At 35.7% G+C, this 144,179-nt stretch overlaps 5 protein-coding genes across 9 annotated transcripts; 4 read left to right on the top strand and 1 right to left on the bottom strand.

Annotated features, from left to right (window-relative positions):
* Positions 1-41,788: 41,788 nt before the first annotated feature.
* Positions 41,789-62,319, bottom strand: gtf2e2 (general transcription factor IIE, polypeptide 2, beta). The gene is given in 8 exon segments (NM_212731.1): positions 41,789-42,177; positions 42,304-42,419; positions 42,533-42,626; positions 44,374-44,556; positions 49,200-49,307; positions 49,988-50,079; positions 57,899-58,062; positions 62,179-62,319. Coding segments are annotated over 7 exon segments (876 nt in total). The 5' UTR covers position 58,062; positions 62,179-62,319; the 3' UTR covers positions 41,789-42,057.
* On the top strand, positions 52,717-56,316 carry smim18 (small integral membrane protein 18). Its single transcript, NM_001303054.1, has 2 exons — positions 52,717-52,815; positions 55,494-56,316. The coding sequence occupies exon 2, from the start codon at positions 55,495-55,497 to the stop codon at positions 55,705-55,707; it is 213 nt and encodes a 70-aa protein (NP_001289983.1). The 5' UTR covers positions 52,717-52,815; position 55,494; the 3' UTR covers positions 55,708-56,316.
* A 291-nt stretch (positions 62,320-62,610) lies between the features above and the next one.
* qdprb.1 (quinoid dihydropteridine reductase b, tandem duplicate 1) lies at positions 62,611-68,912 on the top strand. Of its 2 annotated transcripts, NM_001020698.1 has the most exon segments (7): positions 62,611-62,736; positions 62,956-63,048; positions 64,233-64,329; positions 64,531-64,671; positions 68,199-68,307; positions 68,389-68,472; positions 68,559-68,825. In NM_001020698.1, coding segments are annotated over 7 exon segments (720 nt in total). In that variant the 5' UTR covers positions 62,611-62,643; the 3' UTR covers positions 68,662-68,825.
* A 10,385-nt stretch (positions 68,913-79,297) lies between these two features.
* ldb2b (LIM domain binding 2b) lies at positions 79,298-109,041 on the top strand. 3 transcript variants are annotated; one of them, XM_009307714.5, is made up of 10 exons: positions 79,298-79,568; positions 83,280-83,382; positions 84,679-84,851; positions 90,780-90,902; positions 93,570-93,653; positions 93,757-93,880; positions 96,325-96,378; positions 99,158-99,282; positions 102,148-102,203; positions 105,200-109,041. In XM_009307714.5, exons 1-10 carry the CDS (start codon positions 79,437-79,439, stop codon positions 105,204-105,206), a joined length of 981 nt encoding a protein of 326 aa, XP_009305989.1. In that variant the 5' UTR covers positions 79,298-79,436; the 3' UTR covers positions 105,207-109,041. The 3 variants fall into 3 exon arrangements, with proteins under 3 accessions (XP_009305989.1, XP_009305991.1, NP_571390.1); XM_009307716.5 differs by having other exon boundaries at positions 102,148-102,207; NM_131315.3 differs by lacking the exon at positions 102,148-102,203 and having other exon boundaries at positions 105,200-108,723.
* Positions 109,042-110,973: 1,932 nt separating this feature from the next.
* Positions 110,974-143,869, top strand: tapt1b (transmembrane anterior posterior transformation 1b). Of its 2 annotated transcripts, NM_001123250.1 has the most exons (14): positions 110,974-111,193; positions 118,766-118,896; positions 122,459-122,577; positions 127,378-127,540; positions 127,646-127,781; positions 129,129-129,226; positions 129,600-129,669; positions 129,759-129,839; positions 129,941-130,050; positions 136,236-136,295; positions 136,746-136,814; positions 136,918-136,994; positions 138,437-138,603; positions 141,344-143,869. In NM_001123250.1, the coding sequence occupies exons 1-14, from the start codon at positions 111,004-111,006 to the stop codon at positions 141,574-141,576; spliced, it is 1,704 nt and encodes a 567-aa protein (NP_001116722.1). In that variant the 5' UTR covers positions 110,974-111,003; the 3' UTR covers positions 141,577-143,869. The 2 variants fall into 2 exon arrangements, with proteins under 2 accessions (NP_001116722.1, XP_073802062.1); XM_073945961.1 differs by lacking the exons at positions 110,974-111,193; positions 118,766-118,896; positions 122,459-122,577 and adding an exon at positions 122,867-125,286.
* Positions 143,870-144,179: the final 310 nt, after the last annotated feature.

Genomic DNA, 144,179 nt, shown 5'->3' with positions numbered 1-144,179 from the left:
CTATAAAACCTGCTTTTAACCTTGAAGCTCGCTGATGCCATTGTTGTTAAAATGAGCAGCCAAAATACATAAAAAGATTTCAGTATTAAGTTGAAGACTGTGTAGTGTAATTATATGGTAAGATTACACGTTTTGTTCAAGATAACCTTTAAATGTAAACACAACATTTTGAAACCTTAATACCACAGGGAGAAATACAACACTAAAGTTAAGTTTTAAACAAACTGCACCACGGCTTCACGACTTGAGCGTCACCCACACTAAGCTTTCGACAACTCTTTCAATCCTTATTTATCACACTCTGGTTCTCAAAGTGTGGGGGCGCAGAAGATCAGCAGAAAAAGAAATAATAAAACAATAAACAGCCATAGCAACGGCACTCGAGTGCGTGAATGGCGGATGGCTCTATACCTTGTATGAAGTGCCACTGAATGCCAGTTCCTCTAAAACTTTCTTCTTCAGACCATTGATCTCGCACTGTCTGAAAAGCCAGACATAGAAGACTCTTGCTACTTCTTCGCCACTTCTTTTTCGGAGGATGACATCACAAGCTGTTACTGTGATCTGGCTTCTCTGCTGCTGTATTTCTGTGAGTGAAGGTACAACAAGCTGAGTTCGTGAGGCGTATGTCAAAATAGCTCACTGCAGCCACTCATTATATATTGCTCCAAAAGCAGCATCGCTGACATATTTAAACAAATACCTTTTTAAAAAATTTTACTGTTTATTTGAAATAATAATAATTGTCTATTCTCTCAAATTGTTATACGTTTTAATGTTTCATCAGCAGCACAAAAGGAAACAATTGCAGTTGTTGATTATTGCAGGTTTTCTTCTTTTTTTTTCTAAAAAGGGATTCTTTTAAAAGTTTAAACAGAGAACGTTCGAGGTTACTAATGTAACCATTCGTACCCCGAGGAGGGGAACGGAAGCACTATAAGTGGATTTGATTGTTAAAATCCACGTATGGGAGGTTCGGTTCAGAAGCTACTCGTCTGAAAGAGTATTGAACGGGCCAGTTAAGAATGAATTGGCAGCGCAAGCCTGCGCAGGTGTGCGACATATGCAATCAACTGAGTATATAAGCACGCCTGGCGCCAGCAGACGCTATCCTTTTTAAGCTGAAGAGACTTTTAACAGCTAAGGGACAGTCATTATGGCGACGGAGTATAGTGCTTCCGTTCCCCTCCTCGGGGAACGAAGGGTTACTTTAGTAACCTCGAACGTTCCCCTTCGGGGGGAACTCCAGCACTATAAGTGGATTTGATTGTTAAAATCCACGTATGGGAGCCCATTGAAAGCGCCATAATGACTGCACCTTACCAACACCCACCATGAGAGAGCGGTCAGGCAAGCGTGACGCACCCAGATCACGAGAGGCGTGGTCCTCCAACGTGCCCTTGGCCCTAACTTATCCCACTTCAAAAGAAGCTTTACGGAATAGGTATCTTTTTTGGGAGTCGCTAGCGTCTAGATAATTCTAGGAATATACGACAGTACGTTGGGAAGCGTGCCATCCCAGTAGGGAGGACGTTGCGGAGACCATCCGCACCCAATAGGGGGAAACAAATGGAATTACAAATGGACTAACCCTGAAAAGGGGGAGTGCGCATAAAAGGTGGTTAGCAGATAGGGAAAGCACGGGTCCGCCCAGGGGGGGAACTTAACCGTGGCGGAAAAGCATATGGGGATCACCAGCGGGGATCGGCCATAGCAGGCACCTATACCCAAAACGCGGGCTGACCAGCGGGCAGACCTACTACGTAATGGGCCAGCAAGTGACTCCTCCGCTGAATCAGTGCTGGGGGCCTCGGAGGAATCTGCAGGGCTCACCGAATGGGGAACTTTACTGACAGACAGGAGGGTGCACATCTCTCCGTGCTAGGGAAAAAAGGCACCGCAAGCGTGTACAACACCTACCGAGTTGTTTCCTCAATCACCAAAGGTACCTAACACCCTTGAGGAAACCGGCTCCACTCGCAGATTCTAAAATCTTGCAAATGTGTTGGGTGTCGCCCAGCCCGCAGCTCCACAAATGTCTGTTAAAGAAGCGCCACGCGCACACGCCCAAGAGGATGCAACGCTCCGAGTGGAGTGCGCATGCACTCCTGGGGGGCGCGGCTGGCCTCTGCTCAAATAAGCACATGAAATGGCCTCCACAATCCAGTGGGATAAACGTTGTTTAGACACGGCACTTCCCTGCTGCCATCCGCCATAACAGACAAAGAGCTGCTCAGAAGATCTAAAGTTCTGATTACGGTCCACATAAATGCGCAGGGCGCGAACTGGACAAAGTAAGGACAGGGCTGGGTCTGCCTCCTCCGGGGGCAGCGCTTGCAGGGTTACTACCTGATCTCTAAAAGGAGTGGTAGGAACTTTGGGCACATAACCCAGGCGGAGTCTCAGAACAACGTGAGAAAATCCCGGCCCGAATTCCAGGCACGAGTCACTGACCGAAAATGCCTCCAGGTCCCCGACCCTCTTAATGGAGGCCAACGCGACCAGCAGAGCTGTCTTCAGGGACAGAAATCTTAAAGATACTGTATCAAGTGGCTCGAAGGGATCAAATCGCAGGCTCGTGAGAACGAGGGCGAGATCCCAAGAGGGCGTGAGAGGGGGGCGAGTTGGATTAATTCGCCTAGCTCCTCTGAGGAACCAGATGATGAGGTTATGCTTTCCCACGGAGCAGAGATGGCAGCAACGTAAACCTTGAGAGTGGAGGGCGACAGCCTGCTGTCCAGCTTCTCTTGAAGGAAAGAGAGCACAACACTGATCTGGCAAGATCGAGGGTCTTTTCTGCGAGAGACACACCACTCAGTGATTAGACTCCATTTCAGGGCGTAGGCGCGCCTCGTGGAGGGGGCTCTAGCCTGAGTGATGGTATCTACCACCGCGGGCGGCAGGTTACCTAAATCTTCCTCGCGTCTATGGACCACACGTGGAGGTTCCAGAGATCGGGACGAGGGTGCCAGACGGTGCCTTGTCCCTGAGAAAGTAGGTCCTCTCTCAAAGGGATTTGCCAAGGGAGGGCCATCGCGAGGAGGGAGAGCTCTGATATCCAGGTTCGGTTGGGCCAGAGGGGCGCAACTAACAAAACCTGCTCCTCGTCCTCCCTGACCTTGCACATTAACTGCACGATCAGGCTCACTGGGGGAAACGCATACTTGCGTACGCCCCGAGGCCAGCTGTGGGCCAGTGCATCCGTGCCGAGAGAGCCCTCGGTCAGGGAATAAAACAACTGGCAATGAGCATTCTCGGGGGAAGCAAACAGATCGATCTGGGCCTCCCCGAATCGCGCCCATATCAGCTGGACAGACTCGGGGTGGAGTCTCCATTCTCCAGAGTGAATCTGCTGCCGTGAGAGCACATCGGCTGCACTGTTGAGCATACCTGGGATGTGAATGGCGCGCAGCGACTTCAGCCGCGGGTGACTCCAGAGGAGCAGACGGCGGGCGAGCTGAGACATGCGGCGAGAGCGCATACCCCCCATGCGGTTGATATACGCCGCCGCCGCCGTACTGTCCGTCCTGACCGGCACGTGTTGCTGCCCCAGCGCCGGAGAAAAACGGCGGAGAGCAAGGAACACTGCCAACAGCTCTAGGCGATTGATGTGCCAATGCAGCTGGGCACCTACCCACAGGGCCGTAGCTGCATGCCCGCGACACACGGCTCCCCAGCCTGTGCTGGAAGCATCTGTCGAAACATCAACATGACTGGACGCCTGTCCCAGAGGCACACCAGCCTGCAGGAACGAGGGGTCGTTCCAGGGGCTGAGGGTGCGGCGACACAGCGCAGTAACAGAGACTCGGTGTGTGCCCGCGTGCCATGAGCGTCTCGGAACTCGATCTTGAAGCCAGTGCTGAAGTGGTCTCATATGGAGCAATCCGAGCGGCGTGACAGCCGCAGCGGAAGCCATATGCCCCAGGAGCCTCTCAAAATATTTCAGTGGGACCACTAACTTGCTGTCGAGCTCCCTCAGACAGTTCAGCAGCAGGCGAGCGCGCTCTCCGGAGAGGCGCGCTACCATGGTGACCGAGTCCAGCTCCATCCCGAGAAAAGAGATCCTCTGCACCGGGGCGAGTTTGCTCTTTTCCCAGTTGACCTGCAACCCCAATAGGCGGAGATGCCGAAGCACCTCGTCTCTGTGTGCAGTCAATTGCTCCCGAGAGTGGGCTAAAATCAGCCAGTCGTCGAGATAATTGAGTACTCGGATGCCCGCAAGCCGCAGAGGCGCTAGGGCACCCTCCGCGAGTTTGGTGAAGACCCGCGGAGACAGAGAGAGCCCGAAGGGGAGGACCTTGTACTGCCATGCTCGACCTTCGAACCAAACCGCAGAAACTGACGGTGGCGTAGAAGAATGGAGACATGAAAATACGCGTCCTTCAGGTCTATGGCTGCAAACCAATCCTGAGGACGAACGCATCGGAGGATGCGCCTCTGCGTAAGCATTCTGAACGACAGCTTGTGAAGGCAGCGATTCAAAACGCGCAGATCTAGGATTGGCCGTGACCCACCGCTCTTTTTGGGTACGATGAAGTACGGGCTGTAAAACCCGCTCTCCATCTCGGCTGGAGGTACCGGCTCGATTGCACCCTTCGCCAGGAGGGCAGCAATCTCCTCTCGCAAGACAGGGGCGGACAGGGGATTGACCCTGGTGAAATACAGCCCGTAAACCTGGGAGGCCGTTTGGAGAACTGTAGTTCGTAGCCGAGTCTGATCGTGCGTATGAGCCACCGCGAGGGGCTGGCCCGCGCTAACCAGGCAGGCAGAGCCCTCGCTAATGACGTCATCGCAGCAATCGTTGACGTACCCGCGGAGGGGCAGCGAGGAGCGGGTGTGCTGATCCGGGGAGCGCGAGGGTCCCACAGAAGAGCTGGAGGAGAGCGTTTCGCTCTGGCTCCGCACCCTGACTCCTGAGAGGGGGCTTGGGGGCTGGGAGAAGGGAGACCGTCCCCCCAGCGCCCGAGAGCCGCTGGCGGAGCATGCAAGCCCTGCGAGCTGAGAGGCAGCGCGTCCCAGACTGGCGGGGCTTGAGCTGTCACATCCGGGGAAGGGAGAAAATGCTCTTTGATCAAAACTTTGGTGGCACTGAAAGTACCGTTGGATTTTGGGCCCCGCCCTCCAGCGGGGAAAGAGCAAGTCTCCTCTTCTCCGGATGGCCTGTCTCAGGGACGCTTCGCGGTCCTTTTACCGGACTTAGCGGCGCACTGGGCAGGAGGAGCTACCAGCTTTCGGCGTGCTCGACGCGCCCCGCTTTGCCAGAGGCGGAGGCGGGGGTGGGGCATCGGCCGTTGGCGGGCGCCTTCGGCGAGGAGCAGCGGAGGTGGATGGCTCGGCAGGGGATGGAGCGGGCTTACGGCCCCGCCGATAGATGACATTGCCCATCGCATCCGACTGCTCCGTCACCGCCTTGAACTCCTGGGTGAATTCACCGACGGTGTCGGCGAACAGGCCAGCCTGGGATATGGGCGCGTCAAGAAAGAGAACTTTGTCGACATCGCGCATATCTGCCAGGTTTAGCCAGAGGTGGCGTTCCTGAACCACAAGTGTGGACATCGTCCTCCCCAGTGCGCAGGCGGCGGACTTAGTGGTCCGGAGAGCATAGTCGGTCGCCGTACGCAGCTCGTGTAACAAGCCTGGGTTAGACCCACCCTCGTGCAGCTCGGCCAGTGCCTGCGCTTGGTAGCGCTGGTAGGTGGCCATCGCATGCAAGGCGGAAGCTGCCTGGCCCGCAGCCTTGTAAGCTCTAGCTCCGAGGGAGGCAGAAAACTTACAGGCTTTGGACGGGAGACGGGGCGGACCACGCAAAGCGGGGGCGCCACGCGGACAAAGATTGACCGCAATGGCGCGCTCCACCTGCAGGATCGCCTCATACCCCCTGGCAGCTCCACCATCCAGGGTGGTGAGGGCGGAGGCGGACGCAGCGCGGGCAGAGAAAGGTGCCCTCCAGGACTGCGTGAGCCTACTGTGCACTTCCGGGAAGAAGGGGACGAGAGGCTTCGAAGGCTTCGCCTTCTGATCCTCTACGTAACACCCATCTAGTCGGTCCGGCCGCGGGGCTGGGGGATAAACCATCTCCAACCCGACGGCCGAAGCAGTCCGAGAAAGCACGGCCAACATGTCCGCTTCAGGATCCGTTTTGACGGCGCTCGCTTGCCCAGAGGGGGCGAGCGGGTCCGGATCATCGTCGGACAATGAAAGCCCACCCTCCGATGCCGCGGAGGACATCTGATCTCCGGTGTTAGCGAGCGTGAGAGCTACCATCTGATTAGACGGATCACTCCCAGTACCCGAAGCTTGGATGGAGCGCTTGGAGGAGCGAGAGGTCCTCGAGCCCGTGGGTGGCGGATTGTCTCTCGCTGAAGCCCTCAGATCTGCCCGAGCACCCGCTGCAGAGCGGGAGGCAACTGGGGTGGCTCGCTCTCTTACGAAAGCTAACCGCGATCTCAACTGCGCAACGGTCATGGCATCGCAGTGACGACATGAACCGCCCCCGAGCACCACATTAACATGCTGGACCCCCAAACATGTAATGCAGTGATCGTGTCCATCATCCGGAGCCAAGAAACCCCCGCAACCAGAAACGCACAGTTGGAGCGCCATCCTGAAAAGGACGTGCTGCACGACTGTGTTGCTCTTTTAGGATTTGCAACAATACGCACCGCTCTTGGAACACCGGACCCAAAGGGACGCCAGGCAAGGGAGATACCCAGCTCGACCGTCTGCCGCTGCGTGGACTCGCTCTGGACCGGGATGCAATCGTTCTCTTGAAATGGCTGTAGATCAGCAGGAGAAACCCTCATAAGCTCGATCAGAAAAGGCTCTGAAGCGAAAAGGATAGCGTCTGCTGGCGCCAGGCGTGCTTATATACTCAGTTGATTGCATATGCCGCACACCTGCGCAGGCTTGCGCTGCCAATTCATTCTTAATTGGCCCCTTCAATACTCTTTCAGACGAGTAGCTTCTGAACCGAACCTGTCTGTCTGCCTGGCTGTCGTGTCTTCAGATAATCAGTTTTGGCCAATGCCAGTGATAATTTTTCATGAGTCCAACATCCAACTGTGCAAAAAAACATACAATCTGACATAAGTGGTCATCTTTCGCTACTGTATTTTTTTATATAGAGAAAACATTTTACAGGTAACTTTTATTATAAATCTTGGACCTTATTCTTGAAAGAAAAAATGACCAAAAGCTGCTCATAATATAATCAATTTGAATACTGTTTTGGCTATTGGTGTTATTCATGAATTTTCAAATGTACTTTTTTTTTTTTACAAGAGAGGCTGGAAAATTTGTGAAGTTTTAAATTCTTCTTATTATTATGTTTTTTTTATTATTTAAATAACAAAATTCTTACAATAGGCATAATTTTTTTATTTGAAACTTTTTTCAGCTTGACGGCATCCCTTACTTCCGGTTGCCACAAGTAAGTGACTGTAGGAGTTGATAGGATGCTACACTCAATACAGGGAATTACACTCCTCAGTCTCCAGGGGAAAGTCTATGACAGGGTATCGGAGAGGAGGATCCGGCTGATGGTTGAACCTAGGATCCAGGAGGAATGCGAATTGAACATGGACCTTCAGCATGCACTGGGGCAGTTTGCTCCTGAGTGTGACACAGCTGGGAAAAGAATTACCACCTCCAAGTCCGAGGCCATGGTGCTCCACCAGAAAAAGGTGGTTTGTCATCTCTAGGTTGGAAGAAAGTCCATACCCCAGGTGAAGGAGTTCAAGTATCTTGTGAGTGAGGGCAGGATGAGATGTAAAATTGACAGGCGGATTAGTGCAGTGGCAGCAATAATGCGGTCTATGTACCAGTCCTTTGTGGTAAAGAAGGAGCTGAGCTAAAAGACAAAGCTTTTGATTTTCTACTCACCTATGGTCAAGAGCTTTGGGCCATGACCGAAAGGACAAGATCTCGGATAAAAGCGGCCGAAATGTGTTTTCTTCACAACGTGGCAGAGCGCACCCCTATGGAGAGGGTGGGGAGTTCTGTCACCCCGGAGGAGGCAGAGAGAAGGCAGCTGAGGTGGCTCGGACATCTGTTTCCAGGCATGTCCCACTGGTAGGAGACCTTGGAGAAGACCCAGGACATGCTCGGGGACTATGTCTCTCGGCTGGCCTAGGAATGCCTCGGGATCCCGCCAGAGGAGCTGGAGGAAGTATCTGGGGAGAGGAAAGTCTGGGGTTCTCTCCTAAGACTGCTGCCCCGCGACCCGGCCCTGGAAAAGGGGTAGAAAATAAATTATTTTTGATGTAATGTGTATATTAAAAACAAATCTTTTTTCATATTTCTTTACTCCAAATATTTAGGAAATGTTTTGGTATATTAAAAAGTGTTATGGTGGCCATCTGATAAGCAAATTCAGCTAAAATTAGTGCTTAAAATGTGTATAAATCTCATAATTAATAAGAAAAAGAGGCGTATAACTAATAAAAAGGTCCACTTTTAAAAAAAAAAAAAACTTTTTTACCAGGCTGGCTACGGGCCTGCTACAACTTTTAGATTTTAGTCACAATGGTTTCCACTTGCATTGTTCACGGGTGCTAATTTTTTTCACTTAAGTACGGTGAGTTTTTATAGACAATGCCAAAAAATGCTAATCTGGGATAAACAAAACAGAACTGAATATGTAAAACTGAGTAGGTGAAATATGTACAATATGCTATTTATGTGAAACAAAGGTGATAATCTAGTCAATTCATCAAATTTGCTGTTACTTTGGATAATTTAAAAAGCGAGGAAAAAAAATTCTTCTGCCAACCCCTGCAAGGTTTTACAGAATTATGAAGGCTTGTTGTATATTACCTCAACTTGAACACACACTAGCACAATTCTGTTTACAATTATATCAGAAATAGTAGTACAGTGCTATGCAAATAGAGTTGCACACTGTATGCTATGCAAGTGTGCAATTACTATAAAAATTAAATTGCAAACGTTTTCAAGCAAAAACTGTTAATGTCATGTGTACATTTTATCAGAGAAGCATGGCTTTGTAGTAAATCTTTTTCTTGTGGTAACCTTAAATACACATGAAAAAAAGCCAAGGCAATGCCCAAAGCATTACCCAAGCATCATTTTTAATTTTTATTATTTTTTTAAAGATGTCTAATAGACAGTCGTCTTGGCTAAAGCAAGGCTAAATTTGGCCTGTCAGTGAAAATCTAATAGACAAAGAATAGGCCAAAATTAGACTATTCATCAAATAAACAGAAATGAACGAGTCTATTTTTTTCTTTTCTTAGATTTCTATTAGATTTTCAGAAAGCCCAAATTTAGCTTTGTTTTAGCTAATCTGTCTACGTTTAGATGTCTAATAGACATGTATTAAACACAAAATTGTTTGAGGGTACTAAATAAATTCAAGGTTTAACCAAACATTCACTGATTCAACGTGACTACGGAATCACCTCAGACACTTGACTAAAGTTATTAAGGGAGTTTTAAGTAAAAACATCAGTTGCATTTTCACATTGAGATTTAGCTGCATTTTCCTACACAAAGCTGTAGTTCAGTGTTTCTCAATCTTGCCCCCTAAACAAACATATACGGGTTATTTTGCATGACCCTTTTGTAATAGACCTGATTTAAGCAGCATCTTAGAAAAGAGCTACAAAAATCATCCATGTTTAGATCAACATGTTCCCTAATCTCTACATAGTGTTTACCGCTCTTTGCCCCCTGCTCATGGAAAGATTTGTCTGAACTTGGATTTACTTAAAATTTTTTTAAAAATGAAGATACGTGCAAGACCACAGTTTGCAGTAATTTAAATTATTATAAAAATGTGAAGGGCCATTTAACCATAATCATGTGATTAGCATAGAAGTCAAGTTTTCCACATTGCAGGCTACTATTGAAAACCACTGCCATAGTTCACCGAGCAGCTACACAAAGAGCTGTCATTAATGCACAATGATTACTCAATTTCAGTATCATCCAATTACATTGATTTCAATTTTGGACTCAATCTTATTGATTTTATCCATGTGTTACTAGAACTGGCTTTACTGACAAAATGCACATGAAACTTACCTTTGAATGGTCACCCAGCCCTGAGTGAGTATTGCAGAATTCAGTCTCATTTGTCATTTTAGCTTTATGAAAGCTGCTCACAGGTGGCCCCTTTGCAGCTACCATGTGTACCATGTATACTTCTGCTGAACCTGAACTGAGGTGAGATCTACGGCAGACTTCTAACTAAAACTTGGTAGAGGGCCAAAGAGGGGGTAGAGTCATACTAAAGCTGCTTCAGGTGTGTTTAATTAGGACTGGATCTAAACTCTGTTGGACAACTCTACAGGAGGAGGAATGGACAGCCATAGCTTATGCTGTTTTTAGTGGTATTCATTATCATTCGTTAATATATTTTAAAGTATTTCATATTAGATTCACAAGTTTACACTTACAGATATTTGCTGAATAGGATATTCATATTTTGCATGTTGTCCAGCGAGAGAGCCCTGAGCACAGAAAGACATGCTTATTCAAAAAAGACACCCTAATTCTTGTCAGAAGAGAAAGATGCCCTCTAGCCCGACATCAGAATGCTGCTCCTGCTCTGATTTTAAGCAGAAATCAGTTTTACAGGAGTGGCAAAGTGGTAGTAGTAGTAGTAAACTTTATTGCTTTCCATGAAAATGAACAATAAAAACAATACAAAATACAATAGTTATAATTATAATCCTAATTAAGATAAACCCACTGAAACAAGTGAAAAAGATTTCTAATATCGGTTTAACCTACACTTTGGAACTCTATATCTCCTACCAGAGGGAAGCAGTCCATAATGTAGAAAGAAAAAAAATGAGTTGGATAATCCAGAAGGCTTTTCACTTACAACTAGAAGCACACTATATGTGTGCATTTACTATGAAATGAAATTGTGTAACGGAGACCTGCCAGCAGGTGCTGTGCAGGTAAACCTCACTGCTCTGACCTCTAAAGGTGCTCTAGCGACAGACGCTAGAAGTCATGGTCTTTAGACTCCTTGGTAGAGCAACCGACTCCCATGCAAAAGGTCGCCGGTTTGATATCAGCTTGGAGCGGGTTGGGTGGCGTAGGACTGACGGGGTTACAATTGCAAATGTTTTAAAGCGAAAGCTGTGATTGTCATGTGCACACCTTATCAGAGAAGCACGTCTTTGCTCTGTATTAAATCTGCTTGTGGTAACTTCAAATACCCATGAAGAAAAAGTCCAGGCAATCCCCAAAGCATTACTCCAGCAAGCATTTTTTTTTTTTTAAAGATGTCTAATATATATGTCACCTAGACGTCTAAACATGGTCATCTTGGCTAAAACATGGCTAAATCTGGGCTGTCAGTGAAAATCTAATAGACGTCTATAAGTAGGTCAAAAGTAGACCAGTCGTCAAATATAAAGAAATCAATGACTAGATATAAAGTATGTCTAATCTGTCTGTTTGTTGACTAGTCTAATTTTGAGTTATTCTGTCTATTAGATTTTCACTGACAGTCCAAGTTTAGCCTTGTTTTAGCCAAGTGGTCTACGTTTAGATATCTAATAGACTTCTATTAAACACAAAATAAATAAACTCAAGATTTAACCTAACATTCATTGATTCAATGTGACTACGGGATCATCTCAGACAAGGATACATTTCAAACACTTGACTAAAGTTATGAAACGGGTACAAAGGATTTCTAATATCGGTTCAACCTACAGGTCCAGGGAAGCAGTCCATAATGTGGAAACAAAAAATGAGAATCCTTTCCAATTGATTAAGGACACAATTCTCATATAAAACTTGAGCATTATTATTTTTTAAAGGGGCTTGGTTTTGATCAGGGGTGCTTAACCATGTTCCTGGAGATCCACCTTCCTACAGAGATTAGTTACAACCCTCATTAAACACACCTGAACAATTAATTAGTATCTGAACAGCACTTGATGATCACAGGCAGGTGTATATGATATGGGTTGCAACTGAAATCTGCAGAAAGGTTGATGTCCAGGAACAGGGTTGAGTACCTCTGGTCTTGGTTGATTTATTGATTGGTTGCTTGCTTGATTGGTCTTGGCTGATCTGATAATAATATAATTGTCTATAATAAATTAGCCTCGTCAAAATATCTGAATATCTGAGAACGCTCTTCCTGAAATGTATTTATAAAACCTAAAACTGAGCTTCAAAATTAAACTTTTAAAAAAATAAAGGTGGCAAAAACAATGGGACACAATGAGAAAAGTATCTATTGGTTTTACATTATTCAAAAGAAAGTACTGTGGGATAAATGAGAAGTGTGGGGGGAAAAAAGGAGAGAGGAGATGAAAATAATAGCCTATTTAGGGTGAGATTGAAGATAAAAGGAGGACTCTGTTAGAATTTAGAAGAGTTAAAAGTTTAATTTAAATTACAGTCTATAAAATAACTCTGGGAAATAAATGTTATATCTTTTTATTGCAGTATCTTAAAAATACTCATTTGTGGGAGAAGATGTAATAAAAGGAAGGAGTAGGTGATGGTGGGAAGGGGGTTAAGTCATAATGATCCACACTCCATACCAATAGGTGGTGGAAATACAGCATTCTGTTGTTTGTCAACCACCAATAAATTGAAGAAGAAGAAGAAACATTTTTGTTAGCCTTCAGTTAAGCCACAAAAAAAGACAGTCAAGCTTAGTGCAAACTTAAGCGTCTGTCTACACAGACAGCGTTTTTCCATTCACTGCACTGCTTTCCATAGTTTTTCTATGCAAACATTCACCAGACAGATGTGTTTGATTGCTGTGCTCATGTCTAAAACACAGCATTCTGAAAACTCAGTTAAAGGGGCTATATGTATGGAGTTTAATGTTTTTATCACTTTAAAAAAGAACTGATATCTGATTTTCTATATGTTGTAAAAGCCTATAAAATCCAGATTTTTTCTCAAAGGATATTTCGGCAGGATCAATTATTTATGCTCACTTCCAATAGACTGTCTTTCTTTCTATGACATATGAAATGCAAACATGCAATGTTCAATGTTCAATACTGAATGATGACATAAATAGCCAAGAGAGTATGTGATTTCACACAGCTCTTCTGTTTTTCCTTCAAAGCGAAAGCGTGTTCTGTGTGAATGGCCCCTAATTACAAAAAACTGAATAAAAGTTCTTTTGATTTACTGGAATAAGATATCATAATAATACTCTGTGTTGTTAGTATTAAATATGGGGTATAAGAGCTTGAACTATAGATTAGATTGCCAACTGTGACTGAAAATAATTGATGTTCTGTTGCTTTGTTGCTGCAAATCACTGTCATTGTGAACAGCCTTTAAAGTCTCAAAACAGAAACTTTAATTGCCTTTCATTCTCTATTGTTATGTACAGTGGAGGTCAAAATTAGAGAACAACCTCCAATTTTCTAAATTTCGAGGTTACTTTTTTGTTCTTTTTGAAGTTAACCTAACAGGAGTAAAAGAGCCATTTTCAAGCATATTTCATGAGTTATATATTCTGAAGCATGTGGCATGATGGCTCAGTGGTTAACACTGTCACCTCTCAGTAAGAAGGTCGCTGGTTTGAGTCCCGGCTGGGTAAGTTGCCATTCCTGTGTGGAGTTTACATGTTTTCTTCATGTTCGTGTAAGTTTCTTCCGGGAGCTCCGGTTTCCTCCACAGTCCAAAGACATGCGGGACAGATGAATTGAATAAACTAAATTGGCCATAGTGCGTGTGTAAATGAGTGTGTATGGGTGTTTTCCAATACTGGGTTGCAGCTGGCAGCTGCACTGTGCAAAACATATGCTGGATAAGTTGGCAGTTCATTCCGCTGTGGTGACCCCTGATGAATAAGGGGAGTAAGTTAAAAGGAAAATGAATGAATAAATATATTCTGAAGCGTGTTGCATGATGGCTCAGTTGTTAGTACTTTCATCTCACAGTAAGAAGATCACTGGTTTGAGTCCTGGCTGAAGCTGAAAGTCTTTCTGTGTGGAGTTTGCATGTTCTCTTTATGTTTGCATGGTTTCCTCCATTTGCTTTGGTTTCCCCCACAGTCCAAAAGACATGCAGAATAAGTGCATTGGATAAACTAAATTTGGCTGCAGTGTATGTGTGTTAAATCAGGGATGAAGCCAAGGGAAAGTACAGGTATAGTGCAATATATTGTGAAGCACAGCACTAAAAACTTAAATGAGACATTTGAAAATGAACACTGATCAACTTTTCAACATTTTTGTAAAACTTTCTGATACTTCCAGTTATTGCTGTTAATGTGACATCTGCTGATAATTTCAGAAATGATCTAACAATCCCTATTTAACTAGTAACCTAACTTTTTAGATTTTACTACATTTCCTTCCACCTACTTTTAGGCACATTTAGGCAAGTAGGATAAACGTTTTATTAGATAAAAGAAAAAACTGCACATAAACTATGATAGAAACACATTCTAAAATTCTGAGGTTCAAGTCATTTAAAAATAAGACCTAAAACTGATCAAATCTTTGCTGCCAGCCTATCAGTAAGTGATGATTATTGTCCTTTTTGACTCTCTAGATGGAATTGGTCGTTTCAAGAGTTCACAAGATAATGCTTGACGATGTTAGCATGTTTTGGCATGCTGTCCTGGGAGAGAACCCTGAGCTCGGAGATAGATGAGCCCAAAGCTCCCGCCTGGTCAATGAAAATTAAAAGGAATACAAGATCAGGAAGTTTTAGAGAGCTCCCCCCGATTCGTTTGCGCTATTACTTGATTAATTAAGATAACTCTATAGGAATGGACTCCCAACTACGCCAGTGCATACACACTAAGTAATTGTGACTGTTTTTATTTAATTCACTTGTGTCACATGTTTTTATACTGTGGGACAAAAATGCAAGAACCCAGGAAAACCCACATGAACATTGGCAGAACATGTAAACTGCACAGAAAATGGCGACTGGCTCAGTTAGGACTTAAACCAGGCACATCCTGATTTTGCCAAGTGCCAGTTGCCCTGAGACCAACATTTTTTATGATGACCCAGGGACAACTCCATCAGCCAATCAAACATCATGACGTCATTATTATGTGCTGCCTGCAAAACTCGCAAAAATTCATCAAAAAAAAAAGAAAAACACACCTGTATTTTACCAGTGAAGAAAACAAGTGAAAAGGTAAGATCACAAGTTTTTTTCCTTTCAATTTACAGAATGATATACACTTGGCAAAATCAGGACGTGCTTGAACCAGTGATCTCTGCAGCAGTGCTAGCCACTGAGCCGCCGTGTTGCACGATCATAGAATTGAGGAGGAGGGAGAGGGAATGGATGGATGAATGGATGGATGGATAAATGGAGGAGGGGGTCTTCCTAAACATTGAACATTTATCTTAAATTTGAAATAATCCAATTAGCTAGATAATGATTAGTGATAGGGGCCATCTGCAGTGAATCATATCATGTGCTACTTTCAAATTTAGTTTAAACTTTACTTATTTGCTATTGATTTATGCAATATTCCAGGTTAATTTTCATAACTACTAACTTTGAAAGTTTTGGTGAGCCGTTGTAAAGTGACTGCAATTCTTTGACAGCAGGTTGTCCAGCTGAAGGCCAAAATAATTAATCTCGTCACCATAGCAAAAGCAGTTGGGCATTAAAAATCTGTGATTTCTCTAGAATTTTGCATCTTTACATTATCATTATCTTACTGATGTCCTCCAAAAAGGCTGAGTTCCCACAAAAGACAAATATAGAGGACAATGCAGAAAATCTCATTGAACAATCAGGGGTGCATTTACATAACCTCATGAACTACCATAGTGTGATGCATCATTTGGAGAATAACAATGGAAAGGAAATTTGGAGAGTCAGAATTTGGCTCCACATCAGATCAGTATATGCCCACCTTAGACTTTGGACTTAGACTAAAACCCTGCAGTGACCAAACATTCAATCAAAATGCTGGGCTTACCTTTGCTGAGAAGCATGTTGTGTGGACCAAGAACTGGCCCAACATTCAATTTAGTTACTGTATGAATGCAAGCTTAATTTATTTAGCTCCAATAAAAAAATAATATGTTCTTCATAAAGCTGGACTGGACTATAAAGTGAGTAAAGAAGTCAGTGAAAGGTGGGGAAGTTTTGATGTTTTCTGCCGCAGGAGTTTGGCCTCTTGCAGTATTCACACAGGGTGACTGTGTTGATGCTTCTCTTTTACTTTGAATCGGTGAAGTCACACAGATGTGATGAAGTCAACTCAAGGTCATTTCCTAATATTTAACTGCAATAACCTTCAGAACCCCTACTACACTCCTCTTTTAGGATAACTTCAAATGTGACCCTGAAATTTAAAAAATGTAGGATGTGACTGTTTTTTCGAATGGACATTGACCAGATTGGTATTGTTTGCTGATTGCTGTGATTTGATGTTAGTAACAGGTTGCTGGAGGAATGATTAGCCCTCGCACTGGCGCACGTCATCAGAGAAGATGTTGAAACAGGGAGGAGGGGTGTTAATGTTGTTGATCAAAGACTGTGAAAGCATATAAATAATAAAAAAAAGATGTGCACAGATAAATCTTTTATAATAAACACTGCAGAATGAAAATAAAAACTGTAGATTTTGAGTTTATGTCTTTGAATTAAGAACAGGAACCATGTATTAAGAACGTAAACGGGGTCAATTGATTTCATGCCAAAAGTACAAGGCATCATACCATGTTGGTAACCATACAAAGTAAGGGCTATTTATAAAACCTTACCCAAACCTTCACAAGCATCTGTTTCCTGGTTTCCACTGAAAATAGCCTGAGTGGGTATTACATCTGCAAAGCAGTGCTTGTGCGTCCTGCCGTCAGGTCAAGTGTATTGAGTTTGTCACCAACACAATAGTTCCTAATCAGAGCATTGAGAGGTTCAGAATGACAGAAAATGCTATATAAAATTGTGTCTGGTAAGGAAAACATTAAGCAACATCTGCAGGTGTGTGTGTGTGTGAGTGTTTTAGGACCCTCTAGCATTCCCACGGCATATGTTCTGCTGCAGTTTGACAGTGAAACACTGAGACTGAGAACAGGCATTTTCTGAATATATGTAAAGACGCTGCTCGTCTATTCAAACTCTCTCCCATGTGCATCTAAAAGCGTATGTTATGAAATGGAAGAGGCATAGATAAACACAGCGGGGCAGCCGTGGGTCAGAGTATTTGCCTCTCATGGCATCTTTTTCAGAAAGGTCACATGTGTCCGGGTGGACTTCCTGCTGCTAAGAGATCTTCATAATGAATCTGGATTAGACAGGGTCTGGGGATCTCAAAACACTTGGGATGCCACGGTTCTTATTTTTAAAGAACTTCAAATTGTTTGCTTCTCAGCGGATTTTTTTTAAAACAACTATTTAGAGAAGAAAGCACAAACATATCACATTTATGAAACTCTTTCACTAGCATGATGAAACCAAGGTTTATCAGAAACGGAATATTTATGTGTTTTATATTAATATTTATACATTTTCCATGCTTGTCAGTACAGTCAATTGAACATCAAACACTGGTTTTGGTTTCATTTTTTTTTTTTTTTTTATATTTCTTTATTTCTTTACACTACTAGTCAAAAATGTTGGTAAATACTTGAATATTTTTGTGGAGGAAAAAACACATAGCTTTTCTAAGTATTGCACACAGAGATGCCCTGAATCTGATAAGCAAAGTAGCACAGAAACCAGTTCAATAATCATTTGACTCCAGCAAGCTAATCCCGTTTTGATGAGTTTACTATTGACTGTTAGTATTTTCACGCATTTGTAGCAAACGCATACATCAACGCTGCCACCAAGTGGACGCAAAATTCAGTGCAGCTGCAGGCAAACTTCAACCCATTTAAACATTAGGCATTTATGTGGAGGAATCGACTCTTTTGTATTACATTCCTTTAGTTCTTAATCAGTTTTATATTGTTAAAGGTCTGTTTAACCCTTGCACTGTATTGGTGGTAAAGCAAAGCATCCGGACGTAATCACTCACCAAACATTTCCACTGCTTCCTGTAATGAGATGAATTATTAGTCCATTATGGCTAACAACCTATTCTTAAGCAGGAAGGAACATACACACATGTGAAGCTTATCAGCAGAGAGAATAGAGCTACCTCTGTGTTTTGAAAAGGTCAAGTTGTGTGTGTTAAATGTTGAGGAAACACCGGGTGTCAAAATGAAGCCAGTTTACTCTTTTGTTAAGACAAAGGCAAATGCTCTGAATAAATATGTTGCGCAATCCCACATTCTGTATGACTTATATTCAGATTTTTCTTAACGTTAAAGATATGTTATCTAAAATCAAGCTGTTTTGAATTGTTTTAAAAGTTTGCATACAAATAACAATGTTGTCATGATCCATTTTACACATATCTGAAAAATATATATATATATTTAAAAAAAAATTATGAAAAAACACTGCATTATGGATGCCAGGTCAGTAGTTGCAGATTGAGTTGTCAAGTAGGCCTAATTATGCATCAATTCAATTCATCTTTATTTCTATAGGGCTTTTACAATGTAGATTGTGTCAAGCAGCTTACTCATAGTAAATTGACACAGTGTCAGTCCAGTTTTCAGAGTTGAAGTTCAGTTTAGTTCAGTTCAGTTTAGGGTGGTTTAATTTTCACTGCTAAAAGTCCAAGCACTGAAGAGCAAATCCATTGATGCGCAGCTCCACAAGTCCCGAACCATGCAAGCCAGTAGCAACAGCGGCAAGGAAAAAACAATTGGTGAAAGTGAAGAATAAAAAAACTTGAGAGAAACCAGACTGAGTTGGGCACCACCATTTCTTCTCTGGCCAAACTTTTTGTGCAGAGCTGCAGTCTAACAGTCTTCTTGTGCAGAGCTGCAGTCTAACATAAACACATAAAATGCATGTGAAGACAACAATTCACCACATCATGTATAGAGGCCAACTGAAAAGTTGACTTCAATACCATTTTCAAAGTACACACACACACACACACACACATATATATATATATATATATATATATATATATATATATATATATATATATATATATATATATATATATATATATATATATATATATATACAATAAGTACTAACAGCAATCATAGCTGTTTCAAAGGGAATTTTTATACCATTTTTAGCACTACTATTAGCATTATGCTATGTTTACTAAGAGCAAATAGCGATATATTCTCTAAAGTTCATCCAAAAATGAACGTCCTGTCATCATTTACTCATCTTTCATATGATATTCAAAACCTATTTCAGTTTCCTTCTAAGTTGATGGATCCCAGCAACCAGCATTCTATAAAACATCTTCTTTTGTGTTCAACAGAAGATAGAACCTCAAAGGCCAGCAAAATCTGACCTGCAAAATCGCATCACTTTACTGCGTGACACCAATCAAAGATCAAAACATGACCTCTCTGGAAAGAAATTTAAAACATGGACCAATCGCTTGCTTTTTTTCTATGTCTAATCATCTTGTTTAATCCCGCCCCTTTTCACAGTGATGTATAACAGAATTTTGCACGCACCAGATGTAGTGTAACAGCAGCATAAATAAAATTTGAAGGAGCACTTGGTAATTAAAGATGTTTGTTTGATCAAGGTTGCAGCTGAACTCTGCAGGAAGGTTCATATCCAGGAAGATGATTGGACAACCCTGCTCTAGAGTAAAGCCAGTAGACAAAGTAGCCAAAGCACACATAGTCTAGTACACTAGTATTACGCTTTTCAGCAAGGTAGCCAAGGAACACATAGATCCTGTTATAAAACAGGGGGTCCCATGCAAAAAATAAAGAAAAACGAATATATAAACAATCAAGATTTCATTGATTTGTTTTGCATTAATATTCTTCTGTTATATTCTCTGACAGCAAGTTTTAGAATATACGGGCAGTAGTAAGTGTTTATGCTTAGATTGTAACACACCTACAATTTTCTTTGTAATAGATATCTGCACCCAATCGTCTGCACCCAAACATTAGCCTATTTTATTTCTTTGTTTTAAGCATGGTTTTAAATCATTCAAATGCAGTGTTATTAGAGATAATGTGCATATCATAAATGTTATATAAAATGTTTATATTCCAAAATTTGTAGCTTTGCCAAGATTAGCATATATATATTTTTTTAAATATCCTCCTTTTAAAATAATACTTACTTTAACAGAATAATTGCTGTTGCCATAAATGCAACACAAACTATTAGGCTGTTTTCGATTAGAACGCAAAGAATGGAGTTGCTTTCTCATGGAGAAGAGTCTTGTCCAGTTACATTGGAAGAGCAAAATCTGAAGAATGCAGGAACACATAACCATATATATCCTTGTAAGAATAGAGATGCTTGCCACATCCTCTTTAAGAAGAACCCCAACATATTTATCAACAGTCGTTAAGCACCCTAATTAAATATACACAGTTGAAGTCAGAACTATTAGCCCGCCTTTGAATTTTTTTTTTCTTTTTTTAAATATTCCCAAACAATGTTTAACAGGGCAAGGAAACTATGACAGTTTGTCTAATAATATTTTTTTCTTCTGGAGAAAGTCTTATTTGTTTTATTTTGGCTAGAATAAAAGCTCTTTTAGATTTTTAAAACACCATTTTAAGGACAAAATAAGCCCCTTTAAGATCATTATACAATAACTTGCCTAATTACCCTAACCAAGTTAACCTAATTAACCTAGTTAAGCCTTTTAAGGTCACTTTAAGCTGTATAGAAGGTTCTTGAAAAATATCTAGTCAAATATTGTTTACTGTCATCATGGCAAAGATAAAATAAATTAGTTATTAGAAATGAGTTATTAAAACTATTATGTTTAGAGATGTGTTGAAAAAAAATCTTTTCTTCGTTAAACAAAAATTGGGGAAAAATTATACAGGGGGTCTAATAATTAAGGGGGGCTATTAATTCTGACTTCAACTAAATACATATATATTTGTGCTTGTCTGTCAGATGAAAAATTTTAAAAAATTGATCCTTTTCACCCACTGCCCACCCGCAATTAAAAAGAATGTACTTTTTGATTGCCTGACCTTTCGGGCCTGTGAATTAGGTGCAACCCCTGCAAATACAATCGAGATCTGGTCATCACTTATACCTACACGCATCTCATACCAACAACCCCTGCATTTTCCAATACATTTGTTGCACATAATAATACACATAAATATTATACATTTAAATGCCAGGTATTAGACCTCGATAGTACGTTAGTGTGGTGAAGGGCTTCTTGTGCTGACAATACAGCATCAGTTTGCCTTGGGAAGTCCTGCACATTGGCCAGAGGGATTTTGAGCCATTCTTCTTGCAGAATAGTGGGCAGGTCATATAGTGAATAGTGCTCCAAAACACCCCAAACTGGCAAGGTGCAATTAATGAAGATTGGCCACCAGGCTGGTCAAATGTAGCCATGAAACCTCCTACAGTAAAGCTGCGGTCACATTAGAGTTTGAGCATGCAATATTCTGTCGTGCGGCGCTGCGAAAAGGGGCAGGATTAAACAAGCAAATTAGACATTTTTAAATGGGAGCGATTGCTCCATGTTTTAAATTTCTGTCCAGAGATGTCATGTTTTGATCTTCGATTGTTTTCACACAGTCAAGTAATGTCGCAGGTCAGAGTTCACCAAGCTTTAACTTTGCACCGCAACAACCTGGGAAACTTGACCCATGACCTCACGTTTTTCGGTCTGACGCATACGTGTGCCTATGAATCGAAGTCTATGGGGAGAAAAGTCCAGTGTGACCACAGCTTAAATTGGCCATTCTTTCAGTTTTATTGTCCAACCCCTGTATACAGGTGCTGGTCAAATAGCTATAGAATATCTTCAAAAAAATTGAAGTATACATTCATTCCTCTCAAACTGATATATTTCAAGTCTTTATTCCTTTTAATTTTGATGATTTTGATGACTTTTGATAAAAAGACGACCACTGACACCTTAAACCAGAAGAGCAAGACACAAAAGGTAATTGCAAAAGAGGTTAGCTGTTTTTAGAGCTCTGTGTCCAAGGACATCAATAGAGAGGCGAAGGGAAGGAAAAGATGTGGTAAAAAACAATGTACAAGCGATAAGGATGACCACACACTGGAGAAAATTGTGAAACAAAACCCATTCAAAAATGTGGGAGAGTGGACTGCAGCTGGAGTGAGTGCTTTAAGAACCACTATGTACAGATGTATGCAAGACAGTTTCAGCTGTCGCATTGTAGCTGCTGAGTGCTTTAAACTTATGATCTCTGATTAAATTGTGCATTTCCGTTGGAAATCAGGGTCGCAGAGTCTGGAGGAAGTAAGGCGATGAACACAATCCATGTTGTTTGGGGTCCAGTGTAAAGTTTTCACAGTTAGTGAAGGTTTGGAGTGCCATGTCATATGCTGGTTTCGCTCCACTGGGTTTTCTAAGGTCCAAGGTGAATGCAGCTCTGTACCAGGATAGTTTAGAGCACTTCATGTTTCCTGCTGCTGACCAATGAAAATGCTAATTTCTCTATTGGTCTTATATTCTAATTTCCTGAGATCCTGAATTTTGGGTTTTTATTAGTTGTCATCAAAATTAAAAGAAAAACACTTAAAATATATCAGTCTGCGACGCGTGGAATGAATGTATACAATATACACGTTTCACCTCTTGAATAGAATTTGTTAAATAAATCAACCTTTTTGAAGACATTCTAAATATACATGTATACATGTTTGCATTGATCCGTTTTGCATCATCAGATAACAGTCCTAGGGCTGCTATAAAAGAGCAGTGAGAGCTCTCTTTGGTGTGGGTAGTAGTGAAAAGTAGTTAGTGAATGGAGAAGTGAAGTTGATTAGTGAGCTGTGAATATTGGTGTGTGATTGGCATTTCATTATGTTCAGAAAAAATTAACAAAAGCTCTGTATATATAATATTGTCTTTGTTTATTACTTTATTTGCCTTATTTTTTTTGGCTACACTTTGCTTTCACCATTGGGACTCTGTCACTCTGCACTGCAAATAAAACACCTCGCACCAAAGTGCCATTTCGGCTGAGCGTCTTTTTTTTTTGGTACATTTTTGTATTGTGTTAACTCAACATCCAATATCACCATAACAAATGCGTCACAGGCGGGATCCAGTCGAAAAAATAGTGCTTCCTCGAAAACACCAAGAGAGGTCTGAGATCCCAGAAAATATCAGCACTGGAAGATGTGGCATGGGACTCATGGGAGTTCATAATAAAGTAACGTTTAGTTTACATATTAGTACACAATTATTTGTGTTCTGTTATAGTAAAGTGTTACCCATTTTGTATATATAAAACAAACATGTTAGTTGATAGTATTTGCCATCTTCTCTTGAACATGTGAGGTGATGGTATTTTGCCATCTTTTCTTGAACATGTTAGTTGATGGTTATTTTGCCATGTTCCATTCGGAAGGGTTTATCCCTTTTAAGGGTTTACCCTCCAGTGTGACAGCTTCAAAGAGATAAGGCATTAGGGCATAGGGATTAGCCCTTCCAAATGAAATGTTCTGTTAGACACTAAACAACTCCCCTAAACAAAGGATGATTGGGGCCCAAAGTGTCCATCAATTGTACCCATCACATGCTTCATTTAAAAGAGCCCTTCAAAGAGGCTTGACACTTCAATATGGCGACCACAATTGTTATCACTCTGAAGAGCACCATGGAGGGCATTACTGTATATCCTGTTTGGAATGCATGAGATATGTTGCTTTTATATTCTTTTTGTTTCTTTTCTGATTATGAAACAAATGTGGACAAACTGCACTGTGTTTAGAGTATGTTGATACAATCATGGTAAAATTGGCATCACAAGTTTCTGCAGACCTACACATTCAGTTGAAGATTTATTAGTCCCCCGTAATTATTAGCCCTCCTGTTTATTTTTTCCCCCAATTTATGTTTAACAGAAAGAAGATTTCTTCAAAACATTTCTAAACATAATAGTTTTAATAACTCATTTCTGATAACTGATTTATTTTACATTTGCCATGATGACAGTAAATAATATTGACTAGATATTTTTCAAGACACTTCTAAACAGCTTAAAGTGACATTTAAAGGCTTAACTAGGTTAATTAGGTTAACTAGGCAGGTTAGGGCGATTAGGCAAGTTATTGTACAAGGAGGGTTTGCTCTGTAGATTATCGAAAACAAATAAAGGGGCTAATAATTTTGACCTTTTTAAAAATTAAATCTGCTTTTATTTTAGCCAAAATAAAACAAATAAAACTTTCCCCTAAAGAAAAAAATATTATAAGACATACTGTGAAAATGTCCTTGCTCTGTTAAACATCATTTGGGAAATATTTTTAAAAAGAAAAGAACTCAAAGGGGGGCGAATAATTCTGACTTCAATTGTAGATGTAAAAAAGTAAAATTTAACTTTATACTAAATTATGTTATGTTACTCAGACAAAAATTTTACTGGCAGTTTTTATTGAAAAAATACAGTGATCTGGAAATGATCTACACTCACAATAGTTTTTGCTGCTTGTTCAAACCACTTACTGTATTTAAAAAGAATTGAAACAACACAATTCTTCATTTTTTTTGGGAGGACAACTTAATTGTTTTATGCTTGATCCACATCAATTTGTATAAATGAATAAGTTAACTAAGTTAATCGATTTGTGTTGGGACAACATGAAGTAATTGTGTGGAAACCAGCTTTTTTTTTACAATGTAGACTAAAAAATCTGGCAAACAGTGTCAAGGTTTCCCACTGAATTTGCCGAACAAGCTGATTAAATGTAACTAAACATGGCAATCTACTAAAATGCAATCATTTATATCCATTAATCAAACTGTCACAGTTGCTATCTAAAATTATGTGTATGTGTGATCCAGCATATTATAAGAAAAACACCCACCATAAATTATTCATCAGTTTAAATGAATAGATTGTTGTCATTAATGAGAGTCTCTTTAAGATCAGTTCACACCTAGGCTTCTGGCTCAAGTTTTGAATGTGTGTGTGTGTGTGTGTGTGTCTGCATTTTTATGCTGGTAATGTTGCTGTGGTGATTACTGCTGCTTTGTGCCCCAGCATTTTGGGTTAATCAGCTGTGGGATAGTTGGCATGGTGACTAATGAGGATGAAACTCAGCACTGACAATATTTTTTATTTTCTCAGTACTGAAGGACTTATATGTATTTCAGCAATGATTATTCTGATCTAGAAAGTGTTAGAATGCATTCAAAAACCATGACAACAAGAAATCCATGTGCACAAGAATCCAGTATGAATGTATGCAAAATATGTCATTTCGTATTTATAATTGTTCTCAATTTTCTTTTGAGCCTCAAAAGCTGTTGAAACATACAACAAAGACTGTTGCATACAACTGATGGTTGTATGCGTAATGGAAAGGCAAATGCAATAGAAAGTGACCTCTTTGAAATGATAGACCACCGACAACAAAAAGGAAGTCAGGCTTCCATTCCACACAATGATCTCAGTATCAGAAAAAAGCATCTGAGAGTGAAATAGATGTCAAAATACGAGTCTTGTGGTTTCAAGTGAGACACATAAATGATAGTGGATTCAAAAACCTTGATTATAAAAGTGCAATTTTCTCAAAGGTAAAAGGTATATACCAAAGGCAAACTGAGGATGAAGTTTTTGCTGTAATGATTGTATAAGCAAAGAAAAAAGTAGAAAGTGAATGTTTTTCTTCTGATTTAAGTGTGATTGTACTATGTGCAACAGTGTGGTCTCTGTTGACTTTCATCGTTTGCATGTTTCGCAACCCTAACACGTTCAAAATCAGCATATTTGTGTCGTTCAAGCGTACATTTTTACAGAGCCTCAGAACACAGCTTTAGGCAGTTGTATATAATAAAAACAGTGCTATTTGTACAGTAAGCCATACCATTAGCCTTTAACACTCCTTTTTGTAATTAATCTAAAAGAGGAAAAACTGGATACTTTTAATGAGTGCTTTGGAAAAGGAGTTATGAAGCTATTACCCTTTTTAGAAAGAAAAAAAAAACTTTCTGGTCATTACATTAATGAGGATTGACTCTGGGGAGCAAAGACTTTCTTTTAAAAGCAAATGGAAAAAAGAACAATTCACACAAGTTAGAAAAGTTCAGCAAGGAAAGTGGTTGTAAAATAGTATGAATAAACGAAAACATAGCCATAAGCTCTGTGTGCAATAGAATGTTTCTGAATTATTAAACGGTATTCATGTGTTCAATCGTACAGGAAAAGAATAAGCAATCATAAACAATTAAGCATGAATATTGCAATGCGATGGCACAGTAGGTAGTGCTGTCGCCTCATTGCAAGAAGGTTGCTTGTTCGAGCCTCCGTTGGGTCAGTTGGCACTGGTGTAAAACATATGCTGGATAAGTTGGCTGTTCATTCCGCTGTGGCGATCCCAGATTAATTAAGGGACTAAGCTGAAAAGAAAATTACTGAAAGAATAAACTTTAATAGTTTTTAACACTTACATCTTTCAGATAAGGCATTAAACCAACTTCCTGACTCTCTGCGGTCATTAAAAATCCCATGGCACTTCTTGAAAAGAGTAGGGGTGTAACCACAGTGTCCTGGCCAAATTCCCTTCATCGACCCTTATCCATCATGCCCTCCCAATCATCCCCATTCACCAAATTAGCTCTATCACTGTCTCTCCGCTCCACCTATAGCTGGTGTGTGTTGAGCATACTGACGTCGATGTCTTGTGGCAGCTGTAACATCATCCATGTGGATGCTGTACACTAGTGGTGGTGTGAAGAGTGCACGACTACCACTGGCCATCTCTCAGTGATAGTAATCTTTGCATTATGATCAATCCAATGGACCCTCGCAGGCATGTTCATGTTTCACTGGATCTGGCAGTTCATGTTTGGCGATGTCCCGTATCGACGTTGATGTGTTCAGGCAAAAGATCCAAACAAAGGACGAATCATACGTCTGACTCCGAGTCGACTCAAAAGAATCAATAGTGCACTTTCAGAATAAACCTCAGCTAGATGTTTTCATTCACTTAGAGCTGTGTTACACACTGGGGTGCGTTTCCCAAACAACAACGTAACTCGCAGCTGAGCTATTATAGTACGATGCATCATTTGGGAAAAGAATAATGTAGTGACGAGTGTTTCCCAAAACCCGTAGTTTCTATGTCGCAGATCCATCGTTTGAACCATGTTAGTTATAACGTAAAACGCCCATAATGATGCTCTAAACGGGGTGGAAACAACTTCTTTAGAGTAGAACCCCATCATTTCTTTGTGCAAATTATATAGTTTTATCCGCACACGCATTTAAAAAATTAAAATTAAAAATTAATTTTGGTCTTGTTTTCCATATTAATTGAAACATAGGTAGGGAAATATACAGTAGGGTCTATGTTTCCTTTACACATAATTGAGAACATTATATTCTATTCTGAGACATAAAATCACCTACAAAAGCTAACACTTATTCTAATCTTATATTTAAACCATATATATAAATAAATTATGATTCGATTTATCAAGAACTTACATTTCATATTTATTATTTATTAGAAAATGAAAAAACCTACTTTAATAATAATATTAATAATAATAATGATGATGATCATGATGATGATGATAATGATTATTATTATTATTAATAATAATAATAAGTAGGATATTGTTTATTTATTTTTTATTTTTTGAAAAGTCTACTTTTACAATTTGACACATGCAAACCACAGCAGAAATGTTCTAACCAGCAGGCCGATGTCATATACCGTACAGATACTTAATAAATAACCTACTAAATATTAAAAGCATTAAAGTATGCTGAGGGCTAGGCAGTGGCGCAGTAGGTAGTGGTGTCGCCTCACCCAGCAAGAAGGTCGCTGGGTCGTTGGTTCGAACCTCGGCTGAGTTGGCGTTCCTGTGTGGAGTTTGCATGTTCTCCCTGCCTTCGCCTGAGATTCCTCCGGGTGCTCCGGTTTCCCCCACAGTCCAAAGACATGCGGTACAGGTGAATTGGGGAGGCTAAATTGTCCGTAGTGTATGAGTGTGTGTGTGGATGTTTCCCAGAGATGGGTTGCGGCTGGAAGGGCATCTGCTGCGTAAAAAACTTGCTGGATAAGTTGGCGGTTCATTCCGCTGTGGCGACCCCGGATTAATAAAGGGACTAAGGCGACAAGAAAATGAATGAATTAATAATAGGTCACCCACAGCTTTCGTCATGAGACACGGGTGTGTTCAAAATGACATCAATGTTTTCAAAGTGCACAGTGAAGGGAGCGCAATTGTAAAGATGAAGATCACTAAAACTGAAGTGTAAAAAAAGCTTTGAAAGCAAATTACACCTAAGAGTGATGACCTTAATGCTTTTTTTTTAATCATTCCAAGTTTAAATGTTAGACTGTTCTAAATGAATAGGGCATAGGGCGGATACCTGGGAATAGAACACAGCCATGGAACTGTGTTTCTAATTACAGCTCCAAAGGTGTAGCTGCAATCATACAAGTTTGCGACACAGTTTGCTAATGTTTGTTGAAACGTTAAATTTGGGAAACACCAAATCAATGAAATATATTTGTAACGAGGGAACTTAGTTAGCTAATGATGGTTTTCTGAAAAGCATACCTACATGGATGGTAATTTCCAAAAACCCATAATAGGGACTCTTGAAACTATATAATACTTTTTTTTACTTTTACACTGCATCGAGAAAAACATTACTTGTTTTTACAGTTTTTAGAAAATATGAACATGCACACATTGTAAGATTATAAAAATGACAAAAAAAAAATCCTCCTCAATGTCATAAATAGAACTAAATCCTTAGGTACAGCTGCAGATCTGAGAAGGCCTTTAGCCTGATACAGAGAAATGTAACTCTGACTGATTCATAAACAAAGCTCTGAAATCCACCGAGGATCAGCAAGAACTAAGGCACATTATTTACAATTATTTTAACATTCCCCTTTGGTTGTAAGTGTATCATTGAATATTGCATTTTTATTCACTAAATTTGAAATCAGATTAATGAACTGCAAATTAATATCAACATTTCTAAAGAGGTAATGCACAGAGTGCTATATTGCTGCAAGCATTGTCATTTGACTAGAACATGCTAAATGAGCACACAGTGGCAGCCATTTAAAGCTGAATTATCTTGAAAAGCATTTATTTTCTTCCAGGCTAATTTTCTAGTGCAAAACATTCTAAATACAACAACAGGCTGCAGAGCAATTATGCTTCATTTTGCATTGAGCCTGGGCCTTGAAAATGAAGACCGCATGAAACCTTTCAGCCTACGAGCAAATGATCAATTTGACATGAAGCACAAGCTTTGCAGAGCAGCCACGTGCCATCAAAACCAGCATTAAGAAGTTTCTGATGAACACAAGAGCCATAGAGCGCAACATTCACGTCTGTACTTGAGGTGCCTATAGCAACAAGAGGTGTTCTCATCAAGTGCATGTATTCAATTCAAAACACTCTTTTTCTCTCTCGCTCTGAAGCACTAGACCTGTTTTGTCCAAGCTTATTTGTTTTTTATAGCCAAAGGTTCTTTGAATAAACCAGAAGTAGAGGTGCAACGGTAGACAAATATGAGGGTTTGGTACACAGGCTGTCACTAGGGTGGTGCCTTAAGAGGTCCTATTAGTACTTCAAAGGCACATAATATTAGCATATAGTTTTATGCAAAAGTTTGGCCATCCCTCATAATTTTCATAATTGCAAGTCATATACTGCTGGCCTTTCAAATCAGCAATTTTATTGCAATATATTTTATAAACCATGGAAAAAGCAACATTTAATCACAGAGGCAAATCAATTTAAGTCAACAAAAAAAATGACCGGTGCAGAATTTTGGGCACCCCATATAATGACATCAATCATTTGTACAGCCATATTTTGCTGAAATAACAGCTTATAGACACTTCTTAGCCAAGGATAACTACCTGAATTCTTGCTGAAGGCATTTTGGACCATTCCTTCATGTTCTCCAGTTCAGTCATGTTTGATGTGTGCAGAGCATGAACAGCCGTTTTTAATTCAATCCATAGATTTTCAATGTTCAAGTCTGGAGACTGGAATGGCCATTCTAGAAAATTGTATCATGTCTAAGCATGAAATCCTTGGTACATCTGGAACTGTGCTTTGGGTCACTGTCCTGCTGAAACATCCAACTCTGGCTAAACAGCCTCCTGACTAAATCCTGAACATTGTTCTTAAGAATCTGCTGATACTGACGGGAATCCATTAGACTGAGCTTGCCACACATCCCCACAGCATGATGGACCAGGGTCGGAGTGGGACTCTTTTTCAGCCCTGGAGTTTCAAGCCTCAGACCGGCCCACTTCAGTTCACCACTGACTATATTAAAATAAGGTTATTTCCAGTTCAGTTTCTAATTACACTATCACGTCTTTTTTTGAGAAAACAGCTCTTTTAGAACTTCAAATGTTCAACAACCCCATTCACTATTATGTCTTAACAATAAAAATGAAAAAAAAAAAAAAATTGTTATTCAGACAAGGACCGAACCCAGGTTGGCCGCGTCATAATCTAACGTACAAACCACTGTACCACAACAGCTGCACGTTTGATGGTGACTTATCTAGTTATATCATCATTAACCTGCATCCTGCTCACGAGGCTACGAGAAAATAGATAAAAAGAGCAGAGCTGCGGTAAAATAATGAATAAGAAGGCTGTGGTCAAGTAAATAAATAAATTATTTTTATAAAGTGTGACTGCTGAGAGCAACCGATTCTGGAACTAGGGACACCAGCCCTCGCGGCCAAAAAACGGACCGGCCCACCGGGAATTCTCCCGGTCCTCCCGATTAGCCAATCCGGGCCTGTGATGGACTCTCCACTATATTTTACAGTAGGGTGCATGTTCCTCTCCTGGAATGAGAAGATCTCTCTTACTCTTAGTTGCTGATCTCGGTATTAGTTTTACTCGATCTCAGTGCCACATTTGACACCATCAACCACAATATCCTCATAAATCGCTTAAATTCTACAGGTGTCCAGGAACAGGACTCTACAATGGGTTAAGTCATACTTGGCTGACCATTACCAGTTTGTGAATATTAATGGACAGCTTTCACAAGTCAGGCCAGTAAAATATGGGGTGCCTCAAGGGTCAGTTTAAGGCCCTATGCTGTTTACAATATACACGCTACCCCTGGGAGACATTATCAGAAGACATGGGATCAGCTTTCACTGCTACGCAGATGATACTCAATTATATATTTCAACTAAACCTGATGAGACGTCTGAGCTGTCTAAGCTAACTGAGTGTATTAAAGATGTCAAAGACTGGATGACCAACAATTTTCTTCTTTTAATTTCAGACAAAACTAAATTATTGCGCATAAATCCTGTACACAGCAGATCTCACAACTCAACTTGCAATTAGAGGGACACAGAGTTAGCGTTAGCTCTACGATAAAAGATCTGGGCGTCATATTAGACAGCAATTTAACTTTTGAAAATCATATATTCCATGTCACAAAAACTGCCTTCTTTTATCTGAGAAATATTGCTAAGTTCCGAATTATGCTATCCATCTCAGATGCTGAAAAGCTAGTCCATGCTTTTATGACTTCTAGGCTGGATTACTGTAATGCTCAGTTTGCTGGCTGTCCAGCATCCTCTATTAATAAACTTCAGCTAGTACAAAATGCAGCTGCCTGAGTTCTTAACAGGTCTAGAAAATATGATCATATCACCCCAATTTTATCCTCCTTACACTGGCTGCCTGTTAAGTTTCGTATTGATTTTAAAATATTGCTTCTTAACAATAAAGCTTTAAATAATCTAGCTCCTGTTTATCTAACCAACCTTCTGTCTTGCTACAATCCATCCTGCTCATTAAGATCTCAAAACTCAGGGCTTCAGGTAGTACCTAGAATAGTAAAGTCGAGTAAAGGGGGTCGAGCCTTCTCATTTACGGCTCCAAGACTCTGGAATAGCCTTCCTGATAATGTTCGAGGCTTAGACACACTCTCGCAGTTCAAAACTAGATTAAAGACCTATCTTTTTAGCAAATCATACACTCAGTGCATCACTTAGCGGTATGATATATGAATGTGCCCCATGCAGGTTTTTGCATATCGTTTATATACACTATGAACAGCGACATTTTTTTTCCTATTTCAACCTCTCAGACTATAGTGGCACTGATACGATCCAAGACCAGCGATGAGATGGTGCTAAGGTTTTCATAATCCTGGACCAGGCCATATCCTGAGCAGCTGCTGTGGTGGTCATGGAGGAGTGGAGAGCATGAGACTGAGTCCTGTGACGCTCCGTGGACAGATGAGTTTCATTGACGTCCAGCTTTTCCAGCACCTAGACTGCAGCTCTGCATAAGACGTTTGGCCATAGAAGAAATGGCCGTGCCCAACTTAATCTTTTTTCTCTCAAGGTTTTTTAATTCTTCACTTTCCCCAATCAGTGAAGTTTTTTGCTCGTCGCTGTCGCCACTGGCTTGCACAGTTGGGGATCTGTAGAGCTGCGCATTGATGGATTTGCTCTTCAGTGTTTGGACTCTCAGTAGTGATTATTAAACCACACTGAACTGAGCTAAACTAAACTGAATTTAAACACTAAAAACTAAACTGACACTATTTCAATTTACATTAGTCTTCTATGTAAAGCTGCTTTGGCACAATCTACATTGTAAAAGCGCTATACAAATAAAGGTGAATTGAATTGAATGTTTTTCCACCTGTTATTGTGACCAAATAACTCGATCTTAGGTTCATCTGTTCACATTATATTTTTCCAAAATTCATTCAGGCTTGTCCAGATGAGCCTTTGCATACCTCAAACGACTCTTCTTAAAGGCAGAATGCAGAAAAGGCTTCTTCTGCATCACCTTCCATTGAGCTGTTTTTGTGAAGAGTGTGCTGGACTGTGGCATGTTCTACAATGACATTACCAGCAGCAAGGTGTTCCTGAAGCTCTTTGGAGGTGGTCTGTGGTTCTGTGGTCTTTGATTTTGAAACGTTTTTCTTGGTCTGGCCTAGTAAAAAAGTCTTGATCAAACTAATTGAGTCATTTAAGCTTGTTTGAAACCTACAGGTAAGTGAGTTGAAGCAGGATTGGAACAAAACTGCGCAGAGCTGTGGCCCTCCAGAAACTGAGATTGACACCCCTGGTCCAGAGGAAGATTTTTACATTCGTCTATCCTATCTATTATTCTGTCCCATGTGGCTAATGAAATTTGTGTCAACTGTATGACCACGACCAACCTGCCCATAGTATATGGACTGATCATATTTCATTAAGTGTTTGTATTTCTTTTTTTAGCTGATGCTGTCTGTGCTTCATAACTTCAGGACTGAAGGTTCTTACATGCACCAATCTGTAGGATCAGAAAAGACTGGGAGCAGCCTGATGGAGCTGTCAGTCATAAAAGAAAGATGGTTGTCTGGTGCATTTATTAACGTGACATGCTTTTGTTATCTGTGTGTACAGTGTTCTGCAAGGCCGAACAATGCTTGAGAAATAGGAGATGTGCATCAAAATCACAGTGCACAAGCTGGACAACCTCAAATATCTACTTTCAATTGTGTTATTTTATGCATCTATCAGCAACACAGCAATGAGTTTATACTTGTGTTTAAGTTTCAAATGATATAATCTGTGTGTGTGTGTGTGTGCGTGTGTGCATGCATGCGTGCATGTGATGTTTTTTAATTAATCAGAATGCTTTTTAATGGGTAATAAATAATTATTTTGGTTTGGTTTGTTTGCGAGACTTAGAAACATTTGTGTTTAAGCAGGGAGAGAACTTTACTTCTGTGTCCAGTGGGTGACTTAGAGTGACCAGGTAGGTACAGATGATCAACACACACAGCAGATGCTGATCAGATCAAAACCCCCAAAAATGTATGATTATATTAATTGATAAATTGCGGAGTGTTAATCATCTATGTTAATGCTTGTGACGTGTCTTTATTTTGTAGATCAAAAACAGCAAAAGTTGGATGATGAAGATTGACATGTTCTTGGAGAACATTGGGCTCATGCACTGGCAGGTACATAGTGCAGTGTTTATAAAATATTTTAATGTCTGCTAGTGGAAAAAAGTAAAAGACTGCGTTGTTGTTGAACGTTTAGACCTTTTAAGTCTTGAATGTACTTTGTAAACAATGAGGGTTGGTGAGGGTGACCAGAAAACCCAGAAGGTTGGTGAAGGACTCTAGAAGCCAATGAGGGTTTATAAGGGTCACCAGAAGACACAGAGATTTGGTAAGAGTCACCAGAAGACAAAAATGGTTTGTGAGGGTCACCAGAAGACACACAGGTGACCAGAATACACAGTGGCAAGAGAAAATAATGAGAGTTGGTAACGGTCACCAGTAGGCACAGACGTTTGGTGAAAGTCACCAGAAGACAAAGAGGGTTAGTGAGGGTCACCAGATGACACAGAGGTGACCAGAATACACAGTGCTTTCTGTCTTCTTGGTGAGAGTGACCACAAGACACTGAGGGTTGGTGAGGGGCAAGACAAGATAATGAGGGTTGGCGAGGGTCACAAGAAGACAGAGGGCTGGTTAGCGTCACCAAGAGGGCACAGTATTAATGAGATCTTTGAAAATGAAAAGTGATCAATATTAGACAACAGGTTCTAGATTAGCACCAATAACTGGGATATTACAATCCAAGTTATTGATGAAAATTTAGAACCTGGTGACTGGTTTTCTAAATTATCAGACAAACCTCATAACCAGGCTAAGCCTTTCAGTTTTTACAGACTGTTATATGGTGAGCCGTTAATAAAGTGACTGAAACCCTCCAACAGCCAGTTGTGCAGATGAAAACCATGGCAAAATTTGGTAATTCCAAATCTGTGATTTCTAGAATGGTGTGCCTTGTCTTTAACTCATTCAAGACTCTTAGAAAGGAGATCATGCACAAAAAGGCAGAATAAAGCAGAGAAATGAATGTTCATCACTGCAGATTCTTGAAGCTGAATACATTGAGAGTGAAAGTCTAAGCAACAGTTTTGAACTAAACCTAATTATGAAGACAAAAAAAAGACAGTTTCTGTTGAGGTGTGTGTGTGTGTGTGTTACACGCTATTTGCAAGATAACACAAGATGGAATTATTGAAAATAAGTCAATATAATGAATCATGATTGTAATCCTCTTTTCAAAACAGTTCTAGCTTGTGTAAGCTTGATCAGTTCAAAATAATTCAGCTCTGCTGTTAAAGAGAACAATACTTGCCTGTATGTCCTTGTAAATTTCCTGCTGTAAACTTCAAACGTGTATTCGTTTTATTAGTCTTTTTTTTGTGTGTAAAATAGTAAAGTTGAGCCAAACATCTAGTTCCACAAACATCTACAACATGGTATAATCACAACTACTTAGAAATTTGAAAAAAGAAGGCACCGATACCAATCGTAATGATGACAGCTAATCAAAGCCATAGCTTTGCAACATTTAGTGCTCTTAAGGGTGAAGTTCAGCTGTGTGTTCAAAAAGCTCATTTGAGTATTTTACATTATCTGTAAGGGAAAGTCTCAATGTGCAGTGCAACCCAAAGAGGCTGTACAGAAACTTTCAGATGCAGAAATGCGGAACGACACTGTGTAAATTTGAGATCAAATAATGCCATTAGACTTATCCAAAACACATATATCATGTTTACCACTAATGAAACATATACCAACATGTCTGTGGTAGGACTGGTCTTGGTGGGTGAGTGATGAAAAACTACTGGCTTGCTGGAACTCAAATCGCCAAATTCAGTGAAACATATTTTCAAAAAAGCTCTTTCCGTATAATTAATCCACATATTTAAAATCTAAAATCCTTTCTTGACTTAAAATGTATAGAAATACATTGTGACAAGAATAAGAGTATTTTTCACAGTAAGTTTAATCCAGCATGAAAGTCACACTGAGAGCTTGTGTAGTATAAAGTATTAGCAGCTGGAGGAGTGTGGTTATCACTAGAATATCACACAGCTAGAAAAAGCCTTTCAGTCAATCAACTAAATATCCTTCAAACCATTGGTTGCAATCACAGTTCTATAGGGCATAACAGTGGGATACATTCCTTTCTTTCTCCTTGCCTTATAATATAGCCTTATAAAATAAAAGCTGTCACGACATGACACCAATGCTGTACTTGGTTATAAATACCTTGTTACACACCATCACTTTCTTCAAGGTCTTCTAATTGTCTCAAGGCAGTTATACATAACCAACATTATTTATTCTTGGCTACAAATCACAAGAGGAGGATAACGGAGAGGAAAATGAATATGAAATTTCATATCTCCTAACATTACCAAAAAGAGACATTGACACTGTACAGAAATTAAGATTCTATACTAGATTTCCATTAGTGTAAGTAATTTGGATGTAGACCCTTTTTATATTTCCAGGTTTCTCAGCAGCAGAATTGACCCTTCGCTAAGCCCAGCCCTCCTTAATTTACTGTTGTTATGCCTGGGACGTCTATTACAATATGTATGCACACATGTCAGACATTGCCAGGGATACAATTAGTCATTTTTGGCGAACAGGTGAGATATCCGAGAAAGAATTGTAGTATGCATTACAGGGGTCTATTCACAACATAATACACAACCAATTCGAAAATAATTTAATCAAAATTAAAGCTAGGTTAGCCTAGCCGCCTCATACGCTGCCCATTCAACAGCTTTGTTCATGCACAGCAAGAGAGGTGAAATTTAAAAATAATCTAAAAATAACGAATTAAACCATGATTTTTCTTTGCTTAGCCAAAAACCCTGATAGATTAATTGTTGTGCAAAAATATATAGCTTTACTAACCAACAAGGAAACACAAATGGACAGTGCTTCCACATAATTCATTTATAGAAAGAACAGCCAGAAAGGGCAAATTGATGGATTTGTGCCAAATATTAGCATCATTGACCCATAACAATGTACGGTACCTATAACTGTCAGTATGTTTGTGTGCTTTTTATACCGTTTCTATACTAATTTGCACTTAAGTGAAAAGAATAAATAAATTGAAATGCAAATCAAAGTATAAAGAGCAGAAGTGAAACAATAGATTTTCCCTACCAGCAAATATTAATCCAACACCAAATATAAAAGCAGACACTAACCTGCTATAACGTCATCACCAATGACTAAATCTCTAAAAGACGAATGAAAACATCAGTGAATTGTAGCTCTGACATGGGCATGAGGGATATAAATGCCTGAAAAACAGCTGCGGGTGAAGTATATTGATTGCAAGTGCTCAGTTTGTGATCATATCTCTGTTTGATTCTGTTGATATGTAATTTCAAATATTTGTAGCTTTAAACAGATGCAAATATGATTGCTAGTATGACTACTACTGCGAGAGCTTAAACGGAGCAGTGCTAATAATATCGAACGAAAAAAAAGAAAAAGACAGCTGGGAAACATAATCTGCTTTGTATTTTTGAAAAAAAACACAGTTTAGATTTTTTTACAGTAAGAGCTGTGTGAGCTATTGCCGTGTTTCAATGTATCTGTCAGAGATATCGAAAACAAAGCCAACTTAACACCACTCTTTTAGCGCCCCTCACAGAGCTTGATCCACACTGGCATTTCTTTCCTTGGGTTTTAGGTTTTGGAAAGGGAAAAAAAATCCACCACCCCATCCAAACTTTTAGGATATCGGGTATCAGATTTGCACAATTCATATGCACAACGCTATGATAGTTGAATAAACTTAAAATGCAGCAAATGGTAGAGCACAACAAATAAATTTTTTTGCATTCCAATGGCGTTATCCCGACTTGCAGAAAAAGGAAAAATATTATGTGAGACTGATAACGGCAGCCAGAAGAGAGAACAATGTCAAATTCACTAAGTATTTATTTTAGTTTATTTTTGTATTTTAATGCAAAGACAATATAATGCAAAGTGTAGTTTTATTAATGTACATATGCTTTTTTATCTAAATAAAATCTTTCAAGAATTTGTGAAGTTAATGACCGATAAACGCATTATTATTTTTTGATGTTTAATTTTGGGAGTCCGTTTCCCTATCAGCATCCAAAATAGTCTATTCTAGGCATGGGCTGTTATGGAGGAATGATAACCTTGGATAAAATATCATGTTTCATGCAGCCTGATCTCACGAGAAAGCGTAAGTATTTTACGTTTTGCCAGTTTAATGGCTAATTTGTACAAATTCGTACGATTTCAGTCGTACTAAATGATACGATTTTAAAAAGGAGGCGTGGCACCTAACGTAACCCCACCCCTAACCCCAACCCTAACCGTCATTGGGGGATAAGCAAATCGTACTAAATTGTACAAATTAGATTGTACGAATTAGCCACTAAATGAAAAAGTTACGAATTGCCGTGAGATTGTGTTGGTTTCATGGTATCACGGTATTACTACTCTAAAAAAGGTGTAAAAAAAACAAAATTTTAAACACAATATATTTTATTTTAGAAAACATTTAAAATATTTTGGAACAGTAAACATGTCAGGCTAAAAATTAAGTAAATAAAATAAATAAATGACATCTGCTATCTTCATTAGTTTCAAAAAAGATTTCTTTACAAAAAACACAAAAAAATCATACATATACCTTAGCAATGCTATAACCAAATCTATGCAGTTTTAAAACTTTTACTTTTCCAAAGCAAACTTAAAAACTGGGTATCTCCCCATGCCTAGTCTACTCGAGCAGAGAATACAGGATGCAATAAATATTGAAAACCAAGTCCACACTGTAGACTGGCATTCGAGGTTGTGTTTTTCCTTGTACTGTTGTAGTGCTGCAGTCAGCGTGAAAGAGAATGTTAATGCATGTTAACTTTTTTAGCACCGACTTGTGCTATAAGAGGTTTGAAGGAAAGAAAAAGGAGGAAATCTTTACACCTTGTCTTGGGGTCACAGCCAATCTGAATGTCAAGGGAACAGGTCTGAACAACAATGCCAGGTAACTTTATCCATCTAAACACGATTTAGATTTGAAATCTTTTCCACCTACAAGAATCAGACCTCTTTCAGGGCTCTGATAAGTATTGCACCATATGTGTAATCACTTCTGTCCTAAAGGTCTTTGCAGGGTCAATATTAGACCAAAAGATAACAAAACAGTCTGGAATTGTTAGATTACTGGTGCCTGAAGGAGTAGTCATGGCCGATAAAGGCTTTGTCCTTGACCAGGTGCTGTCGGATTGTTGGTGCAACTCATCATCACTCTATTCAAAAATGGTGCAGCCTTGAGGAAAAAGAACAGAGAAAAAACACAAAGTACTCCCTATCTAAAATACTGCATAGATATATGCCCCTTTTAATAAAAATAACAAAATATATTCGTGTTCAGGACACTACAGTTCATGTGTATTGTGCCCTTGTGCATATTAATGGTTTTTAGGTATATTTCCACAAATGAAAGAAAGTTATCTGAAACGTTACTACAAACCATCAGAATGAATATATATTTGTGTATTGTTTTTGTATTTTTTAATTTCTCCCTTTAATTATTCACAAAAGAATATTAGTTTTTTTTCTTATTTGTGTATGTATTTTGTGTATATTTATTATATAATCACTTTGAAGTTTATTATTCATGTAATTTACAATACTTTTGCAATTCTTGACAGGTCATGCCGACAAAGCTCTTTTGAATTGTATTGCATTAAAAAAAGGGTCTAGTTTACTCTTCATTTCCATGATCTTGACTAATTTTTTGAATTGTGGTGCACTTTTGGCACTTTTGATATAGTCATTCCAAGGCCGTTCCATGTGTCATTGTGTCATCTGATGCCCAGACAGAACCAACCATCAATAAACTGTGATTAGGAGTTATTACGGCAAAACATGTTATTAAAGAACACATATTCCCTAAATTAAAAACTTAATGCAAGTTCAAGTTTCCAATTTATGTGAAACACACCAGAGATTGAAAAACGCTGAGCGTGTGTAAAGATGTACAGACATCTGAGGTGCTAAATAATAACAAGTACTGTACAGTGAAGTGTTAATATCTATTTATATATTTGTGAATTTCTTTGTTCTGCATGTGGGTTGATGAATCAATTATGCCACTGAACAGAACATACAAGTAAAACTGAATGATTATTATTATAATGTTAGATTATGGAGATTTTCTAAATATAACTTCAATGTAGTTGTGCTTAGAAGATAAAACATTAGTGCTCTGCATTTCAGTTGTATCATTTGTAATAATTGAGGAAACATGCTTGTAGATAAAATTGCAAGAGAACGACTGCTAATCAAATACAGAGAGACAGAGAAAAAAATCATAAATGATTATAGTCAGATCCTTAAATAGGAGTCTTAATAAACCATCAAATATTCTTGTTCTAAACATGCTTGACAATATGTTTCGGTATATTAACTGTCACTAAACTATATTAAGTGGGTGTCTTCTGGATATCATAATAATGACATTATAACAGTCATTTTTTTGTTCAGAAAAAAAATTCTCATTACACTTTTAATATTAAAACCATTTCATCTATGACATATAGGGCTGTATTATAATCATATATGCACATGATTTAAAGCACACAGTGCAAATGCACTTAAGGGGTGTCCGAATCCACTTTTGCTATTTAAGTATAGTGCATCCAACACAGTCTAATAGTGTTGTCCTTATTCTCATGGGTGTGTTTTGGGCATTAAATCCATCAGAGTCTCTTCTCCCATTATCTTTAAGAGCGAGTACTTTGTAACTGGCAAAACTGAACACTTCACTAGCGAGGAAAAGAATCTGCTCGTGACATTTTAATCACTTAATTTTTCATATTTGAAGATAATACTGGGCTCCTGCACATCCCTGTGAGTCTAATAAGCAATGAATACAAGCACTGAGGACAACCCTAAAGGAGCAAAAGATACCTGCACTGGCTTGAAACTACCCAAAAACACTTAGGGTGCTTTCACACGTGGTTCAGTTGCCTGGACTGAACCAGAGTTCGATAATCTCCCCTTGCCACCTTCTTGGCTGGTTTGTGTTCACACCGTTTTTTTCCTTCTGAACCCTGGTATGGTTTCGTCATTAAGCTGCGGTGGCGTGTACAGCTGTTGCTAGGTGACAGCCATGTAAGCAAAGAGCAAAATGGTCATTCTGCTTTTACTGAATCTTTTGCTTTTGTTACCAAAACCAAAATACAGAAAACCACTTGCATCTATCTGCCGCAAAAAATGCTGTTTAGCTTGATTGTTGCTGTCTGTGTGTGTGAATGAGAGAGAGAGCTTGGTGCTGTCTGTGTGTGTGTGTGTGTGTGAATAAGAGAGAGAGAGCTTTGTGCTGTCTGTGTGTGTGTGTGTGTGTGTGTGTGTGTGTGTGTGTGTGTGTGTGTGAATAAGAGAGAGAGAGCTTTGTGCTGTCTATGTGTGTGAATGAGAGAGAGTGTGATGCTGTCTGTGTGTGTGTGTTTATACTTATCTATTATATGTGTTGTTAAACGGGGTGGGTCGGGCTGCAGGACAACAAATGCTGAATATAAGTGGGAGCGGTGGGGTTCTGACTAAAACCTGGTGGAAGCAGGATACAAAATTTAGTCCCATGCAGATCTCTAACACAGACATCCACACACTAATAAACATTATGAAAACTAAAGTTTGTTGTAAAGTTGGAAGTTCAGTTCCCTTATTTGGTACCCCAGACCACCTCCTTCAGGTGGACTTGGGTACGGTTTGTTGTGCCCACTTGAATTTAGAAGACAACGTTCACACTAGCTAAACGTACCATACTCTGATGTCAAACAAAACCGGGTGCAGACCAAAAGTGCTAGTGTGAAAGCACCCTTAGTGTATTGCACCGGGTGTATGATAGGGCCTTATAAAGGTATTTTTTTTAAATACATCATTAATAAACTCAAAAAAGAAACAACAGATGTGGTTTGATTGCTCTTGTTTAATCTTTAAACCTAAAAAAAGAAGAGCTCAAAAGTCCATTTTTAAAGCACTAGCAAAAAGTAAAACGTAATGTTGGAAAGGAAATATTTACAGTCTGTTCACATTTGTGCCAACTCAGAACAGTTCTAAAGTTGTGTATGTGTATGTCTGCATATCTTTATGGTTGACAATAAGACGTTATCAGAACAGATATACAAACATCACAGATATCAGTCTCATCACTCTGAGCTTTTTACAGCTGTGTGTGTCACTTCTTTGAGGGAACTCCATCGAAGTAGTCCTCCAGCACTCCATTCAGATGGTCATTGTGAGTCTTATAGCGTCTCTTTCTCTGGGTTCCAGGTTTCTTCCTCTTCTGAATTGGTGTCTGTGACAGCCAATCACAAATCACATCAACCTCACACAAACATGCACGTAATAGCCAGTCTGAAGAGTGTGTTTGATTTTCTGTGTGTAAATGTTGATTTCTATGTGTTTGAGAGACAAATCGTACCATTTTCTTTGGTCCAGTCTCCTGCATTGATGAGATGCCCTGTTTCTTCAGGTACTCTTCGATCTTCTCCTCATCTATGGAATCAACAGGAACACTCCGCCACAGCTTCTGAAACTCTGGAAAATAAAAAGACACTGATATCCCAACAGAACATCGCAGGAACTCTTCTTTCAACAAACAGTAATGGACAAAAATGAACCAGCTTTGAATTGTGATGAGAGTCACATACCTTCATCCACGACAAACTGACAGTGCTTGTCATTGTAGAATAGAATCTTCTTCTTATCTGGTCTAGTCACAAATATAATCTGATCCCCGAGCGCCTGAACAAAACCAATTAAAACAAATTAGAGTATTTCATGCTATTAAAGCCTTGTGTTTCCATCTCAAACATTTATGATATATAAAAATATCTAAAATGTCAATTGATTAGCATTTCTACTAATGTGGCTGCAATCAGATCCTAATTTAATATGTGCAGGAATTATTCTTGATGAAAAGGTTTTTTTAGTATATAAACATGTTACACTGAATGACATTTATGAGAGTTTCTAAAAAAAATGAACAAATTAAAATAAATAACTGTATTTTTTGCAATCAAAGCCTTGTTATTTTCATTTTAAACAAGGTGTATATACATCACAATTAATTAAATTCACAATTAATAAGCTTTTTAGAGCTGCAATGTGATCCTAATTTAATGTCATGAAATCATTCTTTTTGAAATGATTATATAAACTACTGTCAAAGTGAATGACATTTATGTTGTTTTCTAATGCTGAAAAAAAAAGAAAATTACCTGAACAAATAAATAAAAGGGTATGGATCAGGTTTCCACATGGTATTATTGTGTCTTTTAGTGGTCCGTGACTACAAGTGGTCACTTAAGATGGCAATATTTTTTCAATAATTACAATACAGTTTAGCTGTATTATTTATATTTCTAATAATTATAGCCAAAGCAAAAAAAAGGCTACTTCACACCATTCTTGTTGACAGAACCAACTTTTGTGTATATACATAAATAAATATATACTACAATACATGCATGATCCTGGACTACAAAACCACTCTAACATGATCCAAATTCAAGTCTTAGTTTTGCAAATTACTAATCATTTACAGTAGGGTACTTTTACATTTACAGTAGACAAAATGTCTTCATGAAACATGATCTTAATATTTCAAAGACTTTTGGTATCAAAAAAATCTATAGTTTTCCTGGGCTCAGAGCCCTTTTTTGTGTACTTGGTAATTTAAAGAGCCTCTACTACACATTAAAAAGGGTCAAATTTACATTAAATGTTCCTGGGTTTGCGCATGCAATAATTGGGCGGGGCATAAGTCTCGTATCGACTCTTTTATAAATGCATCAATTGTTTTAAACACGGAGCACTTTCAGATTTAAGCCATAACTGGATATTTCACTTCACTTAGAGCTGTGTTACACACTACATGGAAGGTCATTGTCAAAAACCCATAATAGGGGCTCTTTAAAGAGGACCTAATGCGCAAAAATCACTTTTATAAGGAGTTAAACAAAATTGTGTGGAAACAAGGTGGGAATATAGCCAGATTTCAACTGTACAAAATCATTAATTAATTTCATTTTAATCACACTTCATAAAAGCAGTCTGCAGAAACACTGTCTGACATTCTTCCTTTGTACATCAGAGGGGGAAAGCCCCGCCCATTAGTGACAATCTCTCCATTATTAGCATAAACAGTTTTAAGTGAGATGCAGTCACTAATGATGGAATGGTGATGGTTGTCTGTAGCTCTGCACTCTTTTGAAAGGAGGGCTGGGAGTACATACTCATTTGATTTTAAAGAGACAGTCACCATAAAAGCACTGTTTGGATCAAAGGCTAAAAGGAGCAGTTTCAAAGAACTAAAAAAATTATTCATGGGTTATAAGATGCCAAAACTTTGCATATACACTCTAGGGACATCAGAGACTTCTTTTATATCTTGTAAAAAGGGGCATATCAGGTCCCCTTTAAATGTACGGTTTAGTAAATGTTTTTTTTTGTTTTGTTACTAATGAGTGACAGCATGATGGTGTATTACTTTAATAGCCTTGGCTGCATTGGGTAGCCCCTCTTCAACATCATCCAGTAACACTCCTCCGAGACCAAGCTGATCGTGTTTGTCCAGAAGTCTAAGCAGAGCTTTCTTATCCTTCAGATGATACTTGGGTTTAAAGGCATATTTCCCTTCCCGCACATCAATCTTAGGATTACTTGCTAATGCCTGGAGGGAAGGAGAGAGGGAAAGGTTACATGCTGAATTCTTGTTCGAATGTCGATCTTGCCCTTGAAAACATATATTGCGTGTCATTACATTGCTTGTTGGAACATTGGTCAATAAAAGTATTCTGCAGCATATAAATCCAAGTATTATATAATTATAATAATATTCTGGAATAAAAAAACATAAACATAAAAATAATAATTTAAAACCACAGGAACATAGCTATCCCATACTCTTTGTGGCCTTATAAATATATTTTAAAAGAAAAAAAAATTTACATACATTTTCAATTTTACATACAGCAATATCTGTAAAGTCAGATGTTTTTACAGACAGCTGTATGTTTGCTAGTGGTGTGCGTTATGAACACAGAAAAATATAAATATTAATTTTTTAGGGATTTTTTTGTATTTTGAACAATAATAATTTAAAATATTTTGTTGAGTTTGTTGTTATGCTGTTAAGGCCTATCATAGATAAAATAATAAACAGGGTTCCCACACTTTCATTAACTGCAGATTCAAAGACTTTCAATGACTTTTTAAAGCACCCTTATTTTGATAAAGAACACTTGTAATTCATACCCCAGTATTTGTAGTGCCATGAAAGTCCTAGGGTCTGTTCTTTGTACCTCGCTTAAATGATCTAAGATGATTTGGCAGATCCTGGATCTTTTAATCTTGATAACTGATCTCTGGCTAATTTGGTTCTTCAAACAAGTTCGCAAATCAGATTAAAATGTCTGGATGAACTGATCTGAGATCGCTGCGTGTGTTGTTAAGGACAGATCTATCGATTCCTGAAATCATGATCAGCAATGCAACAATTGGCTGACAGCACAGCAGCGTAATGAAATCATCTAATTATCCATTTGAGTAAAATGACATCAAATTAGCAGTAAACGGTTTGTTAAATATGATGCGCAAATTACTTTCCACATTTGTTATAAGCTGCAGGCTTTACACTTTCATGTATCAGGAGTAGGGTTGGGCATCTAAGCTATAATGCCGATCCGATACGCATCTCGATACAAAGAATACGATCCGATACATTAACGATAAATTTGTGACATATTGTGATGCAATACGATACGATTCACACCCATATCACAATACAATGTGATAATTCAGCAGTAATTAATTAGATCAAGTTTATGTGATGATGTGAAAGAGGATGCTGTGCCATTGAATGACTTTAATTATTTATTAACCAATAAAACCAAGACTTTTTTTACAAACTGGCTTTTCTCTCAGAGCCCGAGTGTCGGTTTACAGTAGAGGGCCATTTTAGAACATATGGAACATATTATTTAAGTATTTCCAAGATAAACAGAATGTATAAGTGCAATACATATACACATATATATATATATACATATACACATATATATATATATATATATATATATATATATATATATATATATATATATATATATATATATATATTTGCACTCTTTCAACATAAAGGTTTACCATTGCACAACACGAATTGTGATTTAACTTTTCAACTATGAAAACAAGTTTAACAAAGACAATTTTTTCCACTTAATATTCAAAACTTAAGGTCGTGAACTAGCAGTGTTATGCTGCTTTGAAACATGAATGTCAATGTAAACAACAGGGTAATAAAAATAAAATTAAATAAAAATTAAAAGGAGGAGGTGTTTAAAACTTTCGTTCTCCGTGACACTGTAAGGCTGAATGTCTTTGCAGATGAACAATGCAATAGCATCCGTTATTGCCATAGAGCACGCGGAACTGTTAGCAACCGGGGCATAGAAAAAAACTTTCAATGTTTTTCTCACCACTTTTGGAGCTGGTAGCTACAGGTGAATCACAGCAGGAAGCAGGGGATGCAGGAACACTAGAAGATACTTCCACAACAACACCGTGGCACTGCTTCAAGTGAGATATCAGATTAGTCGTACTGCCCGTGTATTTTACAGATGAGCAGCACATTTTGCAAATTGCATCTGTCTTGTCAAGTCATCCATCTTTTTTGTAAGATCCATAATGTTGCCATACTTTAGATTTAAAACTCAGTGGGGAGAATAAATTGTCTCGGCGTCCAACATGTTTGTTTAGCTTAGAGCTGTAGTGTAAGTGTACACATCTGCAAGTCCGTTGCTAAGGCATACTTTATGTAGGTCGATTAAATTATGTGCCAAAACAGGTTGACAACACTTGTTAATAAACAAAAAACACATTCTACATTAAAAAGACAAGTTGTATCTTGGAAAAACCGATGCATCTCGCAAAAACCGATGCATCTCGATTTGCTTCCAAATTTCATACATCCTCTGCTGCTCTACCGATGCACTCGCATTGTGCACGCGCATGACCGCGTATTGATACATATCGGTTAATCTTCCCATCCCTAGTCAGGAGTATTCATTATGTATTTCAATGGGTATCAATGTATTTAGTTCTACATTTAGAGAAGATTTTATTTTTTATAGTAGCCTAGGCCTACTCAAGTTTTTTTTTAATCGGCATAAGGAATAACTGTATAAATTAAATTTGCATCAAAAAAGCATTTTTGTATCGGTAAAGGTGTCTGCAACTTTTGCGAAGCATCAAATCACTGGTTTATTAGCGGCCAAAACACATGCATGACTGCATAAATTATTATCCGTTTTTTAAAAAGTTGAATATTGTGCATGTATGCGTTTGTAACTAAAAAGTCCAAATCAATACATTTTCTCTTTGAACCTGGCAGGCTTTGTACTTTATTTCGGAGTGCAGATTGCATAAGTTTTGTTAATATATATTTTTTTGCTTTATATATATATATATATATATATATATATATATATATATATATATATATATATATATATATATATATATATATATATATATATATATAAATTATATTTACTATTTTGCCAAGTGTATATAACTACTGTAAGAAAACATCAGCATTTGGTCCATACTTTCAGTAAGTATTATCTTGAAATGACCCGATGTAATCCTGTTTACATGAATGAGCCTGCTCCCGACCAGGTTTGAGCTACCACAACTGTTGCTATGACAACAACTCTTAGATAAGTTTTAAAGAACTAAACGATCCTGGATCATGTCAAATCATCAATGTCCAAATCCAGCTAACTGAGTAATCCACCTAGGAAGAACAGACCCCTGTACTTAACATTTCACTTACACTTTATATTTACGTTATAAATGTCAAAGAAAAAAAAAAGTAATGTTCAAAATACTTTAATAACATTTGTTCAATTCAACACTGGTAATATTCCAATGTGGTTTCTGAAATATTGATGAAAAAACGATTTATTTGTCAAATCTTATTTTACAAAATTTTAAATTAAGGTTTTTAAGTTCTATTTTAAGTTTTTTAGTTCTATCTTTGACAATTAAGTACATTTGTTGAAATAAAAACCATAATCAAACTATATTTCAAATTAAATTAAAGTACCTTCAAGAACATATGTTTGCTTTTAAGCACTTACCAGAACTTGAATCCATATGTATGAAATTCAAGTAAGTTCAAGTATTTTCAAGAAGGATCGGAACCCTGGATAAATCAATATGACAGTAAAGCCACCAAGGTGGCAAGTCCCTGTAATGTAATGTAATTGTAACTATGGAGGGGATTTTGCCGCGACACTATCTTAATAGGCTATATGCAAAATTATCAATTCAAACAATTTATTTAAAGGAACAGTTGACTAAAAATGAAAACATACTCACTGTAACCCTCAAGTGGTTCTAACCCTTTATGATTTCCTTTATTCTTTTCAACACAAAAAAAGGTCATTTGAAGAAAGCTGAAAAGCTGTAACCACCGACTTTCATATTAGGTTAAACAAATAGTATGGAGGTCAATGGTTCCCGGTATCCAGCTTTCTTCAGAATATCTTCTTATGTGTTTACTGCAGAAACGCAAGTAAATAATAACAATTTTAAGTAGTGTGAACTATCCTATTAAATGCACCTGATCTATTTAAAAACGAAAGAGTGACCGTCTTAAAGACATTTGAATCACTGGCTCAATCGATTTATTTAAAAGCTCATTTATTCAGAAAATCACTTCAGCGTAGCTCTGGGATGCAAAAAATGTAGCAGACGCAGCTTTATTTGGAACTATTTTTGTTGGAGACAAGAAAAAATACAACATTGCATCTAAAAATGTATTACCCCCACTTCTCTCTTTTGTCTGCGAGATGAGGCACCCCTGACTTTGATAATAATTATATTATTAATGATTATTTTGTTGAACTTCATAAAATAAATACACCAGTTATCTAACTCACATGCTGATAGTTTGCAAATAAAAAGCGTGATATTACTTACCTCCATCATTTCTTCTAAAAATCATAAGTTTTTTTTGTTTCATAAATGTAATACAGACAATTAATATAAGCATTCTAATAGCTTTTCAACTCAATAATCATGTTTGTTTGAATTTGCATTGCTAAATATAGGCTCATACAGCACTAAAGCAACAATTATGACATTATCAAAGAGGATAATCAAAGCACACCACTAACACTTGCTGAGAGTGATGAAAAGCCGTGCGGAAACTTCAAATGAAGATGGTTTGGGTAGGTTTTATGCACATGACTAACCTAAACAAAGTTACTATTAAATTGAATGCTATGTTTCTGCGCACGCACACACCTCACTCATCAGCCATTGTTTCTGCTTCATGCCAATGTCCAGTAGCTTGGTCTCATCCAGAATTTCCTCTAAAGTCAGAGGATGAGTATCACCTCGCTGGTGCCTCGTCTGAGAGAGAAAGACAAAGATGTGTCACATCTAGATCTACAACTGTGGATTACAGCTTGACAGCCTTTAATTACTGTCATGTTAGAAAGAGTACTTCATTATACTGAGGAACTGCCAAGCCTGACACACACAAAAAAAGACAGACACCCTGCTTACGATAATATTAAACAAGTGTAAAATGACGATGTGTTTTAGTAGTGTGAATTTTCACAGAATATTTATATAGTTAGGAAAAAAACAGAGAGCAAGTTCAGAGAGCAAGGAGAGGTACTGTTTTTCCAAGCACACAACATGTAAACCTTTAGAAATTAAAAAAAAAACTCATGACAGATCACAGGATTGCTGTGACTGCCAATAGATGTGCTCAGAGATATTATATAATATTTCCCATGATATTTTAAGGAAGGAGCATATGTTTTATTGACAGTGAGGATTGCTCAGCTCATGATAATTTCATTCCCTTGGGTCTTTCTCTGGAAATTGTATTCTGTGTTGCAGAAACATTTTTTCATTTTATTTTTTTTTAAGTAAAATAAAACATTGTCTACTCAAATACAAATCTGCATTTATGAGCGAAGGAAAACAATCAAAACCTAGCAAAAAAACAACATAAATGACAAACACCACAGCAAATCTTTGCTTGCTGAAATGCCAGAAAATATGTACATTGTTTGTATTACCTTCATGTAGTTGACAATTCGAGCCAAAACACCAAATTTGTATCCTGAACTTCCAGAAAGTGCTTTGAGATTGAATGAGCCATTGCTGGGATCTGAAAGATTAAAGGTAAAAAGACAAGAAGAGATAAGAGACCATAAAGACTAAGTGCTGAATCTAAAAGGCAGTTAACATGGAATTACTTTAACCAGTCCTCTTGAACTCCATCACAATATTATTGTTATTTTGTTAAATAAAAATGATAAAATATATTTGACAATAACATGGCTGTGCTTTTATAATTTATTATTAATTAATTACCATTTTTCTAGGTTAATATAAATCTATTATGGATGTAACAATACAAGGCGACGCAGTGGCACAGTAGGTAGTGCTGTCGCCTCACAGCAAGAAGGTCGCTGGTTCGAGCCTTGGCTGGGTCAGTTGGCAATTCTGTGTGGAGTTTGCATGTTCTCCTTGTTTTTGTGTGGTTTCCTCCAGGTGCTCTGGTTTCCCCCACAGTACAAAGATATGCGGTACCGGTGAATTGGGTAAGCTAAATTGTCCAAAGTGTATGTATGTGTGCGAATAAGTGTGTATGTGTTTCATAGTGATTGATTGCAGCTGGAAGGGCATCCGCTCCGTAAAACATGTTCTGGATAAGTTGACGATTAATTCCGCTGTAGCAACCCCAGATTAATAAAGGGACTAAGCAGATAAGAAAATGAATGAATGAATGATGTAACAATGCATGTAAATTAATCAAGAAATCGATCAAAAAGAATATGCTAAATTCATAATTTGCTTAAAATATTGATAGGTTTTAAGGCTCATTTATATTTCGACTCTCCAAATCTTCTAGCCTTCTACACATTTCCTCTAAAGCGTACATTCTGGTGTGCTCGTTTATACACCACATCATCTGCATGCATGCCTTGTCACGATGCAACAACAAAGCAGCAGTTGCAGGCAATTTCAGACACATATAAAAGTCATGTATTATTCATGAATGATTATGTATTATTATCGTCATGTATTATCATTATGTGTTATGGCTAAATTTTACAACAAAGCTCCATTTGTTAATGTTATTTTTACAAACATGAACAAAATTACAGTATTTATTCATCTTTGTAAGCATTAACGAAATTACAGTTGTTCATTGTTAGTTCTTGTTAACTAGTCTAGTGCAATAACTAATGTTAATTAACAAGCACAACTTAACTTTATAAATGCTGTACAAGCACTGTTTATTCTTTAAATATGATAGTAGATAGATGCATTACATATCATTAACTAACTGTAAAGTGACTAAATACTATTAGTTTTCGTATATTATTAAAAAAAGAGCACTTTTTGGTTGTTGTGGATGATGCAGAGTGTACAATTCTAACAAAGTTCAATTTAAGTTCCATATTCTAAACTTAGGTTGTATTTGTGAGGTTATTAATTTATTTATTTTTAATACTTTCACAATTTTACAGAACAGTAGAGTGCAGACCTCGAATTAGGGTTGGGTCAATAGACGATGCCATCCTTTATCGCTGATGGCCGATAGACATCACGATGCTTAGCCAGCATCGCGATCCTCGGCCCTGCCCCCATCGCAGCAGCAACCACCTTGCAAAAAATACACACGGCCCTTTTTACACTAATACGTCTTAGTTTCAAAATTATATTTTTTAACAAAAACGATCCACATCCACACTGAAGTTTCATCTAGCATTTCCTAAAAACACTATACCACTGAAAGCACACATCACATTACCACACACACACAAAAAAACACACACATGCTGTCATGTGCTGCAGCATATGCTCACGTATGAGCTCCAGGCAGTTGCGGGTGCTTTGAGCACAAAAGTCCAATTTTAATTAATCGTGTCTCTATATAATGACTCTTCTGTCTTGTGAATCTATCAAGTAACATGTCACAGCATCAGTACACTGCTTAAATCTTTCACTTTTACGCTTGTGAAAATTTCAGATACTGTTTGTTGGTTGCTATTGGTTGTGCACCTTTTTTACCAACCAAGTTTGTCAATGCCATTATAACAACACCCTACCTTGTATAACCTTTCTCCAATTTGTTGTTTGGGGAGATTAATTATTTTTTTTTAACTCAATTTCATGAACATAACATATCTAAAAAGACTATTGTCTTAAGTCACAGGCAGTGAAGTCCATTCCAGCCTTATAATATTTACTTAGATTGAAAAAAGGTTAAATCAATTAAAACAAAAAAATTACATAAAAATTAAGTGCACATATACTGCTATGCACAAATTATTCATGCTTTGCAATCCTTCATTTTTAAGCTCTGAAATGAGGAAGTCTGAGCATTGAATCCATGGCGTAACTAGACATTACAATGATGTCATCATTTGATGTCATTTTCAGTACTCATCCTCTTATTAACCAGTTTACTCAATCTCAAGCTCCTTATAACAGTAAAGATTTATTTTTCTACATCGCATATAGCTTTAGCATTTCATGCTCTTCCTCTTCCACAGCCTGCTCTCAACCCTTGGCAACTGGAGCACAGCCAGTCTCAGCCGCATCTTGGCACTGACTCATGAATGATTCATAGAGTGGGCAGGTACTAATGCTTACAGCAGGCGCATTGCAGTTGGTTGGATGGCTGATGCTTTGAAAGACAGACCAGTCACCCAGTGGCGTCAAAGCAGAGACTCAGCACGACCGGTGTAATACACAGTTATAGATTAAGGTGGGGCAGTGAGAGAGAGAGAGAGAGAGAGAGAGGGAGGGAGTGCGTGAGCATTGAGAAAGACAACACAGAGAGAAACAAGAGGCTGCTCCATCACCCTGCATCCCAGACACTTAAACCCAGGTACGTCCTGCTTTTATATCACACAACGCAATGCAACTTATACTAAAATACTCACAAACTAACATATAACCACCTCACTTTCCTATATATTTCAAAGAATTCCTTAGTAATTCACTCTTCATACTGATAGTATACCTAACCAAAGCATTCAGCGACACTATAGAAATGTTGATAAATAATAAATGCACAAAATGTGTCATAAATATAAAAGCTAACTCAAATAAAAGCTCTTGGTCACAAGCATACCTGCTCAGATACTTAGACAAGCACATATGGCAGATCCAGACAGTTTGAAGCTGACTGTGCAATTCTAGATCATTAGACCATCATACCGATAGACAGATAGATTACTAAATGGAATGAGAAAATTTAGTCTATTAGTAGCTACTGTTTTAAGAAGAGGACCAATATTAGAAAAAGGCTTGAAAGGAAAATTAGCTACAAGATGTTTGGGGAGGGGTCTCTGGAGACCAGGACAGGCAGAGTCCATCTGTCCATTTCAGATGAGATTCAGTCCGTTGTCTACAAGAGTTAAACTAAGGTCACTAGACCAGGTCTACATGTGAATAAAAATAAACATGAAGCAGCAGCATCAAGTGAATTACAAAATAAGCCTAAATCTCATTTGGGCTACCTTCTGGGAGTCATGGCTGGATTGAAAGTGAAAGTGTATTCCTGCATAAGCGTTTGTGCACAATCAGACACGCGTGAGAAATGCTTTCACTAGGCTCACGTTACAGTTAACCTAATTGCTGCATCTACAAATGCATTCCTGATGTGTACAGACCCTGCTTTGCTGACATGTGTAAACCTTTGAAAGATCATTGAAGTGAACGTTAAGCATTAAATATACATAATGAAATTATCAGAGAGATGTTGGAAATGAACGCCTGAAGCTATGTAACACAATGTGTCATGCTTCAGCTTCCAGTCTGTTCTAAACCTACATAACACACAGAATCTCCACTCAACCTAACTAGGTCAGCTGATTCATCTCAGTTGAATTCTCTTGTGTGCATACTATTTGTCCTGCTAGATTAGGATTAGTCTGTCCCAAGCACATGGAAAAGGTCTTGTTTACATCTGACATTGATGTGTGCTTCTGTTGATCTAATAGCAAGTAGTGATGTTAAATTAAGTCATAATCCGTGTCTAAAATGTATTAAGCTTGTTCCTATTTGACCACTTCCAGAGGTATTTAAATATGCATTTGATCAGATTATTTGATTCACATTTCTGGTCCAGAGTATTTGAGCAGCTACAACTAAATATTCCACCATGTGTTGTTGTAGCAAGCTGACCAGAAGAAATTACAATTTTGGTGTCTGAAATGCTGGGCGACATAGTGGCTCAATGGTTAGCACTGGCGCCTTACAGCAATAAGGTTGCTGGTTCGAGTCCAAGCTTGGCCAGTTGCCATTTCTGTGTGGAGTTCATATGTTCTCCCCGTGTTGACGTGGGTTTCCTCTGGGTGCTCCGGTTTCCCTGCATGCACTATAGGTGAGCTGAATAAACTAAATTGACCATAGTGTATGTGTGTGTATGCGAGTGTATTGGTGTTTCCCAGTACTGGAAGGGCATCCGCTGAGTAAAACATATGCTGGACAAGTTGGAGGTTCATTCTGCTGTGGCGGTCACTGATGAAAAAAGGGACTAAGCTGAATGAAAATGAATGAATGAATGAATAAATGAATGAATGAATAATTAAATTAACTTATTTCTAATTTAATAGTTTTAATAACTCATTTATAATAACTTAATTTATTTGCCATGATGACAGTAAATAATATTTGACTAGATATTTTTCAAGACACTTCTATACAGCTTAAAGTGAAATTTAAAGGCTTAACTAGGTTAATTAGGTAGGTTAGGATAATTAGGCAAGTTATTGTATAACAATGGTTTGTTCTGTAAAATAAATATAGCTTGAGGGGGTTAATAATTCCAACCTTAAAAATTTATTTTTATTTTATCTGCTTTTATTCTTGCCAAAATAAAAGAAATAAGAGGATATCTAATAATTCTGACTAATATATAAGGAACCTAAAAGTAACTAAAACTGATAAATAAAAAAAGAATTGTTATTTTAGCCTGTTTACAAGAATCTAATGCAACAGCAATATGCACCAATTACTTTCTACTATCAAATGTACATGTTTTTAAAAGAGACTAATAAGCTAAAACAAAAGACCTAAAAACAAGTAAAATAATCAATATTATAAAAATGCTTTACAATTATTCTGGTTTTGGTTAAACTTGATCTTAATTGTGTGTTTTCTAATTATTGCAAGACTATGTTTAAAAATTGGAAGATGCAGTGTAACAGAAGGAGGACAGAAATGCATCAAATTACAGTTGAACGAGGTTTAATTTAATTTGGTGCATTGCAAACCCTACACTTAAGCTGTGAGATGCTCAAAAACAGTTATTTGCAATGTAAAAGCCAAAAATGTCTCACTGACAGCTAAAACACAGTACAAAAATACAAGCCGTGGCTTTCAGTGTGCTCTAATGTATCCTCTTTTCCATCAAAACTGAAAAAACACACACAAATTAGCATGTAGAAATTGCCATTCAATCTGTCAATCACTCTTTCTCTTCCTTTCTATTTGTACCCACACTTTATTTTTCCATCCTTCCTCTCTAATATCTGACTGCTTTTATCTTTCTCTCCACAGTATGAACATGTCCAGCAGTTCGGCTCTGATGCAGCAGATCTATCCCTTCCATGATGGCTGGAACGTGGCCTGCTTCATCATCATCCTGCTCTTCATCCTCACCATCCTCTCCCTCGCCACACTGGCGTTCCTCTATGAGCTGCTGGACTGTGGATGCTTCAACAAAACCAAAACCGTTCGTGACCTGCGCCGACAGCACGACGAGGTGGTTTAGTTGTAGCCATGGTGACAAGGTCTCCATAGGAACCAAAACAGTAGACTGGTGGAAAAGGCACTTCGTCAGATCGGAGCCCCTTAAAACACGCCAGTTATGTACAGAGACAGAAGCATTCTACTCCCACTAGATCCAATGGCAATACACGACACAGGTGTCTCGACGGCTTCAAATATTAGATGAGATTTGCATTAGAAATGGAGGCTAAAAATCTGCTTGTGAGTGTACATCAATGTTTTCACCGCATAGAGTCTGAGTATTCCAATGCTACTGTGTGATGACTCTATAAAACGGTTGATTTTTGTTTCTTTTTAGACGTGTTTACATGAATTTATCCCATTGAGTGGGATGACAAAACAGTTTACATATCAGTATTGTGGAATTCCTAAGCTAAATACAGTATGGTTTGACTACCTGATGCAAATATACAGCTGGATTGAAAAGAATGTTTCTATTTGTTTATGTTCAGATTTATTATAGGTGAATACTTATGTATTAAAATAGTTCTATATAAAGAAGCACACTAAAGGCCTATTATTGCATCTTTGTGAATGCCTTAAAATTGTGTATTTAAAATTACATAATAAAAAATCATGCAAGCACAAGAAATGTGTGGTTCCCAATAAGGTTACAGAAGATATTACAAGCTGATGAAATTACATTTAAAAAAAGTTTTAATGTTCAATAAAATTATAAAGGTCTGTCCTTGAACACTGTTCTTCCTATTATATACAGTAACTAGACTGAACTCTATTAAGCAGTGCAGCTGCTGAACCTCACTCAAGAAAATGAAGCATGACATTATTTCTGGACAACTCATCTTGAGAGCCAGAGTGATCAATAATCCAATAATCAATAATCTATCTGATATACGCCTGCATAATATTAGGGCTGGGTGATTTGGCCTAAAATTTAAATCTTGATAAATTGAACATTTGAACTCTATTTGGATTAATGAATGATTATTTTATTTATTTATTTTTATTTTTTTTGCCCTCATAGTTCACTGATAAGTTTTGTACAGTAAATATGCTCACATATTACAAGTGAGAGATTTGTGAATGAAGGGTGCATCACTTGATGATTTAAAAATAATTGAAGGAAACACAAACTATCTATGACTACTAATTGAACATCAACATTGAACAACTTAAATTAAGACACACATGCCTGAAACCAACAGTCACGAATAAATAACTTTCACTTTTGAAAACAAAATAAACGTTTTTTAGTGTTTTTCATATTGAAAGTAGAAAATAAGCAGTATCTCTTCTAAATAAAGTAACTCTTGTATATCCTGTAAATAATATTTAAGCATTTCCTGTGTCTTCTGTAAACAAATATTTTTAAATGTAAACAATAATTTCCTTATTGAATGTAGGTTCAAATTTTATTTATTCTTGTGATTAAAAACTGAATTTTCATCATCATTACTTGAGCTATCATTTTCAGAAATCATTATAATATAATGATTTGTTGTCCTACTATAGTCAATTATAATGATTCTTATAATTATCAGTGCTGACAAGATTTGACTGTGATACAACTCACTTTTAGGATTCTTTAATCAAAAAAAGTTCAAATGAATAGCCTTTTTTCATCATAAATTTATAATGTTAAAAAATTGTAAATCGTTATCATATGCGTATTTTCTTGTCCAGAGATTTTTTTTAACAGAAAGTTTGCATTTATTTGAAATAGAAATGTTTTGTGGTTGTTTTGTGATTACAAATCATTACAGTAAAAACACATCCAATATCTGACTGCATTTGAATAAAAGCAATAATTCTGTTTGGGTAAAGATTTTAAATTCGCAAATTCTGACTTTCTCCTTAATATAGTTTCAGACAAGTATTCTTTGCAAATTCTAAATAGGGAAATCTTATTAGCATACAATGGCTATTACAGTACAAAATTGTTCAGAGTCATTTAAATACTGCTAATGTTGTTTTGAAATCATACGTAAATGCGATTTCAGACCAAATATTCAAAGTGGTCACTGAAGAAATGTTCGATTATAAAACCAACATTACCTCAATAATAATTCTGTTAAATAAAACAACAGATTTTTTTGCACATTAGTATTACAAAGTAGTGCACTTTTTAATGAAACAGAAAAAGTTATGCCCAAGCACTTTGTGAGAAGTGAGTTGATTCTAAAGATTTAATAAACACCCACATATTCACTTACCACTGTTGTTTTTGGAGGAAGATGACGACTCTTTGTCTGGTTTGCTCTTTTTCTTCTTGGAGGATCCAGAGGCCTCAGAGGCTGCTGGTCTTTTCTCTACTGCAGGAGTTGACAAAGCTCTCTTTTTAAAGAGCTCTCGCTCTCTCAGCAGAGCTGGATCCATCCTGCACACATCATAACACATAGTTAAAATCATAAACACATAGTCTGACTGTTAAACGTAGTCAACAGTACAAATCCAAGTGAAGCGAATCCAAACCTTTCATACAAATTGTCCTAAAACTACTGAATTAGACCTTTCTTGTCTGTGAAAAACATTCTTGATACAATTCAAATGTTGACTACTCTATACAAATTGATATCTATTTTAGTCCATGCTAGCAATTCCATGCAACTGTCAACCCTGAATTAAATTAAGTTTTCACCAAAATACTGAAAACATTTCTAAGCTTTTTGTGCCAGCAAGTATTTTACAGTACTTTAGAAAAACTCAAAAATGTATCTGTCAATGTTTACAAACTATTTTATTTGATTTATCAAAGTCACACAAGTGGCAATTTCAAATCTGTCTCATCTAAAACGGAGAAATGTCACATCCATATCGACACTTTTTCCTCATAAATGTGAAAATATTAAATAAACTAAAATCTCTCATTTTTATTCTACAGAGAGCCAACTCTTATTCTTTTGATTATCATTATTTGTTTTGGGTTGTGCAGTTTAATTCACAGAATTTCTAAAGTATGTTGTATACTGTACAGACTTTTTTGGTCACATCCATAACCCGTTTATTTTCTTCATTTAAAGTACAAAACGTGTTTACAGATTGATATTTTTCTGCTTTCATAACTCTGTGGTCAGTTGTTCTGGAAAATATAAACGGATGTTTCGATATAATGGTAACATATACCTTCCACGTGAATGTATGTTTTGAGTGTTTTACTGCAAATGTCAGATCCAAAACGCTGAAATTGCTCATAAATGATGCTGACAATGTATTAAAAACAATCAAGGATCTGCTATACCACATATATCTTATGACAGGCTTAGCTTGTTTGTCTAGCATGATGAAAACCAAAAGGATAAATTCATGAACTATTGAAACCCAGTGGTTTATAGTGACAAATTACCAATACTCAAATTACTGCAATTGAGTAGTTTTTTTAAGAAATTGTAATTAACTTATTAGTTTTAAAAATGTGAACTTTTACTTTTCCTTGAGTACATTTTTAGCGCTGTATTGGTATTTTAACTCCACTACTTTTCTTCAAGCTGCAATAACTACTTTATTATTTCCTGTCTATGGAGATTAGAAAAATTAGCAGTGTGATTAATGTCTAATGCATACTGAACTACCTCAAGACATGAAGCAAACTGTTTAGAAGCATTAAAAGTGTCCAAGAATATACTCTGCATGCAATGACCCAGAGACTGCATATTTAGACTGCATGTCACTGATGAGATGATGACAGATGCCGAATGCATGATGACTGAAATGGCCTTAACCACTTAAACTCCAGTGCTATTTTGGGATTTCTGCCTGGATTTTGCCTACCCAAATTTAAAAGCTACCCAAATCCACATGCAGAGGTGTAAATGCAAAAATTTGGTGTCATTTTAAAGGAAACACTTTAAAAGTGTTTAAAATAACTGTAATAAATGTTTTCTGTGTTATAATAAACACCTAAAAAAAAAAAAAAATTTGCTTTTTGTATTTTTTTTATAAACTCAAATTTGAAAGTGTACCTTTTAGGTTCTGTGTGGTCTAGGTTGCAGTAAATTAATTTTGGTGGTTCCTGCACATGTCTGTAATCATGGAAAAAAAGAAAAATGTCTCTCTTTACCATAATCTATGAAAAAGTTATTGTATTCCAACTGATGAGAGGTGCTATACAAGCCACAGGGATCGATCATTGTATTCATATTTCTCTATTCTTCTGTTTGATCAAACATAATTCACTGTGTTTGGACCACGTCGGACATATAAAAGGATTACTTATGCACATCACCTCAAAAACAGAGGAGAAAGGCCCTAAAAAGCATAAGGTAAGAGATGACCGCTGTCTGTGCTATCTGGAGCTGCTTATTGATCATGAATGTATTGTTTTCACTTCTGGGCCATGGAAATACCGCGATTTATTCGAAAACTGTTTGATGTGAATATAATTCACTAAAAAGAACGCTATAACCTCATGAGCACGGACAAGAGATTTAATTTGAGCTATAACTTGTACCTGTGTCATATATGAATCTTGTGAAAAATATGAAATTGAACCAATGTTTAAGGCAAGGCAAGTTTATTTATATAGCACATTTCATACACAATGGCAATTCAAAGTGCTTTACATAAACAAGAATAAAAGAAACAAGTAAAATAAAAATAAAAATAAAAACAAATAATAAAACTGATTAAAAAACATAAAAACAGGTAAAATGTGATATAAAAGAATGAAGAAGAAGAGAAAAACATGATCTGTGTCCGACAGTGCAATCTGTCGGACGCAGCACAGTGCTCATTCAGTAAAGGCACAGCTAAACAGATGTGTTTTCAGTCTTGATTTGAATGTGCCTAATGTTGGAGCACATCTGATCATTTCTGGAAGCTGATTCCAGCAGCGAGGGGCATAGTGGCTAAAAGCCGATTCACCCTGCTTTGACTGAACTCTTGGAACTTCTAGTTTATATGATCCTAATGATCTGAGTGATCTGTTAGGTTTGTATTCAGTGAGCATATCTGTGATGTATTTAGGTCCTAGGCCATTTAGTGATTTATAGACCAGTAATAATACTTTAAACTCTATTCTGAATGTAACTGGCAGCCAGTGTAGAGACCTGAGGACAGGTGTGATGTGCTCTGATTTCCTGGTTCTGGTTAGAATTCTGGCTGCAGCGTTCTGGATGAGCTGCAACTGTCTGACTGTCTTTTTAGGAAGACCAGTGAGGAGTCCATTACAGTAATCCACCCTGCTGCTGATAAAAGCATGAACAAGTTTCTCTAAGTCTTCACTAGAAACAAAGCATCTGATTCTTGCTATGTTTTTGAGATGATATTAAGTGTAAATAACTTTTTTACAGTAGAATAAAAACCAAAGTGATGCATATGTGCATAAAATATAGCTTCTACACTTTCAAACAAAACCACTTTCCATGGAATTTAACTGGTTAAACTGTCACTAAATGCACTACAGAATGTTATGTTTTCTCACACACACACACACACACATTTACAAATTACATGTACCGGTAAATACATCAGCTTTTAACAGCGTAATACTCACTACTCTTGAGGACATTTAAAAGGACTACTTTTTACTCATATTTAATATTTACAACAGATATTTTTACTCTACTTGCACTACATTTCTTTGGTCAAGTAATGATACTTTTACTTGAGTATATTTTTTCAGTAGTCTTTCCACCACTGATGAAACCTAAGAAAACAAAACCACGAATGAGTGCTCAATTAAACAATAACTTTTAAATGAACATATTATATAGCCACAGCATATATATTAAGGTAAACTTGGTTTTATATTTACACATTCATTCAGTGGCAATTTGTGACACACTCCCTACATTGTTTACCACGGCACCTTGAATATTCAGTCTGAAATAAACTGCAAGTGTAATTTGAAAACTTGAACACTGTTTATTTGACTGTGAACATGTACTTTGATAATCATTGGCTGCTAATATGATTTCGCTATTTAGAGTTTGCAAATAGTACTTTTATGAAATTATATTAAGGAGGAAGTCCGAATGTGCGAATAAAAAACCGACTTTACCTCTATAGCACGTGATATGTTCCTTATATTTCTTAATCATTACTATTATTAACTTCTATAGATTACAGTAAATGATTATGTGATCAGTTTTCCCCCCATGTATGTTTAGATAACAGGGGCTGCTATTAATTCAGTCTCCACTAATAAATGTAACACTTTTCAAAGATTTTAAGGACATTTGGTGTTTCATTTATAGACACACATATAGACAGATGTTAATTTTATTCCTCATATTTAACTTAGATATTAAAGCACATTGCTCATGTTGAGATCTATGAGGTCAGTTGGAGGTTTAGCCTCGTCTAACATACTGAGATTTATAAGCCTACTTATTGACAGCTAATACTTCCATAGTGAACTGCACAGTGAACATCTAACACCTAGAAACTTAACTAATCGTCTAAAATCACAAATGGTATCAACTGGAAACATCCTAAACACATCAAACATGAAGCAATACATCCACAAAGAAAGAAACTGTGAGCATTACGTTACCTGAATCTGTCACTGCCTTCTCTCTCCGAGAGAAAGAGTTTTGAGGAATGTTAAATATTATTTCCAATTATCATACGCAATCAGCTTACTGACAAAGCAAAATGAAAAGCTTGTCATAGAACGCTAGCTATGCTATACAACTACATGTATTTCCTCCGGAAGACAAGTGTTCTTCTTCTTTGTTTGTAGTCGCGCAGTTTGCAAAGACGACCTTTGCCACCTGCTGGTCAGAAATCGTTTTACATGTGTTGCGATGTTCCCATTTATATTTATTAGCATTAATGGATTATTTTCAAACATTAATCTCGAAAAACATTATTTTTAAAAAAAGGTAAGTCTATTTTAAGCTTATACCCATACGCAACCCATCCTAATACAATTATGTGTGCTCTTCTCATCTTTTCCAGTAGGAGGCGCATGTTCTGATTTCTTTGCATAACACGGTCTCGTGCTCGTGAAGACAGAATGGCAGCTACAGATGCACAGAAAGTGATTGTTTACGGGGGAAAAGGAGCTCTGGGCTCGGCATGTGTGCAGTATTTCAAAGCTAAACACTGGGTAAGTTGTATAAACCCAGAAGACAAGACACATTATTGAAAATAACTATTTCCCCCCCTTTCAGTGTCATCAGACACGCTTCACGTGTTTTAGTAGTACTATTAATAATTAATTTACTCAAAACAATGTTATGTGTTTCTCATTAACTATATCGATTCATGCATTTCTTCTGGCCTGTAATATGTCAATAAGGAACATGTTTGTGTTTGTGGTTTTCAGTGGGTTGCCTCTATTGATCTCAGTGCCAATGAAGAAGCCAATGCCAATGTTACAGTTAAAATGACTGAGTCCTTCACTGAGCAAGCCAACCAGGTAAGAAGGAAATTATTTCCGATGACAGTCAAGCTTGTCAGGGTCAAAAATTATTACAAGGCTCAGGAAGATTCATTTTCCTAGATGTTCTTGCAGCAAGGGACTAATACAGAAGAAATACAGGTTCCATCCTGGTTGCTCAGAGAGCAGTCTTACAGGGCCAGTTTTTATACAGGCATACAAACAGATGATGAATCATTGTCTTTCATTCTTGTAAAAAAAAAAAAAAAACAATCTGTTTGGTAGAATTCAATTGATCATATACTCAACTTTTTGTCAGCACATTATTCCTGCAACTAGCACATTCCAACAATTTAACTCTTTAAAAACTAAAATTGAATATGTAATTATATCAAGAAGCGCATAAATGTATAACATTAACTTTTGGTTTCTTTAAAAGTATAATGTATTAATATAATATATGAAAATCAATCAAATAAATTTATCTAACAAGCTTATTTTAAGCAATTCCAGTGTCATGGGTTCAATTCCCAGGTAGTTTAACTGACATAAAAAAGTTTGTTCATTGCATCAATTTTGGTTGTTTAGCATAAAAGCATGGATATATATCCACGGGTTCATTTTATATTAGTTAAAGTCAGAATTATTAGCCATTATAAATATAATATATACATATAATTTTTTATCTAATAGACCCTTTTGGGTTCACAGTCTATTATTTGTTACAGAGGAAATCAATTTGATTTATTTAAGTTTCATATTATGATATCATATCCTAAAATACATTTTATGTTGTGCATTTTCTTTCTGCTCATGACTGAATTGTTAAACTTTTAAAATTGCTATTGCTGTGTATTAAATTATATTGTTGTATCCTTAAAATGATTTAATACGATTTGTATTCATTAACAGGAATGAGTATTGAGAAGTGGTCTGTTTTAGTGATGCTAATTTGAATGCAGGTTACTTGCTACAATATTAGATGACATCACAAGACAGACTTTATCAGTCAGCAGCAAAAACTAATATTGAAAGCGGCGAAAAAGTTTCTAAGCAAGGACTTGATTTTTACTTTGATGACAATAAAACATGTTTAAAGTATTAATAAAAACTATAATAGTTACTTCAACTTGCAAAAGCACCATCTTTAATTTAAAGCTTTTTAAAAAAAAAATGTATGTTGTTTTTCAGTTATCTTAAATCTGTTTAGTTTTTCTCCTCAGGTAACGGCAGATGTTGGTGATCTGTTAGGTGAAGAGAAGGTTGACGCTATCTTCTGCGTGGCTGGAGGTTGGGCAGGGGGCAGCGCTAAGGCCAAAAGTTGGTACTCGCCTAATATATTCAAACACTTAAGCCACACATAATCTAAGACAGTGGCATTGTCAAAAATGCCCCTTCTGTGGGTTCTCTGCATTGTCACAAGGGGGCGCTAATATCTAATTCTATTCTTATACCGAACATTTTTAGTTACATGATCATATTAGTTTTTGACTTGGTATGAATGTGTTCTTTGTGCCTCAGCTCTGTTTAAGAATGCTGATCTGATGTGGAAGCAGAGTGTATGGACCTCCACTATTTGTAGTCACCTAGCAACCAAACACCTGAGAGAGGGGGGGCTGCTCACACTGGCAGGGGCCAAAGCAGCATTGGGGCCAACAGCAGGTGTGTGTGTGTGTTTGTTCCAGAATTGCTAGGTACAATTGAACATACATTTTAAGCATTTTCCGTTCATTTTCTTTAAACTGGAATGAGGTACAGCAAATGTATAATTTGCAGTAAACTGATTTTATTATTAACGTAAAATAATGCAAAATGTTTAAATTTTATTGTTCAAATGTTGGGGAATATTTGTTTCTGCTACTAAGTATTGTTTAAATTATTGGTGACCAATTCAAATCACTGAAAGAGTTGACAATAACAAGGTTGACACTTCAACAGTTTTGTTTTATCTCAAAATGCTCAATCCTATTATTGCTTTCTAGAATAGATTATAATGCTTTTAATTGTCCCTGTACACATATACGATGTACATACGCATGTGCGATGAGTTCAGGTGAGTTGAGCACAAGCAAACAGATATACTAATACAAACAAAAAGAGGACAGTAAAAGAAGAGCCGTGAGCCACTAGCTGTCGTGCTGCCATTTTGAGATACATATAGTAAATATAAATTAGAAAGTTAATGAGTAATTTACTGAAATATTACTACAGCACTGTTGAAAAATAACGAAACTACTATTGGGTAATCCTAAACACTTTGTTCTAATTAATGAGAGAGAAAAAAGGACATGCCTCAATGCCTTCTAGAGTTTCCCACCAGAGGTAGTGACTTCACTCGGAGCAAATCACATGCTTTTTCAATCAGTGCTTTAAAGATTGTCATGCCTTTTATGACTTTTGAACTGATGTAACAGAGTTGTCCAAAAGGTTGGGACAGACACAAAATGTATTTTGCTATTACTGAAATTACAAATAATACAGAAAACAGTAATTTCATGCAAATGTATACCTAACTCAGTAGAGTAAACATACAAAGTAGATGGCAATTAGACTTAAAGGTGACATTATAGTGCATTGACTCGAGTTAAATTGTTCTCCTTTATCTGCATAGTAGCTATGTGGTTTAGACAAGTAAAAACCAATCTTCTGAAATTGTATTTGTATGATCATTTATAAATAGAGGAATGATTCCATCTGTAATATAAAAGTGTGATTTGTTCCAATTTTCAGCGGGATTTAAATAAAAGCGAGGAAAAAATGGTGTTTGATGCTCACAGTTATGCTATTTTCATGTACTGAACTATTATTATTCAGCTATGCCCATGTATGTAGATTGTAAGGCACCTTTAATTATTGTATGTTAACTGAAGCTAAATGTGGCGTTGCGGTGGCGCAGTGGGTAGCACGATTGCCTCACAGCAAGAAGGTCGTTGGTCTGAGCCTCGGCTGAGTCAGTTGACGTTTCTGTGTGGAGCTTGTTTTCCCCACAAGTCCAAAGACTTGCGCTAAAGGTAGATTGGGTAAGCTTTAACTGTCCGTATTGTATGTGTGTGAATGAGTGTGTATGGATGTTTCCCAGTGATGGGTTGCTGCTGGAAGGGCATCTGCTGCGTAAAACATATGCTGGATAAGTTGGCAGTTTATTCACTCTGGCGATTAATAAAGGGACTAAGCCGAAAAGAAAATCAATGAATGAAGCTTAATCTATAACTCAGGAGGCAGATACAGTCAAAAATAGTTACAGCTTAATATTTTAAAGACTAAATTTAACTAAATACTCATAAAAACATTATTTTTTAGAAAGAGCCCGATATGTGTTATTATTCAAAAGTGTTCATGAAAGTTTTTGTTATTGAGAAATAATAGTAGGGTTATCTAGGAGATGAAAAAACAGATCTGTGTATAATAAATATGCCCACAATTCTAGAATCACCCATATAAAAGTAAAAAGACCATTCATTCATTCATTCATTCATTCATTCATTCATTCATTCATCCATTCATTCATCCATTCATTCATCCATCCATTCATTCATTCCATTTATTCATTCATTCCATTCATTCATTCATTCATTCATTCATTTTCCTTTAGCTTAGTCCCTTTATTCATCAGAGGTCGCAACAGTCGAACCGCCAACTTTTCCAGCATATGTTTTACACAACAGATGCCCTTCCAGCTGCAACCCAGTACTGGGAAACATTCAAACAAACTCATTCACACACATACACTATTTAGTTTATTCAATTCACCTGTAGCGCATGACTTTGGACTGTGGGGGAAACTGCCACTAATGGTATCATTATTTGATTATTTACTACAATGAAACTTGGCATAATTAATGGTAATTCAGTATTTCTATTAGTTAGATTTACACTTGAAACATCTTTGCTTATTGCTTTTTATTTAAACCTATAAGCTAATAAAATGGAAACGTCTACATTAGCATAATTAACATATGATTTTTTTCTTTTTTAATTATTTCCCAAATTATGTTTAACAGAGTAATATATATATATATATATATATATATATATATATATATATATATATATATATATATATATATATATATATATATATATATATATATATATATATATATATATAGTATTATTACAATATTTTTTCTTATAGAGAAAGTCGTATTTTTTTATTTCAGCTAGAATAAAAGCATTTTTTAATTTTTAAAAAACATTTTAGGGTCAAAATAATTAGCCCCTTTAAGCTATTTTTTGTGATAGTCTACACAACAAACCATCATTATACAGTTACTTGCCTAATTACCCTAACCTGACCTAGTTAAACCTTTCAATGTCACTTTAAGCTGTATAGAAGTGTCTTGAAAATTATCTAGTAAAATATTATTTACTGTCATCATGGCAAAGATAAAATAATTTATTAGATAAGTTATTAGACATGAAATATCAAAACTATTATGTTTAGAAATGTGTTGAAAAGATCTCTCTGTTGAACAGAATTTGGGGAAAAAATAAACAGGGGGGCTAATAATTCAGGGGGACTAATAATTCTGACTTCAACTGTATCTTCAATTACAATACATGGAATTAAATATGCAACGATTCATATGGCTTCATAAAATCGAATAAATGTACCTTTGAGATTAATGTCGTGTAATGCAATGTGCAAGAGATTTGCATGTCATCGGTTAATCAATTATTCAATTAAATTGTCAAAATCTTAAATGGAAGAGCTGATTTAGTATTAAAACATTAATGACATTATATATGTAAATATTAATAATAGTTAAGGATAAATCATTCTCTAAAGGTTTAGCCCAGGTTGGGACAGTAGGTGAATTCGTAAACATCTCTGTTTATGTCATGTAATAACACACTGGCCTGTGAATCAATGTTTATTTTTAATGTATATCCCATCAATATTTAGAGATGTTACACTGTAAGAGTGAGTTCATCCTTAAGTTTGAATGTGCTGTTAATTTTCAAGTTGAATTTGCTTTAATCTTTGCCATCCAACATATTGAGGACTTTTATTCTCCAGAATAACGTTAAAGATTTGTTTTAGCTTAAACTGTGGTCCTTTGTAATTTAAAAAATAATAATGGATATAATTAATGTCCAAACTCAATACATTGTCTAATCACTGAACAATTATTTTAAGTGGAGTATTTTCACCTATTTTATACTATATGTGTGATGTGTTCTTGCAGGATGCATTGGTTATGGAATGGCAAAGGCATCTGTACATCAGCTGTGTCAGAGTCTCAGTGCGCCAAACAGTGGTCTTCCTCTGGGATCTGCTGCTGTAGCAATCCTTCCGTAAGAAATACATTTATACTGTTTACTCATTTATGTCAAATCATTAAGTTTTACAATATGACTGATAATTATTGCTTTTAGAGTAACTTTGGATACACCCATGAATAGAAAGTTCATGCCAGATGCTGATGTCAGTTGCTGGACACCACTAGAGTACATAACAGAGTGAGTATGTTTATTTGAGAGCATCTGCAGTGTGTGTGTTTGCATGTGTGTGTGGATAAAGCTTTGATGTATTTCCTGCATTCTAGGCTGTTCTATAAGTGGACGACTGGAGAAAGCAGACCGCCTTCAGGTACTCTCATGCAGCTTGTTACTGCAGATGGAAAAACAGAAGCTACACCAATGCTGTGACTAGTATAATATAATAAATGGAAAAAAAAAACTTCAAACTAAGTCTATCGCTCAATACTGTTTCAGCACTGTTGATACTTCATCTTATTGTCTTTTTCGTTTACATGTAAAAATTAGAGTACTGTTACATTCTGGCTATTAAATATTGCGTACTTTAAAAAAAACAAATGTGGTTGGTTTGTAACTGTGGTCGGGAAAATAACCATGTTATGTTTAAATTGAATAAATGTTTCTTTTCTGTCCCAGTTAAATGCCCTTTTGACAGGAGTAGTCTGCTTCTCACCATAGGGGGGCGCTGATGATTAGTTTAATTACAGGTTTTCGTATTGGTCCATACTGTTAAAAAAGGTTTTAATTACACTATAATAGGGAGTCAGCTTAAAAAATATATATTTTCTTTAAACTGAACCCCTTTCTATTACACTCAGGTATTTAGATATACTGAAGTACATGCCTTATTTTCTAATGATAAATATGGTTGTGTTGTGACAGTCATGAAAGAATAAATAGTTCTAAATGAGTCTTTAATCAGCAGTAATTTGTATGAAATGGAAAAATGATAATGGGGTACCTACTAGGAAAGAGATGCACTTAGTGTGTAAAAAAGTAATTTGAAACCACTTCCTTGTCGTTAGACTGAGTAAAATGTTTTCTTAATAAGCCTATTAATAAGAAATTAATAGAATAGAGTTTTTAAATGTCAACATTATAAAGATAAATAAATGCTTACTAGTAAGGTCTTTTGTCTTTTTATCTTTTTATATATTATTATTTAACACTCGTCAACATACATTCTCTAATGTAATCTAATAATTATGTCTGACTAAAGAAGAAACAAAACAGAAAGCCTGTTGTGTTTCCACCGAATCACCGAGACAAAGCTATGACCCACGTGGTGTATAGAGATTCTTTTGCCTGTTACCCTGCATAATTTTATGTCATTTAAGACATTACATGTACACAATGTAAAAGCTGTTTCAGGAAGGGACATCTCTGTAAATCTGTACTAAATATTAAGAGTCAGAAAGAGCATGCAACTGTTGTAAATACAAATTAAATAAAATTAAATTAAAGGTGTTTCAGTTGAATTGCTGTATAGCCCAGTTTTCACATTGTTAAAAATGATGGGTTCCAAACAGTCGATTTGTGTTGTTGAGACAACATGTACAAATTTAAAACAGTTAAGTTGTGAGTAAAAAAACTCATGAATTTGGATGTTTCAGCTCATTTTATACAAGTAATTTGAACAAACAGCACATTATGTTTTTAGTGTATGGTAGTGCAGAAATTGACTTCGCTCCAACTCAAATGATAATTACTCTAAAAACTCAAACTAAAACAAATGATGACCAATCTTGAGTCTAGAGTAATCTTAAAAACAAAAAGGCCATATTAAAAGTGAACAGTGTTTGGGGATCAAATTTAATTACATTCATTTAGTGCTGGGGTAAAGTAACATTAATTTTATTCATTCATTCATACATTGTCTGCCGCTTACACTCAATTAAAATAAATAAATGGTCCCACTTTATATTAAGTGGCCTTAACTAATGCTGTAAATACATGTATTTCTTGTGTACTTATGCTTGATTTAATACAAGTATGTTATTACATCTGTAATTAACTTTTGTAATTACATTTGTAAATACACTGTTGACCATCCCTTACACCTTAACCCACCCTTAAACCTACCCATGCCACCAAACCTGTTCATAACCCAACCTCTATCCCAACTCAAAAGCACCACAAGTGTTCTCAAATACATCATAAACACAGTAAGTACATTGTATTTATTTTTTTTGATGCAAGTACATAGTAGTTAATATAAATATAATTATAAATATAGTTAATATAAAGTGGGACCAAATAAATTAATGGTTGCTGTTTGTTTAAACTGCTTATTTCAAACATCAATTCTTGAGGGTATTTTGCGACAACTTAATTGTTTTATATTTAGTTCAGCTTAAATTTATATAAACTTATTTTAAAAAGTTATTTTAATTCTTTCTTGTTGTCTCAACACAAATAGTTTGTGTGTTACCAAGCATTTTTCACAGTATTTCCGGGGCTGAGTCTCAGGGTCAGTGTCTAGAGGGAACCCCAGACTTCCTTTCCCTTGACTCTTTCTCTAGATTCTCCAGGGGTATCCCAAGGTCTTTCCAGGCAAAACGAGAGAGAGACTCTCTTCAGGGTGCCCTGGGTCTTCCCTGGGGCCTCATCCCATTGGATGAACCCAGAAAATTTCCCCAGGTAGGTGTCCAGAAGGTACTGTATCTAAAACAGTTGCCTGAGCCACCTCAACTGACTTTTCTTGATATGGAGGAGCAACGACTCCCAGTTCCTCCCACGTAAAAGAGCTCCTCACCTTATATCTGAGGGTGCACCATGCCACCCTGCAAAGGAAACACACTTCCCTGCTTGTATCTGCGATCTTGTTCTTTTGGTGATGACCCAAAGGTCATGAGGTGAGAATTGGGACATACTCGCATTAAGAGCTTTGCCTTTTGATTCAGATTTTTCTTTACCACAACAGACCCAATCAGTCTGTCATGCTTCAAACGTCCTGTACTTGTGAACAAAATCCCTAAAAACTCCTCCAGCCTGGAGATGGTAGGCTACATTTTTCCAGTCAATGACAATGGCCTTAGACTTGCAGGTGCTCATCTTCATTCCTGATTTGTCACACTCAGTAGCAAACTGTCCCAGTGCATGCTGAATATCCAAGTCGATGCAAATATCAGAAATGAAATTCGACACTAGGCTTCACCTCAAAATTCTGTCCATAAAAACAATGAACAGAACTGGTGACAAAGGGTAACCCTGCCAGAGTCCAACATGCATTGGAAATAAGTCTGACATGTTGCCAATCTGAACCAAACTCCTGCTCTGGAGACTGGACAGCCCTTAACAGAGCACCTTTGACCCCATACACCCAGAGCACCCCCACATAATGCCCTGAGGTACTCAGTCGAATACCATCTCCAAGTCCACAAAGTACATGTGGACTTGTCAGACATACTCTCATGACCATCAATAACCACTGAGCCACCGTGCCACCTGTTTAATGATACTTTTTTATATTATAACAAGCCAAGTAACATGGTATGGTAACATAACAACAAATTACTTCCTTCAAAAGTAATTGGGTACCAACATAAGTACCAACATTTTGAATGATCTCAGGATTGTAATATATCCCTTTTAAAAGTTAATTTCCCCCAAAAGCCAATACATTGAGGTCTTATGAAACAAAATGAACCGTTTGTTCAATAAACTTTAATAAAACAATATAGTTGTGTGGCTTCATGACTAATTCGTATTTAAAAGAATATCACTTTGGGTTGATCTTTTGTGGAAAAGGAACAAAATAGAAAACACAAAGAAAGTAAGTAGAGTAAATGAATTCACGAAGGCGAGGAAATAAGATTTATCAAAATGCTCAGACATCATGTGGTTGAGAACATGTGGCCAAATACTGAAGAGCAAACAGATTAGAAGATTTTCTTTTCATTTAACTCATCTGTGCCCTTTTCTCTTCCTCTTTTGTATTTTTATGTAATACATGAACACAAATGGCAGCCACATTGCATATCCTTTTTATCTTGCAGTAATTTCCTGTTGCATCTAGAGCTTTGCTGCAGCAATTCTATCTAGGGAAATACAAGGAATACAATCGAGCTACTCTGAGTTGAGTCATATATACACATGGTATTGAATTTATGCAGCAGAATCAATGCAGGGAGGCTAAAGAATTTTGAGGTGCAGTTTTGGTAGATAAAGTGTATTGTGTTAATATTTTACTGTGCTTACTGTGAAACCCAACAGTCAACTTTATCAATTGAAATCAGTGTAGTTAACTCAAAAATCACTGAAAGTTAATTCTACTCATTTGAAAAGAGTTGTGAACTCGGTGTTGAAGGTAATTAGTTAATTAAATTCCTCAATAAATCAACTTAAATTGGGTAAGATCACAGTACTCATATAATTATTTATTTATTTTTTAACTCAAATGGTTTCTAACAATCGGTTTCCTAAAACGGTTTGAGTTGCCTTACTGGGTTTTACAGTACTCATTTATTGGGTTTGACTGTACTCAAATTGCTTCATTTTATTTATATGGATTAAGTTCTCAGTACTCATTAGGATTAGTTTTTGATCTTAAATGATTTTCTGCAATTGGTTTCCTCAAATGGTTTAACTTACCTTAACTTTTTGGGTTTTACAGAGTAGTTTAAGCAATGTGGCTTTGATTTAAGCATTTAGCCAAATGTGTTAGCAGTTTAGAAAAATTGTTTGAAGCATTGAAAAAATATCAGTGATGATAAAAAAAGATCTTTGTAAAATCTGACACAATATGCACATCATATATGAAAATTGACATCTTAGATAATCTGGCTTTAGGTTATGTGATGTAACTGAAACTTGACAGATCTCCATTCGCTTTATAAAAATGTAGCTTGAACAATATAAATGAATGCATACATGTTAATTACCTTTTATTTTCAATCCTGTAAATCATCAATCTCTAAAAAAGAAAACATAACCAGGTTATGTTGCATTACAACACACTGTAAAATAAATAGACGATTGCACCATTGAGCTTTTTTTCCCAGGTTTATTAATATAATGAGATTCCACATGATGCAACATTTCCGAAGGCTTTCGAAACATTGATGCGCAGGTTTTTCTTGTTGCTAGATTTTGTGCACCTTCTGTAGGCCTCTAAAATTCCTGCCATATTCCACCTCATTCAGTCCTTCTGGATTAAGATCTGAAGACACTGTGCACTGGAGTGAATGTCACCATGTCAGATGATGTTTGCGTTTGGATCTGCTGCAAGTCTGCATCTGAAAGCAAGCAGATTCTGGCCGTAAATGGATGTACACAAACAGAAACAGTATGCAAATGCTCTTGTTGGTGTTGAGGGGTCTATTGAGTTCCAAGAAAGCAAGCTTAAGCTCGATTCATTGATGGGTCTGTTTCCGCTCTTATGATCTGACTATTACATTTGTTTTCCCTATAACAGTTTTGTGATGATGTGTCTGCTGTGTCCATACGATAAGTTAAATCATTAGTGCACCCAAAAAGGAAAATTATGTTATAAATTACTCGCCGACATGTTGTTCCAAACCCCTGAGGCTTTTAGGTTAAATATTGGAAGTCTCTCAGGGTTCCCATCTCATTAAAATGCAGAAAAGTAACAAAAACATATTTAAAGAAGACAAAAATGTTTTTGCACACAAAAAACAACTTTATTCGGCAGTCTCTTGCACTATTATGTCTTTTTTTTTTTTATTCTTTTAAAATCTGTTTTAACACATTTTAATTAGAATTTAATTATTTTTATTTATCTATTTATTTTTTTATTGCTTGGATTTTGTTTTGTCAGTTTAGTGGCTAATTCCTACAAATTCAGGGTACCTTTTTCGATTATGTTTGGTCCAAATTGATATATTTAATTAAATTACGTCTACTGTATTAACATTTGTTTAAAAGTTCTCCATGTATTTAATGCTGAGGACACTGACCTTGACAGGGTGATGTGCATACATTTAGTTTATTATAGTTTTTTAGTCTTTTAAAACATTTGTCCATTTTTTATTTTTGAAAAAAAGTTTGTTTACAAGAGCTTGCTTGTTTTGACCAAAAATGAAAAAAAAAAAATCCAAAATATATTTTTATTATTAAATTATAATCATATTTTTAATTGTATTAAATTATATATTTTTTTGATAGAGCAAATAAAAATCTTTTCCGTCAGGGTCATTAGAAAAAACTCCTTTGCGTTTAGCCCTATATGAGTCTAAAGTTTTATTCATATTGATCTTAAAAATGTCTTGGAAAGTCTTAAATTTAACTTGGTGAAACCTGCAGAAACCCTGATTAATCAAACGTATAATGTTTTCAGTGTTTTAAGGTATATTGAGTGGTTTATGATATTCAATAAGCCTATTAATGGATAACAATAAAAGACTGCATTAACTTCCATGTGCAAGCAAGCGTATTATACAATACAAACTATGCATCTCTTTTTACGGACACCCACAGTACAAATGCACTTATTCTGTATGTGGTACTCAAGATTTGCTGGTTTCAAACCGCTCAATGAGTTTTTTTTATGCAAACATGCATTCACAATGGTATGGACCATTACAGGGGTGGTCAAATTGCTATTTAAGTTAACTATTAATGTAATTATTAATATTATTTAAGATACAAATGAGAGCAAATTATTAAAGGCCCACCACCACCACCACCACCACCACCTTTTTTTAGCAGTTTGGAATGACATGAAAGTAAGTAATTAATAACATCATTTTCATTTTTGGGTGAACTAACCACTTTAGAAACCATTGTAGTTTAAGGATAAACATCAGTTATCTGCAAAATCAGTAGACTCTCAACATATTAATTAGGTGACACTTGAGAACAAAATGACTGAAATGTTATCTTTAACTGCTAATACTGGAAGATAAAATCTATCTATCTATCTATCTATCTATCTATCTATCTATCTATCTATCTATCTATCTATCTATCTATCTATCTATCTATCTATGGCCATTTTACTCAATCATTATTTACATAGGTAGTATTTATTTTCTGCTGTGCAGTACTTTAGCTGCATTTCAATACACTTCTTGCACTTGTATCAATTAATTAATGCAGTCAGTCAAATCAGAGATTCATTCATGAAATTTGTGGGTGATTTATAATGAAAGGAGTGTTTCATCATTTCAGAAGTGAAAGTATGTCATTGTATTGCAGCAACTGTGAACATACAGAAAAAAAACTAGAATCTAGAAAAAAAATATTTCTCTCTCGCTCTTTCTCTGTGCCTGTTATCGGGCTGGGCAGCCCATAATTTCAGAGCTGAAAGAACGAGGTCACTGAGTTGAGGTTGCTACGGCAACGTCACATCTAAAGAATAGTGAATAGTGGGAGCATCCAGCAAGCAAAGCTGAAGTTGTGTTTGTATTACTCTTGAGTACATGAATAATGTGTGCTGCAATTTTTACCTTATATACATTTCTATACATGTATGTATGTAAATATTTATTACCATACATTTACATTTTTTTGTTGATGATGGACAGCCTTGCTAAACCACAGCATAACCCTATCAACGGGTTAATAGATACTGCAATAGGGCTTTTTTGAACAGATTTTCTAAATAGTAATAGTTCATTTCAACAGTTTTTCAAAACTCATTTCATAATATTCATTAATGTATACTTTTCAACAAATGTGTGATTTAATGCTGTTTTCAAATACAATCAAACCTTTATTATTATTAATTTGAATTAATATGAGCCTAGTATTAATCAATATTCTGTGATGTGTGTGGGTGTATGCATGTATATTTGTGCAAACATTGTCGCAACATGCCAAATCTCCACAATTTTGATGTGGAGTCTGGACTTTGGTTCACATGCAGGAAAAAATATTAAAACTGCTAAAACTGCAAACAGGTTTTCTGCAAGGGCTTGGTTTCTGTGTGCCTATATTAGTAACTGGAGAAGTAAAAGTATTAAAGTAAAGCGTTTTTACTGCATTTTTGTACAATTGTTGCTATACACTAGACAATTTACACTATTTTTGTTCTGTCTAAAATGATTGGTGAGTTTCTTCACGATACCCTGCATATATATATATATATATATGTGTGTGTGTGTGTGTGTGTGTGTGTGTGTGTGTGTGTGTGTGTGTGTGTGTGTGTGTGTGTGTGTGTGTGTGTGTGTGTGCACGAGCGCTCGCTCCTATATTGTAGTGTCTGCAGATTATTTTTAGAGAATCTGAAGTTGCATTAATATTTAATCAAAGGATTCAACAATAAAATCCATGTGGATCTCCCCCCCCCCCTCTCTCTCTCTCTCTTTCTGACTCACTCCATCTCCATTTTTCTTTCACTTTGATTACATACAGTATAGATGCATAAGAGTATGTTCGGAGTGAATACATGCAGTAATTACAGAGAAAACACACGCACACAAAATCTACTTAGTGGAATTACTTTAGCAAGTCACATAAACACAGAGAGAGAGAGAGAGAGAGAGAGAGAGAGAGAGAATGAGAATGTCTACTCTAACTGATGAGCAAGATTCAGTAACATTTGTTATGATCTTCATCTCACCAGATATCCGGCTTACCTACAAACTTTTTATTTCTTTTTTTGCCATATATATATATATATATATATATTTTTTTTTTTTTTTTTGCCATCTTGAAACATTCCTTCAAATGAATTCACTACCATGTGCTCTATTTTATGGATTTTAACATGTATAATTGCATTTAATTAATAATATGTGTGTAGTAATGTACTAATAATCAGACTTAAACATTGTACACTGAAAAAAAATATTCAAAGATGATTCCTTGGATTTACTCAATTTTATTATGTTAAGTGGTTGTAAACAATTTAATTGTGTTGATTTTAAACAAACACATTAAGTTGAACATTATTCAATTTAATTTGATTGTTAAAATTCAACACAAATAAATTGTTTGCTACAGTTCTGCATTCAACACTTTTTATACGGAAAATTATAAAATTTAAAAAAAAATTTTTTTACAATTTTTCTTGGTATTTCATCTATATGTTTAATGCACTTAAGCTGCACAAACTACACAATACAAACCCCTAAGATCATGTTCTGAGTGTCTTTGCTGCAAGGAAATCACACAGGGAAGCTAGAAATTATGCAGAACCTTAAATATTTTATTTCAGTTTTAGATCATAACATCTCTTACTTTTAAAAATAACCTAAAATGTTTTTATTTCTAGTTACTAATGATGATAGATTTTCATATTTCAGTGTGAACCCCATAGACAAAAAACAAAATGAAATATTCTAAAATAGTTGTGTTACGTTTAAAATGTTAAATAACATTATTATTATTATTATTATTATTATTATTATTATTATTATTATTATTATTATTATTATTATCATTATTATTATTATTATCATCATCATCAGTGTTATTATTATTATTATTATTATTATTATTCATTCATTCATTTTACTTTGGCTTTATCAGGGTTCCCCACAATGAAATGAATTGTAAACTCCAGCATATGTTTTACACAGCAGATGCCCTTCCAGCCACAACCCAGTACTGAGAAATATTATTATTATTATTATTATTATTATTATTATTATTATTAATAATAATAATAATAATAATAATAATACCATATTTTTAAACAAGATATATCTGCTTTCCATGTCAAGAAATTTGTCCTTGGCCCTCTCAATCCTCCTGCCGTTCGCTATTAACGGAAGGGAAATCAGAGAGTGACATCTTGTGGTCATCTTTGATCAAGTCACCATAGAGACAGGAGGAAAATTGATAAACACAAAGACATGGATAGATAGAGAGTCCTCTCATTATCCCGCGCGCTCTCGCTCTCTGCATTTGTACAGCGGTGGAGTGGCTGAATTCCATTCCTTCAGACCCCCCTCTCCCTCTCGCCTTTCCCCATGAGACACAACGCACACAAAGAGCCCAGCAACCACTCTTATTAACTGACCTGCAGGGGGAGGGGTGTGTGTGTGTGTGTGTGTGTGCGCGCGCTCGCATGTGTGTGATCCTCTTTACTGGTATACCTGCTTTGCCACATGAGCATTGAACCATCAATCACACAAGCATAAATGAAGCAACAGGCACTCTGTGTATTAATGTGTGTGTGTGTGTGTGTGTGTGTGTGTGTGTGTGTGTGTGTGTGTGTGTGTGTGTGTGTGTGTGTGTGTGTGTGTGTGTGTGTGTGTGTGTGTGTGTGTGTGTGTGTAGCCTACGTGTTACTCTACACTGTTTTGTAAAAAAAAAAAAAAGGGAGTGTCTTGGTTTTGGCCATGAGAAAGCAAGACTGAGAAGGAAAAAAGAAAGTGAAGTAAAGGAGGTGAACTTTTGGGGCCCTACTTTCCCTCCTAAAACAAGAGAGTAATAGAATCCATATGGTCTCTCTCTCTCTCTCTCTCTCTCTCTCTCTCTCTCTCTCTCTCTCTCTCTCTCTCTCTCTCTCTCACTGAATGTCCTGTCTGCCCTATCTCTCTCTCATTATGTAAGACTTTTATTGAATATAAAAAATGCAAATAAAGACTGAATTCTTAAAAAAATGTCTCCAAACTATGTGAAATGGTGTGAAATGGAGAAACAGAGAATGTGTGTGTGTCTGTATATATGTGGGAGAGCAAGTCTCTTGTGTGAGTCATAAAGAAAGAAATGGAAAAATACAAGTAGAAAGCGCGCGCGCACACACGCGCGCGCTCACACACACTGTAGTTGCAGTTCTGCATTAAATATGTGCAATGCTGCGTGCAATTCATTTTACATGAGCAAACTATACTATCTACTACAATAGCATATGTAGGCTACCGCAGTGGTTGTTGATTAGATGTATTGAGGATTTTATCTAATAATGTAAGCAAACAGTGAATGGATATAATTTTGCTCTAATTGGCCAACTTGTCAGACTCTACTGTAAGGAAAGACCCTCCAATTTACAGAAGCTTCTCTCCCTCTCACTCTCTCTCTCTACCCCTCCCTCTTCTGCTCCCCCTCCCCGGTGAAGTCCTCCTCCTCCTCCTCTTCCTCCCCCTCTCCTTCTCCCATGCTCTTCTCTCCTCTCACAGCAGAGCGCGCGTGTGATTTGACAGTCGCATCTCTCCGTGTGTCCGCGAGCGCGCGCGCGTGTGTATGTTTACGATCGTCGTGCTCCACGTGCGGCGTGTGGATGCGCTCCTCGCGCGCTGTCGGTAACAGAAACCATGACCGGCGCGCCGCGCGACCCCTTTTACTCCTCTCCGTTCGGTCCGTTTTACCGGAGACACGCGCCATACCCGGTGCAGCCAGAGTACCGGATGCACGAGCTCAACAAACGGCTCCAGTCCCGGCCTGAGGTGAGTGATTATACAAAATAAAAATCAGTAAATTATCAAGAATTTACATTTAACATTTTATTAATGTTTTAATGAAGTGTAAAGTAAATCCCTCAACCTTTAAACATTCATTTTAAATATTACTTTACAGCTTTTACGCAGTATATAAAGATAACTTTTCCAAAGATAATAAAGGATTTTTTCAATTACTTTAAGATACTAAAAGTGAGAATTTGGCATAATTTGGATAGTTTTGAATATAGACTTGTTTTCAATTTATGCGTGTAATGATATTAAATTATGTTCCAGGTACTGCTGCTATTTTCATTACGTTTCCGAGAAGTCTTGTTCAAATTTAATAAAGATGAATCTAATGGTTATGATGGAAATAAGAAGTGAACAACAAGGCACATCTTTCAGGATAGCAGAGCTAACAAAAGATCACAATGTATATCATTAAAAACATTCTTTTTGATCTGATGTGTCATCACCAAACAAGGAGTAAGCTGTTTTAACATCTTTTTAAAATTAATTTAAAGTTAGTGGCTACTACTAATGTCTAAAAACTAAAACAAATGTCATAATAATTCACAATCATCACAATCAAAAAACTAAATTATAATTTCAAACCATCACACACCAAGTCACTCTTGAACACAATCACTACCAGATCTTTATTATAAAAGATTACACATCATAACAAATGATACTTAATTTGATTGTTTTATTTTAAATAAAAAGATTGCCTAACGTAAAAAATGTCTGACTAAATTAAACAATTTCTTACATATAAGTACAGTGTTTGTGTCGCCATTCTCTCCAGTTACAAACTGAACTTATTCAAGGACTTTCACATACTGCACGCTCACACACACCACATTATTTCTTTGCACTGTTTGGGTGAAATACCAAATGCACTATTGATTATGTGGTGGTTTTTTAGGAACACAAACCTCGGTTTGATGTTCTTTAAGGTTTATGTGGAAGTGTGATTTATTATAGGGCTCTCCATAGGACAGAAAACAGACAATGCAGTGTGACTAGCATTGCTGTACCATGATATATATTTTAAAAATAATATAATTCCTCTCCCTCAGTAGCAGGAACTGCAGTGCAAGCATGGTAATATTTTCTTCTTCTCATGCCTGCAGTGTGTGTGTGTGTGCAAAAATCAGCCACAATAAATTGGACTTTTAAAATATTGCCTCCACTGAGAAAAAAAAAAACAATGTGAATAAGTGAATCCGCAGAATGAAGTGTAACTGCAGAGGTATGAAATGCTGTTCAGCACACCTGGAGTCATAATAATTTGACAGCTTGCGCTAAGAGAAGCTGAACTGTTGGAATGATGACCTATAGAAACAATCCTGATAATAACTCTCTCTTACAAGGACTAAAACCAACATTGGTTTGTCACTTGAGTAAATTTACTGCATAAATAAGTACTAAATGTGTCATGATGTGTCCTGATAATTATATTTCTAAAGGAGCTGTTGAAGTGAAATTTAAATTTTGATAAAAATACAAACATACAAATAGACCAAAATAAAATAAATAAAAATGTTAAACATTATTTATATGTGATAACAATGGAATGACACAAGGAGAAGGTGCTGAAGTACTGAAATATATGTCAATACTTTGTATAAAGCCTTTTTTTAATGACAGCTTCAAGATGAGTCATATGCTTTGCCCAGGTGTGATTTTTTGAACGGTTCTGTAGGTTCATCCATCAACTCTGATCTTTAATTCTTAATTTTTATTGGGTTCAGGTCAGGTGATTGTCTGGGCCATTGTAGCCACTTTATTTTCTTTTCTGAAACTAACTGAGAGTTTCCTTCACTGTGTTTGGGATCGTTTTGCTGAAATGTTTACCATGGTTTTAACTTCATCATCCTAGTAATGTGGCTATTGGGACTGAAGCAGCTAATATTGCGTGATGGAGGGCTGTTTTCTAAGAGAGAGATTGCAGCTGCTGTCTGAGCTTTCCTTGCATTTAATGCCTCCCTTTCTTCACTTGTTCAATATTTTTTAAAGTGTGCGTTTCATTTTATTACACATAACTTAGTTTGTAATAAAAAAAAAACAACTAATAAACTTTTTCATTGTATGTATGCATGGATTTATGGATTATTTTGGTTGTACCCCTAGAAATTTAGAAAGATGTTTTTTGGGGGGAAAATGGTGTATATATAATGATTAATGTATAATGTATGAATGTATAAAAATGATTATATGCAATAAATATATAAATAAATATAGAATATATATAGAATTATTAGCCCCCCTTTGATTTTCTTTATGTTTTTAATATTTCCCAAAAGAAGGAAATTTTCACAGTATGTCCGATAATATTTTGGAGAAAGTCTTATTTGTTTTATTTCGGTCAGAATAAAAGCAGTTTTGCATTTTTTAAAAATCATTATATATATATAATGGCTAGTTAAGCCTTTAAATGTTACTAAACTGAATAGTGTCTTGAAAAATATCTAGTAAAAAATATTGTTTACTGTCATCATGGCAAAGATCAAATAAATCAGTTATTAGAAATGAGTTATTCAAACTAATATGTTGAAAAAAATTAGCTGAAAAAAATATATAGGGAAAAATAAACAGGGAGGCTAATAATTCTGACTTGTGTATGTATGTATGTATGTATGTATGTGTGTTTTATATATATATATATATATATATATATATATATATATATGCAGACCATAAAACTGTACATGCATTATTTAATTAAAAGATTGTAGCGGGGAATTGCAGAAGAAAAAAAAAACTTTTTGTCATTAATATAAGTAATTATTTTTCTGTCTTAATTTATTAATTAAAAGTAAATGAAATTAAATAAATCATTTAAGGAATATCATTGTATATATGTAATAACATTATAGCATTTAAGAATCAATTTATAATAATAATAATAAAAATCATAATAATTATTAAAAAAAAAATACATAACAAAAGAAATTAAAACCATATAGAGCCTTTTTTTGCCAGAAAACTGCAGATTAAATCTTCTTCTTTGTTGACAACTAATTTATAAGCCATTCTCATTACAATCTCTGGAAGATGTTTGGCGTATTTTCAAATGCATGTAATAAGTGTCTCAGACTCACAGCACTTGCAGAAATGGAGTTCATGTGTATCATTTTCTACAAACTGAGCCCCTCCGAGACGCCGAAAACACTGTTATCATCAGCTGCTCGCATCAAAAGATCCCACTGCTGTGCCACTCATCAGATTACATATTTATACAATTACAGTACAGTCTTTGCAAAATTATATTCACACTAAATCATATTCCCAGGCATTGTTAGAGTTAAAAAAAAAATGTTACAAGCCAATTGGCAAGTAATAGTGTTTGATATACTCACCAACGCCAAGTTTTCCTTGCATTTATGAGTGTTAATTTTATCCCATCAATGTATAACACGAGAAGACTGAACCATAACAGCTGTCAAAATACAGTTTATTGCTGGCATAATCATGTCCAATACAATCAATTGAATCTCAGTAGCAGGCCAGCGGTAGTTGGCTGGATTTGTGGTGTAAATTGCTGCCCTTAATGGAGCGAGTCAACTTGGGTGTGTGTTTATAATAAACAGCAAGCTTTGAAATGATAATCACTGTGCCAGGCCTAATTATGGTCATTCTGGGTCATTCAGAGGCCAAGCACTTCTGTGGTTCTCCTCAGTGTTAAAAGTGTGTTAATGTGTGATCCCACAGGACTGTGATATTCTGTGGTGGGATGCTTTCTGCACCGAGTTCTTTGAGGAAGATGCCACGCTCACACTCTCGTTCTGCCTCGAGGAGGGACCCAAGACGTACAGTAAGTGTGTGCAGAGTCATAAGCACTCCAGACGGGGACCCCCTTCCCCCACCACAATATTCAAATTTTGGTGGTTCAGAATTTGTGTTTCAGTGATACGTTATTCTGATTTTACTTTTGCTCCCAAAAATATTTGAAATATCTGGCTTGGTCGTTGATCAGATTCTTGTCTATTTTTCTAAATTAAAATAGGAATTGAGTTTACAAAATTTGATTATGGCACAAATCATAAATCATTTAGAATAAAAAGAATAAAATTCTTTAGCATAACATTTTATGATTTGTTTTCAGGCAGCTGTGTTTGATATTTGCAGTGACAACATGCATAATAAAAACATAAAAGAGGAAACGGTATTATAGAAAGATGCTCAAAAAGACTTAGAATCTCAACTATTTTGTCCTTTTATGACAATCAAGTTCAGTTTAGGTTGTAAAATCTCATGTGGTGCAAAAAAACATCATGATGTTTACGAGTAATTCATTTATTATATTAAATAAAATACATTTTATCATTAAATTTCAATAATACACAGGCTTCTTTGAATTTTTTAAGGCATTTGCCAGCTACATCCTTGAGTTTATGCATCAGATGATTTTGTAAACATCAAAATACAATAAAATCAACCAACTCTGGATCATAACAACGATTACTTATTAAAAATCTAACAAATGAGATCTGTGAGCATGTGTGCACTTTTAGAAATCATTAAGAGCATACTTTATGCTAAATAAATTTGATCTGTAAAAAAATATACACTTTTTATCTCTCACTCTCTTTCTAGAGTGTGAATTTAGATCGATTTTATCGTATTTATACTTATATTTCACTTGAGTTGCTGGATTTCACTCATTCTCATTCATTCCTTATTCACTGTGTATGTGCTGAGATTTGATTGACAGGTCTGGGGTGTTCAAATAAATATGGGCCTGCAGACTTCACACACCTCTCCTGCAGTGATTGACAGCTCCAGAGCACTAACTGTTCTGAGCGCACGAACAGCCTGCTGGACTTAATGCCTGCGGCATTCAGTAGCCTGTTTGTTTCGAACTCTTAAGGGACCACACACACACACAGACACACAAATACACACATTCGCAGTTGCCAGTTCAGGTGTTCAGTCCAGTGTGCCTCCTAACTTTGAGTGTCTTTCATCATATGGTCATAAATAAATGAATTGCATTGAGTCTGCATCCTTCTTTTCTTTAGTTTGTTAATCAGCAAACACAACTGACATCTTCAGCATGTAAAATCACTCTCCACATATGTTTCTCACACTCTCGTTCCTTCTTCCCCAGCCATCGGGCGCACCCTGATCCCTCGTTACTTCAGTTCGCTCTTCGAAGGAGGAGTCTATGAGTTGTTTTTTGAGCTGAAACAAACAAAGGAGTCGTTCAACAACTCAACTATTACCGTCGACTCTCATCACTGTACTATGACAACACAACATGGCAAACCTACATTCACTAAGGTACTGCTTCTGCACGCACAAGTCTGGCTCAGTCAGTCTTTGCTTCCTCATTTCGAGCACTAATGTATTCCTCATTGTGAATTCTGGGCTGGAACTGCACAAAACAAAAAAGGAAAATATAACCCCCACTCTCTCCCTCCTGCTCTTGCTTTTTCTCGGCTTTCTCTCTCTCTCTCTCTCTCTCTCTCTCTCTCTCTCACCCTCCCTCCCTTATTCTGCTTCCCTCTCTCATACACAAAAACTGCTTCTTTTTTTTCCCTTCATACAGGTTTATGCTTTAAAATTTTGGGAAAACCTTAGTAGAAAAATCTGAACTCTAATTTATTGTGAGTTCTGTTCAGAAATGGCTCTTTCTGTAGTTCTGTAATGACACAAATACTTTATTCCCAAAGCTAAAAAAATAATAATAATAATATAACTGCCTAATGCATGATTTCCTGAATGTCCTATGCAATATTCATATGGTACGCCACTGTACGATCCAGAATCTCTCAAATGTCAATTAGAGGGACGGAGTTTTGTCCAACTTTGCTTTTTAGTAAATGAACATTTGTGAATTAAATATTGATTTGGAAGACTGTATGTTGTAGCTAAGTTATACAGATACAGTTCCCAAGTGTGTGTGTGTGTGTGTGTGTGTGTGTGTGTGTACTGGAGGCATTGATCAGAGCGTGTCTGCTGGGATTACATCCCTCCCGTTGCTATGCCAACCTTGCAGCTACCCTCCGTTCCCCCGGCAACAGAATGTTGGGGTTCAGAGTTCCACACAGAATCCTGCTTGAGCTGAAAATACTGCTTTAATGAGAGAGCCGTATAATTTGATTTGTTCTAAATTAATGAAACACAAAAAGTAGTTAGAAGTAATTCTCCTGCGTGTTTTTCACCAGTCAAGTTGGTGTTATGATCTTAGAATGTACAATTAAAATGATGACGGCAAGATTATTTCTGTGGGTAAAAGACAACAATTTGTTTTCAAGAATAAAAACATAATTAAAGCGTAATAATTTTGTAAATACTTGCTTTTATATGTATTTCTGCAGAAGTAATGACTATTATATATATTTTACAAAATAATGCATAGCATCTAGATTACAGTTGTAACACTGGTTCCCCGAAAGAGAGAAAAGAGATGTTATTGTAAATAAAATTATGTCAAATTGGGGATTGTGCTTATGAAAATGATCACTCTAAATTATATAGAAAAGGGCCAATGAAATTTGAGAGTGGAATCTCCATGGGAGGCCATTCCTGTAAGTATAAAGATATTTAAGTCACTAGTTCAGGATTGATCTGAGGAGCTGAGTACTATACTGAGCATTCAGATGGTGGCTGAGGCCTGTGGTCATTAAGACATAACAACTCTGTGCCCTTCTTCAGGGAACTGGGGGTTACATCTGTAACCAAAAATATTCCCTTTCACTTGGTCACCTTTAGTTCTTCCAACAACGACTGGAAAGGGCCACAATCACTATAACAAGTTACATGTTTGATGGCAATGCTGTCAAGTGTAAGCATGAGCAGACAAGCATCATCCAATGCATAATCATCCAATCCAATGTCCACTGGAACCCAAAATTACCAAATTTGGGAATGTATTAATTCATTCATTTTCCTTTGGCTTAGCCCCTTTATTTATCTGGGGTCGCCACACGGAATGAACCGTCAACTTATTCAGCATATGTTTTACACAGCGGATGCCCTTCCAGCTGCAACCCATCACTGGGAAACACCCATACACACTCATCCACACCCATACACTTCGGCTAATTTAGTTTATTCAATTCACCTATAGCGCATGTCTTTGGACTGTGGGGGAAATAGGAGCAACCGGAGGAAACCCACGAGGGGAACATGCAAACTCCACACAGAAATGCCAACTGACCCAACCAGGACTCAAACCAGTGAGCTTCTTGCTGTGAGACGACAGTGCTAAGCACTGAGCCACTGTGTCGCCTAAATTTAGGAATGTTAAAAAAATTTAAATGTGTACAATTTTTTATGTAGTTTACCTAGCTATTCATCAATAGTGTGTAGGTAAAGCATTCCTTTTAGAATTGGAAGGATTCTGTGGAGACCTGATATACTACCTGTTGGGGAGAAAATTTGCCAAAATGCATATTGACTACTGCCGAGGATACTCACTAGAAGAGCAGAATATACAAGTGCAAACATCTCCAGGTGAGAGAGAAATTGAACAGCAGGCATGATACTGAGCAAACCAGTTACCTGTTATTATCCAATACACTGGATAAGACTAGCTTCACTCTGAGACTGCAGAATCACACAAATGTGTTAGGTGTTGCCCAGCTTACAGTTCTACTGTTGTTTATTAAAGACAAACCTGAAAGATTAAGCTCTCACCCTCACGGCTTGGCATGGTGGTAGACCCAAATTATGGCATTCATGATCTAGTGAGCCTCTGTTTGGAGACAGCTCTTCCCTTTCTTTGACCTCAGAAACTGAAAAGGAGCTACTCACAGCATCTAAAGTTCTGGGTAAGGCCAATGTAAAGGTGCAGGGTGCAAATAGGATACAACAAAACAAAGTCTGTGTTTGTCTACTTAGAGGGCAATGTTTGCAGGTTCGCCACCTGATCATGAAAAAGAGAAAAACAATGGTGAGAATCTTGGGCACCTATCTATTTTAATTTCTCATGACAGTTTGACAGTAAGCTTGCCTGAATTCAAGAGATGATACACTGACTGTAAATGCTTGCAAGTGCCATAACCATATCACCCTGCAGCCCAAGACCAGTTACTCAGGGCAAGGGCTGAGTCTGGTCAGTACTTGGATGGGAGACAACATGAGAAAGCTAGGTTGCCGTTGGAAGGGGTGTTGGAGAGGCCAGCAGGGGGCAAGTTCTAACACCCCAGTATAGTCAAGGGGACACTACACTGTCAGTGAGCGCCGTCTTTCGGATGAGGTGTTAAACCCTGGTGTCCTTGTCCACCGGCCCCTACCGACCACAGTCTCCAAATCATCTCTATTCACCAAAACAGCTGTATCACAGTTTCTCCACTTTACTAGTGTGTGGTGAGCACATTGGTGCCATTGTCCTGTGGCTGCCATCGCATCAACCAAATTGATGCTGCACACTGATGAAGGTGTGGAGAGAACCCCCTCATGATTGTGAAGACCTTCGGGTGTATGGCCATACACAATAAATGTGCTATATAAATACACATTACATTACAAGTCCCATACCCTCTTGATAGAATACAGCACAACCAGGAGACAAAGTCTTTTGGGCATAACTGTATATTTAAGCTCAACTGAATAGAGTGGTGTGAAAGTATCTCTCCTCCCTCTATATCTATGGAGGGATCCCAAGATGGTACAAAATAAGACAAGTTTTTACTTAAATCTGACCGAACTGATGGGGCAAGTTCAGGGGTCTTCTCTGACGAAAAAAAAAATAGCTACTCAACAAACCGTCTCTACTTCAGGGTATGGGGCAAGGGTCAACAATCTTGGTCCTGAAGAGCCAGTATCCCTGCAGAACTTAGAACACTGGTTTGGAAGGTTCAAGTGACCTTGATTAGCTTTTTTTGGATGTATAATTATGGTTGAAGCTAAACTTTTCAGGAAACTCCCTCCACAAACAATTTTAGTGACCCCTGGCGTAGGCTTTCTTTGTAGACGGACTCTAGCCTGTCATAGTGTCTACCACTGCACATTGTATGCCACTAAAGTCTTTACTGTTCATCATACAGTAATATGTGGAAGTTCCAAAGATCCAGATCTAGATGATCCCTGAGAATGAAGAACCTTATTCAGAAGAATCCTCAAAGGTGGAGCTGTTACGAGGAGCAAACGTTTTTGGAACCAAGTTCAGGTGGGCCAGTATGGCACAACAAGGCTTGCTCCTCATCCTCCCTGAGCCTGCACAGTGTCTCAAAGCAGACTCAATTGGGAGATTGTGTACTAGCACAAACCCCAGGCCCAACTGCGTGCCATTACTATTGTGCTGAAACAAACAAGTTTACCAGGGTTTCTACACTGGGTAAATATGGTAAATAAGCTGAGACATGCAATAAGAGCACCAATGTAGTAGTGTGTTTTCTTTACTAACCAACACATGCTTACCCTGCATAAGCATCTGAAACAGTTGCAAAATGAGGAGCACTGCTAGCACCTTCATGTATTTGATATGCCTATGTAGTTGTGGTTGCACATACTGCACACTTGATGTGAGCTGCAATGCTATGACCATCTCTGGACTGATGCAGTTTTATTTACAGTAATCCAAGCACTGTGGCTGCGGATGCAATATGCCCTGTAGCATGTGAAAATATATATATAACCCCAGAATAGGTTTTGGGAGGCCAGCACTGACTGGGTGTACTCATTAGTAAGACACACCGACAAGGTGACCAAGCACCGGCGGCTGTTTTACTTCATTAGGGTAATCTGCTCTTTTCTCAGTTGTCTCTGTTATGTACTGGACCAGAGATACTGCTGGACAGTGCTAACCTGGCTTGACAACTTTGTGCAAGTGCACCAATAGGACAGTTGCTGATGTACCTACATGTATGCTAGGAAAATGAAAGGAAGTTTGAATACTCAACTTGGGGCACAGAATGTCGTGCAATGCTAACCTACCTCCCTAGGGCCACACAAAGAGACTGGAGATTTGAGAGGAAGGGACCCATCGACTAAAAGCCTCCTGACAAAACAAACAATGCATCGCACACTGTCATCCTACAAGGTGCAATATCTAGAGAGCATGCAGAAAACTTTTAATTGATTGAATATGTGGGAAGAGTGAGATTTGCACATGCTCCCCCTGGTCCTCCACTGGGAAGGGGCAGTCTCTTCTGACTATGGGTGGCTCGTCTCAAGGGCACGATAGGCATATCTCTTTTCTACAGGAAGATTGATGCAGCTGTTGTGAAGCTGCTTTGTGTTATTGGCTTGGTGCTTTGAAGCATGTGTTGAAATTAGAAAGGTATGCTCTAGGCCAGGGGTGTCCAAACTCTGTTCTGGAGGGCCGGTGTCCTGCTGAGTTTAGCTCCAACTTGCTTTAACACACCTGCCAGGAAGTTTCTAGTATATATAGTAAGAGCTTGATTAACTGATTCAGGTGTGTTTGATTAGGGTTGGAGTTAAACTCTCCAGGAATCTGGCCCTCCAGGACCAAGTTTGGACATCCCTGCTCTAGGCAACGAGCATACAGTTCACCAAGAGCCAGAGGTTGGGTGGCAACGTTCTTAACTTGCTAACAGATGCAGAGAACTATTGGGAACTCCTACAAGACTCTGACAATGTCACAAAAACACTGTCCAGAAAGAGGGTTTTGTTTTTACATCATTTATATTGGCCAGGTTTAGCAAGAGGTGACATTCTTGGACCATCATAGTTACTTGATCTAAGGAGCATGCAGTGACCTTTGTGAAGTCAGTTGCTCTTTGCAAGTTGTGCATGAACCTTTCTAGGCTTGGTGTACCTGTAGGATAACCATGGTATGTATGGCAGAGGAGATAAGGCCCCCAGCAGAATAAGCTGTGGTATTCAGGAAAGCAAATAACTTACACCCATAGGATGCAATTCTGAACTTATTCCTCAGATGGCAGCATTTTGCATGCAAAGGTTGACCGCAACTGCACTCTTCACCTTGGGAACACCTTGGGAAGAGCTTCAGAGACTTCCAAGCTTATGCTCATCATGTTGTTTCATTTTTACTTAAATCTGTGGTTTGCATACATTAATAAGGAAATATTATTTCACTCATATTTAATTTTTACAATCTACATACAGACAATTTACTTGTAATTTTGTAACAATTTACTTGATATTTTCCTGGCCCCATATGTAGTTTGTGGATCTGTCTTATTATATTATGAAAGTTTTGAAACTGAATGACAAGCAATCTGAAGGTTGTAGGGAACAGTCTTCTAATCCTTATCCTGTTTTTTCTTTCTTTCACAGGTGTGTACAGAAGGTCGACTGATTCTTGTGTTCACCTTTGATGACCTGATGAGAATCAAAACATGGCACTTCACCATTACGCATTACAGTGAACTCATTCCTCGCAGTGTCTTGGCTGTTAATGTGAGTTACTTTTCACGTGAATCAAAAAAAAATTCCCGAATACATCTGATACTAGATCATACACAAGCTGGATATTCTTCTTCTTTGGTCAAAATTGTCAGCGTATAAAAGAGCAAACTGTTATGAATAATGAATCCCATCAAATTATGTTTAAATTTTAAATGGACTACCAAGAATCCCCAAAATAGTTTTTACTCCAAATTTGAATATAAAATCTACAATTTCAAGGTGATAACTGGAAACCACTGCACTCTAAATGTTAATATAAATTAAACATTGCACAATCAGTTACTATTATATCAAAAATAAGTGAATGATAGTAATGAGAAACATTATTATAATTTAATTGATTCATTCATTTTCTTTTCGGTCTATTCCCTATTAATCAGGGGTCGCCACAGTAGAACGAACTGCCAACTTATCCAGCATGCTTTACGCAGCAGATACTCTTCCAGCTGCAACATATCACTGGGAAACACCCATACACACTTATTCACACACACATACACTACGGAAAACCTGTGGAGGAAACCCAAGCCAACACAGGGAGAACATGCAAACTCCACACAGAAATGCTAACTGACCCAGTCGAGGCTCAAACCAGCAACCTTCTTGCTATGAGGCAACAGTGCTACCCACTGCGCCACTGCGCTGCCAACATTTAAACATTTTATAACAAATTATATTTATATACTTTTTATGTATTTTTTTTACAATATGGAGAAGAGAGAATGTACTGTAACTTGAATCAACTGCAAATCAACCAGCATGGCTATAACATCAAGGCCACTGGTCTGATACTCATTTTCATTGGCATCTCATTCAGCAAAGAACCTTTGTGACTATGAAACATTTTTAGTGCACAAAAGGTTACTTATGCTGAAAAAAGGTTTGTTAGATTACAAAATGCTTTTTCACTAATTAATAATAAAATGATTATTTTGAACCACAGCTCAATGAAAGATTCTTCGGGGAATCCAAATTCTTTTCCATAGCATCACTGCAAAAAGCTCTCTTTAAAGCTTTTATTTTTAGGAGTAAATGATTCATTTCAGGGCGTCACGGTGGCGCAGTGGGTTGCTGGTTCGAGCCCCAGCTGGTTCAGTTGGCATATCCATGTGGAGTTTGCATGTTCTCCCCGTGTTCACGTGGGTATTCTCTGGGTGCTCCACTTTCCCTCACAAGTACAAAGACATGCAGTATAGGTGAACTGAATAAGCTGAATTGGCCATTGTGTATCTGTGTGAATGCAAGAGTGTATAGGCATTTCCCAGTGTTGGGTTGCAGCTGGAAGGGTTTCCGCTGCATAAAATATATGATGGATAAGTTGGCGGCTCATTCCCCTGTGGCAACCCTTGATTAATAAAGGGACTAAGCCGAAAAAAAATGAATGAATGAATGATTCATTTTATATACTGAGTACATGTTGTAAGTTGGTGGTTCATTCTGCTGTGTCGATCACTGATTAAAAAAGGGACTAAGCTGAAAAGGAAACAAATAAATGAATGTTGGAAGAATAAAAGTTTAGTAAAATGTCAGTCAATTACTTTTTGTCTATTAATTTGATCCCCTTCTCTTTGTGTCAGAAATTTTTAATGTGACTCATAATCTTAGTCATGGTTATTATGAATACACTGTTCTTGGTAATTTCTGACACTGTAATAACTTCAATACTATTCTGACCTGCAGTTTTTTTGCAGATGAGCAAAATGCCATTCTATTGTTTCCTTAAAGTGAAGATTTGCGCTGTTTTTGCTTGTTCTGTAGTCCACTGTGGTCTGTGAAACTCGATAATGTTAAGTCTTCAACATTATTTATCTTCATTTGTGTTCAACACTTCAAAAAATCAAACATGTGGAAGGTGAATAAATTATGTTAGAATGTTCATTTTTGAGGCAAAATGATGTGGTTAGCACTTTCGGCTCACAGCAAGAAGGTTGCTGGTTCGAGTCCCGGCTGGTTCAGTTGGCATTTCTCTATGGGGTTTTTCATGTTCTCCCCGTGTTAGCGTGAGTTTCCTCTAAGTGCTCTAGTTTCCCCCATTCCAAAAACTAACGCTATAGGTGAATTAAATAAAATAAATTGGCTGTAGTGTATATGTGTAAATGAGTGTGTGTGTGTGCGGGTGTTTCCCAGTACTGGGTTGCAGCTGGAAGGGCATTCGCTGTGTAAAACATATGTTGGATAAGTTTGTGGTTCATTCCACTGTGGCAACCCCTAATGAATAAAGGGACTAAGCTGAAAAGAAAATGAATGAATGAATGAATGAATGAATAAATGTTCATTTTTAGGTGAGCTATTTCTTCCAGCTTTATCATTTTCTTTAACAAAAATAAAACAAATGCTAATTATTAGATTATTATTATCTGGTTTCCTTCACCATGCGTAGGTTATATGTAACATGCATTTGTTTGGAATGCTTGCAAACACAGGTATTTTTCCGATGCATTCACAGGTAGCAGGTTATAGTATAACAAAATGCATTTCAGCCCTTTTTTTATCAATCAAGGTGAAAGCATCCAAACCTTTTAGCTAAGCTGTCAGGATGTTGCTATGGAAACATATCCTATAATGAATTAGAGCTCTGGATGGAGCACAAAATAAGAGAGAATAAATGGACTTGTGTGTTTGTGTGTGTATGCGCGCGTGTGTGTGTGTCTTTGTCAGGCACAAGACCCTGGAGCTGTGGAACAACTGTCCAAAAACATCAGTCGAGTGGGACTCACCAACCTCACGCTCAACTACCTCAGAGTATGTCACATATACACACTATTTCTACACACCCTGTCTCTTACGGGTGGTCATTTATTTGTGTTGAACAATGGAGTGAGAATATTTTTTTGTTTGTGTGCAGTTGTGTGTGATTCTAGAGCCCATGCAGGAGCTCATGTCAAGGCATAAGACATATGGACTGAGTCCCCGAGACTGCCTGAAGACCTGCCTGTTTCACCAGTGGCAGAGGATGACCACGCCACCAGGTCTCACACACAGACACACACGCATATGCTGGGTTTACATAGACATGATCATTTTTATATTGCTCTCAGAAATAAACACACTGGGTGCCGTTTGAAAAGATGCACTTTAGGTACCAATATGTACATTTTAAAAAGGGAACACCGCAGAGACTATTTCAGATGAAGTTAAGTTTAATATTTAGTTGTAATTAATAATAATAATAATAAAAATTTATCACCTTAGAATTATAAGGTTCTATCTGTCATTTTTGTCAAAATTGAAAATTGACACATTCTTATTAAATGGCAACTTTATGGGATGTTTTTTTATATAAGTTGTTTACATTTTAAGACTTTTTATTTAAAAAAATAAAATAAAGATAGCATTGGTTTGCTATGTGGAATGCAAAAACTTTGAAGCTCAATATCTCAAAATGATTCAGAATGTGGATAGAACCCAAGGTGACAATTTTTAAAGTAATCATTTGATTTTTTTGAAGTAAAAATGAGTAATCATTTTGATTTCCCCAAAGACTAAAAATATATTTTTTTCTGCTTAGTTTTATTTCAATAAAACATTTATAATATATTTTAGACAATTTATACATTTTATTCGTTTTCGTTAATTAATATTTGTTTGCAGTTGTACTTATTTTTTTTTAAATGTTGTCTTGACATTGGCTGAAATGCAAAAGTTGTCTTTTTATTAATTTAATATTGCATTTAACATTTACTCAGTTAAGATTTACTAATAAAAATGTTTTATTAGTTTACACTCTTAATGATGCTAATGAGTAATCATTTTGATTTCCCCAAAGACTAAACATTTTTTTTTAAAAACACCCCAGAGACTGCTTTTTATCTTTATTTCAGTTTAAGTTTTTTTCACATTTTCCAGCTTAGTTTCATTTAATTAAAATGTTTAAAATATATATTAATCGAAACTTTTTAATAGTTTTTTTATTAATTTGTATTTGTTTGTTGTGCTTATTTTAGAAAAAAATGTTGCTTTGACATTGGCCGAAATACTAATAAGTTGTCTATTTGTTAATTTAATATTGCATTTAACATTTATTCAGTTAAGATTTACTAATGGAAATGTTTTATTGGTTTACACTTTTAATTATAAAGGCTCCTTCATGAGGTTTTGGCAGTGATGCTAGTAAGCAATCATTTTGATTTCCCCAAACATTAAAAATAGTAAAAAATGTAAGCGACAGCTTTTCATCTTTATTTCAGCTTAAGTTTTTATTTTATTCACATTTTCCTGATAAGTTTTAATTCATTAAAATGTTTATAATATATTTAATTGAAACATTTTAATAGTATTTATTAAATAATAATTTTGCATTTAACATTTATTCAGTTTAAATTTACTAATGAAAATGTTTTATTGGTTTTTGGCAGTGATGCTAATGAGTAATATTTTTTTTCCCTCAAAGATTAAAATTTTTTTAAAAAGGTAACACCTCAGAGACTGCTTTTTATCTTTATTTCAGTTAAAATCTTATCTTAAAGTCTTAACTTCCTATTTTATTTAAAAATTATTTAGATTTTTTTATAACATATTTTATATCATTCATAACATTTTTAATAGTTTTCATTATTTGTTTGTAGCTATTTTATTATAAATGTTGCCTTGGCATTAGCTGAAATGTCTATTTAACAAGTTTAGATTTAAATGAACATTTATTCAGTTTATTCATGAAATGGTTTGTTGGTTTACACTCTTAGTTATAAAGGCTCAACCATGATGTTTTTTTCAGTGATAATAAGTAATTGTTTTGATTTCCCTAATGTTCTAACAGTAAACTGCAACATTTTCTTTGAATTTAAAGAAGCCTATTTTGTGTAAGTTTAATAGACAGCAGATAAAGGTCCCTCATGAAATCCTATATGCTGATAAATAACCTGTATTTTTTGAGTGTACTTTCAGTTTTAGAGTACCGTAATAGCCTTCCTCCCACATTTTCATTAGATCTTGATTCGTGGCTCCTCTTAGCTTTGGTTCTCTCTTAAATACAGTGTGCCGCAGTAATGCCAGCATTGTTTAGCTACTCTTTCCCCCTAAGCGTTTAATTCCTTTCTGTTGTTCTGCTCTTTTAGAGCTACAAAATGTCATTAAATTTACAGTAGTTTGTTTCATACATGGTAAACATATTTCATATGCCTTATTAACATTTCAAAGTACTGAGCACAGGCTGTTAAGGGTTTTTCTGATCTGTGGTAATTAGTGAAAGCTTTGACCTTGTTTTGTTATTTATGTGTTATTTTACTGCTGGTTTTAAAAATAATAATACCTCCTGCTGTTCAGTGACAATAATTCCTTTACTCTAAACAGTTATTTTATTCTTCTTCTTCCTCAATTCTTTCTCTCTTTCTCATTCTTTTGCATTCTCATCATTATATGTTTGTTTCAGAATGCCTTTAGTGTCTTTTGACTGTTATTCATTTCTTCTTTTCAGTTGGACCCTCACCCAACTTCAAGACAGAAATATTTCCTTCTAATCCCAAAAAATGTATGTATGCCAATCTATGTGATTTTATCATTAGGTATATATGCATATGTACACTGCTATAAAAAACAAACAAGAAAAATCATCGGTTTATCTTTATTTTTATCGGTTTACACTTTACACTATGTAATTTTAAAATTTATTTTATAACTTTTATATAAAAAAAAGTATTATTTTTTAAGAGTCCTACAATGTCCTGCATTCAAAATGTAATCAACATTTTGCTCATTATGGGCTCTATTTTAATGATCTAGGCGCAAAGTCTAAAGCACATGGCACAAAAGCATTAAGGGCGTGTCCAAATACACTTTCGCTATTTTAAGGATGGAAAAATACGTTCTGTGCCCCAGCGCACGGTCTAACAGTGTTGTGTTTATTCTTCTAATGAGTTTTGGGTGTGTTTTGAGAATTATGTGCATTAAACCAATCAGAGTCTTCTCTCCCATTCTATTTAAGAGTCAGTTGTGTCACGCCATGGTGTAATTGCTATTTACATGGCGGAAAAACTGAACGCTTCACTAGCAAAAAAACTGTTGAACAGATCATCTGCAGAGAGGATAAAGAATGAGCTTTCTCTATTTGGCCTCTTTACTTTCTCTTTCAATTTCTCTTATTCAGAGAGTAAGGAAATGGGGTTGTACACTCGCTGAAGACATTTATTAACCTACATAATTAATTTCATTTGTTGAGCACAAAGATTTGTTTCAAAGCTATTTCTAAATTCAGTCAGTGAATTCAATTTCAAGCAAACTAATAAATGAGCAATAATAACGAAGTGTGGTAAAAACACTGAGTTATATCCAAACACACATGCTATGCCCCATATGGTCCAAAACCTGCCAGGCGGACAAATGTAAGCTTGTTCTTAATAAAACAAATAAAAACAATTACTCAAATAATAAATACTTCTGCTAATAATAATAACATTATACAAAAGCAAGTTGTCATGAATAAACTGAAAAAAGCCCCCCGACATGAAGAAGGCATGGAGGCAGTGGTTTTTATATTTATGTAAAAAATAATAATTTTTGTACCATTTTATATCTTTAATTATTTTTCTTTTTTTAAAGATATTTGCACATTGCTGCCTAACCTGTGTAAGCGTTTAGGTCGCTAACAGGTAACTAACACGCTCTGAGCTGGACTTTAGACCTGCTTTCAGCTGGTCTATTAAACAGTCTATTTTAGTTCCTCAAAATACTGTAGCATCGCACCAACAATGCACCTTAACACACCTTTTTTCTAGACAGGAACACCTATGAGTCTACAAAGTGGAGCAAATAGATTTGCTATTTTAACAATGTGGCAGAAAACAGAAAAAGTAAGGTTGCACTCATCTGAAAATACCAACACGTCGCGGCAAACACCTCATGCGCCTTATTGTGCCAGATGTAGGGCCCTATATATGACGAGTATTTACTTAAATAATGCATGACTGGTTTTCAGTAGATCTAACTGCTTAAAATACTGCTTGTAGTATGAGTAGTAAAAAATCAATACATATGATTCAATTTATGATCCACGTTTGTTTACGCTTTTGAATTGCATTATGGGGCTATAATCTTTCCTCTTTTAATCTTGAAAAGTTGGAAAAAGAGACTTATAGTAATGTTTTATTTTTATATATAGTTTAAAGTGATATATTGTTTGGTTTGGTGTTTTATATTACAGTACAAAACCTTGTAATAAACGTTGTTATATTACATATTTACATATTAACTAAATAGATTTTATTTTTCAAACTGTCAAAATGTCAATAAAAGTCATTTTGTTGTGTGAATGTGAGAGTGTATGAGTGTTTCCCAGTACTGTATTGCGGATGGAAGGGCATCTGCTGCGTAAAACATATGCCGGAATATTTGCTGGTTCATTTTGCTGTGGTGACCCCTGATGAATAAGGGACCAAGTCAAAGGAAAATGAATGAATGATTGAATGGAAAAGTAGACAGAGCAGAGATCAAGGTCCCATAATGAAATTTACATCTGTAAATAAACGGAAAACACAAAATCTGTTAATCTGTTAACAGTCATTTTTACAATGTACTGTACCTATGAATAAATGTAGTGTATATGCGCTGGTTTTTGTTCTAAGCTACAGTAGAAACAAAAAATAACTCATATTCAAGTGTCATGACAACAGCAAAGCAGTTTCATGTACTCAAAAAAGAAGCCTAAAATATAAAATGATCTCCACGCACGCACTGGCTTTCCCTCAGGAAATGCAAATCAGTTCCCCTCAGTAATTGTTAAAGAATATCATTAGAATATCATCTTGACCTTTGTTTATTCTTCTACCACTCTTACCATGCTGATTTCAATTGCATTGTGTTTTAAAACAGATATATAGTATGCAATGACTACTTACATTAGTCTTAAAAAGAAATAGTTAATATCTAAAATGAGAACTGCTCACTATTTAATCACCCTTCACTGGTTCTAAACCTTCATGATGTTTCTTTTTCTGTTGGACACAAAAAAGGAGATATTTAGAAGAAAAAAAAAACTTGTTTGTCCATTGTAGGGTAAAACAAATACTATGAAAGGAAATAGTTAATGGTTTCAAACATTTTTCAAAATATCTTATCTTGCGTTAAATGCTGTAGAAGAAAGAAACTCGAACAGGTTTAAAACAAGGGGATGGTGTGTAAATGATGACAAAATTTTTTTTGATTAAACTATCCCTTCACCCACTTTTTCAACTGTTTTGATATATTTTACACCACTGATGTAATGCAGTGTTGGTTGGATTTACTTTATACTGCTTTTGTGTTTGGATTGACAGCAGAGCAAGCCAAACCACCAGCAAAAAGACGGAGGAGGAGGAACTCAGCCGGCAGTGCATCCAATAGCAGCACAGGAAACAGCAAGAAGCGCAGCCCAGCCAATAATTTCAGCCTACCCTCACAGGTACATCACAGAAAACACCCCTCAGAAGCACACAGAATTCAGAAGCGCATACTAGCATTCTACTCTTTAATATTTCTGCCTTGGTAAGACTATTACCTTGGGAAGAATGTTAGTATACGATTCCTAATTCAGCATAAGGCTAGGTTCAGAATGTATATATGGCATACTACCATGACACTCTACTATTGCTGCAATATTACAATATATACTCCCTGGCCAAAATAAAATAATTTGTGAAATATTGAAAGAATTATGATTGGATCTTGATTACAGTGATAAAAATGGCAACATTCTTTTTAATATACCTGATAATGTGTAGCTTTTTATTACTGTCAAAAGATATACTCCAAGGTCATATTTCAGAATGGCATTGTAAATTCATCTCTTATTTTAAATATAATTTTTTAATGTGTTTTTTAAAGAAATAAAAACTACATACGTTGCCTAAGTTAGGGAGAAAATCATTTGTACCAAACATATAACATATTATAAAGATATAATAGACACAGATTGCTTAAATATAAACAGTGACTGTTGGTCATTGTCTACTATGTATGTATACTGTTTTTTTACAGTATGCTAATTTTCTGTATGCCCAAAATATTCAGCTCAACATTTCAAACAGGTAATGTCTACAGTGGCCGAGAAAGCTTAACGTGCTGCAGTTTAAGAAAATTACAAAAAACGGCAGGAAATTGAAAAAAGATCTTCATCTGTTTGACAGCACACGTGCTGCAAATCCTCACCTGTGTTGTGGGAAAATGCAGTGCGTTTTATTAATTTGTTTGTGTTGTGAGAAAATGAAGTGCAGTTTAATAATTTGTTTGCGTTATGAGAAAATGCAGTGCGTTTTATTAATTAGTTTGCGTTATGAGAAAATGCAGTGCGTTTTATTAATTAGTTTGCGTTTTGAGTAAATGCAGCGTGTTTTAATAATTTCTTTGCGTTATGAGAAAATGCAGTGTGTTTTATTAATTTGTTTGCATTGTGTGAAAATGCAGCGTGTTTTATTAATTTGTTCGCGTTGAGAAAAAGTGCAGAGTGTTTTGTTAATTTGTTTGCATTGTGAGAAAATGCAGTGCGTTTTATTTATTTGTTTGTGTTGTGAGAAAATTCTGTGCGTTTTTTTATTTGTTTGTGTTGTGAGAAAATGTAGTGCATTTTATTTATTTGTTTGTGTTGTGAGAAAATGCAGTGTGTTTTATCAATTTGTTTGCGTTATGAGAAAATGCAGTCCGTTTTATTTATCTGTTTGTGTTGTGAGAAAATGCAGCGTTTTATTAATTTGTTTCCGTTTTAACAAAATGCAGCGCGTTTTATTAATTTATTTATGTTATGACAAAATGCAGTGCGTTTTATTTATTTGTTTGTGTTTTGAGAAAATGCAGCATGTTTTATTAATTTGTTTCCGTTTTGACAAAATGCAGTGCGTTTTATTAATGTATTTCCGTTATGACAAAATGCAGTGCGTTTTATTAACTTATTTCCGTTTTGACAAAATGCAGCGTGTTTTATTAATTTATTTCCGTTATGACAAAATGCAGTGCGTTTTAATAATTTGTTTGCGCTGTTTGAAAATGTAGCACATTATTTTTATATTGTTTTGGTTGTGAGAAAATGCAGCACGTTTTTTTTTTTTCTCTTTTGACAAAATGCAGCGTGTTTTATTAATTTGTTTGTGTTGTGAGGATTTGCAGCGTTTGTGTTGTCAAATGGATGAAGATCTTTTCTTAATTTGCTGGTGTTTTTTGTAATTGCATGTGTGACACCGTAAAATCACTGTTTAAAACCCCCATAAAAATAAGAGCAGCATACATTTTAAGAAGAGCATGTTAAAAAATGTACAATGATATTTTTTCATTAAAATATTTATTTCTACAGAAATGTATTGAAACAAAAAAAAAATAATAAAGGAATTGTGGCATTAATCTATATTTTGCTATTTATTATTAATCAGTATCAAATGCTCAGTTTGAGATGCTTTAAGAACTGACATATAATCAATTCAAATAAGTTTTAAATGCCAAAAACATTAATGGATTTCTTGAATTACTTGATCTTTCCATTTACAGCGTTTAATAGATGCAGCAGCATTTCTTCATTACATTACCAAATGTTAAGACAGTTTTAGATGAAAAAAAAAAAAAGTAAGCTAAATGCAATAGTAGTAAATATAATACCTGGATTCATTTGAGTAATTAGAACTCATGTGACATCACTTTACAATTAATATATGCATGCACATTATGTAATTGTTTTCATAAAATCACATTTTTTATGTCATTTATACAGATCTTTTTTTCCCGTGTTCTTTAAAATGCACTTTAGACCCCAAAACACCATTCTTATGTAAATGATTGTGCTTTAATTGGAAACTATGTCGTGCACTTCCTGTAACGTATTCGATTCTGAACATAGTCGGTTAAATACACACTTGCAGAGAAGCAGTGGTTTACACTGAAAAGATCATATAGAAGAGATATACTATGTTAAAATTCAAATACAGTGGATGTGTGGATGTCTGTACACGTATGTTTGTGTGTATAAGCGTGTGTGTGTGTGTGTAAAGCAATAACAATAATAGAGAGAGAGAGGACAGAGAGAGAGAGAGCAGCTTAAGCAAATTAACCCATTTTATTTTTTTCCACATTGTAACAGTTTTATGCCATGTGTTATTCATTTAAACACTGTTTGTATTGTTTCTACTAAGTAACAATCAGTTTCCAGTGTGCTTGTAATTTGTAATGTTACACAATTTTTTAAATATATAGTCATTTGTGTGCTCTGAGTAATTTGTTTGTAATTGAGACTAATTAGCCGTAATTGATTTGATGATAATTAGTATTGTCCGTCTCTGGTCCCCAGCCTAAACGTGTCGCCGGGGAAACGAGGGGTGGCGGGTGGCTGGAGGCGGAGCTTAGGTAGGTGAGTGACACATGCAGACAGTTATCACGCAGCATGTGCTGTTTTAACGAGCTACTTAGCAATGCAAATTTGCTTAATTAGCACATATGTTGTTATTTAGGTGTTCTCTATCTGAAAAAAAAAATCTAATTAAAGACCATAGAGCTAGTATCTGGAGACAAGTTTGTGTGCATGTGTGTGTATGCGTATGGCTGCGTATTTAACAAAGATTAGCTTTCTTTTATATACGGCTATGAAAAAAAGACATAATTGATAATGGAATCATTGTTTTATGTTTTATTAAAATGTTAATAATGTTTTTATTCTATTATGGATGTGATGAGTTTTTTTCAAAATTTTAAATGAAAGTATTGTCAGTTTTTGGATTGCATTTCTTAACCCCTAATGTTAACACTTAATGCTTTTTTTTTTTTTTAAACACATCCCATAATTTCTAATATATCAACCTCTACCAAATGGTAGATATGTCGGTTTATGGTAAAAGTGCCAGAATAATATACTATAAAAAAATATGAAAAATATGAAGTGTAAGACCAATTTATAAAAAAAAATGTCCCGTGCATAATCCATTCATTCGATAATGCTTTTTATTCTGGAAAATCAAGCTCAAGAAAAACAGTCAATATTTTGTTTTACTGTTTATTACAAAAAATAAAAAATAAACTGTAATCCTGTTTATAACTTAAAATTAAGAATAAAAAAAAACACAAAACAAAAATGAAATAACAAAAACTATTCAAAAAACATTCAATGTGTAGACGTGCACGAGATGGAGATGCCCCTTGTTTTACACTGATTGGTCAATAGCTAAAAGGCTGTAGGACTTAAAACAAACTTCGCTTATCAACTCATGCATAAAACAGGTACATATACACCTATCAATTACTCGCATATACACCTATACTATTGGATGTACAAAACAATATAAATGATATATATATATATATATATATATATATATATATATATATATATATATATATATATATATATATGCATGCAAACACTCAGATACACACACACATATACACTCGCATGTACCTATATACTCGATCTATGCATATGCGCCCTAAAACTCCCACATATGAATATAAACTCGATATTTAAATTATTAATTTATTTAAATCCTACAGCGCCTCATAGTTATTGACCAATCGGCAGAAAAAGGTGCGTTTTATGCACGCCCACACGTTGAAATCTTGTTTTTTTGTTTTTTTTTGGTGTTTGTTTTTTTGATCAAACTAATAAAATAGTTTTTTTACTCATTATTTAGTTTTTGTTTTGTGTTTGTTTTAATTCTCCGTTTTCAGCTAAAAACAGGAGAACAGATAAGCTTTTTTGTGCTTAGAATAAACTGAAAAATGAAATATTGACTGTTTTTCTGGTGTTTTCTTTCCTAGAATAAATGAAATGATTGTTTGAACTGAAGATACACGGACCAAAGTCATAATCAAAATTAAACAGTTTTAAATACTAAATCATCTCTAATTTTTGAAGTATACCATGAAATATTTTAGATTCTCATTTAACATGCTTCATGCCTCTTTGTTTTTTTTACAAATAACCAAAATCAAGTGTAGTAGTGCAACAGGATTATGTCTGTTGGATTTTTTGGTAAACTAACAATGCTGTGTTGTGTAAACCATTATTTAAATTAGTCAACACATAGTCAACCGTTTGGTAGAGCAGTTAAAATAATGACAGTTAAAGTCATTCAAATAATAACTGTTTTAAATAATGGTTTACACACAGCATTGTTGGTTTAAAAGAAGCAAACAAACATAATCCTGTTGAACTACTACACTTGATTTTGTCTTTATTGTAAAAACAAAAACAAAACAAAACAAGAAAGCTTATTAAATGAGAATCTGAAATATTTTATGGCATACTTAAAAAGGTGATTTAGTGTTCAAAATGTTTTATTTGTGATTTATGTTTTTAAATAAATTGGTCTTACACTTCATATTTTTTTTGGTTTTTCATAGTATAGACCATTTTGAGGAATATAAACAAAAGCAATGGCCCCAACGTATTCCTTTTTACATTTTTAAACTTCAAAAGCTTCTGAGAGTCCAAAGAGAGCCACATATTAACAAGTAATGTTATGATAGCTGCTTTAACATTAAGTTATGAATGAATTGCCTCATGTTACAGTTATGAAATAACTTGTTTGATAACAAGCAGGAAATGTTCATGAGCCAATGACATCACCACATTGAAATGGTCTATATGTATTAAGCCCAGTTCTTAACCCAGGACCATAAATCAACATATCAAGGTTGATATTTAAAAAATTAGGGAATGTGTTGAAAAAAAAATTAATTAAATGTGTTTAATTCGGAATTAAGAAATGCAATCCAAACATTATTTTCTTGGTGGGGTAGTTAAAGTTTTAAAACAGTCAAAACATGCTCAACCATTTGGTAGAGCAGGCAGGCTTAGGGTTAAGAGAAATTTAGTTCAGGTCAGATTAACACATTTCTGTGTTTTTTTGATTGAAAATCATAATTATTACAACAAATATTGAATTATTAATGCTTGTAATGTGAAAAAGACGTCTATTGTGTTGTCTAAACTAAAAGATACATGTCTGAAAACACAGCGGCTTTCTATATTTTTCAAAAAATAAAATAATAATATTAATAAGATGAAGAAAATGCATCGCACCATTGTAGAAGAAAAGAATACCAATATCTATTCTAAATCCAGATATTCTTCAAGTGATCTTATAATTTTTTCATAGCTCTGTGTAAAGATATTCATTATCATACACATATTTTAAACAGTTTCTTCTGTATGCTTGCATTAGCTGTAGAATTCTCGAGAATAACAGCCATAAATGATTCTGCTTGTGTCCTTGTTCTCTCTCTTTCTACACCCCCGCCAATCTCTCTCTCTCTCTTTCTCGACCCCCTGTGTCTCTGTTTACATCAACTCTCTCTCTCTCTCGCTCTCTCTCTTTCTCCTTCTCTCTGTCTGTATGTTGCTGTAGGATGTGATGGTGGTAGGGGAGCCCTCTCTAATGGGAGGGGAGTTGGGTGACGTGGACGAGCGTTTGATCACACGCCTAGAGAACGAACAATATGACCCTGTCAACGGTCTCCATGACGACGGTCTCCATGACTACACCAACTCACCCACACTCGGAAACGGTGGCTCCTGGAACGGTCAGCACCCTAGCAACCAGGACAGTAAGCCTGATACCATGGCAACGCAGCAGCTGGAGTAATGTGATCTGACAGTGGGTTGCTATGGCAACGGTTCTGCCAAGGGATGGGGGTATTTTCAACTGTAGAGGAAAAGCTGCTGGAGAGAAGGTGTGTGTGTGAGTGTGTGTGAGTGTGCATGCTTGCGTTTATGTTGGTGTGACATGTTTTTCCATACTTGAGACATACAGCTTCAACCATTTACAACCCAAATTCTGAAAAGGTGATCGATTTTGTCAAATGCAGTGAAATGGAGAAACTGACTTGTTCATTCTTTTTAACCTGAAAAGATTTCCTCAATGTTTTCTCTGACAAATGTAAACGTATTTTGTTGATATATAGCAAAATTTGATTTTAATGGCTGCAAAAATGTTGGCAAAATATTAGAGAAAAGGTTATAGCATACGCAAATGAACAGTCAATGATAAACTAGAGACCTGTTAATTCATGATGGTTTATGTTTGGGTATAGACCGTTTTGAGAGATGTAAACAAAAACAAGGGTCCCAACGTATTTACTGTTCTACAGTTTTAATTTCTAGAGCTTCTGAGAGTCCAAAGAAAGCCACATATTGATAAACAATGTTATGATAGCTGCTTTAACATTAAGTTATAATTGAACTGCCTCTTGTTACAGTTATGAAAGAGTTTGATCACAAGCAGGATATGTTCATGAGCCAATGACATCACCAAAAAATCCCATTCAATTACATTCACTTAGTAAAAGCACCGTCGCTTAACACAGTCTGCCACTGCATCAAGACATCCTTAAAGAAATGTACGTAAATCTTTGTTATTCAAAGTGAAAGCTATTGGTCAGTTCTGTGCTGTGTTCTGCAGGCCAGAGCTCGTATATATACATGGGCAGGTATAAGATACTGAGGGTATGATAACCTTGGATAAAAATATCACAGTGTTTGACGGTATTGTGATTACTGCTCTGAAATATATTCTTTTTAAATGTCTAGGTAAAGATATTTTGGAGCAGCATTTCAGGCTAAATAATTCAAATGAATCATTAGCCCCTTTCACACATACAGACCTTTCCGGAAAATCACTGGCAATTTTCCGGAAAGGGATTATGTGTGAACAGGCCCTTTTTAAAAATACCGGGAATTTTTTTCTAGGAATTTCCTGGAAAGAGAAGTTGTAACATTGCCAGAATGCTGTGCTGTGTGAACGCAGAAGAAAGATTGCCGGAAAGAGCACGGTCATGATTAGAACGCACTGACGTGAGACGCTTACTCCAGCCAATCAGAACATTTATACGCATTCCCGTCTGCGCTGTTTATGAAAATAAAAGCCAGATAACGTTTCAATGGTCTTTCTTAATGCCAACTGTGGAAAAGATTATCGATAAAAGTCTTATAAGCCGCTGTTTGTTTACCTTCAAGCTCTGCTTCAGTTGCTTGATGCGTGTGCACGTGAAGCAGGCGGTGAGCGCCAGCACACACACATATTATGCACCATCAACCATCAACAAAAGCCCGACCCCTTCTCTGTTTACAAATACAAGCGCAGCCGTTTAGAGCTCATTTCTGGTTGATGATGTCAGAATTTACCGGTATTTTGGTACGGATATGTGAATGGTCTTTTTCAGAAAAATTCCAGAGCATTTTTGCCCATGTGAATAGCATTTTTTAAAATTTACCGGCAATGTTGTTCCGGTAATTTTCCGGAATTTTACCGTTATCACTGTTTGAAAGGGGCTATTGACTTCTGCTGTCTCCATTTGTATCAAAAACACAGATTTCATTGCAATTTAAAATTGCGTCTTTGGATATCTTTTCTGCTAGAGATACTGGTGTCCTAAAAACAACACAAAAAAACATAAATACATTTTTTACATATACTATAGGAATGGTATAGCAGAAAATGTTGGCGGATTTAAAACCTTGACTTTTTCAAACCCTACTATACCTTGAAAATGGTTATCATCCCATGCCTACTCATATCAGAGTCGTAACAGAGTGGACATGATAAGTCCACATTTCAACTTGTTTCTGAGGAAAAAAAACAGACGATGAGTTCTCAAACACTAAACACAGCATCCTGACTTTAATGAGTGACAGATGAAAAAATCAAACGTCTGTCATGGTATGAAGAGCGGCAGAGCATTGGCATGGGCAACTGTGCCACAGTAATATTGAAATTGAGGCATATGTTGGAATAGCACAGAGAGCCAAAAAAGGGATAGTTCACACATAAATTAATTTACTCACCGAACCTTTTTTCTTTAGGACACTTTCAGAAATAATGAGACATAATCTGTCACTGGGGCGGTACCTTTTTAAAAGGTACATTTTTGTTTCTAACTGGTCCTTATAAGGTACATATTAATACCTAAAACCACAAATGTGTACCTCGAAGTAACTTAGAGGTACAAAATTTAACCTTTAAAATACAAAAGTCTACCCTGGAGGTACTAATGTTCACCAGTATGGTACAAAAAATATTTTGTACCATTATTTTTGAGAGTTTAGAAGATTTTTAACCAAATGTATGGTCCAAATTGATTCATATAATGGCAGTCAATGGTTACCTTTTTTTTTAGATTAAAAATAAACACATACAAACAGGTCCAAATTAATAAGCATGGCTCCTGATGACAAAACTAAGGTCTTACGAAATCAAACAATCAGTTATGTACAATATTATTAGCTTCCAGAGCCTGAGCAAACAGTGCAGTGCAATGATTTAGACTTGTTTGTATTAGTTTATTTTTAATCAAAAAATTGGATGACCATTGACTTGGCATTAAACAAAGCACCGAGGACCACAGATTCAGCTAAAAATCTTCTTTAATTTTTTCCTGAAGCAAAAAGTCACCTACATCTTGGATGAGTTCATTTATGTAAATTTGTTTAAATTACCTGGTAATTTTTTTTTTTTTGCGGTAACAATGCCTTTTAAGATTAATTTTTTTATCGATTTGTGCTTGGGCAACATGAAGGAATTAAGGTAATTTATTAGTTTTTTACACATTTAAGTGGATTGAACTTTAAAAAAATTCACTCGATCCAAAAAACTTAAGAACTGTGTTGTTTCAGCTTATTTTTAGATCAGTTGAACAAACAGCAAATGTCATTTTGAGAGTTCAGGTCTCAGTTTTCTGCCTGTGATTGACACCATGTGACACCATGTTAAACTTGTCCCCTCTGTCCCAAATTACTTGGAGTGTGTTGCAGCCATCTTTAAACAAGGTTAAACACAGGTTAACGAGAATTAACAGGTCAAAATCGTATTTATTTTGTTTCATTTTACAAAATATCCCAGCTATTTCAGAGTTGATGTTGTAGTTTAAGTATTCAGAAAGAAAGAAAAAAGCCTAAAAACAAACACTGCAAGCCTTGTAAATACACAGATCTATCAGTTCATTTCATATCTGAATTTTTCAGCCCTTTTTTAAAGCTTGGTGGATGTCTCGGCTTCATTCTGTACCGTACTGTTTGGTTTCCCTACAACTTAATGAAAAAAAGGTCCCATTGTGAACGCTATTGCGTAAACGCAGATATCTTTATTGCTGTAAAGTTTAATGCATAATGTAAAACACATGCAGATTTGTGCTGTTAGTTGTGTATTTTATGTATTGTTTTCAATAATTTGCATTAATAAAATGTGTTTGGTTATGATATAACATCTGTTTTGTTATTAAAATTATGGGAAACATTTAAATAATAATTAAGGGGAAACTTTTTATTACTGTAACAGAAAAAAATCTGACTTATATCAAAGACTTCTGCTTAACTAGGATGGGTCATTTTCAACAGATGCTGAGTGGGGTGGGGTTTTATTTTTTGCTCCTCCTCTAATTTTCCCTCACAGCAAACTAACGGTAAGAGCGGCATGAAACTGACATCATCAGATGGACTGCAGAGTAGAAAAAGTTGGCCAAAATGTTTCTAAATATGCTAGATGCCATGTTGTTGATGTGCAGCTCAATAAAATATATCTGTTAAATGTTAAATATATTCAATTTTCAAATATTTTAAATGATAAATGTATATATTTATTTATTAATCTAATTAACAATTTAGTTAAATAATTTAATATAAAATTTTCAATACAATTAATTAATTCATTCATTTCGGCTTAGTCTCTTTTTTAATCTGGGGTGGCCACAGCGGAATGAACCACCAACTTATCCATATGTTTTACACAGCAGATTCCCTTCCAGCTGCAACCCATCATTGGGAAACATCCATACACACACATTCACAAACATACACTACGGTCAATTTAGCTTACCCGATTCACCTTTAGCACATGTCTTTGGACTTGTGGGGGAAACCAGAGGAAACCCACGCAAACACGGGGAGAACATACAAACTCCTCACAAAAACGCCAACTGACCCAGCCGGGGCTCAAACCAGCGAGCTTCTTGCTGTGAGACAATCGTGCTACCCACTGTGCAGCCCAGTACAATTCACAGCATATAAAAACATGAATTTGTAGAAAAGGTTAATATGTTATGTATATCTTTTAAAAATGCATTAAATTTTCTAACATTTTTGTTTGTATTAAATATATACATATATATTTGTATTGCTTTAAATGAACCTGATTGTCAAATAAACCTTTAAAATGTGCTTAAACTGTTAAAATGAGGATGTAAATTAATAGACACAATTATTTAGCAAAATTATTTATTTTTTAATTATTTATTTATTATTTAACTACATAATAAAAATGGGGTTTACACTCCTAAAGCACAGCAACCCAATATTGGGAAATAAAACTTTGAATCTATTTCCCCCTCTAGTGGTCAAACGTGGTACGTGTGGATCGCAGTACACTGTATATTTGTGTGTGTGTGTGTGTGTGTACATATATATATATATATATATATATATATATATATATATATATATATATATATATATATATATATATATATATATATATATTAATATCAGTGATATTCAAATGTTCAAATATTTGATGATTAGGACAAATAAAGACTGTATTAAAGAAACAAAATAAATAAAATGGATTAACATTAGGCCAATATAATATTTATAATGATGAAAATATATTACCGAAAGAGTCAAATAAAAACAGCTGAGATTAAATAAATTACAAACTTCATTAAATCATACACATAAGTAAGAAATAATGAGTAATATAATTATTTAATTAAATACAAATGAATGAGTAAATATATATAAAAGCACTTTCGCCTCACACCAAGAAGGTCGCTGGTTCAAGTCTCGGCTGGGTCAGTTGGCTTTGCTGTGTGGAGTTTGCATGTTCTTCCCGTGTTCGCGTGGGTTTTCTCCGGGTTCTCTGGTTTCTCCCACAAGTCCAAAGACGTGGTACAGGTGAATAGGCTAAACTGTCCGAAATATATATGTGTGAATGAGTGTGTATGGTTGTTTCCCAGTGATGAGTTGCAGCTAGAAGGGCATCCCTAAAACATATGCTGGATAAGTTGGCGGTTCATTCCGCTGTAGTAAATATATTGTATTAGGATGAGACTAAAAAAAAACCTTCTTCGTTCATGAACTCTAACGTTACCAGTAGCATTGTGGGAATTGTAGTCATGTGTAGTGACGTACGCGTGACGCCTGAATGTTGTGTCTGTGGGGAAGATGGCGGACTCGGTAGCGGCTGGGCTCGGGGACGAAAACGAGACTGAAAATGAGGACAAGGAGAGGGAGAAGCGACTCTTTAGTGGCGTCAAAAAGATGGAGAAACAAGCCGCTGCTTCAGACGTCACAGAAACGCTGGGATTTTACGAGAGGAAGGCGAAATGCAAAGACAGAAAGACCAATGTGTCAGGTAAGAGTGACAGCGGCTCTGAGCTCTCAAACCCACACACTGTTTATCAGCCTCGTGAGTTGTTTACATAGCGTGTATGGGCAACATAATAAGTACGTTAAGGATTTCATTGTGCGATTTAAACGTTACAAGAAGCCAACTAATGTCTCGTTAAGCAGCTTATTTCAATGCTTGTTTTGACACAGACACGCATAAAGCTCAAGGCATCAATAACGTTATACTGTCTGAAGCATCATCAGCCTCCGGAGCGTATTTACCTTTAACGAGATCAGATAGTTTGGCATCTGTGGCTTTATTTAAGGTAATGTAAATACCAGTGTGGCTCATGTAACATTCAGCCGCTATATTGCGACTAACTTTAGAAGCATGAGGATCAAGACAGCTGATCAGGTGTAAAGTAAAAGATGTAAATTGAGATCTAAGCTCAGCTTCTTCCGCCGAGCTTTTTGCATTTACTTTAGAATTGAGTTAAAGTTTGTTTTATGTTCACCTATTCAGAATTTCTTAATAATATAATTTCAGAAAATTATTATTTTCAAAATCTAAATAGTGAAATCACAATAGCAGCCAGTGATTATGAAAGTACCACATTGTTCACAGTCAAATAAATAGTGCCTAGTGCAGACATTGAGGTAATGATGCTGCAAGTGTTAAGGTTAAAGCTGGTGTAGCGCCATAGATGTGTTTACTCAGGGTTGCTTAGGAACAGTAATTCTATTTGCATTATGTAATGCAATAATATGTACATTTAGAAATACAATAAAACGTTGATTTAAATTTAAAATCCGTAATTACATGTAAATAATCACTGATATGTTAATGAGGTAAGTACACACTAAAAATAACATTTATAGATCCCTTTAAAGCAGGGGTGACCAAACTTTTTCTTACGAAGAGTCAAAAATCCAAACTTGATTAAGGCTTGTAGGCCAAAGGTAAACATATTTGCCATGGCTAATTTCTTAATTTATTTTAATAATGTTTAAAAATAACTAGAAACCATTGCTATATGTTAACTAATATTTTTTAAAAACATTTTATAATAAAACAAAACAATCAAATGTATAACAGAATTACACTAGTTTTTACCTTGATTTGCTCACCGATGTCTTCTGCATTGTCCTCTATTCTTTGAGTGACAGTATTTACATTTTTAAAAATCTGATTCGTTAACAACATTTAATTGAAACATTTAATTTGAGTTAGTTTTTTTTGTAGTTTAGGAATAAAATACAAAAAAGGTTATGTCAAATTAGAAATTATAGTCTCTTTGCTAAATGCATTTGCCACCATCTCCATAATTCTCACTCTCCCCTCAGATGGGATGGTGAACCAAATTAAAGGTTACATTGGGCCAACTTTAGCCCGTGGACCCTACTTTGGGCATCTCTGCTTTAAAAGGGACAGTATACTCCAAAATAAAAAATTTACTCCTCTCAACAAGTGTTTTCAAACCTTTATGAGTTTCTGTATTCTGTTGAATACTAATAAATATACGTTTGGGAAACCTAAAATTTAGATAAGATTAGATTAGATTCAATATTATTGTCATTACACCTGTACAAGTACAAGGCAACGAAATGCAGTTTAGGTCTAACCAGGAGTCTAATAGCAGCAAGTGCAGGATATAAAGTGCAATTATAGAAAACCTGTGGGTAATATTTACAGATGGATGTACTATAAACATTTTATACAGGTTGTATTAGCTATGAACAGACATTAGCAATAGATAAATATATGTACAGATTGCTATTAATAATCAGAAGATTGCCAATAGATGTGAAAATAATTACAAATGTATATGTACAGTGGGTATGTACAATTTAAAATTAATTGAATAATATGAAAACGTAGCTTACTTCTGAATATCTTTTTTTATGTGTTCAACAGAAGAAAGAAAATCAAACTGGTTTCCAATATATAAAGAATGAGTAAACGATGACAGAATTTTTAGCTTTTTGTAAACTATCCTTTTAGCTATGTCTACTTCCATTAATAATAGTTCATTTAATCAGTTGATTAATGTTATTAGGTAGCAGTTTAATACACTTAATATGAATTGGAATTTTTTATTTAATCCACATATAAGATTTTAAGATCTGAAAATATTCAATAACAAAGAACTGCTACTTGTATTCCTAAAATAAAATGATCTTTAGTGCTTATAGTTATTATTATTGAACAGACCCTGCAAATATTCACAAGACAGAACAGACGATGGGACTGTGGTAAACCCTACAGTAATTTAGTGTGAGTATTTTATTATGTGAGGTTACGCAAAGATAATGCTACTAAAATTACAGTAGCTTTTGCTTTACACAAAACAGATGCAAACTTTTCCAGACTATGGTTGATGAGGGAACTACAGTGATAATGAAAACCTAATAACTATTTTTTTAGTTTGTATATATATTATGTAATAGATTGTTAAATGATTAAAATAACTTAATCTTCAAATCTGTATTTTACATGACATACGTTTGAACAGTTAGAACACAGAACATTTCATGACCTACATCAGAAAATCTAACTTATGACTTGTTAAACTATTTCAAGTAATAAATTAATCTTCTTATAAAAGATTTTGGTAACACTTTAGAACAATGGTCCATTAGTTCATGTTAGTTGATGTATTTACTGAAATGAAATATGTATAATTTTGTAAAGCATCAATTAATTGTAGTTCAATAGTAAATATATTAATTAATCATCCATTATTGTAAAGTGTTTCCATTATTTTACATAAAATAAGTTTGTTAAACACCTTCATACCTGAATTATGTTTCAAGTTTCAAAAAAAATGTAAAAGTATGCTTACACAGTTCTTGAGGCTCTTATAAATGGGACCAAATTTTAATAATAAAAATTCATCACCCTTATCACAATATATAATGCAATACTTTCTCATACCCATTTGTACACAGCACATTATAACTTGTAATTCATAACAAATCTGTACAACTCAACATCCAGAGCTTTGTGACTAATTGCATCTCTGTTTAATTTATACTTTAAATATAAATATATATCATTTTCTTTTCGGCTTAGTCCCTTTATTAATCCGGGGTCGCCACAGCAGAATGAACCGCCAACTTATCCAGCACGTTTTTACGCAGCAGATGCCCTTCCAGCTGCAACCCATCTCTGGGAAACATCCACACACACTCATTCACACACATACACTACGGACAATTTAGCCTACCCAATTCACCTGTACCACATGTCTTTGCGACGTGTCTGAAGAGCGAGGAGGGATCTGGGCCTGAGAAGAGTGTGCGACTTATTTGAAGACTGGAAGGGAGCGATTTCCGGGAGATTATCACTCGTTTGCGGACATTATGAGTCCCGAAAATGCATAGAGATTTATTTATGCATAGAGATTTATTTATTTATTTATTTTTCTTATTTTTTTTTTTGTCCATTTCAATGGACATCCGGTCAATTAATTAAATGTTTAAAACAAACTTCAATCTTCATATTCCTCATCACTCCACATAATGTTAACAACTTAGATATTTCCATCTAAAATATGCTCAAGAGCTTCAAGATCTGTGTATTCTGCACAATAAATTGTTTCAGTAATGAATTGGTACATCAATATAGTTTTTTTAAAAATAAAGTTCAATCATCATTACTGGAGATTTGATTTCAGTAACAGATCTTGAACCCAGTGTACATTTTAATGGACAGACATATTTGAATAAAATCCTGATCTAAAGCTTGCAATGTTACCAAAGAAGTAACAGAAAAGTAACAGAACCATTGAGCTAGTTAGAACACAGAACTTTTTATGACCCACTTCAGAAAATTGAACTTGTTATTCATTGTTAAATTATTTCAATATTACATTAATCATCACATAAATATTTTTCCATCAAATGTTTGTTTAAAAAGCAAAAAAAGGTATCAAGAACACTGAGTTAGAACACGATCGCAAGAGACCAAAGTTCAACCTCATCAACCTTTTAAATGGACAAAAAATGTAGCGGAGAGTTTTCTCTGTTTTCCCTTTTGCCAAAGGTCTTGTTGTCAAATGCTTTTATAGGCTTTTAGTGTCATGAGCTCTGATAATAAAATAAAAGATTTGCTACTTATGGATGTTTATTGAATGATGCATGATTTGAAGCATTTTGTTATACAACTCCAATACAGGGCACTTACACGCACAGGAGATGTTGTTTTCTCTCTTTCCCTCTCACTCTTTCGCTCCACACTGATTGTTTGTTTTCCCTTTCACTGTGTTCATCCTCTAGTTTATCCTTCTCTGTTACTGTTAAAAATAGAAAGGACTGTTTGTTAAGCACAAAACACATTTGCAGTGTGAGCTGTTCAACTCGGGACACTTTCTTGCTCTTATCACCACACGTTTGGCCTTAGGTCAACTCAAACATGCTCTGAAAAAGACTAGGACTTTCTGTCCGATGAACAGAACATTTGTCACTGCTCTACTCTGTTGTAAATCAAGTGCATTACCGCAACTATTACAGATGAAGACAAAAGTATTAGTATAGAACACTCAAAAAGACCTTTTGCTGTTTTGTTCAACCATACTCATTTAAAACAAGCTGAAACAACACTAATGTTGTGTTATTGTTAATATTGTTTTTTATGTTTTATGTTAAACTTAAAACTTAAATTTGTAAAAGCTAATAATTTAACTTAATTCCTTCATGTTTTTTCAACACAAATAGATTTTTTTTTAACCCAGCAGTTTTTGCAGTGAATAAAATGTTGTTGTTTTTTTTAAAGATTTTCCAAGTGATGATTAACAGGGCAAGAACATTTCCTATTATATTTAACTTTTAGGATTTTTATTTATTTTAGTCTGGATGGAATTACCCATTAAGTTAAAACAGATCTCGCAAAAGTTTTCCTTAATTTCATAATTTAAAGTTAGAAAAAAATAATAAATGGCAGTATATCAAAGAATATTGCAATATATTTGAAATCACAATACCTTTGTAAAGTGATAAAAGTATCTTGATAATTATCATATCATGTCAGCGCTAATAGCCTAGTGGATAAGTGCGCCGACCATAGACTGTAAAAGATATGGACGTAGTATCCATGACGTCACCCATAGGTTTCTAAAGAGCGCAAATGAACCATCGTGGCCAACCGTCGCCATTTTGTTCTGGCGTCATCGCACCCTCCGGGGTGACCAAATAAGGGCAAAAAGGTGGAACGTCAGTGGAGCTACAAATGCCTGCTAGCATTTTGCTTAGACAGGCTTTTCTTTGGGAGAAATGCTTAATACTTTATTACCTGCATATTGTTTGTGTTCTGACCACATGTGCTTGCTTGTATACTATAACTAAAGTGTTTAGACATTTAAAAACACTGTTGTAATACATTGAAGTACTATATATATAAACCTTAAATAAGGCTATTTCATCTCAGCATAACACTGTATGACAACGTTTCATAGCCTACAGCTAATCAATCTGTCAGATTCTGGATTGCATTTAATTTCTAAAGAAAATTATAAATGATAAATGATCGTAAATCATGTTTTAAAAACAAATATGGGATATAAGTATATCATTTCACTCACCTGGGGAATGGAGGCAACTTGAATGGTTTGTGAACACAATTAAGTGCACACAGCATGCCATATTATCTGATAATTTTAGGAAATAATTCTAAAAGGCAATTGACTGTGTAAAGCCACATAAAACAAAACAAAAATACGATGTATATGTCGAGTTCAGCGGCTAATCAGCCGGAATCAGCTGAGGTGACAAGACAGCGAGCAGCGAGACCTAGCTGTTACTCAAGTGGCCACACCCTTAATTATGCAGACTTAATAAAATTTAATAAGAATGAAATGGATGAGTTATAAAAAAATTCACCCCCTCACAGTTGTCATGAAGGGTAATAGCTATATGCACCAAAACCATCTTTTGTACCAGGCTGTAAACATGTTTTTATCAGCTGTAAAATTGGCCAATTTACCATTGCAGACAGTGAACATCTGGAATGAATTGCAGTATCAGTTCCCTCTGTATTGGCTTCATGAGGGAGAGCGGGAGGTTGCCACTTTGCGCCAACATTTAGAACCATGGTGCTCACGGTGATCCGAGTTCGATTCCTGGCTCGAGATGTTATGCCGATATTATTATTATCATTATTATTATTATCATGCCGATCCATCCCCTCTTTCCGCTCCACTATTTCATAGTGTAATTTTATGACTTCATCTGTCCACATGATGCAGGTAATTTGTAGAGCTTGTGCAAACATATCCATATTATGGTTAAATGCTTGCTTAACGGCTGCTTTCTGCTGTCGTTTTGGGTATTTTAGAAAAACACTTAGAACATATTTGCACATTGAGATAAATGTATCTTGTACATTACATATGCATGAGTGTCAGTGCTCTAAAGTGTCAAATTACAAATACTTCAAGTACTGTAATTTAGCAGTTTTTAATCAGGAAATGTACTTTACTAAGTAGTTAAAAATACATTTACCTTTACTTTTATTTCTTTTTTTAGCTAAATCAAATACATTTTCCTTTACTTTATTATTATTATTTTTTTAGCTATAATAGAACTTTAACTGCACTATTTTTCATCAAACTTCAGTTCAATTTATTTCTTCTTGTCTATCCAGTGATTGACTGTAGAATAGGATTCAGTCATGTTATTTCCTTCCAATCAAATTGCACATAGAATAATTTATACAAGTGGAAACTGGAGATTATGACTGCTACATTTGCAGTGCATGCTTTAAGTGTCTGGCTTATGAACAAATTAGGCCAGCTGGTCAGTCAGGAGCGCTCTGGGTTTTTTGGAAGGAGGGACTTGTTTAATTTTCAGCACCTCAAACACACTGGGAATTAAGGTGCTCCTGTAATTTACATTCAAATAAAGCATGTTATGTCATTCTAGTACAAAAAAATAAACGTAATTTAATCCTAGTGCGATCACAAATTGAATTTCAAAACCTAAATAAGGTTGGGGGTGATGCGGTGGTGCAGTAGGTAGTGCTGAATCCTCAGAGCAAGAAGGTCGTTGGTTCAAGCCTTGGCTGAGTCAGTTAGGATTTCTGTGTAGAGTTTGCATGTTCTCCCTGTGTTCACGTGGGTTTCCTCTGGGTGCTCGAGTTTCCCCCACAAGTCCAAAGACATGCAGTACAGATGAATTGAGTAGGCTAAAATTGTCCATAGTGTATGAGTGAGAGTGTATGGGTGTTTCCCAGTGATGGGTTGCAACTGGAAGGGCATCTGCTGTGAAAAGCCTATGCTGGATAAGTTGGCTGTTTATTCTGCTGTGGCAACCCCAGATTAATAAAGTGACTAAGCCGAAAAGAAAATGAATGAATTAATGAAATTTGGTTGCCTTTTAACTTTCTGTAATTTTTCTAATGATTTAAATGTAATTATTTTGTGCATATGTGAGAGATAGATGTTGGTACATTCGTTTATTCATCCTCTTTTCACATTTTAAACTTCCATGCTTTACATGTCTCTGTGTGTGCGTGCAGGATAGTTGCAAATAATGAGTAAAGTGGTGTCATTGTGCTGGACTATACGTTCATGTGTGTGTTTATTTGTATGTCTGTGTGCAGATCTCTCTCTAGTGAGGTTTATTAGTGCTGAGTTGACTAGAGGATATTTTCTGGAACACAATGAGGCCAAATACACTGAGCGGAGAGAGAGAGTCTACACCTGCCTGCGTATACCAAAAGAACTGGAGAAGGTACAGTACCAAACACAGCTGCACAAAACCATACAATTTATACACAATAAATGCACATGTCCTCTCAGTACAGTGTCATTCATCACATTGTGTGTAAGAGTTGGTTTATCTGCCACTAAATTGAATGACAAAGGTATACATTTACATTATTAGGTATAAAATATTATTCGATATAAAATATTTATTTTCGATTCTTAGTTAACAGAGTCATATTTTGATAGCATCACTGTTTACATTTGCTTGTGTGGAAATTAATGATGTAGCTTCATAAATACACTTTAATAGTTTGCATTTCATTTATTAATACAATTATTTATTTTCATTTATTAAACTTTATTGTAAATATTTTTGGTATCATTTCACAGTATTTTTACACAATGCGTGTTCATCAGTTGTTAATTTTAGTTTGTGTTCATTTTAGCCTTTACTAATAAACATTAAAGGTTAAAAGTTATGTCTATTTTGATGCAATTAAGGCACTGTTTAGTTATGTGTTTCAATAACTGCAAATTACTTTCCATAAGATATTAGTGCCTTTACAGCCCATGCCTTAAAATTTAAGACAAATGTCTGTAGGGCCCTACCTGGCGCAATAAGGTGTAAGACGTGTTTGCCCCAGTGTGTTGCTATTTTCAGACCAACACAACCCTAATTTTCCCGTTTTCTTCCTCTTTGTTAAAATAGCAAATTTATTTGCGCAAAGTTGTGGATTTATGGGTGTTTCAGTCTAGAAAAGAGGTGTGTTAAGGTCTAAATAGACTGTGCAACAGACCAGCTGAAACTAGGTCTAAAGTCCTGTGCAGAGCGCGTTTGTTGTGTGCCTTGCGTACACATTGCTAAATACACACAGTTTGTACAGCAAATTAGAAATATTTTTACAAATAAAAAGAATTAAAGATTAAAAATTGATTTCTTTCTGCAGGGGCTTTGTTTAGTTTATTCATGACAACTTGCTTTTGTATAATGTTATTAGTAGTAGTAGTACTTATTATAATATTATTTATATTATTAAAAACAAGCTTAGATTTGTCCACCTGTCAGGTTTTAGACCATATGGGGCATAGGATGTGTGTTTAGAACTATAACTCAGTTTTTTAACCACACTTCATTATTATTGTTCATTTATTCGTTTGAACTGAATTTAGAAATAGTTTTGAAACAAATCTTTGTGTTTAACAAACGAAATTAATTATGTAAGCTAATTGATGTCTGTGCATATCCTAAAACACAATTTCTTTATCCATGAAAGAGAGAAAGTAAAAAGTAAAGACCGATTGAAGGAGTCTCATTCTTTATGCTTGTACTGCAGATGGTCTGTTTAACTGTTTTCTCGCTAGTGAAGCATTCAGTTTTTACACCTACAAAACTGCCATGTAAATAGCAAATGCGCCATTGTGCGTCGCACCTAACTCTTAATGGGAATGGGAGATGAGACTTTGATTGGTTTATTCTGTTATTGGTAACACACCCCTAACTCATTAAGAGAATAAGCTCAACTCTGTTAGACCATGCGCCGTGGCGCAGAGCATATTTTTCCGTCCTTAAAAATAGCAAGAGTGGATTTGGACACGCCGTCAATGCGTTTGCGCCACGCACTTTAGACTTTGCGCCTAGATCGTTAAAATAGAGCCCATAGTGTGTTACCATACCTATTGTACTCGCTTGACAATACAGTTCTGTATTATCATTAAAGTTTATCACATGTTTCTTGTCAGTTTAAAATTCTGATATACTATTTTCTGTACACTAATTGAAGTTATCTCTGTGAATGTAAAAACCTAGTGTAATATACAGTACCAGCTTGCTCTGTTAATAGGAATACAGCTAAAAAAGAAAAGCAGAAAATCGCTATAGGGCTTTAAATAACACAAAGGAAAGAGTGCATTTTTACTGTTAGAGAAACGTTTATTGTTAGCTCACATTGTTGACGCACCAGCATTTAAACAACATGCACCTTATTTTGCACCTCTGATAGGTTTTGTTCTATGATTTTATTCTATATGTCTATTATGTGTTCTATTTATATCTATATTATTTTAGAATTTTTTTTTACTATTTATGACCTACAATATGTTTTCTACTGTTATGGATGTTGTATATTTTTTGTTCTCTTGTTTATATACTTTAACCTGTCCACCCAGTTACCTTTACATGTACACACACTTCCTTGCACTCTCACAAGCGCACACATAACTAGCTGCACCTGATTGTCTTTTCTGTTATTTTTCTGTTATTTGTTTTTCTCTGTTTTCCATTTGTATTTGATTTCATGTCATGTAATTTGTGGATTTCTTTGCATAAAAAAACAAAAACACCATGTAAAATACACCTGAATTAAATGGAGAAAATGTGTGAAATACGATATTGTTGTTGAGGGTTATGAAAACAATGTTTTATGATAATCTTTTAAGATATAACTAACTTTAAAAACGATCTTTTATATCAACAGTTTTTAAAAAATATATATTTATGTATTGATCATACTAAAATAAACAAGTTATAGAAATTTTTGCTAAACTAATTAAATAATAATAAAAAAAAGAGTGAAAAATTTAATGACTGAAAGCCGGAAGCGGACATACTGATTTTTATTGCCTGTTTTCATTTGAATCTCTTGACTTCCAGCATTAGTATTTATTTTAAGCTCTATTTTCAGCTAACAGCACCTTCTGGAGAGGTGGAAATCAAGATAGTACAAACTCCATCTGATTTGCTCTAATTTAGATAAACAAACTAACCTGTGCATGTAGCACACAAATACTTGGCACATAAAGCTAAGTGAATTTATTGCACTTCTCTGCGATATAGGTATTGGGTGTACTATTATCGTGTTAACTGTAATTTTTGTATGTATATTTTGGCAGCCCTAATGTAAAAGTCTATATTGCATAATTAATGCTACTGTATATGTAAAATGTATCTTTTATTGTGACACTATTTTGTTGAAATGGTCTCATGGCATAACAACATAACTGTATTTATACTATATTGCAGGAAAACTTTTTCAGTGGATAATGGCTAGGCCCACACAGAATCTGCCGACACAGATTTCTGCAGATCTTTAGCCCATCATTGAGTCTATTTGTTTACTTGTTTAAATGTGTGTAAATTTATATTTATTCAGTTTTTGAACCATTTCAGTAACATTATTGGCATGAAAATGTTCATATGATTTATTAACAATACAGTTTATGAAGAAATATTTCATATGTCTTTTAGTTAGTAGATCTATTATATGAGAGACTTGCCAAGTTTACAAAATAAGTGGATCTAATAGTATTTGCATTGTAAACATTAAAATGAAGTTAAAAAAGGTATTCTTTTTTTATTTAATGTATTAAGTTTTTAGTCATGATAATCTCAAAATCATTCTGCATAAATCCACAATTTTTTTTTTTTTTACAAAATTCTCCGCTCTAATAAAGTCTATTAAAATACTTTCAGAATACTTGAAATGTGCTTTTTAATCTTTTAAAACTTTTATTATATATTAATTTCAGCTATGCCAGATCCAATTTAATTAGTGAAATGTTTTTCTCTATATCTCTCTCTGTGTCTGTAGCTGATGATCTTTGGCTATTTCCTGTGTCTGGATGTGTTTCTGTACGTGTTCACTCTGCTACCCCTCAGAGTGCTGCTGGCTCTGGTCAGATTGCTGACACTGCCCTGCTGCGGCCTCAGGTAACATACGCACAAAAACTGGATATTCCCCAGACTTAGACTTTCATTCAATTATAATCCAGAAGGTTGAAACATGTCCACCTGTGTCTTTCACGTTTTTATTTTACACACATTAACAGAAGTATATACACACTGACTTAAAGTGATAATTCACCTCAAAATAAAAAAATTGTCATCATTAAGGTCGTTCTGCCCTAAGGCTGAGGCCACGGAAGTATGGTTGAAGGCTTTTTTTTAAAACGCACTTCACTTCATTTACTTTCATTTGGTTCTCTTGTTTGTTAAACAGGTAATTTACTAATGCAAAATGCATTAAAATTATAGGTACTGTATGTACATTTTTGTCTCTTCTAAAGCAATAAAATACCATAATATGTTTGCAGATATTTAAGAAACATGCCAAGTGAATATACTTGTTTATCTAAAAAACTATGCTGAAATCAGATATTCTGCTTTGAAAATGTGTTTTTTATGCCAGAACGCTGTCTTTGTTTTGCTAATTTTAACTTGCCCAAGGCTAGTTTAGCCAATTATATTTCAGCGTCTTGGGTTGCCTTGGTGGAAAACCTTGTATATCATTCATTTAGAAAGGCTCTGAAAGCATGCGTCCGTGACCAAAATGTGACCTGTGGTGGACAGTAGCAGACTCCAAAATGAGACGCATTCAGTTCCACAAGAGGTTATTAATTTGCAAATTACATAAATATTGCAAATGTAAACATTAAGTAAGCAGGTTACATTATAACCGCATGTCCTAACAACACGCTACATGATGAGATGCGCAGTGAAGCAATTTGGATGTTTGCACCAGACGAAAAATGACAGAAATTTTAATACAGCCATTCAGAAGCACAGAATAAGCAATCACTTATTAATGGTAAGGTTTATAATCTATTTAATACATATTAAACATCTTTAACATTATTAACTGTACATGCTGAATCACTCATTTTTGTTCTAAAGTTCAATTTCAAATGGTTTATTTTATTTTCGAGAACTGAGGTGAACTTTCTGCTACTGCTTTCCATAGTATGGAAAACAAATGTCATGTAAAATGGCATTCAAACTTACATTGCTAGCATTTAACACTAAATAAAGCACATGAAGTTTACCTGAGGTGATCATTGTCATAGTTTTCTGTTGTTCACCAGTGAGAAATAGAAGCCTTTTCTAATATATCAATTTGAGGTGTTGGTTAGGACAAAAACTTAAAGCACTCTCTCCTGTCCTCAATCTGGCAACCTGCGCTTGCGTTTGTTTTGATCCAGGGGTGCAATACCTAGTTCAACCACTGAGTGTCAAACTTACATACTGCACCTTTTAGATAATATGTGTATAAATAATCAATAATCTATAAAATTATAATCTAACACCACAACATTAAGTCAAAAAATTGTGTGTCAGACCAGCTTCTGTTCTTCTGGCTTACTGGCATTCCATTTTCTACACCATTATGACAAAAACACACAAAAAATTTGTTTCAACTTAATAAAATCCACTTCAACAAAGGTTTTTTTTTATGAAACCTGAAATGGTTTAAAAACCTCCATGAAAAGCCTAGAAAGCTAACGCTTATATGAAAATCATAATGGAGACATATGAATCCAGTGGTTTAACACACAACATTTAAAACATAATTTCAAGCATTTGAAAAAACATACGATTGCTTTATATGATGAACAGGTTAAATGAGGCTTTTATTCACCTGAACATTGATCAGAACACACACTGTGTACAGTGTACATTATATATGTGAACCTGGACTATAAAAAGCAGTTCATAAGGGTCAATTGTATGAAATTAAGTTACATCAGTGAATTCAACTAAGCTTTCCATTGGTTAATGTTTTGTTAGGATAGGATAATATTTGGTCAAGATACAGCTATTTAAACATTTGGAATCTGAAGGATACAAAAAGTGAAAATCTCCTTTAATGTCCAAATTTAAGTTTTAATTAAAGCATAATACTCTTAAAAAACTAACTTTTGATAGATTTACATTAGGAAATGTACAAAATATATGCACGGAACATTATCTTGAATTTGATGAATTTTGCACATATAATGATATTTTTCCTATAATTTTGTAATGCAATTGAATGCAATGCAATTTTGGCTTTGGCCGAAAATACACTCATATAACTTAACCATTTGTGGTCCTGGATTATATGTAGTAAACGTCATGTCAGCATAAAAGTCTAGGACAAGTGGGGCATGAACAAAAAATAAAAAGACAAAAATGAAAAACTAATGGAAGAAAGAGAGAAGAAAATGTCCGTCTCCAAGTCCCAAGGAAATAATTCACATACAAGCAAAATTGCGTAAACAAAAATGTTTATTTACATCTTAAGAAGCTGCAAAATTTAATTGTATGGGACATTGCCAAAATAATAAGCAAATGTAATAAAAGAAGCTTAGACACCTGCGCTTTCAATCAACTGTCATGTACAAAAAGATGTCTTAGTCTGTGGCTTGATGATTGACTACTGTCTTATGGGTTTAGAATGGCATATGGGTGAGTAAATGATGACAGATTTTTCATTTTTGGTGAGCTATCCCTGTAAGCCCAAACGGCTGTATAAGAGTGTAGCTGCTGTTCACTGTATATTCTTCTGCCTGCAGGGCTAGTATTTGCCCCTACTGCAAAAAGAGCAGGTATGCAGAAATGACTGCAGCTGCTTTGAGAGCACACACTCAAAAATCCATGCTGGTATGATTGCAGCGGCTGTGTTCTTTTATACACACACTTCCTCTCTTACACAGGCTTTAATTGCCATTGCTGTATAATTGTGCACTGTTGTGCATTGATTTTGCACTAAACTACTAAAATCAGCTTAGATATTTTTTGTGTGTTTTTTGAGTGTTCTTGCATGATCAGTCACAAGATGGCAGTGTGGTCACACTAAACATATGAAGCGCTCATAAAAGGAAATAAACCATGTATAATGTTGTGTTTTAGTGTTCTAAAGTAGTAAGTAATACATTTTTGCTTTATAATACATTGTTGTTTTATGATTCTAAAATGCTGATCATGTAGTTTCTGTAAATTGCATTTAGTAAATGCATTACAATATAAAAGCACATTATGCATTTATAAATACTAATACAATCTGTGATTTGTCATGATAATAAATGTTTGTGATAGCATATCGATATAAACTGCTGGTACAAGTTTCCGTAAAAGAGATCTTTACAGAAGAAAAGCAATGAATTATAGGATCAAATGTGATGTATGCACAGTTAGCGTTTTTCAGCCAATGATGGACTTTTGTTAAAAGCTTTATGGGACTCTTTTCAACTTCATAAGATTTCTTTTAAAGCATCGATGTTGTAATGTAATTCAAATATGTTCAGTTTAATAGACTTCAGCATTTATTTAGTTGTTTAATCGTAAAAAGAGACGATTTAAATGCAGGCGCTGTCATTAGCAGCAGGCTAGCACGGAAATTCCATTAAAATTACTCTGATAAAGTTAATGTCCATATTTTAAAGCGATGGCGCGGAAAACATAATTTAATACAATTCTTGTTTGGTCTGATATCAAATTTATATTGTATCTCATCCAGGCAGTGAAGATTGCTTTTTTTTTTCTGAAATCAGATTTTAAACACAGCAATTTTGTATAGGATGACAATTAACCAGAAGCCCTGGGGCTGGCTGACTGAAATTAAAAGTCTGTGTGCATATACCCCATTAGTGCTGGGAAAAGATTAATCCCTGTTAATTGCATTCAAAATGATATAAAATATGTTTGTTTATTTCTTTATATATTATGTACATGAGGTACACATACATAGAAACAAGACTATACAAAACAATTTTGTCACATAGATATTTAAATTAATATCTAGTTTGTGTCACATTCACATATATTTTATATCTAAATATTAATAAGCATTTTATCGAATATATGCATGCATGCATGTGTGTATGTATTTATACATAATAAACATATACAGTACAAACACATAAATTGTGTGAAAACAAAATGCTATTTTAGATGCGATTAATCGTGATAAATTATTGGCCTGTACTAGATCTAGTATATACTATTGTGAAATAATTTTGAAGTTTCCTATTTTATTATAATTTTTTTAATTGCATATTCCTTTACTTATAATTTCTATTCATTTTATCGTTATTCCAGTCTTCAGTGTTTCTTTAAAACTCATTGAAATATTCCCTGAATGTTATACTTAATTTTTTTTTTTTTTATAAATGTTAAAAAATATTGTGCTGCTTAATGCTGCTGTGAAAACTAATGAAATTAGACCATCTAAAAGTACATGAAGTATAAGTATAAAAAAACAAACTGCATATTTTTGAACGTCAGTGTAGTGTATATACATTATTATAACTGTTGAATTTGAGCTTTAAAGCTCCTGTCATTTACACATACATGAGCATTTTTTCAATAATATTCATATTTAATTATGCATTGGATCATTTATATTGTTGTCATTTAATCTTTGTAATGGAATCATTATTGGTTCTGTTATTCACATTTTGTTATTAATAGTTAATAATAGGACTCAAGTAATATAAAGGTAAAGCGAATATTAATAAGCTCATTTTAAAAACTAATGAATATGTCATTGCTCTGCTTTATTTGATCATGTGTCTAATCTTTAGCATGATGCATGGACTGAGTGTGTGACATTAGTAACCCAATGGCTGTGTGTGAAGGAACCGTTTTATTATAATCGTCTATTCTTTCATTGTGTTAATCCAGATGTCTTTGAATCTTATTTAACCATTAAGATGTATTATTTTGTGTGTTGCTGTGTGTGTGTGTGCGCAGTGGGTCTCGCATCTTGCAGCCTGCTCAGGTCTGTGATGTTCTGAAGGGTTTCATCATGGTTCTGTGTTATTTCATGATGCATTATGTGGATTATTCCATGATGTATCACCTGATCCGGGGTCAGTCTGTCATAAAGCTCTACATCATCTACAACATGCTCGAGGTACAGTATCACAACGTTCACATTTATTGCTTTCTTTTCTTTTTTTTGCTATTAATAATAACAGTACAGGAAGATGGATGGACACTCTTTTTGTTTTTCCACTAGGTGGCAGATCGCTTGTTTTCATCTTTTGGTCAAGATATTTTGGATGCTTTGTACTGGACGGCCACCGAACCTAAAGAGAGAAAAAGAGCACACATAGGAGTCATCCCACATTTCTTCATGGCTGTTCTCTACGTCTGTATCCTTCTCACTAGCTTTGTTTCCAATGCCAAGTAGACCATGTAAGATAATATTATAAATTAAATGTTTTATAATGATTAATTATTTTAAAATATATAATATTTAAAGAATAACATAATTAGTAAAAATTTTTAGTCAGATTAAGTACTATGTACTTTCATTCATTCATTCATTTTCTTTTCGGCTTAGTCCCTTTATTAATCCGGGGTCGCCACAGCGGAATGAACCGCCAACTTATCCAGCTAGTTTTTACGCAGGGGATGCCCTTCCAGCCGCAACCCATCTCTGGGAAACATCCACACACACATTCACACACACACTCATACACTATGGACAATTTAGCCTACCCAATTCACCTCTACCGCATGTCTTTGGACTGTGGGGGAAGCCAGAGCACCCGGAGGAAACCCACGCAAATGCAGGGAGAACATGCAAACTCCACACAGAAACGCCAACTGAGCCGAGGCTCGAACCAGCAACCCAGCGACCTTCTTGCTGTGAGGCGAACGTGCTACCCACTCCGCCACTGCGTCGCCGTACTATGTATTTAATAAATATTACATACAGTTGAAGTCAGAATTATTCAGCCCCCTTTGAATTATAATTTTTTACAAATATTTCCCAAATGATGTTTAACAGAGCAAGGAAATTTTTACAGTATGTCTGATAATATTTTGTCTTCTGGAGAAAGTCTTATGTGTGTTATTTCAGCTAGAATACAGGCAGTTTTGAATTTTTTAAGAAACATTTTAAGGTCAAAATTATCAACCCCTTTTAGCTATTTTTTTTTCGATAGTCTACAGAACAAACCATCATTATGCAATAACTTGCCTAATTACCCTAACCTGCCTAGTTAAACCTAATTAAACTAGTTAAGGCTTTAAATGTCACTTTAAGCTCTAAATATTCAATCAAAAAGAATTTGATTTATTGAAATGGTTAAAGATACCTATTTATAGTTATTTACACTTTTTAATGTCCCAATAAAAATCTTTGTAATAAATAATTACAGTAGCAAAAGATCAAAAGAAAACTTTAGCTCTCAAAAGTCCTTTAATATGATTGTGATGAATCAGCAGTGTGCTGATTTTCTTTGGATCTTTTGCTACTGTGTTTATTTTTGATCGATCAACTACTTTTGAGATTTTTTGATTTACTCACATTTATGTTGTTTGTTTAATAAACGATTACACCAATATATACAGAAATACAAATGTACTAAATGCAAATGTACAGTCTATGTTTAGTATGTCTTTAACTACACAGAGCCATTGTGTGGGATCTTTTTTGTTGTATGTGATCTATCGCAGTTGTCAGTCATAACTTTCCTTAATTGAAAATGCAGTTCTACATGCCATTTTGATTATGGTTCAGGCCACAACACTAAATGTGGCTTTCAATTCACATAACAAATCACTCCTCACCATCATGATGTCTAATAATGTGAGTACATTGCACTGTATACAAGTTGCATTAATTGTCTAATTCAATTGAAGAGTTAATTCACCCAAAAGGGAAAATTTTGTTATTATTTATTGCTCTCATGTCTTTAGAACACAAATTAAGATATTTATAATGAAACGCGAGAGCTCTGATCTCATCTAAATTATATTAATTTGTGTTCTGAAGATGACTGAAGGTTTGGAAGAGATTATAATGATATAATGTTGAGTAATTAATTATAGAATCTTTTTTTGAGTGAACTAACCATTTAAATGCACACAACCTTTATGGTCTTTGCATGTTACTGTTTACAGCAGAGCTTACTTCATTCTTTTGGCCAATATTAATATTTGTTTTATGTGTTTTTATGTAGTTTGTTGAGATCAAAGGAAGTGTATTCAAGAAATTTGAGAAAAACAATCTCTTCCAGATGTCCAATAGCGGTAGGTCCATATAAATATATGTGAGTGAAAGTATGTCAGTCTCAAACTGTCACTGATTAAATGTCCTAACATTTTTTTTCTCATTATAGACATTAAAGAAAGGTTTACAAACTACACACTGTTACTGATTGTATGTCTCAGAAACATGGAGCAGTTCTCCTGGAATCCAGGTCTGCAGCTCACTCATCTTGGATTTTCTTTCTAATGCACAACACGGATGTATATGTAAAAGTAACCGTTGTGTATATTAATTATTGATTACTGTTCATAGATCATCTGTGGGTGTTGTTTCCTGATGTTTGCATGGTAATCGCCTCAGAGATTGCAGTGGACGTTGTCAAGCATGCCTTCATCACCAAGTTTAATGACATCACAGCAGATGTAAGTCCAAATTACTGTTACTTGATGTACAGTCTCAAACTAGTGGCAGTGGTGATGTGCTTCTTTTTGTTTGGCATATTTAAATAATTTTTGTGCTATGAGTACTGTTCAGATATATTTATAATATTTTCTATTAATTAAATGTTAAACATTCTACGAGTTGTCCCATTTGGTTTTTCCATTAAATTGAATTAACAAATGAAGTAAAACAAATTACTTTTTAAAAATAACTCGATGAATGAAAATTAAGTTTATGTTCCAGAATTAGTCATTTTAACAGACAATTAAGTGTGAAAAATTAAGCTAAATAATTATTCTGACCCTAACTTATTAAAATCTCTAAGTTAATTGGTGATCTAATAGGTGATCATTGATGACAATAATGAATTGATATCTTTAACGTCAGGAAATTATAATTTTATTATTAGCTATAATTTATTTTTCCCCAATTTCCGTTTATCAGAGATAAGTTTTTTTTCAACACATTTCTAATCATAATAGTTTTAGTAACTCATTTTTAATAACTGATTTATTTTATCTTTGCCATGATGACAGTAAATAATATTTGACTAGATATTTTTCAAGGCACTTCTATACAGCTTAAAGTGACATTTAAAGGCTTAACTAGGTCAGTTAGGTTAACTGGGCAGGTTAGGATAATTAGGCAAGTTATTTTATAACGATGGTTTGTTTTCGGGCTATTCAATTAGTTTGTCATGGGGGCCGGTTCATGAAAAGCATCCCAAACAAAGAGCCGGAGAGATATGACTTGCAATATGACTGATGACACAACTGCATATAAGAGCCCATACGCTGTATTTTTGCTCCCACGTGGGTTAATATATTGTATTTTGAAACTACATAACATCAGTTTTTTTTAACAAACATTCATATGTTGTAGTTCAGAGCACAACAAAAGCAGTGCATTGCTAAAGTAGGCGTCTTCTGCATTCAGACACATCCATATGATGTGTTTTGAACTGCATAACAATTATAGATGCAACAATTATAGATTTTGGTTGTACGATTATATATTCTGAAGAATAATCATGTTTTCACGGTTCATGTCTAATTTAAATTTAAGCTTTATATTAGGTAAGCAGCTATTTAGATTAACTGTTGTTGTCATATGAGTTCATGCATACATAGTCATTTTAATAATAATTTTTCTAACATATCTTTTGTTGACAGTGCACTGACAGGCACGTACAACTCTCACCGTGAGATGTTTTCCACTACGTGCACCCGGAAAGACGCAAGCGCGTTGCTCCACTTGTGCGTGCATATTGTCATATATTCTTACATTAGAAATAACAAACTTGCAAGCAGAAAAGACGTGACATGGAAACGGCTGGTGCTATAGTTAATCCAGTGTGCGTGTGTATTAGCCTTAGTGTACAAGCTTGGAACTTTAAACTAGTGCACAGTTGGCAACTTGGCACAACTTTGTTAAATTGCAGCAGTTTCGTTTTGTTCCGTGCATCAGTAATGCGGCCTAGAGACTTAACGATTGATTAACTGTGATGTTTTAAAGCGCAGTTAATAGTTAAATCGGCAAACCGTTGCATCCCTATTGACAATATCAGTGCATAGTACAAAATACCTTTTCTACAAACATGTCCAAATTGTGTTCAGCTGCCTGCGCCACTGGCTTAATGTCAGGTGACTCCCTCTCTGTGCAGCCTCACCGTGCTGTATTGAACAGATGCACGTCACTTCATAACTATAGCGGCCGTTTTTCGACTGAACTAAATTTATTTTTTATGTCCTGGTCACGCTTTTTGAAGGGCCAGAACAAATTGCCTCGGGGGCTGGGTTCGGCCCGCGGGCCACCAATTGAATAGCCCTCTTCTAGACTATCGAAAAAAAAATCTAGCTTAAAGGAGCTAATAATTTTAACGTTAAAATGGTTTTTAAAAAATAAATAACTGCTTTTATTGTTGCCAAAATAAAACAAATAAAATGTTCTCCAGAAGAAAAAGTATTATCAGACATACTGTGAAAATGTCCTTGCTCTGTTAAACATCATTTGGGAAATATTTAAAAAAGAAAAAAAAAAATCAAAGGGGGGCTAATAATTCTGACTTCAATTGTATATATATTCTACATGAATAATATATTTTTAAAATGTTATCCATATTATATATATACCATATAATTTCTATTAATTTAAATTAGTATAATATTTAATAACAAACCCTACAAACACAATAATTATATACATTTTAAAATGTTATGCTTAATAATTTCTGTTAATATGGTATTTTATAACAAACCCTAAAAAAACACAATGTGCCACATTCATGCAACATCACACTTGATGTTGTAATCCTGCTCAAATGGTACTGTTGAGATTTCGTATAATGGGTTGGTTTTCATTTTGGGATTATGTTAGTAAAATAAAACGACAAACTAAGAATAAACTATTGTAACTTAAATGCACTAGCGGCTGAGGCAGGGTGTAGTGTAAAGGGTCATTTTTGTTAGCATGACCTCATGCTACTCAAATGACAAGACACTAATATACAGGTATCCAGAGAACATTTATCTACAATAATGTAAAGAAAACAGAACGTGAGAACTATGACGTGACCTAATTAAACCAAAGGCAAATTCAGATCTCATCCTTTTTGTCTAAAAAGCTTCTGTCCCAGTCTAAAGGAAGCCTTCACCAGGAGACATAGGTCTGCTATGGGTGGGAGTCTGAAAGTGAACAATGATGGATCTGTGGATCACAAATCAGCACATGCATATGCAGAAGTGATTTGGAGTTTTGCTCAGCAGTGAGGTTTTTTTATTGAAAAATGCTTATTATACGTATAGATACTTATTGGAGGAAAGATCTGTGACGTTACTAACCAAACTGTCCATATAATGTCCGAACAAATAAACAAAACAAGGGTCTAAAATAGGGAAAGGATGAGTGAAAGATGTGGATTGGGGAGGGTAGACAGATATGTAATGACAGAAGAGGAGTGTAGTTACTGGCAGGGATTAGAGACAGATCTGCTTAGTTTAGACAGGAAGATTAGTGTCACAGCACACATGCACATTTTTCTCTCTCTCTACTGTACAGTGTCCTCACTAGAAGTCGGCAATACTTCTAGGAAATGTTTATTTTTGCTTATCTATTATGTATTAGAGTGAGTGAGTGTGTGTGTGTGTGTGTGTGTGTGTGTGTATGTGTATGTGTGTGTGTGTGTGTGTGTGTGTGTGTGTGTGTGTGTGTACATGTTTTTGTGACATATCAGGACACAAATCTGTATAATGACATGGGTATGACAGGTATCACGAAAAGGAGGTGAAATATGAGGACATTGGTGACGTCCTCATTTCTCAAAATGCTTATAAATCCTACAGAATGAGTTTAATCGGAGAGTAAAGCTGCACACAGTCTCCTGTGATGGTTGGGTTTAGGGGTGGGGTGGGGTGGGGTGAGGGCAGTATAATATACGGTTTGGACAGTATAAAATTAATGGAAACCTATGTAATGTCCCCACTTTTCACAAAAACAAACGTGTGTGTGTTATGTGTTGTGTGTGTTGTGTGTTTGATAAAATGGCCCTAAAGAGTGGTGTTGTTTTTTTATTTATTTATTTTTTTTAAATTTTAACCATATCACTTTTTTGCTTAATTTTTAAATAGATTAAAAGGTAGTGTTTGCACAAAAAAAAAAAACTTTTATTATCAACGAAAGATTAAAAACGCATTTATATTAAATAAATGCAGATAAATGCAAAATAAATATCCAATTAATGCAGCCTTGGTAAGGAGGAAGAAAATATATAATAATAATTGTATTTAAAGCATTTGAAATCAAGTAAACTTAGCACATCTGAAGCAACAATAGGTACATGGGAAAAATCACCCTGTGAAAATGTGCAAAAAGGAAACAAACAATCCTACACACTGTCAATACTTGCTGAATGAATATTTTATTATATATAGTGTTTCAGATATGGCTGGATGTGTGGCATGGTCATGTCTGATGAAGGTCACGGTTACAAAACGTCACATATAATAAAATGTGCATACAGCAATTTAGTTTATTATACATTTTAAAGCTTGTCCAACATTTTTTTAAAAGAAAATTTGTTTAATAAATAAGATTAGCTTGTTTTGACACATTATTTAAAGGTTTGGCTAAGAAATAAGTCGTTAGAATTATTCAATTGGGGTAAAAACAAATCTTTCTACCTCAAATGGCCCAACCAATTATTAATAAGTCTGGGATGTCATTCGTAATGGTTTTAAAAAGGTCTTTAAAAGTCTTAAATTTAATCTGGTTAAACCCGCAGAAACCCTTTATTAATATGTCCTTCAAAAACAGTGTACTTTCCAAAATAACACCCAAACTCCTGACCTGCAGAGAAGGACAGATCACATTATCAATATCACCAGACAATCAGATATTTCCAAAAAAGATTTTGTACCAATCAGTATGACCTCAGTTTTGTCACTATTTAGTTTTATAGATATTTTGAGCTATGGATCTGGTCAGGAACAATGGAGAGAAAGAACTATATTTTTTAGAGGAAAGGCCTGTGCAATTGGATACCATATTTCCTGAAAATATGACCAAGAAGCAGTAAATAAATGATGAATGAAGAAAGCTGAGAACATGATTCAAAGTTTTTTTTTTTTCTTTTTTTTTTTTAGAATGTGCTTAGTTTAGTACTTGATTAGGATTAGGTAGTGCTAGTAAGGACTCAGACCATGGAGAAAAGAGCATTTAATCTGTGCAGACGTGAGAGTTTGCAATCTGAATATGAGGAGCTAAACAGGTCAGGCACTGTGAAAAGAAAGACTCTTTAATGAATTATTCAGATACACTCTTGAACTCCTGAGTTATCTGCTTGGATTTTTTTACATGAATTTTTCACTTAATCTTTTTAGTTTGCTGATTTAATACTTGGCTCACCTACAAGAATGAAGGATTGTGGGACTGCATATGACTACATAGTGCTCTAAACATGAAAATATGAGTGGTGCAAACTAGGAATGCTAAGATCGATCAGCTGAAGATCGGTATCGGCTAATAATTACATTTCACGATGACTTGATCGGTACTCGCCAATCTGGCTGATCTCATGTACTGTGTTTGTTTGTGAAATTACAAGCAGAGGAAGACGCACACACCGCTCCCTTTTATTATACATAGCTTAAGCCGAAGTAAAATGAATGAATGGTTTTCTGTAAAGATGTTTCTGGCCATGACATGTTTATGCCTAAATGTTTATAAGAGATAATATATAATGTTTGCAGCATTCTTAATTTATTCTCTTAGGTATGGTGAGATCTGTCCTTAAGATCCAAACTTGGAGGGAAAATGTGATTAATGTATTATAAAGCTTGAAGCATCAAAATCGGTACTCTGTATCGATCGTGATCCACGAAGTATCGGCTGCAAAAATCCTGATCGGAGCATCTCTAGTGCATAGTGTGTTTACATAGAAACATGTATTGTTACTTTAACAATTGCCTTTTCAGTAGGGACAGACTCTGAAGTTTTTTTAAGTGTATCCAGTGTAATATTAGTACTCAACAACTATTGTAATTGTAATTGTATAAACAACTTTTTCTATTATATTAGAAATTATAGGTATTAGAAAGGGTCTAGGATTTGTTTGTTTGTTTGTCTTTTAAGAAGACCTGAGACCTGACTTTTGCATGTCTGTGTGTCTGGTAATGTTCCAGTGCCAATGCATTTATTAATGAAATGGGGAAAAATGGCAACCTGTAGTTTTAGGAATCTTTACAAAAAAAAAAAAACATATATATATATATATATATATATATATATATATATATATATATATATATATATATATATATATATATATATATATATATATATACACACACACACACACACACACACACACACACAGTATATGTAAAAGAATAATGTGTTGTGGTGTGGCAGTGGGCTTTAATTGATCTGTTATACCAATACCAAGAGTGGCAAACTCCTACGTCATACAGTAAAGAGTTGAACCATTAATAATAGAAACAGATGATGTAGCATGAAAATTTCAATTCTCCACATCACTCGGGGGACAATTAATGACTTTATCAAAGTACTGAATATGATTTAGGGTAGTTTCCTGATTTTATATTTAGGTCACGTACTTATCCACAGATCATCATTACTTACATGCGTGTATATGTGTTTGTGTGTGCAGGTCTACAGTGAATACAGAGCTAGTCTTGCCTTTGATCTGGTCAGCAGCAGGCAGAAAAATGTAAGTGCATGTCTATTTATCATATCAGAGATCTTTTTCAAGCCAGTTATATATAAATATATCAAATTAATTGAGAGTATCTCTTACTTTTTTGGTTTCATGTTATTGTGATGGTTCGTTTGTTGAATTTAAGTTACATTGGCAACTAATTCTACATGTTAACTAATTCTTATTAGATTATAAGTAGACTTTTAGGTTGGGGGTAGGGTTAGTGTAGGTTGTGTTACACTACTTACGTACTTGCAAAGTTTCTTATAGTCAGTTAAATGTCTGTTGAAGGAGCATATCAACAGATATTAAGACAGTCTACTATTAGTCAGATGGACTATCAAAATAAAGTGTTAACTCTTAGCTTATCTCCTCCTGTTCATGATTCTAATCACAGTGATCTGCTGAAGACTATTTCATCTATCTTTGTTAATCAAAATGTTTGTATGCGTGCATTTTCAGGCATACACAGACTACAGTGACAGTGTGTCCAGGAGGATGGGTTTCATTCCTCTTCCTCTTGCCCTACTGGTAACCTATATTGTTTGATGTTTCTTTTGATAATAGACTTTATTATTTTTATCATAAAGATGTTATGTGTAGTACCATCGTATTATTTCCATGTTTTTGACAGTTGATCCGGGTGGTGACCAGCTCTGTGAAGATCCAGGGCTCTCTGTCCATTGTGTGTGTCCTGCTCTTCTATCTGGGGTATAGATAGAGTTCACATTTTTATAACATTCATTATTATTGTTATTCTTTTATTCTCGTTTCTATAAAATTATGTTGTTCTTTTCAAATTTGTGACAGTTATTTAAGTGTATGTACAGTCTTCAGCATAAATGAGTAAACCCCTTGCAAATTTCTTATTTACATTAATATTTTCTATAGAATGCTTTACAATATTATATTTGTGCATATACATTAGATTAGTCAGTACTGAAGCCAAATCTGTAGATAATCTAACAAAATAACTTACAATAACAGTATAAAAATATTAAATATTTTTTTAAAAGAGCAAAAATCAAGAGGAATAAAAATACATACAATTTTTTTTTTTTGCAATATTTTGCATGAATTTAAAATGTATTATTGTTCTATTTCTAAAGATGTTTGGTGAGTAAAATATTATTTTAATAAATATATCTATTTATTAAATCTGTTTGGATCAAGTGCACCAATATACATAACCCATATTCAATGAGAATTGTATAAAAATATTCGTTTTCAAAATAGGGTGTATTTAATTATGCTGAGCACTGTATAAATATAACACCTGCTTAAAAGCCAGAAAGAATAAATGAGTTGCTTGTTTAAGTGTAAAATTGTAGAATCTGGACCAGTTGCCTCAAATGCTCTTTCAGCCCTGTTTCATCTAATAAGGGAAAGCAAGAATAGAAGGATTTTATTCTACTGCTTCAGTTTGCCAGTAATGTAGCAACCAAGTACTGTACTATTTACCATTATGCAAGAAGAAAGCGATTAAGACAAAAATAAAGCAAACATTATTTTTACCTAGTGCAAACAGGGCGAAACAAAAGCACTAGCACATGCTGTAACACAAAATATGAGTGGGGCAAACCTTGAAACATGTATTGTTACATACTTTAAAAATAGCTATTTCAGTACTGACTTTGACTTTTTATTTAAATGTATACCATATTTGATTTAGTACTCAACAATTGTTGTAATTAAATGAACACATTTTTCTAATATCATAGAAATTATAGGGAGATTAGAAAAGGACACATTTGTTTGTTTGTTTGTTTGTTTGTTTGTTTGTTTGTTTGTTTTTTCAAGAAAAGGCCTGATAAAACAGCAACCTGTTGTTTTAGCAATCTTTTTGAGAGAATATGAAAGGGTAATGTCTTGTGCAGAGGCAGTAGGCTTTCATTGATCTATTATGCTAACACTAAGAGAGACACACTTTTCCCAAACTCTTTCTAATAATGGAAACCGATGTTATTCCATGAGATGGCAAGTTTGTAATCTATGTAGTAAAATAAGATGGAAGTTGTCCACTGAACTCACGGGTCAATGAATTAATGTAGTGTACACTATCACTGTACTGAAGTACAAAATAAGGTTTATGGTAGTTTTCGTTGATAATGAAAAAACACCTGAGCCTGTGTGTTTGTGTGTGTTTTATTCAGCATGATCACACTGAAGGTTCTGAACAGTATTGTTTTGTTGGGGAAATCCTGTATGTACGTTAAAGAGGCAAATATGGAGGAAAAGCTGTTTCAAAATCCCCCTTCTGCAGCTCCAAGCAGAGTGTCCAGCAGAGCCCACCGGACCAAACACACACGGGAACCTCCAGGTACCACACACACACAAAACAAAAGAAGAAAATACTCAGAATAAAGTCTAAAGTTTTTATTTTTAAACTCTCTATTTAAAAAATATCCATCTAAAATGATTGCATGTTTGAAATGCAACCTCATTTAAACACTATGTCCAAAACCTTTGGATTTTGATGCTTTATCAAGCATTTTGATACTTCAGAGCTGTCATTCAAGAGAATGCCAAATTGTAAAATATACAGTTTGTACAGTAGGAATATTATTATCTCTATGAGAGTCCCTATGTGCATATAGGAACTGTCTCTACATCTTTGAATAGGGCCAAACAGAATCTGCTGACATTTTTTGCTATTTCTGCAGATAATTTTGTAAAAAATCTTAAGATTTATGCGGAATGATTTTGCGTGTATCGTAACTAAAAACTTAATATATTAAATTAAAAATAATACCTTTTTAACTTTTATTTAATGTTTACAATGCAAATCCAATTAGATCCATTTATTTGGTAAACAAAGTGAGTCTCTCATACAATATCTCTACTAAAAGACAGAAAATATTACTTTAAAAACTATTGTAAAGAAATCATATGAACATTTTCATATACAGTTGAAGTCAGAATTATTATCCCCCCATTGAACTTTTTTCTTTTTTAAATATTTCCAGAATTATGTTTAACAGAACAAGGAAACTTTGACAGTATGTCTGATAGTATTTTTTCTTCTGCAGAAAGTCTTATTTGTTTTATTTCTTATAATTTTTATAATTTTTATAATTTTTATAATAATATTTTTAAACACCATTTTAAGGTCAAAATTATTTGCCCCTTTAAGCTATTTATTGTTTCTGATAGTCTACAGAACAAAACAACGTTATTCAATAACTTGCCTAATTGCCCTAACCTGCCGAGTTAACCTAATTAACCTAGCCTTTAAATGTCTTGAAAAACATCTAGTAATATATTATTTAATGTCTTCATGGCAAAGATAAAATACATCAGTTAATAGAAATGAGTTATTAAAACTATTATGTTTAGAAACGTGTTGAAAAAAATCTTAAACTGAAATTGTGGAAAAAATAAACATGGGGGTTAATAATTCAGGGGGGCTAATAATTATGACTTTAACTGTAAGTCAATAATATTATTAAAATGAATATAATATAAATTACTAGACTTGATGGGCTAAAAGTCTGCAGATTTCTGCACATGCAGATTCCATATGGGCCTACCTTTGACATACTGCCAGTCTCTGTTCGGGAGCAGTTCAATTACATAGACCCAATATTTTCTTTTTCTTTTTTCTTTCTTTCCTTTTTATATTTTAGAAAACACAAGCAAGACTCTTGAACTGTTTTGTACAGTTTTGCTAATTTTTTTTTTCTTGATAAATGACAAATTTCTATGGCAAATATTCATGAAAAAAATACAAAGAAGCCCAGATGAAATTTCACTCACAGTGTGCAAAAAAAACTAGATTTAACATTGAATCAAATTGACTTTTTACATCTAAAAGCATTTAAGTTTTATTAGTCAAACCTGTAATAAACCAAGCTTGAAAAAACTTTGTTTATTAAAATAATTACCATTTTTGCTTTGCTTTTTTTTATACACACCAGGGCTATTCGAGTTTGGCAATTTTTTTCGGTCCTCTAAATAATGTGACCCAGACATCAAAAATAACCTTAGTTCAGTCGAAAAACGGCCACTATAGTTATGAAGTGACATGCGTCTGTTTAATACAGCACAAGCTGCAGTTGAAGGCCGCACAGAGCGTGAGTCACCTGAAAATAAGCGATTGGCACGAGCAGCCGAAAACATTTAGATACTTTAACATAAATGCTTCTCAGTGACACGTTTCTGTTGCACTGAATCAAACTGCTGCAACTAAACAAAGTTATGCCACCTGTGCGCTAGTTTAAAGTTCCGAGTTTATACCGAGGCTAATACACACGCAGACTGGATAAACTATAGCAGCGGGCCATTCACACATCGCATCTGTTCCTTGTGCAAGTTCGTTATTTCCAATGTAAGAATATATGCAATATACGCACGCAAGCGAAGTGACACTCTCACACCTTCCAGACACACCGAGTAAAAAACATCTCACATCGTAGCAGTGAGAGTTGTGTGTAGCTTTCATTGCAATGTAAATAAAAAATATGCCAGTTGAATTAGTACAAATTTTTAAACTGATTATGTATGATAGATGATAACAACCGTTCATTTAAATACTTACCAAATATAAAGCATAAATTTGCATTAGACATGATAATCATGAAATCATGATTATTCTTCAGACTTTATAATCATTCAACCAAAATCTATAATTGTTACATCCATGATTGTTATGCAGTTTAAAACATAACATGAATGTGTCTGAATGCAGAAGAAGCCTCCTTATGCAATGCACTGCTTTTTTGTGCTTTGAAATGCAACATTTGAATGTTTGTAAAAAAAACAAAAAAACAAAAGCTTATTCTACAATGCACTAATATTGTGTAGTTTCAAAATACAAAATATTATCATTTTTATTTAGAAAAAGTCAACATAAGTGTCTTAAGGAGCAAAAATACAACAAATGGGATCTTATGTGTAGTTGGATCATCACTCATGTTGCAAGTCATATCTCTCCGGCCCCTCATTTGGAATGCTTTTCATAAACTGGCCCTAAGACAAACTAATTGAATAGCCCTGATAAACACCATAAAGTTTATGATATTTTGTTCTGACTGACCAAGTGTGTCCAACCCCCCCTGAAGGTGATCCAGCAGAAGAGGGCATGTCTGCATCAGTCACCACTCAGCCCACACAACAGGACGAGTGTCCCGCCCCTCAAATTCCAACCAGCGAATCAGATCAGTTCCTCACGACACCTGATGAATCAGAAGAAAAAAGCCTTATTCAGGACGATTCCGAACTTAAACACAGGGCACCCAAAAAAGACTTGCTGGAGATTGACCGCTTCACAATCTGCGGGAACCGTATTGACTGACATGAACCAGCTCCCTCAAGTTTAAGAGCCAGATGTGCACTGAAATGCCCGCTTTCTTCTGCCAGCCCGATTCGATTGACATTTGAACCTGAGCTTGTTGGAACGGGACAACAGGATATTTATTAATAAGTGATGCACCTAATTTATTTAAGACTTAAACATACTCACACACAGACAATCACACACATTTGACCCATTTGGATTCCACCCAAGAAAGAGGTTCAAGATCACCTGCAGAGGTCACAGCGATCTTATTTCATGGTGGCATTGAATAAAGAAGAAAAAAAAGCATGGATTATGTTCTGAAATGACAGGTTATGAGGATTCTGGTCATGTGTGGAAAAAGTGATTCAAAGTTTGTTTGATTTTATTTTTCCTGCAGTGCTCCAAGAATAATTATGCTTGTTTTTATTATTTGGAAGTGACCCCCTTAAAAATCTATGATCTCTATTTTCTCTCTGACATCTTCAGCTGGAAAAAAACAGCATATTTATTGGCAGTACCCAATACTGAAGTGTAATTCTGCAATTGCAGATGCATTACACAGATTTTAGAGTTAAACTATTACAAATTGATGTTACTGTACTGAATAGATTTGTCTGCATCGTTTTGAACAGAAGCATTTGTTTGATTTGTTGTGGAATGGAAGGGAGCACATGTTAATATCAAACCATTTTGCTTTACCTATCCAATATATCTGAGCTCTATAGGTCTTCCTAAGAAGATGACGAAAGTCTTGTTTCATAACAAGCTATTCACACATTGGCTAAATTATTAATACATGAAAGTTCTCACAGTACATGTAGCTCTTTTGAAGACGGGGTATCTAGTGACAAAAAAGTTCAACGTTGTGTTTTTTAAAAGGCTGCCGTGGGTATGTGATTTTACAAAGAAACGCATGTTTATGATATCCTGATTGATTTACACCATAGAATAGGTATTTTGTAAGTCTGCCTCTGAATGAAAGGGTCAAGATTAATGCAAGCAAATTGCATGAAACTGAAAACAGTCCAGTAGCATAGCCTGATTAGCCAGCTCAAACAACGGAACTACATTTCTTTTATTTACTTTAATTTTATTCCACCAAGAGTAGCATATCTAATGAACAACCATACACTGGTGCTGATGTTGGGAACAGATGATTGATAGTCAATTGCCGACATTCCAACAGTCAGAATCTTGACCAAAGCGATTGAACACACAAACTTTCGCTGATATCTTTTGCTGAGTGTATTTTAACAAAATGGCCACTGTTGACCAAAAGATTTACAGGGCTATAAGCATCAGTGATCTTAAAGCAGCAATGAACCGAAGTTTCAAAATAACAATATTATACACAAGTGACATCTGGAGTTCAATAATAATGCATTAAGGAATTGATTGGGCTGCATTATCATCATGGAGAATAGTATCTTAAAGACCCACTTTACATAACAGACCGCATTAATTTAAATTGTTACACTTTTTTTTTCATATATGTTCCACCAATGACATATCTCTTGGTTGTACTGGAGGTTTTTGTTTGTATTTCAGTTTTTTTCGCCCCCACTGAATTAGGAATTCATCTTGTATTACAAACGTGTGGCTCTATTTGCTTTGTAATATCATATGGGGGCATTCATTCTGACAATTTATACTCAAGTCAGCATTTCCACAGCCATCACGACGCTGTCACGTTATGCAAGGTGCTCAGTTTTCTCAAAAACAAAAGCTTTTTTGATATCCTTTCTCTTTTAGGAATTTATTGAGTGAAAATATCAACATGCCAAGGAATTGTTAACCCTCCGTTATCAAACTAATGCAACTTTTTAGAAGCTGTTACCTGACTTAAACTGCCAAAATAATCATTTGTCATTGTTTTTGGATTTGAAACACTGATGCTTGACATGCCTGTTAATTTTCGAAGAGCGAGACCATTATAAGCAAATGTTTGGTTTTGTTGTGCTTTTCAGCGTCATTGCCTGTGCATTCCAATACTGTTTTGATAGAAGATGGTTTTGCTTGACTGAACCAGCAGTTCATACTCAAATACATTTATTCTGAAAAACTGAAAAAGACGATCCATCTCTGAGTTGCTCAGACTGCTGAACTATTTTTCCCCTCACTGGTCAATATTATTTTTTTTAGTGTGTTTCTGTATTCATATTGACTTCGGCATCTAATGTTCTTACAAACTTATTTTTTTCTGTTGAATATGAAGAGGAATGTCACATCCCACACAAAGGATGTTTCGTAGACTGAATGGGGAAGAGGAATCAGGGCTTTGTGTTAATTAAAGTTTTGTTGTTTTGTACCTTTGTTGTTGATATTTTTTCAGTGTTTTGCATGGAACCCTAATACAGGCTTTCATAAGGTGTTCAATAAGAAGACATCAGATTTTGTTAGCTTTCTTAAGGTTCCCATGTGGTCTACTCTTCTTCCTGTCTTTTCAAGTTCACTAACTGCAGAGAGTTACTTAGCCATAATTTTGTCACAAATGACTTTCCAGAGATTTTTAATCAGGTTTAGATCGGGACTCTGGGCTACCATTTCATTATGTCTCTGTTTTAAGCTTCAAGGAACTGCTTTAGTTGTTGACAAGAGAATAGGGTGTCAAAATTAAT

Source organism: Danio rerio, chromosome 1, assembly GCF_049306965.1.
Source record: "Danio rerio strain Tuebingen ecotype United States chromosome 1, GRCz12tu, whole genome shotgun sequence".
Taxonomy (NCBI): domain Eukaryota; kingdom Metazoa; phylum Chordata; class Actinopteri; order Cypriniformes; family Danionidae; genus Danio; species Danio rerio.
Note: the sequence above shows the minus strand (reverse complement) of the source record. Positions and strands in the feature narration are given on the sequence as shown.

Excerpts from the sequence above, each read along its gene's own strand:
- qdprb.1 (XM_073949183.1), top strand. The coding sequence starts at position 64,554 with ATGTGGAAGCAGAGTGTATGGACCTCCACTATTTGTAGTCACCTAGCA. Across the intron at positions 64,672-68,198 it reads AGCATTGGGGCCAACAGCAG|GATGCATTGGTTATGGAATG; the intron begins GTGTGTGTGTGT and ends GTGTTCTTGCAG. Across the intron at positions 68,473-68,558 it reads CCACTAGAGTACATAACAGA|GCTGTTCTATAAGTGGACGA; the intron begins GTGAGTATGTTT and ends CCTGCATTCTAG.
- smim18 (NM_001303054.1), top strand. The coding sequence starts at position 55,495 with ATGAACATGTCCAGCAGTTCGGCTCTGATGCAGCAGATCTATCCCTTC.
- ldb2b (NM_131315.3), top strand. The coding sequence starts at position 79,437 with ATGACCGGCGCGCCGCGCGACCCCTTTTACTCCTCTCCGTTCGGTCCG. Across the intron at positions 79,569-83,279 it reads GGCTCCAGTCCCGGCCTGAG|GACTGTGATATTCTGTGGTG; the intron begins GTGAGTGATTAT and ends GTGATCCCACAG. Across the intron at positions 99,283-105,199 it reads ATTTCAGCCTACCCTCACAG|GATGTGATGGTGGTAGGGGA; the intron begins GTACATCACAGA and ends ATGTTGCTGTAG.
- tapt1b (NM_001123250.1), top strand. The coding sequence starts at position 111,004 with ATGGCGGACTCGGTAGCGGCTGGGCTCGGGGACGAAAACGAGACTGAA. Across the intron at positions 130,051-136,235 it reads TTAATGACATCACAGCAGAT|GTCTACAGTGAATACAGAGC; the intron begins GTAAGTCCAAAT and ends TTGTGTGTGCAG. Across the intron at positions 138,604-141,343 it reads ACACACACGGGAACCTCCAG|GTGATCCAGCAGAAGAGGGC; the intron begins GTACCACACACA and ends CCCCCCCTGAAG.